The 144,179-nt window shown below is 44.3% G+C and overlaps 7 protein-coding genes across 9 annotated transcripts; 3 read left to right on the top strand and 4 right to left on the bottom strand.

Annotated features, from left to right (window-relative positions):
* Nucleotides 1-48,814: 48,814 nt before the first annotated feature.
* On the bottom strand, nucleotides 48,815-52,744 carry LOC311321673 (uncharacterized protein; the record flags this gene model as incomplete). The annotated part of the gene is made up of 7 exons (XM_084453678.1): nucleotides 48,815-48,948; nucleotides 49,097-49,186; nucleotides 49,287-49,409; nucleotides 49,498-49,614; nucleotides 49,738-49,852; nucleotides 49,945-50,019; nucleotides 52,715-52,744. The coding sequence occupies 7 exons, from the start codon at nucleotides 52,742-52,744 to the stop codon at nucleotides 48,815-48,817; spliced, it is 684 nt and encodes a 227-aa protein (XP_084309804.1).
* Nucleotides 52,745-58,491: 5,747 nt separating this feature from the next.
* Nucleotides 58,492-62,811, top strand: LOC311321662 (delta-type opioid receptor-like; the record flags this gene model as incomplete). Its single annotated transcript, XM_084453667.1, has 3 exons — nucleotides 58,492-58,727; nucleotides 61,422-61,774; nucleotides 62,282-62,811. 3 exons carry the CDS (start codon nucleotides 58,492-58,494, stop codon nucleotides 62,809-62,811), a joined length of 1,119 nt encoding a protein of 372 aa, XP_084309793.1.
* Nucleotides 62,812-81,176: 18,365 nt separating this feature from the next.
* chmp5b (charged multivesicular body protein 5b) lies at nucleotides 81,177-83,883 on the top strand. The gene is made up of 8 exons (XM_084452095.1): nucleotides 81,177-81,316; nucleotides 81,983-82,087; nucleotides 82,247-82,293; nucleotides 82,436-82,529; nucleotides 82,671-82,742; nucleotides 82,855-82,963; nucleotides 83,341-83,456; nucleotides 83,552-83,883. Exons 1-8 carry the CDS (start codon nucleotides 81,248-81,250, stop codon nucleotides 83,600-83,602), a joined length of 663 nt encoding a protein of 220 aa, XP_084308221.1. The 5' UTR covers nucleotides 81,177-81,247; the 3' UTR covers nucleotides 83,603-83,883.
* Nucleotides 83,884-84,065: 182 nt separating this feature from the next.
* Nucleotides 84,066-88,058, bottom strand: fastkd3 (FAST kinase domains 3). Of its 2 annotated transcripts, none has more exons than XM_084456817.1 (7): nucleotides 88,010-88,058; nucleotides 86,042-87,537; nucleotides 85,837-85,922; nucleotides 85,366-85,540; nucleotides 85,185-85,254; nucleotides 84,946-85,060; nucleotides 84,066-84,259 (listed from the first exon to the last, which is right to left on the bottom strand). In XM_084456817.1, exons 2-7 carry the CDS (start codon nucleotides 87,510-87,512, stop codon nucleotides 84,161-84,163), a joined length of 2,016 nt encoding a protein of 671 aa, XP_084312943.1. In that variant the 5' UTR covers nucleotides 87,513-87,537; nucleotides 88,010-88,058; the 3' UTR covers nucleotides 84,066-84,160. The 2 variants fall into 2 exon arrangements, with proteins under 2 accessions (XP_084312943.1, XP_084312944.1); XM_084456818.1 differs by having other exon boundaries at nucleotides 86,042-87,581; nucleotides 88,010-88,042.
* Nucleotides 88,059-89,014: 956 nt separating this feature from the next.
* Nucleotides 89,015-90,380, bottom strand: LOC311320956 (myosin regulatory light chain 12B-like; the record flags this gene model as incomplete). 2 transcript variants are annotated; one of them, XM_084452823.1, is made up of 3 exons in its annotated part: nucleotides 89,015-89,187; nucleotides 89,355-89,516; nucleotides 90,206-90,380. In XM_084452823.1, the coding sequence occupies 3 exons, from the start codon at nucleotides 90,378-90,380 to the stop codon at nucleotides 89,015-89,017; spliced, it is 510 nt and encodes a 169-aa protein (XP_084308949.1). The 2 variants fall into 2 exon arrangements, with proteins under 2 accessions (XP_084308949.1, XP_084308950.1); XM_084452824.1 differs by lacking the exon at nucleotides 89,355-89,516.
* Nucleotides 90,381-96,328: 5,948 nt separating this feature from the next.
* On the bottom strand, nucleotides 96,329-107,283 carry LOC311329636 (myosin regulatory light polypeptide 9). The gene is made up of 4 exons (XM_084461523.1): nucleotides 107,226-107,283; nucleotides 105,081-105,294; nucleotides 97,625-97,786; nucleotides 96,329-97,404 (listed from the first exon to the last, which is right to left on the bottom strand). The coding sequence occupies exons 2-4, from the start codon at nucleotides 105,262-105,264 to the stop codon at nucleotides 97,232-97,234; spliced, it is 519 nt and encodes a 172-aa protein (XP_084317649.1). The 5' UTR covers nucleotides 105,265-105,294; nucleotides 107,226-107,283; the 3' UTR covers nucleotides 96,329-97,231.
* A 6,724-nt stretch (nucleotides 107,284-114,007) lies between these two features.
* Nucleotides 114,008-143,319, top strand: myom1b (myomesin 1b; the record flags this gene model as incomplete). The annotated part of the gene is made up of 36 exons (XM_084451923.1): nucleotides 114,008-114,153; nucleotides 116,518-116,652; nucleotides 116,766-116,940; nucleotides 117,950-118,107; nucleotides 118,710-118,802; nucleotides 119,632-119,720; nucleotides 120,098-120,139; nucleotides 121,400-121,561; nucleotides 122,193-122,354; nucleotides 123,861-124,002; nucleotides 124,197-124,396; nucleotides 124,820-124,873; nucleotides 125,009-125,133; nucleotides 125,476-125,659; nucleotides 125,876-126,050; nucleotides 126,747-126,868; nucleotides 130,920-131,116; nucleotides 131,270-131,396; nucleotides 131,566-131,750; nucleotides 133,150-133,264; nucleotides 133,395-133,551; nucleotides 133,711-133,817; nucleotides 134,781-134,825; nucleotides 135,224-135,360; nucleotides 135,583-135,727; nucleotides 136,804-136,863; nucleotides 137,028-137,095; nucleotides 137,276-137,389; nucleotides 140,277-140,364; nucleotides 140,457-140,495; nucleotides 140,735-140,840; nucleotides 141,059-141,222; nucleotides 142,463-142,499; nucleotides 142,655-142,677; nucleotides 142,817-142,872; nucleotides 143,065-143,319. 36 exons carry the CDS (start codon nucleotides 114,008-114,010, stop codon nucleotides 143,317-143,319), a joined length of 4,389 nt encoding a protein of 1,462 aa, XP_084308049.1.
* Nucleotides 143,320-144,179: the final 860 nt, after the last annotated feature.

Raw genomic sequence — 144,179 nt, 5'->3', positions numbered from 1 at the left:
TTTGCTGCGTTGGCGGGAGATGAGTCTCTCGCTGGGCACAGGTTGGCCATCGAGGTGGGCAGGGCCAAGAATGTCAATAAGAACCCAGTGGCTGAGAGGGCTGTTCAAGTGCTTCAGGGTGAGATTCTTCGTCTTGAGCCGAACTGTAGAGCTGTTACCCCCCTGTTGCTCTCTGTCGTCACAGCCCATCTGAACTGCCGCGTGAGGTCACATGGCCTGTCTGCCAGTGAAATGCTGTTTCAGCGTGATCAGTTCTACCATAAGCAATTGCCTGTGGAGGACCAGGATCTCATTTTAAGACAGCATGCACAGCGCACCGCTAACCATCCATACAGCGAGGAGTCGAAGGTGCCCTCTGGTCACGTGGCCATGCCCCCCGCCATCCGGTCTGGCGGACTTGTGTACCTGTATGGTGACCGGAACAAGTCTAGAGCCTGTGACAGATACCTGGTCACTAGCATCGATGGGTCATGGTGCAATATCCGGAAGTTCACTGGATCTCAGCTTTGGCGCACCTCCTACAGGGTCAGGTTGGGTGACTGCTATAAGGTGGAAGTTCCACCTGAGCCCCACTGCACGGCCCTGACATTCCACCGGCCATTGCTGAGCCCCTGCCGGCACCTAGACTGCCCTGTGCTGATGATGTGGGGGATGCGACTGTGTCTCCCTCAGGGACCGAGGGTGAACCCGTCGATGTGCATGTGCCTTCCCTGGAACCGGGTGGTACACCTCGGCGCTCAGGGCGTCGCCAACTTTTGCCGCGGCATTTGGAGGACTTTGAACTTTCATAAGGCCAGATGTACTTTTACTGGTGGTGTTGTTTTCTGTTGCCCTGTCCTTTTGCTTATGTGGGTTTTCTCCTGCTTTTGGACACTAGTCATTTCTCATGTGACAGGAGGGGGGTGTCTTTAGTTTGAGAAAAGAGGGTGCCACCAGGAATGTTATTGTTAGTTACCTAGGTAACCGTGGGTTCCTGTTCCTGCCTGTCTGTTTTGGTTGTATTCTCATTCATTCACTAAATGGCTGCTGCTGCATTCCATAACGTGTTTGTGAATCATTGATGTGGTCCATCATTACTGGCACCGAATTTCGCAGAGGTTTACAGCATGAAGGGATGGCTGTTGTATGTTCAGTGAAATTAGTACAGTTTACAAGTTACTGTTGTTTCAAAATGCAGAGGCGAAAGGACCGATGGTGTTTACAGGACGACTTCAAAGCTTGGTAAGCATAAACCATGTCATTCCTGAACTTGAAATCCACATATATCATACTTTTTTAGAGTTTTTCGATTGTGACCATAGCTAGCAACGAGCCAGGGTGCGAACGGCGACGTTATTGACACAGAACTCTGTACTGCACAAAACAGAAATATTTTAACCTGTACTAGTCAGCAGGGGCGGACTGGGGAAATCATTCAGGTCGGGCAATGTAGCCCCAGTCAGCCCACTGATCTTGCGACCAGCTGGCAAGTTGTTGAGCGGGGGGGGGGCGGGGTGCTCGTGTGATTTGTTGAGCGGGGGGGAGGGCCAGTTAGCGCCGTGAATATTCCCTCTGAATATCTCACTCACAGCAACCAGGCCGGCCCACACTGGCCCACTTGAGGACCGGCCCATCGGGATTCGTCCCGAGCGTCCCGATGGCCAGTCCGCCATTGCTAGTCAGATACATGCAGATACAGATACATGAATAGGGCTAAACATGAAATTCAGTCTTATCCTTTAAGCCTCATTATTCTCAATGTCCAGAGTGTCTCATAGCATTGTTATGTGGATGACATTCAGCTGTACTTTTCTTTTAAACCTGACTAGGTTGAAAAAATCGACATATTGCTTGATTGCCTGTCTGCCATTAAGGACTGGATGGCGAATAACTTTTTACAGCTAAATGCTGACATGACCAAAGTCCTTATCATTGCTGCAGATAGTATTGTCTCTAAGGTGATGAATTACTTGGGGTCCTTGAAAGGTATGGTACGCTCCAACATAAGAAATTTCAGTGTCACTTTTGATCAGACTATGCACCTTGACAAGCACATAAAATCCCTGACCCGCACCTGCTTTTTCCACCTTAGAAAAATATCCAAATTAAGGTCTGTTGCGTCACATGCAGAGTTGGAAATGACTGTCCATGCTTTTATATCATCCTGGCTTGATAACTGTAATTTCACTTTTTACCTGCCTCAGCAAATCATCTTTAGACTGTCCCCAACTGGTCCAAAATGCTGCCGCTAGGATGTTAACCAGGTCAAGAGAGTTCTGCCATATCACACCCATCCTGGCCTCCTTGCACTGGCTTCCTGTATCGTTCAGGATTCACTTCAAGGTCCTTGTGCTCAACTATAGAGCCCTACATGGTCAAGCGGCTGCATATACTGTATATGTGACCTTCTCCACACTTATGTCAGCAGCCGGTCACTGAGGTCCTCCGACCAGGGTCTACTGGTTGTGCCTCAGACCAGGCTGAAAACCAAAGGTGACAGAGCCTTTGAATCTGTGGCTCCCAAACTCTGGAATGCGCTCCCCCAGGACTTAAGTGTCTCTCCTTCTGTGGACTTTTTTAAGGGACAGCTAAAGACTCACCTGTTGAAGCAGGCTTTTGGATAGCTGTAAATGACTGTTGCCTCTGGTTTCTTTTGCATTTTATTCCATGCTGTGACTGTGTATTTTGTGACATCTTGATCTATTTTACCTATGTGAAGCACTTTGTGACTCTGTGCTGCGAAAAGTGCTATACAAATAAAGTTGTACTTACTTGCTTACATAACGACAGACGTTTTGAAGTAAATAAACAGATAATAGTACAATTTTCAATACAAACACATACAGACAGTAGACAATAGCAACACAAAACAAACTCACACACATACAGAAGCAATTAATGAAAAACATTACAACCATAAGGCAGCCAAGTAAAAGTTAAACAGTGGATCTTAAATGCACATAGATATTAAGATCAGGTAGTGTAGGTCTAAATGATAATAGCTTCAATGATAACAAGTCTCAAAGTAAGAGTACAGGGCATGCTTAAACATAACAAAAGATGTGATAGATCTGATATGGGGCGGTAAATTATTCCAGTCTGCTGGAATTTTAAACATAAAGGCTCTTTTTACTGTTTTCTTGGCATGCAGGACAGAAAAATAGGGCTGAGAAGAGCGTCTAAATTGGTAGTTCGAAATAAAAGGAACAAGACACTGTTTTAAATAATTGTTTAGTTTGTGTGTGCAGGGGTGAAAAATAACTTTTTGCCTCACGTTGCCACCTGCCAAGGGGACTGTAGATGAAAAAATCTACCGGTCAAGTATTTTTTTGCCTTCCTAAATCTTGTCGCCAATTGGGGACATTTTACCTGCATTTGGCTGGTGGCAGGTGTTAATTTTCAGCCCTGTGTGTGTGTGTGTGTGTGTGTACGTGTGTGCGCGTGTGTGAGTGGGGAAGGGCTGTAAGTTTCTGTGATGACTGATGAGACACTATTATAGCATCCCTCATCTCAAACAATAGTCACCTGACCGAAAACAATGTCCCTCTCTTCAGACTCACAATTGTTTACAGCTTGTCGCTGTCGTGGAAAATGTTGTTTGGCCTGGATTGCAGCACTGTGCCATTTTTAGCTGCTACTGTTTAAATTCTAGCTGCCATATCGAAGGACTAGCCTTTGTCAGGAATCCTATGGGTGCTTAATCACAGTGACTAGTGTGTTACTGTAGGTGTTCACCGCAAGACAGAATGCAAATTTAAAAAGACAGCTGATATGGATGTTGATAGTAATGAAGTGAAGAATGAGGTGTTATTCACCAGCGTTTTCCATCAGTCCCATTCCGTAAGCCGACACACTGACATTTGCCTTCATTAAACCAAAGTCAAATACCTAGACCTTGCCAATGTGGCTTTTATAGGCTTAGAGAATTATTGGACTCATGGGTCTGCTGCTTCAAAAATGTTTCTCCTCCTGACACAAGATATGGCATTCTTTTTGACTCAAGAGTATCGGAGGGAGCTGCAGCATGTTACTACACACTGTGTGGTATCGCCATTTACCAGCAATTCACCTAATCATTTAACATTACTTCTGAGATGGTGAGGGATGGATTGCTCAGCCAGACAATCACTCTGGCGAACTCATGATTAGGATCCAGGCATTGATGAAGAGGCTCCTAGATGAGACAGAAAGAGAGAGAGAGAGAGAGAGAGAGATGGCAACAGAGAGAAAGAGAGAGAGGTGAGACTGCGACAGTATAGTACACACTCTGTGTGTGTGTGTGTGTGCGTGTGTGTGTGTGTGTGTGTGTGTGGTGTGTGTGTGTGTGTGAGAGAGAGAGAGAGCGAGAGAAGGGGAGTAATCCCTTCCAGTCTGTGATGCAGATAGTCCATCTGTGGAGGCTGGCTGGCTGGCCAGACTGATTGGTTTGGGCTTGACATTATCCAGCAGAGCTTAGCAGGAATCAGGTCGGTAACAGCCCGATTCTCTGGGGACCAGTACGGCATCAGACAGAGAGGTAATGCATAAACAGTCAGTTCCAGATCACATCCTCACACGCTGAGCCAATCAGCCAACATGTTTTAAATGTTAATCATCTACAAACTTCAAAAACAGTTTGCAGATGATTAACTATCAAGAAATGGTTTGTAAAAAGTTTTAAATGATAGATTTTACACAAACCACTGTATGAGGTTGATGTACTGTACGAGCAGCAAGCAAACCCACAATGTGGATCGAACCTGACAACTAAACCTGATAACTAAACCTTGAATAGAGATTCTCTATAGCAGTGCAGTACAATGAGGGTTCAATTAGGTTTGCTGTATAACTGTATATACAATTTGTAGTTGTTATTCATTCCACAGATGTTTCATAAATAGTTTAGTAGGTAGTGAGAATTGGGGGATGGCTGTCCCAGATAGCAAGCGGATGTGTAATGATTCTGGGCCATATATGGCCCGGAACTAAGCCACAAGGGCCAGATCTGGCCTGTATATGGCCCAGATCCGCTTGCTATCTGGGGGGGCTCAGGAAGTAGAGCGGGTTGCCCAATGATTGTAAGGTTGGCGGTTCGAATCCTGCCTCCTCCTGTCCTGCTGTCCACATGTCGAAATGTCCTTGGGCACTGAACCCTAAATTGCTCCCAATGAGCAGGCTAGCACCTTGCATGGCAGCTGCCACCATTGGTGTGTGAATGTGTGTGTGAATAGGTGAATGAGAGAGGCCATTAATTAATTGATAATTGGTCACACTTTACAATAAGGGTCACAAAAACATTAGTTAACTGTTAACTAATGCTTATTTAGGGTTAAGTTAGGTTACTAATGTCAATTAATACCTTAGTTAAGGTTAGGTGAATTAACCTTAGTTAACATAAATAACATTAGTAAATGGTTAATAGAAACATTAGTTAACTATTACTTAATGCTTAATAATGCATTAACTAATGTTTATTAATGTACCCTTATTGTAAAATGTTACCAGACATTATAAATTATATGTGATAATGGTTTGCTCACATTTAATAAATCATTCATAAATTACTAATCAACCAGTTTCAAATGATACACTAATGATTTGTGTAAGGTATGTGATAATGGTCTGCTCACCATTTATGGCTCATTATGAATAACCTTACTGCAGTGTGAATTTATATGTTATATATTTATATGTTTATCAATGTATTATGAAGTGTTACCAGAGTCATTATTGCAGAAATAGACTCAATAACTAAACAGGAACAAGAGTATACAGTGACAGAGTTTCTCATAGGAAAATATGTTGCCATTCGGTTATGCTGATTGGCTGAAGGAGATAGTCTCTCAAGGCAAGTATTCCCACCCAATGAAATTGTTAGGAGATAATGGGATGGCCAGACTGATCTGCGCAAAGTGAGCTCGCAAGATAAGGATGGTCTCACAAAGCTAGCTGTGTGTGTATGTTTCCATAGAGGGAATCAGTTCTCACTGTTATCTATACGCACACTTTGACAGCCCGTCAGCTGCTGCTGCAAGATGCAGACTCATACAGTATGCCATGAGAAATCCAGAAGTTCAACAGAAGTTCAACAAAAACATTTATGTCGATTGGTTTCCTTGAAACAGTCTAATCACATGTCAAATCCACTGATGTGTTCAACCTATGGTCCTCATCTGTTCTCCACCAGAGCTGTACACTACCTCTAAGTAGAAACTACCATTACATCCCGTACAGTACATTTCTAATGACATCATCACAAGGCAGCCACCGCGAAACTAAATTGCATGGCCTGTCTTTGGTGTGTGTCCGCACCCTCAGTGCTCATAATCCGCCATTTCAGTCCAGTAGATGAAATTAATAAAGCTGAGAGACCAGTAGAAGTGCAAGGCCGGGGTGGAGAGCTGCACAGGGCCAAGTGGAGAGATCAGCGGATTATGAAAGCTGCTGTAACAATGACATCCCCCTGACCTCAGTTCAGTTCCATGGCAGGAGCCGACAGACTAGCAGGGAACAGACGTCGATTTTCTCAGGTCATAGGACCTCATTCACGAACAAAATTAAGAATTTCTTAGGAAGCATTTCTTCTTAAATTCCACTTACAAAGAATCTATGAACACGGAAGAGCAGTCTTAAGTAGGCTAGACTATGGACTATTTTTGCGAAAGACACACAGATGTGTGATTGTGTTTACTTCAAATCTACGGTTGTATAATTGCAATACTATAATATTTGTATCATTTATAATATCTTATAATAATGGTTTTCATTATTTTATAAAGCTAGAGTGCTGTCTTTTAAATAATATCCCTGATGCGCCGGGTCCAACTGTGTGATACAGTATTCACTGAAGTTAGCGTTAAGTTGCTTGTTAGCTTTCAGCGCATCCCAGTAAGTTAGTCTGTCTGTCTTGCTAACCTAGCTCAGAACATGGGCTCAGCATCTCTTGGTCTGCGTGTCTTTTGCTTGTCAGCCAGTGACTCCAGTGTTCTGTGACTTTGTGCCTGACAAATGTGAGAGTGAAATGTATTGTGTACGGTTTAAGATACGCCACAACATGCAAAGCTGTATATAAACTGCAGTTCGGAAATGTGTTGCGGTAATAGCTAACATTAACCGATCTGTCCCACCAATATTTACGCTGTGTGGCCAAATGAGTTAGCTAGATATGTATGTATTAAGTGTACTTGTGTAATAGTTTTGCACTAGGGATAGGCCTATCCATATTGCAGCAATGCAGCTGATTAAATTAATAAGATAATACAATTAATAATAGCATTGTTACCTATAATTTACAGGTGCTACACCCAGACAGCAATCCAATCAGGGCCATATACAGGCCATATCTGGCACTTGTGGCTTAGTTCTGGCCCATATATGGCCCAGATCCGCTTGCTATCTGGGCAGTATGCTGAAGTTTGTTGGTAAAGGAGATGCTGGATCATCAGCTAGTACAAGCTCAGTTGATCCACATCCAGCCTCAGCCAGTACTACCACAGGCCCAGTACAGCCAGCTTCAACAGATACCACATGCCCAGTACAGCCAGCTTCAACAGATACCACAGGCCCAGTACAGCCAGCTTCAACAGATACCACAGGCTCAGTACAGCTTTAACAGATACCACAGGCCCAGTACAGCCAGCTTCAACCGATACCACAGGCCCAGTACAGCCAGCTTCAACAGATACCACAGGCCCAGTACAGCCAACTTCAACAGATACCACAGGCTCAGTACAGCCAGCTTCAACAGATACCATAGGCCCAGTACAGCTTTAACAGATACCACAGGCCCAGTACAGCCAGCTTCAACAGATACCACAGGCCCAGTACAGCCAGCTTCAACAGATACCACAGGCCCAGTACAGACAACTTCAACAGATACCACAGGCCCAGTACAGCCAACTTCAACAGATACCACAGGCCCAGTACAGCCATCTTTAACAGATACTACAGGCTCAGTACAGCCAGCTTCAACAGATACTACAGGCTCAGTAAGTACTTATCCTTGGCAGCCATCGGTAGCTCAGCGGTCTAACAGGCCATTTCATCTGCATCAGCTAGTTACCGAAAGGTTGCAAGTTAGATTCTCAGCCTTGCCAGTGCCAAGTCTGACCGGTCCACAAGGGGAGCCACAAATTGGCCATGCTACTCCAAGGGGGGGGTTTACATGTCTCACGGGTCAGTTAGTTAGGCCCCTTAGCAGAACTTTGCTTAGGGCCCCAGGGAGGTCTGCCAGTATTCATTCTGAGAAGTAACATCTGCACACAACCCTGTAGTTGCATGTCCTTCTATGGGGCTAGCGGGGAATTTACATATGCTGATTCGGGTGTATGGCTATGCGCATTCAATTTGCAAAGCCATGGGATTCATTTTTTACAGCTCACTTATCTGGCCCCCGGGTGATACTGTTTTTTTTTTGCTTCCCTCTGGAATATGTAGGGGTGGGACGTCTGCCCACCTCCCTTGTTCTCTGTAAAGCGCATTGTGTTGCCTCTGGGTATGAAATGCGCTATACAAATAAAGCTTTGATTGATTGATTGATCATTATGAGAAAGCAGGTGCAAACTCGTCCAGAGGTTTACGTGCACGTCGTGAATCTTTAGAAACGTTCTTAGGAAGAAATTTAAGAACAGAGCCCATTATCTGGCAAGACAGGAGTGGGGGGAAGTCATACATAATTAATTACAGAATTAAATGCAGCCCACTCATTGTTATTTCATGCCACTGGCCTACATTTAAAATGTTTCCTCCGATCCTCTCCATAAAATAGACCAGTCAGGCATACTGTAAGTGTTCTGTTGAATGCTCTGTAATGATTTAAGCGTGTTCCCAGTGTGGGACAGTGATGGTGAAGAGGAGGTGAAGAGTCAGATGACTCCCGAGTACTGCACCCCACCTTCATCTAAAACGATGCTGCAGCATTCTCGTCAGCAGCTAACCAACAGGCGAATACCGCAGCCTATCATACCATAAACAATAAGATTTCAGGAATACTGTTCATAGTGAAGCAGTGTGGGAACCGTAAACTGTTTTTTAAATCTCAAACTGTGCCTCGCCACCACACAGAGCCATGTACTGTACAGTTTAAGGCCGTTCATTAACTTACTATATTATACTGTACTACAGTAGATAGCATTATGGAAATGCAGTTCCAAGCAATGACAGCTGAATGTATAATGTGAGTTCATGCCAGGGAAAAGAGATGAAAGAGTTGACCTTCTGCATTCACAGTAATGCATTAATTGGAATATATGAAAATATATACAGTATTATACTGTATGCAGTGGTTGGTTTTCTTAAATCATTCATCAAATTAATGACCATTGAATATTAATTTCCTTAGGCGTAATGTTTAAGTGTCTTTCCTCAAACAGAGAAGTAACTGAAGCAGGAATGAAAAGGGCTTTTCATACTGCATATTCTTAGCCCTGGGCTAAGAGTTAACCCTGGGTTAATATAGCCCCTTTTCACACACATATTGTAAACCCAGGGTTAACCTAAGCCCAGGGCCATATGATTCACACTGCACTTCTACTAACCCTGGGTTAAATGTCCGTTGGAGGAACACACAAGTAATGTTTACATTAGGATGACGTGTGACTCATTAAGAGCAAGCAGGAGCAGGGCCAGCAAGCCCTAGGCTAAAGTTGGGGTTAGCTCACTTTGGAATGTGCCAGGATGGTGCCACTGTGAAAGCTTTCTTATCCTGGGACTAACAGCTCCCTTAGCCTGGGGCTAAGAAGGTTCTAAGAATGTATTCAGCCCTGAGCTAAGAACAGTGTGAAAAGCCCTAAAGACATCGTTTTCTGCCAGAAAAAAAAGCTATTAACACATTCATACTGTATACACATATACTCCTTCATACAGTATACACTCAAGTAAGGATTGGGGTCAATTCAGAACAGACTCCAACCCTGCCCCAAGCGCAGCATGTTATTTTCATACTTTAGTGAATAAATTACACATTAAGCACGACATTAACATTAAGACCAGACAAAAATAAACATGGTAATTCAGGAATTTAAAGACCACATTTAGATTTAAGATGAAATCCATGGCCGTACAGCAGAGAATCATCAGCAAACATCGCGGAACAAGTGCAATACAGAATGCAAAAGCAGAGGCACAGAGAACAGGTAGGTGCCTATTTATACTGTTACTAATTGGTAGGAAGCTAGCATGTAGACACGTTGGTAACAGGTGTGTTAGATTGAGTTGATTGGCAAGGTGTGACAGAGGCATCTGGTTAGTGTTAATGACAGGGTTGAGGTGGTGTTCTTCTCCTCCCGAACCTCAGTTCTATCTTAGACTTTGTTTACACATACACGGGTATTTACAAAAACTGATATTTCCCCCTCTCCGTTTTAAAAAATAAAATCGTGCACACGAACCCGCATAAATACGCCGCCACCCGCATAAATACGCCACCAAGAGCACTCTACGCCTGTAGGCGGCAGTGTAACGAGAAGCATGAAGACACGTTAGCCAATCAGAATCCTGTAAAAGAAAAACAAAACAATGAATGAATGAATTCCTCTCCTCCTCGACATAATAAAGCAGTTGTATTTGCAAATGCAAACACACCAACAGACTGCGCTCACATAAAAACAAACATCGCTTTAGCATCCATGATTATTAGAGCACGTCAGAGGAGCAAAAACACTAAACAAAGGTCGCACACCTGACGCAATGCATTTTCTGTCGCATACATGGCATAAATCTTCGTCTTCCTCTGTTTACATGCAAACAAAATATCAGTTTTCCTAAATCTCCACTTTGGCCGGAGTTTTTAAAAGATTCATTTTCAGTGGGTTAAAACCTCCGTTTACATGTAAACGACAGGTACAAACGCATATAAATATCAGTTTTCCCAGATCCCCGGCTACGTGTAAACAAGGCCTGATTCCAATAAAACAAATACCGTACAACACAATCACTACATGACTATGGCAACAATGTTCTAGAACCAGATCTAGATGTTTTCTGCAGCAAGAAGAGGATCTGTTCCTGGCAAAATGGTTTTTGACAGTGTCCATTCTGTCTCCTCATCAATCTCTAAGTCAAAGATTCACATCAACCAGCACTTGTTGCCCTGAGCAAGCCCTAATAGTCCTTTCTCTGTGTAACTTGGTCTCACTTGGCAGACTTCGACGGTTTGTCCATCGCCTCCAAATGTCATTTCTAGACGGCATCATACAACTCCAAACGTCATTTCTAGACGGCATCATACAACATAACAGTTACAGGAGGCGCTCGAGCAGCGAGCATTGAGCAATTCCCCTGCGCGCCCACACGCCTCCAGGCATGCATGCCCGCGCAGGGCTATTGCGATATGTGGAGTCCAGTTTCGTAAATTAGCCTGATCCCTGTGTCCACGTCTATCCCCTGTGTTGATGTGGATGGTGCTTGTGTACACTGTGAATAGCTAGCTAGCTAGCATCCTAGCGTTAGCTAGCGTTAGAATACGAGCTAGCTAATGCCAACAGTAGCTACAGATGTGGGAAGTTAGAAATGTCACATGCTGCAGCATTTCACCTTCGCGGTATTTGGCAGGGAAATCCCATTGGAAATCTTGTGGGATTTCAGACGGGTGTTATTTCGTTTTAGTGATGCACCACCGCCAGGTGGCGTCTTTGAGTAGATTTAGCAGGCTGGGCTCAGTGTTTTTCTCCTATAGTCTACGAATGAAGCATCATTAAGTTTCACATTCTTTAATTTAAATGCTCTGTTGTAAAGCACTTTGAGCTGAATTTATCTGTATGAAAGGTGCTATACAAATAACGTTTAATTGTTATTATTACCTTGTTCTCAAACACGTTTTCTCCATCTGGATGTAATTTAATTATTACGAACACCTACATCTAGGCCTACAGTAGCCTATCTATCTCGGTAACTGACAACGGGTCAAGACGTGGTGGCTGTTAGGTCAAATGTGCAAAATAACAGTATTGTAAATATATTTGTTAGTAAAGATGTGGTGAACGTGGGGGTTTTGCGTTTTGTTTCTGGAACGCATTCAACTGGTAGGCTACTCGTAAACCCCGGAAGTAAATTTGAAGACGGGGCACCAGCTAATGTAGCCAAGTCTGAGCGCAGTAGGCTATATGGCTTCAGCACGATACAAAGAAAAAATAAGCTTGATTGACTTGTGGATCCATACAAAATTGACATAGTCGCCATGAGTAAAGATCACTCATTGCCAATCATATCCGGACATTAACTATCTTGTGCATAGATAGCGGCAGATTTGACAGTGCGTTCACATGCACAATATACACAATATTTTGTTATTTGAATGATCTTGAATATATATATATGTGAGAGGCTATAGCAGAGGATATGTGCGAAGTGTATTTGAGCTGCCGCCTCAACCGTGCGTAAGAGCAGAGCGCATCAACTCGTGTATAGCTACAACTAGTAGCCCATAGCCATTAAAACGGCTTATTGTTTTATTCATATATCAACTAGATAATTTGATAATAATGAGTAGCCTAGTAGGCTATAAAAGGAATTTAATAGGGCCTAATAAGCCTTAAGTTGTAGCCTAGGCTACAGTACAATCACAAGACGCATAGGCCTAGCCTTATCGTAAAAAGCGTTGCGTTCTCATAGGCCTATATTAACTTAGATAATTATTAATTATGCTCAGGTCATAATGTCCGTTGAAAATAAATCCCTCTAAGCAGAATTTGAATTGTATTAAAATAGGCTAAAATTAAATTTCCACATATTCTGATTCCTTCTAGGCCTATATAAAAAAAAACATTTTTTTAATGTGTAGCCTAGGCTATAGGCTTCTGCGATGAACAAAACAGCCACAATGTAGCCTGCTTAGCGAGCGAGAGGGCAGTCTACCATAAAGTGTAGGCTATAGCCTAACCATAATGTAATATATCTAGACTACATGCATTGTGGTATTTCTTTATATACAGATGTGGGAACATAAGAATGTAACTTGACCCGCGATATTCTAACAGGCGCTTTACGGCATTCCGCACCACCGCTCGCCTGCCCATAGGGGCGCAGTAATACTACTTATTGACCCATTGCTGTAGCTCATCTCGCACATTAGATGAGCCTAGATGAGCCTACCGTTCTCAAACTCCTTGTTCTCTGTCTGGTTGTAATTTAATTATTACGAACAAAGCCTATCTATTTATAGTTTCTATCTCTGTAAATGTCGCCGGGTCTATATCTGTTAACTGTCGGGACAAGTAGAAGTTTAATACATTAGGCTGACTGAGTGTTCTCATATGGAACATGGCATCAGGACCAGTAAGATGGCTAACGGAGATGACCAGAGATGTGTTTGAAATGGTTCACTCACTCCCTATTCCCTATTACCATGGATGTATTGAGTACGACTCATAGTGAACTACATGGGGAATGATTTAACAGTTTTGGGACACATGGAATGTAACTGCGTAAGATATTCATGACTCAAACAAGCAGACGCGCCGATCACTGATGGCAGCAGGTTGAAATATCAGGTAGTATTCAGGTTCCATGTTTAGTTGAATGATAAATCCCATATAAATGGTTGGAATTCTAATGATGTGCAAGTGTGATTTTGTCAACTTTAGTGCTGTCTGCTAATAGCAGGCTGTGAAGCTGCACGATAAGACCGTGATAGCAAGTTAGCTCACGACAGCAGCTTCCATAATATTAACGGTAGCTGTCGGTGGCTAAAAAGCAGATAGCTAACTTTACAACGTTGATTCCTGTAGCTATTTTGATTTTGATGCTATTAGTTCAACTTCTGTTTCTCGGGCAGGAACGGAGACGAACTCGCATTAGCAGCAAAGCAGCTAGAGGAATGATCTTAACATTAGCTAACTGCTTTAGCCACTGATAGCTACCGTCTTTCTTCACTTCTCCTTCGGTAAAACATGACACCGTTGTGTTGTGGTATTGTGGAGGGCTTAGGCAGAAGCAGGAAGAGAAACCACTTTTGCCCCATATAAGTAAAATAATGGTCTCATAAGCATTTTTCGATTGTAAAATTGTGTTCACTTGTTTTAGTTTGCAAACATGCAATTTTCTTAGCATATCTACTGGCTACATGATAACATAGCTGCAGGGGTGCGCGAGTGACATTTGGGCAGAATGAACAGGTGAAATCAAAAGCTCTCGAAGAGATCTTTCTAATGCTATTGGTCAGCTTTGTATGTAGTTTTAATGTGAAAGATACATCTTGAATGCAGTCAAGACAAATTATTTTGCCTCTTAACTTTTGTCAAACCCCCTGGTTCCAGTCATTTGGATTATAGGCTATAGGCTACTTTCGTTTACAATGACGTTACCTTATGAACACAAATAGCTTAACCTATAGGCCTACATAAAAACAATAGCCTAAAACCATGTTTATTTACAATGTATTTTCTTTCATTGATAGCATGCCAATAGTTAGGGTGAGGAAAACGACGCGCGGTCTCTTTAGCCCTGAGACCATCAGGCAGGCAGCTCAGGAGGTCGTTGAAGGCTATATATATTATTATGATATTATGTCTAATAATACATTCGTTGAAAGTACACAGGCGGATCTACTATACGGAATTGGACCGAGGAGTGTTCTCATATGGAACTAGGCTGGACACGCCCGCCCGCGACAAGAGCTGAATTGTAGTCAGCTTTCCCCGCTGCGCGCAGGACGCGTGCGTCTCCCGCTGATCCGAGCGAGAACGCAGGCGGAATGTCGCTCCCCGTCTGAAACGGCCTTGACTCCTGGAATCACAAGGTCTTTCATATTGAAATTCTCTTGATGGTCTGGGGAGTTGAGACGTGTTAAGGGAGTGGATCAGTCGTGAGCCTTGACAGTAGGCTACCAGCCTGCGCTGCGCGCAGCACAAAGTTGGATGAATGGATGGACTTATTGGAATCCTGGAAAATGTTGATTGCGCTCTAAAATCATGAAAGCATAAATGTAAAAATGCAGCAACAGAAGTAGTCTAGATGAGATGGTGGTTAAAATGAATGGCAACACGTAGCCTAGAGGAAAACATAAATTGAGACTGGTGATAATGCTGATAATCTACAGTAGGGCCTACCTCTGGCTGAGTTCATGGTTACAACCATTCATCTCTTACACATAGGCCTATACAATACTTGCACAATCTATTTTGGACGTTAAATCCATCTATCAATCAAACTAGCGAATTCAATGGCCGGTCATGGCAAAGCACCCGCTAACGCAGGCTACCCCCCTCCCCACGATCCAGGGCTAGGAAACCGGTTCATCCAGTTTATTTGAATATAAAAGAATTGGGGGGGGGGTGTTACAATAGTCTAGTCCAGGTTCGCTGGCGAGTGACGAGCTAGTCATATGGCGCAGGCATGTGTGGATATTGTAGGCCGATTCTGTAAAACCTAAAGAATAAAAGTAGGCTACGTTCAACATTCATTGGAGTGGTCCAGTTGGATAGGCTTGTCTAATCTAAATAAAATGAGGACCTGTTTTTTCAGTGTTTGCTGGTAGCGAATGCCACAGACAGACAGGAAATCTTTTCGTTTCATTGTTTCATTGTTTGTGCTCTGTATGCACAAGATAGTTAATGTTCGGATATAATTGGCAGTAGGGCGGGAAAAAACCCTATCAAAGGCCAAGATTAGAAGGGATTTGAAGATGTAATTGGTCATTTTAAATGGGCCTACTTTATCTTTTGATGCCTATTTGAACGGACTGCATCGATCAATGCAATGACTCTCCATGTTTTTCAGTTTTACCCTTTTCATCAATAAAACATAATTTTTACATTCATGTCTCAACCATTATTAACGAATTATCTAGTTGATATATGAATAAAACAAGCCGTTTTAATGGCTATGGGCTACTAGTTGTAGCTATACACGAGTTGATGCGCTCTGCTCTTACGCACGGTTGAGGCGGCAGCTCAAATACACTTCGCACATATCCTCTGCTATAGCCTCTCACAGACAGGTAGGTGCACTTCATGCATTGGTAGACAGTTCCAAGCTCCCCCAATGAATAATACTTATTTATAATAGCCTACGTAGCGCGAAACTGTGCATATAATAGGCTGTAGCCAGCGCGAAACTGCGCATTCCCTATAGCCGTTCATGGAACGACTGGCGGCCGGTATAAATAAATGAGAACATACACGATATTTTCTTATTTGAATGATCTTGAATATATATATATTCAAGATCATTCAAATAACAAAATATTGTGTATATTGTGCATGTGAAGGCACTCATTGTCAAACCTGCCGCTATCTATGCACAAGATAGTTAATGTCCGGATATGATTGGCAATGACTGATCTTTACTCATGGCGACTATGTCAATTTTGTATGGATCCACAAGTCGATTAAGCTTATTTTTTCTTTGTATCGTGCTGAAGCCATATAGCCTACTGCGCTCAGACTTGGCTACATTAGCTGGTGCCCAGTCTTCAAATTTACTTCCGGGGTTTACGAGTAGCCTACCAGTTGAATGCGTTCCAGAAACAAAACGCAAAACCCCCACGTTCACCATATCTTTACTTACAAATATATTTACAATACTGTTATTTTGACCTAACAGCCACCACGTCTTGACCCGACGTCAGTTACCGAGATAGATAGGCTACTGTAGGCCTAGATATAGGTGTTCGTAATAATTAAATTACATCCAGATGGAGAAAACATGTGTTTGAGAACAAGGTAATAATAACAATTAAACGTTATTTGTATAGCACCTTTCATACAGATAAATTCAGCTCAAAGTGCTTTACAACAGAGCATTTAAATTAAAGAATGTGAAACTTAATCATGCTTCATTCGTAGACTATAGGAGAAAAACAGAGCCCAGCCTGCTAAATCTACTCAAAGACGCCACCTGGCGGTGGTGCATCACTAAAACGAAATAACACCCGTCTGAAATCCCACGAGATTTCCAACGGGATTTCCCTGCCAAATACCGCGACGTGAAATGCTGCAGCATGTGACATTTCTAACTTCCCACATCTGTAGCCCAGCCTGCAATTGTTTCTCAATAAACAGTTATGTCATACTCTGAGTCCGAATGTAGGCTAATAGACCGGCGGCTCTAAATGCCTTCCCAATCAATGAGACATGGTTGTAAAAATGATGTTTTATTGATGAAAAGGGTAAAACTGAAAAACATGAAGAGTCATTGCATTGATCGATGCAGTCCGTTCAAAAAGGCATCAAAAGATAAAGTAGGCCCATTTAAAATGACCAATTACATCTTCAAATCCCTTCACATCTTGGCCTTTGATAGGGTTTTTTCCCGCCCTACTGCCAATTATATCCGAACATTAACTATCTTGTGCATACATAGCACAAACAATGAAACAATGAAACTAATAGATTTCCTCCCTGTCTGTCTGTGGCATTCGCTACCAGCAAACACTGAAAATACAGGTCCTCAATTTATTTAGATTAGACTAGCCTATCCAACTGGACCACTCCAATGAATGTTGAACGTAGCCTACTTTTATTCTTTAGGTTTTACAGAATCGGCCTACAATGTCCACACATGCATGCGCCATCTGACTTGTTCGCCAGCGAACCTGGACTAGACTATTGTAACCCCCCCCCCCAAATTATTTTATATTCAAATAAACTGGATGGACCGGTTTCCTAGCCCTGGATCGTGAGGGAGGAGGGTAGCCTAAGTTAGCCGGTGCTTTGCCATGACCGGCCACAGGTGTTGGATTGAATTCGCTAGTTTGATTGATAGATGGATGGATTTAACGTCCAAAGTAGATTGTGCAAGTATTGTATAGGCCCATGTGTAAGAGATGAATGGTTGTAACCATAAACTCAGCCAGAGGTAGGCCCTCGCTACTGTAGATTATCAGCATTATCACCAGTCTCAATTTATGTTTTCCTCTAGGCTACGTGTTGCCATTCATTTAAACCACCATCTCATCTAGACTACTTCTGTTGCTGCATTTTTACATTTATGCTTTCATGATTTTAGAGCGCAATAAACATTTTCCAGGATTCCAGTAAGTCCATCCATTCATCCAACTTTGTGCTGAGCGCAGCACAGGCTGGGAGCCTACTGTCAAGGCTCACGACGGATGCACTCCCCAGTGCGTAACACGTCTCGCAACTCCCCAGACCATCAAGATAATTTCAATATGAAAGACCTTAAGTGGGGTATTCCAGGAGTTAGCCTAATGTAGCAAGTCGTCGGTCTTCATGACGCACTGTTATGCTTGTTTGCTGTAGATCCAGTCATAGAAGCGGGCATCTCGTCCGGCGATTTGAAACAGCTGGTCAATTCACCCCAACAAGAATAGCCAAGAGAAGGACAAAAATGAAACCACAAACGTTACTACTGGTCTTGAAACAACTGTGTTAGCCTAGTTCCATATGAGAACACTCCTCGGTCCAATTCCGTATAGTAGATCAGCCTGTGTCCATGTAGTTGCTAGCTAACTGGTGTGTAGGGGAGAACCGGGTCAAAAGTCGCACTTTTTGGTTTGATTCCATTTACTCCGAAATTAATAGAGATAGAGATTCCACATTTTATGACAAACAACTTGCACATGTCCTTCACTATTATCAACTGTAATGTTCGTGCTAGGATATAAGAGTTTAACATAAATAGGGCGAGAACGGAGCGCAATGCAACTTTTGTCCCTGCCGAGCGGGACAAAAGTCATAGGAGAGGGGCAAAAGTTGCACTGCTGCAAAGTGTGTCCTATCTGATTTTTTGGGCATGTAATTCTCTTTACTTTCAACAAATGTATTATTAGACATAAATATCATAATAATATATATAGCCTTCAACGACCTCCTGAGCTGCCTGCCTGATGGTCTCAGGGCTAAAGAGACCGCACGTCGTTTTCCTCACCCTAACTATTGGCATGCTATCAATGAAAGAAAATACATTGTAAATAAACATGGTTTTAGGCTATTGTTTTTATGTAGGCCTATAGGTTAAGCTATTTGTGTTCATAAGGTAACGTCATTGTAAACGAAAGTAGCCTATAGCCTATAATCCAATTGACTGGAACAAAAGGGTTGAGACAAAAGTTTGGGTTTGACAAAAGTTGAGGCAAAATAATTTGTCTTGACTGCATTCAAGATGTATCTTTCACATTAAAACTACATACAAAGCTGACCAATAGCATTAGAAAGATCTCTTCGAGAGCTTTCATTTCACCTGTTCATTCTGCCCAAATGTCACTCGCGCACCCCTCTGGTTCTAAGCCATCACAATGCGACTTCTGTCCCTCTACGGGATGCGACTTTTGTCCCGCCACGGTCTCCTGTCATTTCTCCCTGGCTTGCAGGCACGACTTGCTCGCACGAAACTTGAAAGCTATGTTATCATGTAGCCAGTAGATATGCTAAGAAAATTGCATATGTTTGCAAACTAAAACAAGTGAACACAATTTTACAATCGAAAAATGCTTATGAGACCATTATTTTACTTATATGGGGCAAAAGTGGTTTCTCTTCCTGCTTCTGCCTAAGCCCTCCACAATACCACAACACAACGGTGTCATGTTTTACCGAAGGAGAAGTGAAGAAGACGGTAGCTAGCAGTAGCTAAAGCAGTTAGCTAATGTTAAGATCATTCCTCTAGCTGCTTTGCTGCTAATGCAAGTTCGTCTCTGTTCCTGCCCGAGAAACAGAAGTTGAACTAATAGCATCAAAATCAAAATAGCTACAGGAATCATCGTTGTAAAGTTAGCTATCTGCTTTTTAGCCACCGACAGCTACCGTTAATATTATGGAAGCTGCTGTCGTGAGCTAACTTGCTATCACGGTCTTATCGTGCAGCTTCACAGCCTGCTATTAGCAGACAGCACTAAAGTTGACAAAATCACACTTGCACATCATTAGAATTCCAACCATTTATATGGGATTTAACATGCAACTAAACATGGAACCTGAATACTACCTGATATTTCAACCTGCTGCTATCAGTGATCGGCGCGTCTGCTTGTTTGAGTCATGAATATCTTACGCAGTTACATTCCATGTAGTGTCCCAAAACTGTTAAATCATTCCCCATGTAGTTCACTATGAGTCGCACTTAATACATCCATGGTAATAGGTAATAGGGAGTGAGTGAACCATTTCAAACACATCTCTGGTCATCTCCGTTAGCCATCTTACTCGTCCTGATGCCATGTTCCATAAGAGAACACTCAGTTAGCCTAATGTATTAAACTTGTCCCGACAGTTAACAGATATAGACCCGGTGACAGTTACAGAGATAGAAACTATAAATAGATAGGCTTTGTTCGTAATAATTAAATTACAACCAGACAGAGAACAAGGAGTTTGAGAACGGTAGGCTCATCTAATGTGCGAGATGAGCTACAGCAATGGGTCAATGAGTGGTATTACTGCGCCCCTATGGGCAGGCGAGCGGTGGTGCGGAATGCCGTAAAGCGCCTGTTAGAATACCGCGGGTCAAGTTACATTCTTATGTTCCCACATCTGTAAAAGAACAGTAGCTAATGCTAGCTGATAATAATGACAGTAAGAATGTGAGTTAGTTAATAATAATGACAGTAAGAATGTGAGCTAGTTGGCTAGCTAGTAGTGTTGTTTGCTAGTTTCGCCAGCTAGTTTTGCAGAGCCCAGCGCCCAGAGAGCATTATCATCCAGGCAGAGTGCCTCTTCAACCCCTGTCCTTAGTAGGATGCAGCCGTGGACAGCTGCAAAAGGGAGAGCCAGCAACAAACCAAGTGTACAACTGGAGAACAAATTTGTCCCACTGTGGCAGGACCCTGCATCTCCGTCTGATGACCTGGATCACATCGCATCTTCACACAGCAGGGTAAGGACTGAGAGTAAATCAGAAAGTAAAAGGCTACAGGGAAAGCTAACGACTGGGCCTTAAACTCTGATTGCGGGCGACTTTACTGTAAAAGATGTAAGAAGCATGTGCAGTAAAAACACTAAAATACTCTGCTTTCCCAAGGATATGGTCTCTGACATGACAGAAAGACTTGCATATCGGGGCTACACATCCAACTGTGAAAAACATCATAGTGCATGTAGGGACACATTATGGTGCATGTAGGGACACATTATGATGTGAAACGGCAGTCTGAAGTTCACAAACGAGACTTTACACACACAGTCAGTTCTCTGAAAGCTGAGTTGTTTATCGGTCCTCTACCACCAGTCAGAAGAGTCAGAAGAGGCCCAAATGGTCCCTACCAACTTTTAAGTAACCTTGTTCGTATTATCTTTAGAGTGCAATTATATTAGATCATTTAGATGGCCTTCCCATAGTTTGGAAGGAGAGAATTGGCCGTACCATTTTGAGTGAGTTAGTTTGCATTATGTTCAGAGTTAGATCCTTAGACTACCCCTTTCCTCCACCGTGAATGTGCCATCCCAGTATTTTTTTTAATATTTTTTAAACTCACGTTTGATTGGCTCATTTGGTTTGAGATAGATTGTTGCATTTTCGCTGGATCTGAAGACCAACAGTCTTACAGACAGACGCTGACAGCAATCCATACAGTTGTTTAGGTATATCCACCACAATGTCGCCTCCCCCTCCGAAGAGGATGAGGGATATCAGGAGCTTTTTTCTTCGCAACTGCAAGTAACGTTAGCTAGGTTGGCTAGCTACAGGTAAACTAAGTAGCTAACGTTAGGCATTAGCCACATGAAAACCAGCTAGCTTGGTGCTAGCTAACGTTAGCTAAACTAACATCACTTGTCTTTCCATTGTGGCAAATTATCAACTGGTGATAGCCTATAAGCTGGCTAGCTATCGAACTGTTAAGATGGCTTCTATCATCCTGTATCATTAGGATAGCAGCAGCCATTACATGCCGACCAGAGATTTAATTGAATGGGACATCACGGCGTCCTCACAACTAACGACCGTTACTGTCAGCATACTAGCCGATGGGCTATTAGCTAGCTATAGCTTTGTCAAACCCAGTCTGTGCTAGACGTGATGCTAATTTTCGCCATATTAAATTCCCATTAACTTATGCTATAAAACATCAGTGATATTAAAGTCGTAAGTTTTGATTTAAAAATAAATACAAAATCTTACGCCCCCTCCCCCCCCCCCCCTCTGTAAGATGAAATATTAAATGAAATGAATGGAAACCTCTAGACTTAAGCTTATTTTTAAATTTTACTGTAGAATGAGTGGGTGGTGTTGAGGCAGTAGCCTACTGGCAGTGTGGTATGGTGAAATGCCCTTGCGGACAAGGGGTGGGGTGGGGTGAGAGGGTGGGGAGGGGGGCATCCTGTTATAGTCTTGCCTAGGGCTCCAAAAGGGGTAGAAACGGCCCTGTTCTTCACTGACAAAAGTTTTTTAAGTAAAATCATTGACAAAGCAGTTTTTCAACAACCAAACAACTTCCTGGCACTAAATAATTGTTTTGATGTCTTCCAGTCAGGATTTCGACCACACCACAGCACTGAGACTGCTCTTGTGAAGTTCTTCAATGACATCCACTTAAACACAGACAATGGCAGAATTTCAGTCTTAGTATTATTGGATCTCAGCGCTGCATTCGACACAGTTGACCACAACCTATTACTAGACCGACTGGAAAACTGGCTGGGAATTTCTGGCACAGTGCTAGACTGGTTTGGGTCCTACATGAAGGACAGGGACTACTTTGTGTCTATAGGCAATTACAAATCTGAGCAGACAAAAATGACCTGTGGAGTTTCCCAAGGCTCCATTCTGGGGCCTCTTCTGTTCAACATTTACATGCTCCCACTGTGTAGGCAGAATATTAAGGTAACAGGAGGATTTCTGATGTTGTATAATGTCCTCCAGGGTTTGTGTCATGGTATTGATTTTGAAGAGAGAGGTGATGAGACGTGATGGAGGTGAGCAACAGGATGAGGGGTGAAGGCCCAGAGGGTGGGCTGGTACTTGAGAGTAAGTAGTGACCTACAGTATACATCCCCGAAGAACCATTTTGTGCTAAGTGAGAGGGCCATAGTCATTTCTCTCTCTCTCTTCTCTCAACTCAACTGAACTTTTTCAGTTCAATAAGCTAGCCTGGGGTCACCAGCCTGATCTTGCGAGCTCATATTCTATTTCCCTCCGCAGATCAGTGTGGATATCCAACCGTTCTAACTGAATCCACTCGAACCAAGATTGGTTTGTGCCGATCACAACTGTTTATTAATAAGATGACGGAACAGAGGAGCACCGAGGTATTTTCGCCAACAAAGAAGAACAAACAACTGCATGTAAAGCTTTTTTTGCTAAGAAAGTGTGTTCAGTACTTCTGGGCAGTCCCGTCTCCAAGGGCGGGCATTTGGGGGCCAGGCCCGCACACTGAATCAGCTGGGCCCGCCCTGAACGAAACTCGAAAGACGTACTAATTAATCTCTGTGATGACGGAATGACCCCGGGCTATTCTGCATCCGATTGGCTTACCCTGATATACTTTAACCAATCGAACTGACCACTAAAACCTGACCAATCTCAACCAAGGAAGGCACCATATTAGCCAATCCCAGGCAGAGTAGGGCAGATCATTAATTCCGTGCCGCGCGGCCATTTTTGGTAATGTTAACGACATACTAGTGCAAAAACTTTCATACATGGGATGAATTATTAGTGGATGTCAGAAGATTCAGAAGTAGTGGCGATTGCTCCTTGGCTTACCCATACAAATCCAAATAAAACTTGATTTGTGCGCTTTCTTTCCGTGAAAGAAGGCACGAAAATTGACTTTCAGACTGTTTTTGACTTAAATGCGTCTTGTATTCTGCCATATCACTTCATTTTCATCCGTGTTTAGCGTTTTGGTAGTGCTCCGTTGCCCCCTACAGTCCTCATGAAAATACAGTCCACGTTACGGTCCGTTGACACCGGTCTTACTAGCTCGTTATTCACTTAACATTGTAGGCCAGGTAAAATGATGCAACAACTTGGCATGACTGTCCCGTCATTCACATCACCTATTGGTCAATCACGTTACCCACTTTAGCTATATAGCTACTGGCAGCATCAATGAACATTGAAAACAGAGATCTTGAGTAGGCTATTTGTTGAAAATTGATTACAAAATGAAGTGGATTAAACGAGTTTGGGTTACGATATAAGGTAGGTATTTTGTGATTAATTGCCAGTTGTTATGGCTGTGCGTTTTGCTTTGCCTAGATTTAATCAGCACTCGAGAGCGTTAACTTTGCTTCCTGGAGCGGTGGGCTAAGGCCTAGTAGGCTAGTAGCCTAAACACTGATTAGTGAAGTAGGGGTGTAGGCTATTGAGTGCTGTGCCCTAAGGGGGAGTATTTGATCGTTCTGTCATTCCTCTTCGTGGTGCTTGGCCATTGTTGTCATATAATGGCTCTGTAGTTTATTTAGTGTGTCCCTAAAAGCTTGGTTGTTTCTGTATGTTTTTTACATATAAAAATGCCACTGCTCAGCGCCCTTCTGGTGCTGTGAAACCTCCTTGATAAAAACATTTTAGTAATTACAATCGTTTTTAACGTGTTTTAACTTTACCACGACAATTATCCACCCAGGGTTTAGGTTCTCAGGTCACCCCACCTATCTGGAGAGGAGAGTTGGCTGGTTAAGTGACTCGTCAAATAAGGCTGAAGATGCTAGTTTCATAAGCTGCAATTTTCTTTTGGGGAAAACTTGTTTATTTGTTTGCACAACAGGGATGCCCTTTTGCATGTACAGTACTTTGAATCACTTATGATTCAATATATATATCAGTGCATTGGTCGAGGAGTGACCATACAGATGTGTCGCCTGTCACCCTAACATGATATCTCAATCACCATACCCTATTCTGCACTGCACACAAAAGCACTGTCACTGCACTCTATGGGGGGTAGGCTATGTACTACACACTGGGTGAAACTGCACACTGTCGGCACTGCACACTAGGCTCCCACACTCCACAAACCCAGTAGCCCGTAACACTGGCAGCAACTGATGGCCAGCCCAGCTCCAGGCCCCCCTGCGCTAACAGCCTTCCCCTCTTACAATCTGTCCCCACCCCCAAAGGATCCAATAAATAAACAGGCTGCAGATTTAAAAGACTATACACTAGACTATGCACTAGGCCTACTGTACTAAAAGGCAAGACTAATAACTATAACTAAATAGATTTAACCTCACGACCCAGCCCCTCTGAAGAAGACCCAGCCGGCGGGGCTGGGTAAAAAAAGAAGAGTTCGGTGTTGCCGTGGCCGTCGAGACGAGGGCTCTGTCCAGGACCCGTTTGGCTATAGTCCCAATCCGGCATGAAATAGTTGAGCTGCTGCTCTTCAATCCGCGCCCCTGGTAACGTTCCGGGTGTAGACCTGGGCAGCGCGGCACTCGTGACGGTATAGAGCGGAGAGAGAGAGGAGGCCATTAGTCGGATGTCAATCGCTAACACTCATGCACGCTATCATCAGCGGGGGAAGGCTTACATTCCTTGAATTAGGATTTAGCGGGCGTTGTATGAATATGGTGTTTGATTCCTTGTGGTCGTCAATCGAGCGTCGGCGTCTTCCTTCTCCAGGTCCGAGCTTCTCCTGTCCGTGTTGCGGAAGTTTCATTTTATTCCAAACCCTCCCCCTGTTCAATTACGTAGACCCCTCCCTAAAGGTAAACAGCAACCGCAGTAACCTGACTGTCCTGCAGGCTACACTCCGCCTGCTAAGTGTTCTTGTCACCCGTGACATGTGCACATGTGTGCATTTGTAAACTTCCTCTGTCGTCTTCATAAATATTGTTAAGGCAGAGTAAACTCTCCCAAAGAGCATTTATTCTTTCCCAGAAGGTGGATTTGAGGTTCATCTCCATTCTATATTTGGATTTCTGTATTTTGTCTATATGGTCCATTTGTATCTAGTCTGGATTGTGTTACTTTTTTGACTTACGATGTTGTAACAGTGCAGTTTTACCCCAGGGATCAATAAAGTACCTGCTAATCCTTGTAGGAGGTAAAGTAACATCGCTAACAGTTCTTCATAAGAATTTAACATAACAACTTTTACTACAGAAGATAAAATGGTAAATGGACTGCACTTACTGTAACTACTGATTCATAAATAGCTTACTAACATTTATAAATGTTGTAATAATGATTTGTAAAGGATGAACAGATTATGAACAGATGTTTTTAAAATGCTTTATCGACAAGGGTTATTCTAAAGTGTTACCGAAAAACACTATACCTCCATTTATTTGTTCATATCAAAGATCTGTCATGCAGGAGACACAGTTTCAAATCCACCCCTCTGCAATAACAATACAACGCAGATGAGATCAGATCGGTCACAATGTCGCTGTGAGACCCGGATTAATAAACAGTTCATAACAGGTGAGTAAACAACAAACAACTTTTATTGGCATAGTGAATCACATCACACGGTGATGAGGCGGCAATGCTGAAACGCAAACACACACAAAGTGACTGGATTGTCCACATTAAATTCTTCTCCTGCTCTTAACCCATTTCGTTGTCCTTCCCCCAAGGGCAGCCGGGAGCAGACAGTAAGCAGTGTGCATAGGGACCAACAAAGTGCTCCTGTCCTTCTTCACCAGGGATGGACAGCATTAGTAATCTGTATTTCTTCAAGGACATTTCAGCGCATGCCGGGAGCTGGGATCGAATCGGGGACCTTGCAATCCCCAACCGGTCGCTCTACCTCCCAAGCCACAAATAATTTATAAACATTATATTAACATTATTATCATTTTTTAAACATGAATAAATAAATTGAGGTACAGTATAGTGGGCTTTATTCAATCAAAACACATATTTAAAGAGTCTTACCAAATAATTTATTAACCATGAAAAAAAAAAGAAATCAATACAAGAATATCAAAGAAATATTTTCAAATATTATATATTTACAAATGTGTTTCTACAAATTAAAAAAAGTACAAACAGTGTTGATAATGTATTATAAACCCTAAAATATAAATAATTTGTAAATGTTATACAAATCTAGTATAAATGATTTAATAATAATTTACGAATGTATACAAATAGTTTGTTCATGATTATTTCATTATCTACTAATAGCTTATACATGTCTTATAACTGACAGTTATTATATAGTGCTACCAACGACACTTACAGTGTGGCTGTGTTTAGTCTACCAATGTTAATGTTACTGCTCGTTACTTCGGAAGACTGTTTTGCCACCAATCTGCGGCTACGTTCTACTAGTGGGGCAAAGCAGCAGTCAGAATACAGTCCCTGATTGGCCCTGTCAAAACATAATCAGAGAGAAATCGTTAGAGATTGGGGAAGTCCACTCCAGACTGACTGACTCTACAGAGAGAAACTGAAAGTGAACTGAAAGATGAAAGTGAAAGATTTGCAAATACACACACACACATACATGCATAATACACACATATCACGTACATACTCTGCCCTTTTGCAATTCCGAATAGTTGTGCAGGGATGAACTGTTTCCCCACAGTGAAAAGGTCTTTGCATCCCTCCACCAAAGGACTGTTTCAGGGAGTAGCTTTGATATGGCTTTACAGACTGCCTTTATTATATTACGGCTGGAGGGAAATTTTAATGAGAGAGAGAGAGAGAGAGAAAGCAAGGAAGAGACTCCCCTGAACTGCAGTTCTTCTTTTCATATACATTCTCTTTAGCCCCCAGAGATATAAGTGATGTTCTTCTGTATAGTGGACATGAATCTCTATTGATGGAATGTATAGAAGGAAAAAAATAAACTCTACTGGCAATGAACATAAAGCTCTGCTGAGTGAATTCATTGCACATTTTTTCTCTTCTTTCCCCTTGACACAAATACACACACAAAGGCACAAACCTGCTTTCTTCTATCATAAAATCAATACGGCTCCTCTCTCCCTCCCTCATTCTAAAGCTCAGTATAAATGAGCAGTTATTAGAGGACCCCCCCACCCGCACCCACCCAGCTTCTCCCAGAAGAACATTGTATTCTGGTTATTTAGGGCTGACAACAAGGTCCACACTCTTCTCCTCTCTTCAGAGTGAATACTTTGGCCCGTCAGTCGACAGCAGTGTGGTAGCAGCTTGAGGATGAATGGGAATGAGCTAGCTTGATTTAGCTCCCGCCGAGCCACCGCAGATTTTGTGAAAATGTCCTGATTAATTTACCCCAGAAGTGGTCTATACTGTAGGTACAGTACTGTCTACTGTACTGGGTCTATGGAGGTGACTGAAGATAGGGCTATGGATTTCAGCCTTACCTAAAACAATAAACATTTTGGGGGGTATGGGAAAAAAAAAATCCACTGGTGGATGGCAAAAAACAAACGGCTTTATTCTGCTTGTCTGTTGAATTTACTGTACAAAGACTCTGAGTGGATCTACTGTATGTAGTTTACATTACATTACTTTTATCCAAAGCGACAATAATTTAACGTTCCCACATCTGTAGGTAGCCAGTGCACTATACTTGTCAGAACTTACAAGTGCATTTGCCCTCTAAACAAGTGACTAAGAGCATAATCTAGTGCTAAAGCCAAAGTGCAGGAGTAGCAGAATATCAATACAATACTTAAGGTGTTTAAGAGGGAGGATCCTGGTACTGTAGTCATTGAAGTGGTGAGTTCTGAGCCTGCGTTGAAAGATGGGGAGCGGCTCTGCTGTCCTGACGTCAGTGGGCAGTTCATTCAGGAAAGAAAAGAGCGCAGGGGCCTCCAATCACCCCGAGATAGCAGAGCATAGTGGTTGGAAGGGGGTGTAGGGCTTGACCATGGCCTGGAGATAGGAGCGAGCTGTTCCTCTCATTGCCCTGTAGGCTAGTACCAGAGTTTTAAACTGGATGCGAGCTGCTACAGGGAACCATTGTAGACAACAGAGAAGGTAAGTTGCGTGCGAGAACTTTGGGTGGTTGAACATCAGATGAGCTGCAGCTTTCAGCCTAGATCTCAACCTGTCCCCTGTTTGTGATTGGCATATATAAATGGTCTTCTCTTTCATTTTTTGCTATGTACCAAGACATGATTGGCATGCATCTCTCCCCGTGACCAGACCACATCATCCAGCCAGGTTCACCCCATGGGCATGTTATGCTACTGACCAGAATGTCTGGTTACAGAGCCCTCGGCCAAGCCACTGATATGTCTGTTAGTTCCTTTTGATCTCATGTGCAAAGGGAGCAATTTTGAACAGAATGCAATTTACCTGCTGGCAGGTCTTTGGCCCAGAGTTACAGTGTCATTGACACCATTAGCCCAATGTCTCATTCAGCCTTCCAGCTGTTTAGATCATTTCCGCTCTCCTACTGTACGATAAATGTTTAATGATCACATGCTACTGTACATATGCAATTTGGTATATATTGTTACTACAATAGCACAATATATGTCTCCCTCCCACTAGGCAGGCAGTGGTGGACTCGGAGTAACCTTCAGGCCGTACAGTAGGTAATTAAATGGAGCCAGCCACTGCTACTGTAAGTAACACCGCCTGCAGCCATGCTGTTTGGGCTTCGGAGGGGACCCACTGATACAGTTCTTTAAAGGAGTAGATAGGCTCAGCGACAGATGCAAATCACCAAACACACACATCACTACAGGAACAACATGCACACACTTGCTCCCACACCTGCCCCCCCCCCCCCGCCCACACACACGCATGCATGCACTCACCTAATGCATACCAGTATACATAATTCCTTCCATGGATATCGTTTATCACCTGATGGGTATTGATTCATAAGCTGTCTGAAAACTGACTACAGTATATGAAGAGTTTATGTTGACCCATCATAGAGTACGCATGCATTCGACTACAAAGTTGGTTATCACTGGGGTTCGATTGTGTCTGCCAGTCAGTCTGCTCACAGAGATGTATGGAGGCAGATTCAGACAGCATAGTGACATGAATCGCACCTCCCTGCCCACCATACCACCATCTGTGGCTGCTATGACTGTACAGCGTGACTGTACAACCAACTGCCGTTAGGGAGAAGGTGCTGGGTTCTGCTTTGGGGTTCTTTGTTGTCTTTCTGTCAACTGCTTCAAGTAGAAATATTAAAAGGTTAGATACTTACAGTGGTACATACTATGGCGCAAAACAATTAGGATGAATATTAAATATGGCAAAATTCTAATTTTGACAAAGCCTATGTTGACTAGGCTATTTCAAAAGATTTTAGGAAAGCTGTGTAAACAGAGATCTGTAAAGCTAATAGAACTATCTATTGTATTTGACTTAGTTCAGCTGGTTTGTTCATCATCACAATGTGCACACCTGGTAATCCTGATGGCCTTAACAAACACCTCACGTAACACCGGAGAAGACAAAGTGGTCCTTTCACTGGCTGGAACGTGGGCACAGTGAAGGTGCAGAATGGATCTAGTCAGGATCTCACACTCCTCCAAACCATCTGGTCCACTCTGTAACCCGGCTTGCCATATTATCTACTTAGGCCTGGGTCCATCACACACACACGCATACACGCACACACACACGAACACGTACACACATACTGTACACACACTACACATGGACACACCCACACACATGGACAAATCTGTCATGTTCACCTATTTCTGGGTCCATCACACATTTTAAAAAAAAACATACACACAGATGCACTTACAGTACACAGCCTTTCATTTAACTACCTACTCCTGGCTCAATAACACACACACAAACACACACATAAACACATACACACACACACTCTCTCACACACACACACACACCAACATCACGCGTGAAGGAGTCTAGTTCTCCCTGTCTATATCCTCTACATGTGCTCTGACTATCAATCTCAATTGTTTTACAGATGTTTGCTTTAAATCCAAATCTAGGGACATTTACTGCTTTTGCCATTTACGTGGAACGTGTTGAAAAAGGATGTGCCTTGGAATTATTCCGCATGGCTTCATTAAACCTTTAATGTTTAAGTAGGTTACATATTGCTATGTTTTCCACACCGGTCTCGATGCTGAATGCTTAGCATTTTTGTGTTAAGGTATTTACACCTGGGGGGGGGGTTGAGGGCAGATAGATCATGGATTACTTGTTTTCAGCTGTTATTGTTAAAAGCCACCTGTAATGTGCCCAGTGACTGTAAACAAATTTTGGAAATGGATGAGATGAAATAGACAATGTTCCCTCTGAGACAGACTTAATGGTCGGGGAGGGAGGGGTTTGGAGTGGGAGAAACATAGCCTGCGTTGGAAGATGGAGGGTGATCTGTCTCTCTTCCTTGGTCTCCCTCTCCCTCAAAACTATCCCTGGACCCTGTTTTCCTCCCCATCCTCACTGGCCTCCACTTATAATAAATCTTCATCATTCCCTTTCCCTCTGAAACTATGTCCCTCTCTCCCTCTCTCTGTCTCTCTCTCCCTTTCTGTCTCTCTCTATCTCCCTCTCTCTCCCTCTCTCCTAAATCTCTCCCTCACTCTCCCTCTCTCTCTCTCCCTCTCTCCATCCCTCTCTCCTCCTCTTTTTGATATATAGTGTTCTGTGAATGTGCATCCCGGTTCTTCTGGCTGTGGCTCGTAAAAGTCCCAGCCTCCCATAGTACACTGTCAGCATTTGGGGAGGTGATCACCTGTACTTCATGGTCATACATCAAACAGTGCACCCTGTTGACAGCACTAAGCTGCCACTGGCCAGTCAACAGCCTCTCAGAGCCGCTGGAGGTAAATCACCCCTCTGGACACACTCTGCTTCTGGCTTCTACCTGTCCTTGAACTTTACTGGACATACTGTACTATACTGTACTGTTGTGAAACAAGTTAGCAAACATTCTTGATATAATAATAATAATAATAATAATTACTTGACCTTGGAGGGTCATTTATTCGCCACACAGTAATCACACACAACACACGTGTGAGTGAGAGGTGACACAACACACAAACACATACATTTACAGAGGTCACTGGTGGAATTTATCCTCTGCATTTCTCCCATCCCAGACTCAGATCTTCATTTGTCACATGCAAACATTCATTGTACAACAATCACAGTGAAGTGTTACTGCTGGCTCCGTGATGTGCTCAGCAGTACAATACACAAAAAAGTATAATACAATCTATACAATATAAGCTAAAGCTAAAGATAAGGTGCCGGTGTGGATGTGTTCTGTGCAAATTACACAATAAATACATGGGAAATACATGGGATGGATGAATTATGTGCATGCTCTAAGTGGATATAAATAAATAAATAAATAGCCCGGGGGAGGGGGCATGGATGTATTTTGCGCATGCTATAGCTACAGATAAGTGAAAGTCCAGGAGTGAGATATGTTGCTCTCTGTGTTTACATTTGCGTGTACGTGTGTGGTAGATGTGTACACTCGATAAGGTGACATTGTATATGTTACGGTCAATGTGAGAAAACGGGGAATGTGAGCTTTTCCCGGTTATTGCGCACATTCCCCGACCTCGCGGGGAATGTAGGAGAAACATGTTCGTTTCTCACATCTCCCGGGTAATGTGCACATTCTCCGACCTTGCGGGAGATGTGAGAAATTGGTTAGTATTTCTCACATCTCCCGCAAGGTAGGGGATTGTGCACATTAACCGGGAAATGCTAGCAATTCCCGACCTTGCGGTAAATCTAGGAAAGCGCAACCGTATGCAAAACCTCTGCGCAGCCGGGTGGTGGGAGAGGGCTTATGTGACGCCTCAGAGGGCGTGCACCATAAGAGGCACCCACGGTAGTTGGGCTAACGTTACTGGCGCACACCTGGGAGAGATTTTTCGTCTTTCTTTCGGCTAGCTAACGTGTAGGGTTCCTTTGGAGGTTCCCACCTTCCTGTTGTTGCGATTTTCATTTTGCGTTTGTTAACTTGATCACCAGTGTAGGCCTATCCTCCTAATACTACTCACACTGTGTGCAGCATAGGCTATATTACTGTTCAAGGTAGACCACAGACTGTTATTAACTGTAGGGGAGGACCGGGACGAATGAAACACTTTTTGGTTTGATCAGATTTACACAGAAATTAATAAAGATGGAGATTACATTTTTTGATGATGACAAACAACTTGTACATGTCCTTTACTAACCTATTAGTTGTAAGTTTGGTTCTGTGGTGTAACAGTTCAATTCAAGACGGCCGAGAACAGAAGATATGCATCGTTTCTCTTGTCCCTGCCGTGCGGGGCGAGTAAACAGAGGAGTGGGACGAGTGAAACAGTGAGATTGTTTTGCTTATTGTGTTGCGTAGCCTCGCGGCTTGTAGGCTAATTATCTTAACTTTCAACACATGTATAATTAGACCCAATTTAATGTTTCCATTAATGCAATTGATGCTATGTATTCGAAAACCATGGGCAAAATGTCAAGCGCCTCTCGTTCTAAGCGCACGAGCCCTCTCCCACCACCCGGCTGCGCAGAGGTTTTGCATACGGCTGGACTTTGCTAGATTTACCGCAAGGTCGGGAATTGCTAGCATTTCCCGGTTAATGTGCACAATCCCCGACCTTGCGGGAGATGTGAGAAATACTAACCAATTTCTCACATCTCCCGCAAGGTCGGAGAATGTGCACATTACCCGGGAGATGTGAGAAACGAACATGTTTCTCCTACATTCCCCGCGAGGTCGGGGAATGTGCGCAATAACCGGGAAAAGCTCACATTCCCCGTTTTCTCACATTGACCGTAACATATACACTAGCTAGGGTCATGGTGGTCATGGTCAGGTGTCGAATGGCCTGTGGAAAGAAGCTCCTTCCGACTCTCTGTGTTCGCCATGTGTGTGTGTACCTTTTTCCCTAACTGAAGCAGAGAGAACAGTCCATTGCCTGGGTGGCTCCTTCAGGATCCTGTTCGCTTTGGTCTTGCATCTCTTGGAGTAGATGTCTTCAAGGTGGGGGAGTGGCTCCCCTAAGCTACGTTCAGCTGACTGTATCACTCTCTGTAGAGCCTTGCGATCCTGTGTGCTGCTGTTCCTGTACCAGGTGGTGATTTTCAATCCTCAATTGTCTGAGGTGGTACAGTCTCTGATGTGTGTTCCTCACCACAGCGTCTATGTGTGCTGACCATGTCAGGTCATTGGTGATCTGGATGCCAAGTTACTTGAAGCTGTCCACTCTTTTTACAAGGGTCCCGTTAATGATTAAGGGTGTGTAGTTCCTCTCCTGCTTCCTCCCAAAGTCCACCAGCATTTCCTGTCTTGCTGACATGTCACCACTGGGTCAGGAGTCTCACCTCCTCTGGGTAAGCCCTCTCATCATTATTGGAGATCAGGCCTATCACTGCTGTGTCGTCGGCAAACTTGACGATGGCATTGGAGTCAAAGGTGGCTGTACAGCTGTGCATGTACAGGAAGTACAGTAGTGGGAACAGAACACAGCCCTGGGGAGCTCCCGTGTTGAGGGTGAGGGAGGATGAGGTGTAGTTGCCTACCTTCACCACTTGGGGTCTGTCTGACAGGAAGTTCAGGATCCACTTGCAGAGGGTGTTGCTTTGCCCCAGGACCCTGAGCTTGGTGTCATGTCTGGGTGGGGTTATAGTGTTGAAAGCTGAACTGTTAATGAACAGCAATCTCACATAACCTGACACATTCCCCTTGCTCTAAGTGGGATAGGGTAGTGTGGAGGATGTGAGCTATCACATCCTCGGTGGATCTGGGTCTGTATGCGAACTGTAGGAGGTCTAGTGTGCAGGGACAGAAGAGCATCTGCATGTTTTTCATATTGGGGTTCTGATAGATTTTATTTGCAAGAACGTTCAAAATACATATAAAGTGCATAGGCAACAGTACATCCATTAAAACCATTCTGACAAGGATTAAATACACAATAAAGCCTGACGGCTTATTTCCATTGTGGTCCTCTTACATGGCAGGCATTGTTGTGTGGAGGAAGCCCGAGTGAGCACGGGGAGAGCATGCAATCTCCACACAGAAAGGCCCGCAAGATAGCCCATGTGGGAATCGAACCAAGGACCTTCTTGCCATGAGGCAACAGTATAACACATTGAGCCAGTGTGACACCAATATACATAGGTTATATGATACTGTGCCTGTGTATGTTCAATTGGTGTTATGCCCTCAAAATGTTTGGATATTCCCTATCCTGCTCAGGTTAGGAATTTCCTCCTTACCTCAGCCATCGTCTCATGGGTAAATCTTTCAGATATAGGAGTTGCCAGACTTTTCTGGTGGAGATTACAGTACTGAAGAATCTAGGGAGAATCCTAGAGAGTCTTACTGCTATGTAAGCTGATTTTGTGTTTGTTTGTTTTCACGTGGACACTGTGTAGTCGATAGTGAGGGAGGCAGCTGATGCTGCTGCTGCTGTGGCCGTTCGGGGTAGTGGGTGTCAAGAGGTCACATTTAGGCCCCAGGAGGGGGCCTCTCCTCTGGGGTATCAATGGCACATCTCTATGGGACACTATAAACAGACACAACCCGGACTGACAACCATTGGTGATTGAGATATCATGTTAGGGTGACAGGCGACACATCTGTATGGTCACTCCTCGACCAATCTGGCTTCACTAGGCCTAATCAGGAGGCCTAGGCGTGGGGGTGGGGCGCGAGAGCACTATTTAACGTCTCAACCAAGCCTTGAGACTTCAATTTGGAAACGGTAGGCAACTCGGCCGGACAGATTCGCTGCTCCCAGCAGACAGACACGCTGATAACACCATGCGGGGAGGGAAGTCTAAGGCCTTGACTTCGCGCCACAGCCGCAGCCAGCAGAGAAGCAGGGAGAGAGAGAGACTAGGGAAACATCCGAGTGTTCCATGTGATTGTATCTCTGAGAAATAAATCTATCATCTGTCGCCACTTCCAATCCCGTGTTGGGTGATTTCATCAATGACTATCACAACAAGAAGGCAATTAACATCGTGGTTCATCATTAGATGGTGCTGCAACTCTTATCAAGGCTTACAAAAAATTGCGCAACGCAGAGCAACAGAAGAAAATACTTCAAAAGCCAACAATACCACCTACCCTCATTGTCGGAAGGAACGCCAGCCAGCATGAGCAACATGAGCCTCTTTACAAATACCAATTGTTGGCTTTTGAGGTATTTTCTTCAGAACAGACAGAAGCCCCTGTTAGTGAATTACATTACATTACCATTAGTCATTTAGCTGACGCTTTTATCCAAAGCGACTTACAATAAGTCCTACTGCACAGCCGCCATGATGGCAGCCCCAGTGTTTTGGTCTGCGCTATTTTCTGTTGTTTGTTTGTGTAATTTCGTGTTTTATGATAAAACCGGCATTTCCTTCACCAGAGAGGAACTTATGAACATAAGCGGATCAACCCCTGCAGACTTAATACCTGATTTTCTCATCCCTGCTATGGAAATACTGGACATTTTGGTCAAAGGCGCTCTGTATATTGAACATTCAGTGAGGCGGAGACAAAGAGGAAAGAGAGCGGGAGCAGGTATTTTGCTATCCAATGTTCATTCCCTCCGCAATAAAATGGATGAACTCCAGCTGCTAGTAGCAAATTACAAGGACCTCATCTGCTATTCTGACCATTACCGAGACCTGGTTGACTGTGACCCAGGACTCGCAGGCAGGAAAAAAGGTGGAGGGACTTGTTTTTATGTGAATAACTCATGGTGTAGGGATGTGACAGTGATACAGCAGCACTGTTCTCCTGTCCTGGAATCCCTTTTCATAAACTGTAAACCATTCTACTCCCCCGTGAGTTCACATCCTTTGTTTTGTTTTGTGCTTAAGAGGGGGGATCCTGGTAGTACTTCTTAAAGAGGTAAGTTTTGAGTCTGTGGCAAAAAAAATGGGCAGTGACTCTCCTGTCCTGACATCAGTGGGCAGTTCATTCCACCACTGCAGAGCCAGGACAGAGAAGAGCTATGATCGTGTCAATCGACCACAGGGGCCTCAGAGTGACGGGGCAACCGGACAGCTTTCTGGTCAAGTTCCAGGGGTTTAATGGCTGACACCGGGGCCCCAGCAAGACAGGCGTGAGATGTCAATGGCCTGGATGCACCTGCGCCATTTTATCAGTGAAGAAAGGGCAAATCTTCCTGATGTTGTAGAGCAGGAATCTGCAAGAGCGTGTAACGGATGTGATTTTTGCAGAGAACAACAGTTGGTCGTCACACCCAGATTCCTCATAGTCCAAGTTGTGTTGTTAATGGTGATGGCCAGGTTGCGGTGCGGGCAGCCCTTCCCCGGGAGGAACACCAGCTCAGTTTTGTCCAGGTTGAGCTTGAGGTGGTGTGTCGCCATCCACTCCAAGATGTCAGCCAAGCAAGCAACTCCTGTATGCGTGCCTTCACTTGTGTGTCAGAAGGGAGAAATTACAGGAAAGGACCAGTTGGGTGTCATTGGCATAGCAGTGACAGGAGAAGCAAGCGAATGACAGAAACCAGAAATGTAGTGTAGAGGGAAAAAAGGAGAGGACTCATTACAGACCCTTGTGGATCCCCCGTAGTCAGACTACATGGTTCCGATATCGATCCTCTCCATGTCACCTGGTAGGAGCGGCCCGTCAGGTAAGATGCAAACAGGGAGAGTGCAGAGCTTGTGACGCCTTTCTCATTCGACGGTGGAGAGGAGGATTTGGTGGTCTACCGTAACAAATTCTACTGACAGGTCTAGGAGTATCAGGACAGAAGAGAGAGAGTTTGCTCTCGCGGCATGGAGTGACTCTGTCACTGCAAGGAGGGCGGTCTATGTTGAGTGGCCAGCCTCGAACCTGGACTGGTAGGGGTACAAGGGGTTGTTCTGGTGGAGATATGAAGACAGTTGGTTAAACAACTGGTCTACAACATCAGGAGAACACGCGGAAGTAGTCTGAGTTTGGTGCGCTCGCTAGCTCTCCCAAAGTTTACTGTTTTATCAATTTTTTTCCACTTGTATACCATATATTTGCGTTTAAAATTGCGCACTAACATTGGTGGTATCCAACAATTCGACTCTTGGATCCAACGTTTGGACCTCGAGCCCCGAGTAGATCGTACAGCTACGTTGCTGCGGCTAGCCGCTGCTAGCCAGCCCTAGCCAGCACCCGACCGGGATAGCCCATTAGCCAACAGGGGACAGCCGTCCCCTGCCTCTCCAGTACCAACCTAACACACTGGAGGCATGCCTTGCTCCCAGTAGATCGCGGGAGTATTGCCAGCACTACTAGGTAAGTAGCCCCCACTCTCTCTGCTAACACTGCTAAGTAAGCAGCCCCCCACTCTCCCCGCTAGCACTGCTAGGTATGTAGCCCCCTATCTCCCTGTTAGCATTACTATGTAAATAGCACCCTCTCTCCCCGCTAGCATCGCAGGTTAATTGTTATTTTCCAGCTTTATCCACTTGCATACCATACCTCCATGATCAAAGACGCGCACAAACATTGGTGGTATCTGAGAGTCCAACTTTTGGATCTCGAACCCCGAGTCTAGATTGGATCAGTCTAAGGAACGTCACACGAGAAATAGGCTACAGCTACATTGCTGCAGCTAGCCGCTGCCAGCCTGCACCAGCCAGCACCCGACTGGGATAGCCTACTAGCCAACAGGAGACAGCCTTTCCCTGCCTCTCTAGTACCAACCTAACATACCTGAGGCACCTTTTGCTCCCAGCTGACCATGTGAGTATTGCTAGCACTGTTAGGTAAGTAGCCCCCCAGCTATCCTAAGTGGACAAGTTGACAACTCTCAGGGGACAAGATGGCAACACACCACTCCTCCTCGGACTGCTCTGGATGCCGCTAGCTCAGCCAGATGATCATGGAACTACAAGAGCAGATCACCACTCTCCATCAGACACAGCAGTCTTCGCCTAAGAACCTGGATGAGTCCTGGCCTCTCCCTGGACCAGCGCCTATGCGGGCATGCGTCACTCCTGCACATAATCCATGGATCACCGTACCGGCCCGCAAGAGACAAGGAGGGCCATCCTCCCACATCGCCTCCCCACCCCCAGGGCCATCCAGTAGAGGAACAGCTTCGAGGCGCTTCAGGACATAGGCCAGCACCTCACCCCCCGGCCCAAGATACTGTACCGAGCGCCCATCTCTTTCACTCCTCATCCTACATATTCTCCCCCTGGTCACCACCACCTGGTGAATCATCGCTCCCTGCCCCCCCTCCTGCCCTTGTGGCTCTGAAGAAACCATCCTCGAGATGGTGCCAGGTCAAGAGGCCCAACACAGTGCTCTCCACGTCTGGTCAACCCCCCCCCCCTCGGTGCTCGTCGTAGGCTCCTCCATGGTGCGCCATGTTGTCCCGAAGGCCAAGACCTACTGCTTCCCAGGAGCCAAGGTCCGGGACATAAATTCCGTTGTCACTTCGCTGACCAATCATCCCCAGGCCTCATCAGTCATCATCCACGTTGGTGCCAATGATCTCAAGCTCAAACAATCAGAGCGGCTGAAAGAAGACTTCAAAATGCTTATCAGCACTGTATTAGGGACTGGAAAGACCTGTGTCATCTCAGGACCCTTTTCCTCTCCTCTATATGGTGATGTTAAGTACAGCCGGATGCGCAGCCTCCACATCTGGCTAAAGGGATACTGCTGCCGCATGAACATCCCTTTTGTGGATAACTTCACCACCTTCTGGGACCGTGGGGACCTCTTCGCTAGGGACGGCTTCCACCCCAACAGGGCAGGTGCCCGTGTACTATCTATGTCTATGGAGCTAGCCGTGAAGTCCTGGTCCTGGACCTCGCCCGAGGTCTGATACAGGGTGAGTCCGACCCATCTCAACCACCCTACTGCTAAACATAAACCTCCTGTACCTACACCAGCTCCATCTCACCAGCGCTCCATCACCATAGACCTGGACTCCATGCCCCTCACTGAGACCTGGCATAGCGACGTTTATATTTCTATAAACAAATTTTGCCCACCTGAATATGCCATTCAGCGAATTATCTCCCACCGCACCCCTATTACCATAAGGAAACAGTCAGGTGGATCTAATGTGAAAAACTTGATATCCGTTCCAGTGAATATACCATCCAGGACAAAATAGAAGTACTGATCATTGGAGAAAAGGCTGAAAAAAGAGGAACTATCTGCACATTTAAAAACTCTGGAAATTGACACCAAATACCAGGCTAAAAACCTAGGTGTCATACTTAACCCAGATCTTAATTTCGAAAACCACATCAAGAATATTACAAAGACATATTTTTACCACTTAAGGAACATTGCCAAGGTGCAACTGTTTCTCTCTCAGGTTGACACCGAAAGACTAATGCATGCTTTCCTCACAAGCAGGCTGGACTACTGCAATGCTCTACTATCAGGCCTACCAAAGAAAGCAATCTCTAAACTACAAACTATACAGAATGCTGTAGCACGAGTCCTCACTAAGACTAGACGGAGGGCACACATCACACCAGTCTTAAAATCACTACACTGGTTACCTGTCAACTCTAGAATAGACTTTATAATACTATTACTAGTCTATAAATCTCTCCACAGTCACGCACCTGAATACATTTCAGGCATACTTGTCATGCCCAACAGACCACTCAGATCCTCAGTTCCAAAAGCCAGGACCAAGAAACACGGAGAGGCTATTCCCCCACCTTTGGAACACCCTACCGGAGTGCCTAAGAAGGGGCGAAACAACGGAGGTCTTCAAGCGAGATCTCAAGACGTACCTTTTCAGCCTAGCCTACAATCACTAGCCAGGACCTTGAGACACAGAAAGGCAGCCTCAAACCTACCTGTGAATCCTCTGTAATACATTGGTGTATATCCTGCTATGCACTGTATGTATATCGAGATGTGTACAGAATCTGGTTGCCCTGAAACAGGCATGTTCTGTTGTAATATCTGTGTTGCTTCTATGTCTCAGCATGCTACTAACCGTTTTCTGCCTCCCCTCTCCCTAGTGCCTCTAACCAGTTCCAGTGGATGCCCCACTATCACCCACAGACCACCCTGAGTCCGATAAATACCCCCGTGTCAGCTGTGGATGTCGTAGTATTTAGTTAACACACACGTACACACAGACACACATCAGTCCACATCCGGCTTAGGCCTGTACCTGGGCCCAGTCCCCCTTACCCTTACCCTAACCCGGGTCCGTATCCTTTTTCCACCCTAACCCCGACCCCTGCCTCTACCTCAGGGGTGGCCAACCCGCGGCTCGAGAGCCGCATGCGGCTCTTTGCCCGTCAATGTGCGGCTCCTCCATCCATTTATAAAAAAAACGTTGGCTTGCGACTCTTCAATCCTTTCATTAAAAAAATTAATTAATTCATTCCATAAGAACATTTCTCTCTCTCTCTCTCTCTAGTTTCGCTGTGCATTTCTTCCAGCCCATTTTAGTTTATTGCAGATTTGTCATAAAATCATATGATTCGTTTCGCTAGGTCGCGAGGAAGTCGCGTGAGAACCACTTCAAACCAATATAGGTAGCAAATCACCTTGGTAACAAAATAATTGTAAACAAAATAATTTGCTTTGCGTGGGTCATTCTCTTTTACGACAAAAGCCTAGGCTACTGTACACAACCAAAGAATGGCTGGAAAGAAATGCGCAGCGAAAAGAAAATATGAAGACGAACATTGGGACATTTCAAAGCCTCAAATCTCCAGCCCAGTCCAGCCCAGCCCAGCCCAGTCCAGTCCAGTCCAGTCCAGTCCAGTCCAGTCCAGTCCAACCTAACCTAACCTAACCTAACCTAACCTAACCTAACCTAACCTAACCCAGCCCAGCCCAGCCCAGCCCAGTCCAGTCCAGTCCAGTCCAGCCCAGTCCAGTCCAGTCCAGTCCAGCCTAACCCAGCCCAGTGCAGCCTAACCCAGCCCAGTCCAGCCTAACCCAGCCTAACCAAGCCCAGTCCAGCCTAACCCAGCCCAGTCCATCCTAACCCAGCCCAGTCCAGCCTAACCCAGCACAGTCCAGCCTAACCCAGCCCAGTCCAGCCTAACCCAGCCCAGTTCAGTCCAGCCTAACGCAGCCCAGTCCATCCTAACCCAGCCCAGTCCAGCCTAATCCAGCACAGTCCAGCCTAACCCAGCCCAGTCCAGCCTAACCCAGCCCAGCCTAACCCAGCCCAGCCCAGCCTAACCCAGCCCAGTCCAGTCTAACCCAGCCCAGTTCAGTCCAGTCTAACGCAGCCCAGTCCAGCCTAACCCAGCCCAGTCCAGCCCAGCCTAACCCAGTCCAGTCCAGCCTAACCCAGCCCAGCCCAGTCCAGCCTAACCCAGCCCAGCCCAGTCCAGTCCAGTCCAGTCCAGTCCAGCCTAACCCAGCCTAGTCCAGTCCAGTCCAGCTTAACCCATCCAAGTCCAGCCCAGTCCAGCCTAACCCAACCCAGTCCAAAATATATTATGTCAGAAAATATCTTGTTGTATGTATTCATTTTAAATAAATTAACTTTAAATGTATATTTAATGGACAATAACGTTTTTCTTCTTATTTTAGACTGGGGTGCCTTGGGATTTTAAGTACTTATGAAGGGTGCGGTGACTGAAAAAAAGGTTGAGAAACGCTGGTATATATGGTGTGGCTCTGGGTGGTACCACAGTAATTTTTGTGGCTCTTAGTCTCTGACTGGTTGGCCACCCCTGCTCTACCTGGACCCAGGCACACTCACACTCACGCTCACACACACAGACATACACCAGTCCTGGGCTCAGATCCCCTCACCCTAACCCGGGTCCGTATCCTTTTCCTACCCCCACCCTACCCCAACCCCTGCCTCTATCTGGGCCCAGGCACACTCACGCACACACAGACATACACCAGTGTTTGCTATACCTCTCCCATGACGCTCTTAGCCTTTCTTGCTCTGAAAATGTAATTTAATGTAATTTATTGCTCTATAAATGTTCTTAGCTGTTAGACAAATATATTCCAGGAGCTTGCTCCAGGTTGCCTGTTTTAATATCTGTGTTGCTTCTATTGCTCAGCGGGCTACTAACCCTTTTCTGCCTCCCCTCTCTCTCTCACTCCTATCTTCTAACCAGGTCCAGTGGATGCCCCACTGTCACCAGCAGACCAGCCTGAGTCTGATAGATACCCCTGTGTCTGCTGTGGATGTCGTAGCATGTAGTTAGCACACACACACGTACACACAGACATACACCAGTCCACTTCCGGCTTTAGGCCTGGACCTGGGCTCAGATCCCCTTCCCCTCACTCTAACCCGGGTCCGTATCCTTTTCCTACCCCCTCCCTACCTCTGACCCCTGCCTCTACCTGGTCCCAGGCACATTCATGCACACACAGACATACACCAGTGTTTGCCATGTCTCTCCTATGATGTTTTTAGCCTCTTTTACTCTGAAAATGTAATTTCATGTAATTTATTGCTTTATAAATGTTCTTAGCCGGTAGACAAACATACTCCAGGAGCTTGCTCGATCACCTTGTTAAGAGGGGTCAGGGAAGAATTTTTACAGCTCACTTTTCTGGCCCCCGGGTGATACTGCCCTCTGGAATATGTAGGGGTGGGACCTATGCCCACCTCCCTTGTTCTCTGTAAAGTGCATTGTGTTGCCTCTGGGTATGAAATGCGCTATACAAATAAAGCTTTGATTGATTTGATTGATTGATTAAAGATAGCACATTTGAGTGTTTTTGATAGAAAGGATAGGAGGGAAACCGGTCTGTAGTTTTTGACGTCTGAGGGGACAAGAGGTGATTTCTTCAGGAGGGGGGTTACTCTGGCAGTCTTGAAAGCAGCATCTCTGATACAAGAGATGTGTTGATGATGTGGGTTAGGAAGGAAAGGAGTTCAGGCATAGCAGTCTGAAGGAGAGTGGAGGGGACAGGATCTAGGGAGCAGGTGGTGGGGCGGCTAGATGTAACAAGATTAAGGACCTTGTTAGGGAAGAGGGGAGGAAGGTAGGGCAAGGTGGGATGTTGAGAGGAGCGGGCAGAGAGGGTGAGATTGGAGAGGTGAGGTTGGTCCAAGGGGCATCAACCGGGAGTTGCGGGAAAGAAGTTGGCAAAATCGTCAGGGAGAAGGGAGGAGTTGGGAGCAGGAGGTGGGGGTTGGAGTAGTGAAGAGAAAGTCTCAACGAGTTTTGGGGGATTGGAAGGAGAGGTTAGAATTTTAGAGCAGAAGAAGCTTTTTGCAGCAAATAGGGAGGAGGAGAATGCGGAAAGAAGAGATTGGAAGCTCAGATATTCTCAAGCTCTATCTATGAGTACGCACTGAGTTTGACAGCCATGGGGCAGGTGGAGTTGGCCGTGCGCCTGGAGGTGAGGGGGACACCTGAAGAACTACACAAAGAAGTCGAGCTTCAGGCTGACACTTTACTGTATATTACAATCCTGATGTAAAAGCAATTTGCTAATCTTTGGTTAGCCAGAACTGCTTGCCACAAAAAGTATTGTGAGCTTGAGTGAGTGAAAAAGCCTATATACTGTAGGCTACACATAGAGAGCTCCTCAACAATCCTTGATATATTAATACTGGATAAGAGAAAATAACTATGCTGTTTCCAAGCAACATATTCACTTCTTATCAAAAGTATTCTGGCAAACTGGGATAATTGAGCTGTCGTCCTCATGGAGCGTTGGTTAGACCACTGGGAGACATAGAGGGATTACCTCTGTTAATGATCCTGGAGCAACAATCCAATAAACTTATCAGTGATGCAGTGGCATGAGTAGGAAGATGACAATAACCTGATTACAAATTATTTCTAACGTTTCACCTTAAACACATGCAGAAAAGTGGAAAGGTGTTGAGATGGATAAGAGTCATGCACAAGAAGTATGCATACAAAATAAGTGAGAATGTATTTGCATTTTATTATGCATGATTTATGAACCCTGTTCAGAAAGAGAGAGAGAGGCTCATTTGTGCACTCTGTCATTTTCTCCTTTTTAATCAATATTGCAATATTATCTATATGCTGACAAATGGCAGCTGTGTTTGGTTTGCCTCAGAATCCATTCACTCAAAGACTTGGCCCAAACAAACATCAGACACATGTGCTTCACCAGTCTGATCTTCATCTGGCTTGCTGTGCTGACTTTAGTGGATTGATCTGTCACCCCAAGTGTGTTTGGGGATTTTGGACAACAGTGGTAGTCTGTCACATACAGGTATCAAGAATATTCCAACACACACACACACAAACACGCACACACACACACACACACACACACACACACACACACACACACACACACACACACACACACACACACACACACACACACTTTCAAGTTCAAGTGGCCACATGTAGCACTTCACCTTTGATCAATGCAGTGCTTCACCTTTCAAAAGGTGAAGCACTGCACTGATCTAAGGGTGTTTTTCTACTATTTGGAACTTCATTGTTTCTAGCACGTATGATCCAGCCGGGCTGAGCGGTGGTCATCCTGCATTAACATCAAGTGGCCATACAAGAGCTTCAAATAAATACTAAAAATATGTAACAGTGTGTTTCATAATTAACTAGGATACATTTGAAATCTACAGCAAATGCTTACAAATAAACTTGTTATTTCAGGATTTTTTAAAGGGACAACTCGGTCTATCAAATGCCCATCATTATTCTACCTTGATGAGAAAAATGTTGTTGGTAAGACCATTATGGATCCTCTTGGAAGCCTTTAGACTGTAGGCTAGTTCTGTGCATAAGGTAATCGCTTCACTATCTTGTATAATCCCCCAGTGCTCTTGGAAACAGGATTGTTTCTATGTTCATATTTCTTTGTCAATTATCCCTAATCCTCACCAAGTACTAGAAGGGTACACCAAGATCTACAGGAAGAATGGAAACACCCTCTAGAAGACTACTTCATAAAGGTTCTCATTTCTGTTTCATGTCTTGTGTACTGGCCCTCTTTTTACTGGCCAGTCTTTAGATTCTGACTTACCTGTGGGGACAAACAAATCAACCATTAGCATGCAAGGGGAAAAGCTATGAATTTATTGACATATATTTTGAATTTTAGATATTAATAAAACTACTCAAAGGGCTTTTCCAGTAGGCTACTGGATAAATTACAGTACAATTATCCTGGATACGGGTGTGGGAATACTGTGGCTTGCACCAGGTTGATTCTGTTCTCTCCCCATGTTGAAAGGACAGCGTATGTCCTCGGTCTCTTGTCTGAGTCCTAATCAAAAGCACTCTATCAATTCTACAGTTGATGGTCAGTGTGTGCCACAGTTCATTTTAATGTGCAGACACTTTATTTTCATCCAACTGAAAGTGTCTGCAGTTTACTTTGAATGCTTGAAGTTTACATTATCGTTTAAATGCAAGTTGAGACACTAGTCTATATAACAGGTGTCACTGTGTTGCTTGGCAGTATTGCCTTTACGCTCACTTGCCCATGCTGGGTTCGATCTTGGCTGTACAGAAATCATCACACTTCACACTAACAGATAGTATACAAAAAGCATTAAACGTGGTAATTTAGCGGACTCTATTGAGGTAGCCTACAGAATGCATCGCTTCAACTATCCACACAAATGAGAAATATAATGTTATGGTGCATTCCATTTGTCTCGGGAGGTGCGAGTGGGAACTGGCAATGGTCACTCCCGAGATATTGCTGATTTAAATAATAACACTGCTGCAACATCATCTTCCATCCGCCGGACGGAAAAATGATGGTAGGCGGGCTCTAGCGTTCAACCTTCCGGATCGAGCTGAAAAAGTAAATAGACACCAGCCTCAGGGGCGTATCTAGGATTCAAAAACATTAGGGGCTAAGGGATAAGTACGGTGGCCGACGCGTGCAAATCACAATGGCAAATCCGGAACACAACGGCAAGTTCAAAAAACACAACCGCAAAGTTCAAACACAACAACAAAGTTAAAAAACACAACAGCAAGTCAGAAAACACAACTGCAAGTCGGAAACACAAATGCAATACAGAATACACAACAGCAAGAGAGAAAACACAATCGCAAATTGGAAACCACGATTGCAACTCCCAAAAACACAACGACAATAACCAGAAATCACATTAGAAATGTGTCAACCGGAAAGGGATTTACTACTTGTTGAATCTGATTGGGCAGCTATAGTGTCAATAACAGTGGGACGTGCGTGAAACGAATACTCAAATTAATTTGAAATGATACGTTTAATGACTGGGTTTAAGAATGGAACTATTTTTCTCCCACATGCAGGGGCCTATCTTGCCTCCTGCCAGTCTGTTATCTTGCGTCCTGCCAGGCTGTTGTTATAAATAAGAAGTTCTTAACTACTTGCCTGGATAAATAAAGGTTATTGATTGCTGATGAGCTAGCTAGCTAATTGTCATTGATGTCATATCAAATACTGGACATTTTTATCTATAGCTAGTGACCTGCTTTAGTAGGCTAGTGCCCTACTAACACAATCAGGTTGCAGCAATGTTGCAGAAACGTGCGATTTAGACTTTTGTATGGTCCACTCAACGTCAAGTTAAACATGCATGCAACGCAAACGCGGTATCTGCACACAAGTTGCTGCAACGTGCAGGTCCAACGTTTCTGCAACGTGCCTGCAATGTCCACACAACGTTGTGATTTCCGCGATGATTTCGATGTATATGGCTGCAACGTTGTATACACGTTTATATATTACGTTGTTGTATTATTGTTACGTTGCTGCAACGTGGTCTACACTTCCGTTGGCTACATTCATAATTTGCATTACAAAACAAATCGGCTCCTTGCACAAGCTCCACTACTTCCTGAAACTCTACAGGCATATTTCTTTACCGTCCTATACTATTGGATAGCAATTGCGATGAATCCGGTGTGCAGCACACCTGATCAATCACTTCCATCCACTAGTATAGGACAGGAAAGAAATACGCCTGTAGAGTCAGGAAGTAGTGGAGCTTCTGCAAACAGCCTATTAATGCCATAGTCAATGCAGCAAGCAAAATTATGGTACAAAAGTTATGACAACACCATTAACAGTTAAGAACAATTTATTTTATTAAAAAAGTACACACAATGTCTGGCCTGCAACATGATAAACAAGTTTTTAAAACAAAAAGGATTTAAAAAAACAAACAAAAAAACAGTTATTTACAAAAAAAAGTTATTTACAAAAAAAATGACAGGCTGTGCTCAGATAGGCTGGGGGGGGGGGGCTGTGCTCAGATGGGCTGGGGGGGGGAGCTGTGCTCAGATGGGCTGCGGGTGGGCGTCAGATGGGCTGGGGGGCAGCTAGGAAGGGAAGTCTTCCTCATCAGAATGCTGGGGAGTGCTCAGATGGACTGTTCTTGGATGGGCTGTGCTCAGACGGACTTCTGCAGATACCTAAAGACAATGAAATGGCCGTAAATACACAACGCACATACATGCACAAAAAAGTGGTAGACAATCTTTGGAACCATGCAGTGTCACTGGGTAGGAGAAACCAAAAAAAAAGACATCACTTACCCTTCTGCATTTAGCAGGGGCATGTTTTAATGTCTCCTGCAGCTGGGCGGCCACCTCCGCCATCGTAGCCTTCGGCATAGAGACCATAACTGCACCTTTAAGTTATCAAGAAAGGTTATGGTTTCAATTCACATCGGTCATGGAACAAAGACGATGTATTAAAAAATATTAAAAATATGAACCATTTCTTACGTGTTAGAACATTGAAGAGTGTCATACTCTTAAGTGGCTTCTTCCCGTGCACACTGTAGGCGCTCCACACCGCATGTGTGGCAACAGCTGACAGCACCCGTCGGACTGTGTCCGCCAAGTCTCTGCCACCAATGGCACCTAGGTATTGTCTGCAAAACAAAGACAGTCATTTACTGTACCCTTCCCTGCAAAAATAAGACAAAGTTCTGCCCTGCAGACACTCACCATCTTCCTCTGATGTTCCCGGTCCTTCAACCTGGCCTCAAAGACCTGCAGCTCCTCCTCCGTTTGGGCAGGGTCCAGTACATCCAGCACTTCTCCCTGGGCTCCAGACTCCCCAGGCCGCATGCTCTGGGCCAGTTCCCTCACACTCTGTGCAAGCTCACGGAGTTGCTCCCGCAAGTCTGAGAACTGCTGATGTACAGACCTCTGGAAATCTAGATAAACACAGATGTGGCTATAAGTACATTGACATAAAACTAAATGAAACTCAAAATATATCCCTGCATGCAACATGAAGTAGTTCCATAGCAGCATCTGCAGAGCAGCATCGATTCGGTAGAGGGGTACATGGAGTCAATGGTGCTGGAGCCGTTTTCTTGGGCGACGGCATCACAGACCTAACTGAAAAACAAAAGGGATAAAGGAAAGGGATTAGCAGGAAACTGTATGGTGTTGGCAGCATGCTTTGGCTTCTGGCATTTGAAGGAAAATAAATTAAGACATTAACAGGTAGACATCACAACACCACAGCAGTACATGCCACTCTTACCTGGTCTGGCTGGGGTGCTATATGATCTGGCTGGGGTGCTATACCTGGGGTCTGGGCCCCGCTCGCTCACATGGGACAAGCTTGGAAAATCTGCAAGATGAGTAAAATGGTATTCAAAATAAATAAAAAATAGTCCAACTATCAGTGTGCAGTAGGCATAGACATTTCATTTCAACACAAACATGCATACCTGAATTGTACAGCACACGTGGAATGTACTGGACAGCCGGCAGAGGCCTTTCAACTCCGGCACCTGGCATACTGTCTTTGGCCTGCATTGTTGGGACCAATGGCTGTCCTGGGCTTGGAATATCTAGTGGAATATCAGTATATTAGCTCAGATTACTCGATTTCAAAAGTACTACTCTTTTGGGACTGTTGAATGCACTTTAGTATATTACCTTCGTCACTGGAGTGATAGCGCGTGTTGCGCCGTCTCTTTCGAACGTCTTGGCACTCGTCCATTGACGACTGCTGCTCAAAGACTTTTGCCATGAGCCTGGCACCTTCGTAATGATCTGTGTGCATAAAGTACCATAATCAATACATTTCAGCCATCCTTTTTCCTCAGAATAATGAGTCATGATCTTCCCCCCCCCCCCCCATCAGTATTTTTTAACAGCTTAAAATGCAAACAGTACCAGTTGTGGACTTTGGGAAAACCCGGACTCTGTGGAGCGCCCAGCCAGGGTTAGGTTCCACACAGCTCTTTATCCGTTGGCTGACTTTGTTCATTGGCCAGGAACACATCTGCAACTGTGAGTGAAACCATGTTAGTACCCGCTTCCCTGTACAATTGAAAAGTAGCACACCAATCAGAAACATTGTTCACACAAACATGTTCTTACCCCATCCTTTTTGGAGAGCCAGGATACTGAGACAACCGACACTGTCCTCCCCCAGAAACTCCACACTGCAATAGTCTGCCCAATAAACAAAAAAATATTAAGGTTATAAACACATAAGGACCCTATGGGAAAGTAGGCAGAGGGGAAGAAGCGACTAAAACAACAATTCAACAAGTCATTACAGCCGATAAGTAATTAGTGACACGCCACTATTCTATACTATTCTTTTTTTTTTTTATTCTCTGCCGGCATCTGCCCAGGACAGATGCGGTCAATGGCGGTCAATCATCAGTGTGGGAAACATTAAGCTAGTTTAGGCATTAGCCACTGCAGTGCATAGAATAAATGTATAAGGCCCGTGAATCACGCGTTACTACTCGCAGTTTTAACAGGAACGCCTGTTTTTGACTCGTGAACTCCAACAATACACACCGATACTACTAATGTGGCAAACAAAGCTGCCTCCATCTTTGTTTCGAGCTAACGTTATTGTCCATGGTACCTCGCTTACCTCGTGGGTGGCATCGTTCTCAGTCTCCCACTTTCCAGACAAATGGAAAATATATAAAGCATTATCTTGGCTTCGCCTTCACTGTTGCCTATGTAAAATTAGCCTAAGATTCGTGATGGCCTTAGAAAGCCTGACACGAGCGAGCTCCCAATGTGAGTCTCAAATTCAGCAGAGTCAAATAAACAAACAATTCACATGTCCAGCGGCCATTTTAGAGTAACGTTAACTAACACAAACTACCAGCTCAGACCGTTCGCTTATGTTTCTGCAAATGTTCGCGGCAAACACAAAGCCAGCAGTAACAGAAAAAAGGTTTGCAATAGTTTGTCGGAGTATTTGCAATATTGTCTAAACGTTAGCCAAGTTCGGGCCTTGACTTAGCTAGCTAACACTAGGTAGCGTGCTAGCTAGCATTAGCTAACGTTAGCTAGCTATCATTGGGCTTCCAATTCCTGAACTTAGTTTAGCGTGCAGGTTATGAGTTACTTCTGTTTACTTAAATCTTATATTACCGGTAAGTAAACAAATAAATAGCTAAACCAACAGTCAAATCAATGTAATTTGATGAGAAAAAAAACCTGAGGTGACATTAGCTAGATAACTTACCAGAGATGAAGTTCGCACCACACAAAAAAGTGTTTGTTGGTCCCCAATCTGTTCTCTTTATGGCTTTAAACCACAGCTTTCGGTGGTTCCTCTGAAAAGGGTGACATCTCGAGGGGATGATGAAGAATCTGAGGCCATCATCTTGTCCTTTTCTGTTTGTACAGTTCACAGCACAGCAGCTTTGAGGCATAATTAGCTACATGAAACGTAGACCTGGTCCAGGGCGATATCCTACGTATAACGCCCTGTTACTCTCAATGGAATTTGCCTATGAAAGCGCTTCATCGGCCCGGTCGTCCGACTCTACAGACAAAACCGTTTTGTTACTCACCAAAGTAAACACATCGTTGGAAAGATGAAAGCCTTTTCTCCTAAAGCGCTACAGTTTGTAGTCCCCCACCTTTCAAATAAAGGGCAAATTTGTACACTTAAATGTTTTATATCCACAGCGCATCGACTGTCTTCTTCTACCGGCGAATCGGCGCTCTCTGCTTTGTTTAGACTTCTCACTGCTGCCGCCCATTTCGGGGATGTTGCAGTAAAGTCTAATTAGACTTAGGAGGGTAAAGTTATTTTCGACCATAGATGGACGTTGTCACAACATCGCCTGATGGTAACGTTGCAACTTACCTAAGTACAACTTATGTGCAACGTTGCTGCAACCCACTGTGTTAGTAGGGTGGCCTCTAAGTAGTTTGCACAAAACAGCTGATCAGACGTTATGATGCATAGCCAGGCTCTTGGCTAGTCTATGTGACACCTAGATGGCAATAATAGCGAAAATAATGAAGATATGTTTTGAGTATATCTGTGGTGGTGATAGGATAACGTTCATATACAGAGAGAGGACGAGTAGTTGTTTTGTTGTATATTATTTCAATATACAACAGAGATCATCTACAAAATAGATTACATCCTAATTCGTAGCATCATCCATGTCTAAATCCCGAGCAGCCAACACTTGGCCAACATCGGTCCTCTGTAAGGAAATCCGGTTACTGTGTGTCATAGCTGGGTAGGCTCGGACACAAGGTTTTTACTCTGGAGCATGCTCTGACTACGACCACTTGTGTCAGTGGTAGGCGAAGTGGGCATAGATGGAACTGGGGCAGTTGATGAGTCAGACAACTCAGTCGCGAACACGGTATCAACCAAGTCAACTACCTCACTCAGTCCTGCGCACGGGTAGGCTACATGCGCACACAGGGAACACTTCAGGAAACCTAGCTCTGGGCCAACACATATCACGCTGTAGAACAGAGGGATATGTTCCAAAACCTCCAGCATAGGCATAACCCTGCCACCAGCAATATCGTTACCGAGCAAGAACATTTACACCTATTGGAAAAGACGGACGCACGGCCACCTTACACTCCACTGGCTATCACAACTGCACCAGATGGAGAGGCACCGACACATATCTCATTTCGATGTCCTGCACCAATACACTAGAACCAGTGGAAGACTTTTCAGAGAAAGGCAGAATATCAGAGAGTATAAAAGACTGGGCTGCTCCCGTATCTCTCAATATGCGCACTGGATACTGGTCCGCCGCCATGCCACAGAGAGACACCCACCCACAGGAACGGTGCGTAACCAGGGTGCAGTGAACCGCGCACTCCACCCAACTGGCGCTGGTTGCACCAAACCAACCTCCTTGGGGTGTTTGCTGGGCTGCGACATTTTGCGTTTCAACATGAAGCAGTCGGCCCTTACTCCAGCCAACCAGCTAACGTCAAAATCACTAGGACAAGAATGAATGAATGATGATGCTACGAATTAGGATGTAATCTATTTTGTAGAGAATGATCTGTGTTGTATATTGAAATAATATACAACAAAACAACTACTCGTCCTCTGTATATGAATGTTATCCTATCACCACCACAGATATACTCAAAACATATCTTCATTATTTTCGCTATTATTGCCATCTAGGTGTCACATAGACTAGCCAAGAGCCTGGCTATGCATCGTAACGTCTGATCAGCTGTTTTGTGCAAACTACTTAGAGGCCACTAGCCTACTAAAGCAGGTCACTAGCTATATGTCCAATATTTGATATGACATCAATGAGCTCAGCAATCAATAACCTTTATTTACCCAGGCAAGTAGTTAAGAACGTCTTATTTATAACAACAGCCTGGCAGGAGGCAAGATAACAGACTGGCAGGAGGCAAGATAGGCTCCTGCATGTGGGAGAAAAATAGTTCCATTCTTATGGTGCGTTCGTTTGTGGTCGGAGGTGGCAAGTCGCAAGTGGCAAAATACCTACCTCCGACCTGTGTGCATTCGAGCTATAGCGAATGATACGATGATGATATGATATGATATTGACATCAGCCGGCAACTGGGGGCTGAGAAACATATCCGAATTTGCGACGAGGAAGTGCGAGTTCATGCAGCGTTTTATTTAATCATTCCTAGTAGCAAGTCGCAATTGCCACCTCCCAGTTATAAACGAATGCACCATTAAACCCAGTCATTAAACGTATCATTTCAAATTAATTTGAGTATTCGCTTCCTGCACATGTCCCACTGTTATTGACACTATAGCTGCCCAATCAGATTCAACAAGTAGTAAATCCCTTTCCGGTTGACACATTTCTAATGTGATTTCTGGTTATTGTCGTTGTGTTTTTGGGAGTTGCAATCGTGGTTTCCAATTTGCGATTGTGTTTTCTCTCTTGCTGTTGTGTATTCTGTATTGCATTTGTGTTTCCGACTTGCAGTTGTGTTTTCTGACTTGCTGTTGTGTTTTTTAACTTTGTTGTTGTGTTTGAACTTTGCGGTTGTGTTTTTTGAACTTGCCGTTGTGTTCCGGATTTGCCGTTGTGATTTGCACGCGTCGGCCACCGTAGAAAAGCATCAGGGGCTGAAGTTCAGAGCGGGTGAGACCTGCAGGAAAATATATTTTAGGGGCCCATTTGGGTTTGCCACCATGCACCAAAGACACACACACCATAAACAGTGTTTTCCACAGGATTTTGGGCAGCTATGGGGGGTGGACCTCCGACCCTGTAGGGGGGTCCGGGGGCATGCCCCCCCAGGAGAATTTTTTTAACATTGTTAATTTAAATGCATCAATTTGGCGCACTTTGAGAGAAAAATCAAGAAGCCATAGCAATTTAATCATCAGACCACATTTGGTTATGAAAGGGGATGGCAAAGAAGTAATCATACACAAATCATGGTAAACAAGACGGGACTTTAATAAATAAAAATCAATATTAAATAGCATCCAGTGTCGTGCCCAGTCTTTTTTAATGAGAATACAGGTAACACGCTGACAAACAACTCAATGTGCCACATTTCCATCTACTGTACAAAAGACTATTTAATGCAACATACTGCGGGACATGAGCCCTTAAAAAATGTCAGTTCTGAAAAAGAAAAATCTGGGGGGGAAATGTGCCAGTGGAAGCTGAAAAAGAGCTAACTGACCATCATCTAATAGAGATCCCTCAGAGATGGCAATCATGCAGTCTGAACGAGGCTTCCCCTCTGACACTAACAGCTGCCACACACCAAGGCAGAGGGCCTGGACATCTCACTGGTCTAATATATCTCCCACCCTCTGAGCACAGCGCAAAACACAACGGCGTTCGAGTTTTATTTTTAATGACAAGTCAAAACTTTTGCTAACCAGTGGTGTCTGGTGGGTCCTAGAACCGGGTAAGACAGGACCAATGAAACGCGTGCGAACAATTTTTTGGGGGGTGGGCTTTCAAAGCATGCCCTGATGGGAGGTTTCACAGCACCAGAAGGGCGATGAGCAGTGGCATTTTTATATGTAAAAAACTTACAGGAAAACTACAGAAGCCTAGGCTAGATAGATAGATAAATACTTTATTAATCCCCTTGGGGAAATTCACAGGACATACATACATAACTACTGATGGCTACTGATGTTTTTTAACACGTCAACAAAGGCCAATAATTTGACAGCGAGCGAATAAGCGGGTAATATTTAGGCCGAAACAAGCAAGCTTTTAAGTAGGCTACACACTAAATAAACTACAGAGCCATTATATGACAACAATGGCCAAACACCATGAAGAGGAATGACAGAAGATAAAATACACCCCCTTATGGCACAGCACTCAATAGTTACTCCCCTAATCAGTGTTTAGGCTACTACTAGGCTACTAGGCTTATTATCCCACCGCTCCAGGAAGCAAAGTTCACACTCTCGAGTGCTGATTAAATCTAGGCAAAGCAAAACGCACAGCCATAACAACTGGAAATTAATCACAAAAGACCTACCTTATATCATAACCCAAACTCGTTTAATCCACTTCATTTTGGAATCAACTTTTAACAAATACTCAAGATCTCCGTTTTCCATGTTCATTGATGCTGCCAGTAGCTAGATAGCTAAAGTGGGTAACGTGATTGACAGGCGATGTGAATAACGGTATGACAAGTTTTGATTGGATATACCGTCCCAATGTTAATTCCAATGTAAGCACTTCGAGAACTGGCTTACTACACTTGCTACAGCTCTGGTGTGTCGAGGCAAGTTCAGGCAACTTTTCTCTCTTTGGAATCTGTCTCACGATGCGCAGTGACTTTGCACGCATGTACTGGACTCGCGGGGGTGAGGGGCAGAGGGGGCGGGGGCTGTAGTTATAACATACGACCGACACGTGAGAGTTTACTCGAGAGTTGACTCGATTTCGGAGTGGAATTTGATTTGCGTATTGCGTCCATTTCTTTATTAAAATATGTTTGTTTTTGCTGGGAACTGGGGGTCAAAAAACGTCTGGGGCTATTTGAAAAACATTCGGGTTTCGAGCCCCGGAAGCCCATGGCTCCCGACGCCAATGACCAGCCTGTTGACGCGAGCATAACTGATAATGGCTGGATCATAGATGTATTATAAGAAGTGGATCAGGCATGCAAAGATGGCGGCCCATTCAATCCAATGAAAGTGCTCAGTGGTGCATGAAGCAAGCCCCCATGGCCAGGAACAGCCAGTTTTTGGCGTAGTGGCCAAGCTCGGTATTGCAAGTGGCGCCAAGAGCCTGAAACCTATGAGGAAACTGAAACCTAAATCCCCCACTACACTGAAGTTACAGTAATATGGGTACTGTAGAGCCACCTATGAATGAATCATGGTCAAAATTTAATGGTGAGTTCCTTGGCCGATGCTGCACTCCTCCACCGAGTTTCATGCATATCGGGCCGGTAGTTTTTGTTTAATCCTGTCCGCCTACAGACACACACACACACACACACACACACACACACACACAGACAGACAGACAGACAGAGAGACAGACAGAGGCGAAAACATTACCTTCCGCCCTGCGGGGCTTTGCCCCTGGGGCGGAGGTAATTACATACTGTATGAGGCAGTTAGGAAATGGAATCCACTGGTGTGATGAATTAACATGTAGGCTACTAAATATATTGTTATTTTCAGAATAAGAGCAGACACAATGATTCAGAAGAAAATATACCTGCCCTGCACTTAGCAACAGACATCCGGTTGAGATAAGTTAGCACCGAACCTGTGTGCGCCTCCAGCTGTAGCCCATGTCAGTGATTATCTCCCTGGATCATCTGAACCGAGACCCATGCCGTGCATCATATTCTGCAAGAAATGAATCAGTGCATTCAGAAGCGCCTTCTTTCCTCCGCAGTAATAGGCACAGTAATGAGGTTTGACTCATTTGCGCTCTCCTCCTATTAGCTGTATAATTGGGAGAAACAGCTCATGGGTCTGGGGCCTGGCAGGAGCCAGTAAAGGCACCAACTGAGACTCTGCACTTCCACAGACATTAGTTACAGCATATAAACGGTGCACATGGGAGCACATTCATAGATGGGGCTAATGTCCTCGACCACAGAATATTAAGCTATAATGGCAAATAATGGCGGGCACAAGATATCAACAGTAGATATGAGGCTATAATCTTTAGTCTAGAGTCAACAATATTGTCAGAGCATGCAATTATAGAGCCATAGACTGAATTATCTTGCAATTGTATAGCATTATAGATCTTAATATTTTCAACTCAGAATGCAGAACAGAATATAGTTGCAGTGTATTTCAAAAGCATAATCTTCGTGTAGAACAGAACTTCAAGGAGGCCAAAAACGTGTGAATAAACATTATTATCATATTATTATTAACACAGGGGCCGAATCTCTAGGCAATACTGAATTCTCACAGAAGGGCCATAGCTTTCAAACTGGCTTCAAGCCAGGAATCACATGTCAAACAAATTTGCATACAAGGGATGTTCGTTTAACACATATGGTCACGAACAGTTCAACTAGCATTCTAAATGGTCAATGGGTCAGCTGAGCTCTGCCCCCCCCCTCTGGACACGGGGGCTGCTGAGTCCTTCCTGGGATCATGTTACAAAATGTAATCTACTTCACTTCAGAGGCGACCTGCTATCTTATACTCAGACTCAAGACAGGACAAAGGAATGCTGACTCAGAGACCTGCAACTCACATGTTAAACTCCTTCATTTAATACAGTTCCTATAGGATACTTATAGTATACTATAGTATACTATAAGTGAAGCTCATTCATTATTCTAATAAAATTATTACTACATGAGAGTAATACAGATGTGATTGGTGTAATACAGTATAATACAATATAAAAAATATACTACATAGTAAAATAAAAAAATATATAACAATTTAACTTATTTAATTGTTTAAAACTGTATGGTACAGCATTTGATTAGCCTAAATTTTCTAGTCCAAACAACAACCCAAGGCTCAAAATTGTGTAAAATGTGAAATCATGATCAACAGCACAATATCACAACTGAACAAACGAAGAAAAACAATATTTTATATGGCGACATTGAATTGTGCCTGATAACATAGAACTCCAGTGTTTCGCCTTCGGGTTATTGTCAGTTCCCCAATGTAATATTATTTGGGCTTAAAGAAGGGGGCGTCGAAAACTGAGCTGGAGCGCACTCCGCCAAAGCTCGCAGCCTGGTACGTGCGCACGAGTGTCTGCCAGCCCCTGTGTTGTCGAACCACTGTCTCATCATACCTTTCCACAAACTTTGGTGAGCCATCTCCAGCAGGCTAACAGAAAACATATAACGTCTTTATTTTTTCTCACAGATTTTCTCTTTTAGAGCAAAACGGACCATAGAGTTGGGTAAGTTAACGGGGTGCGGTGGGTTGTACAGTATAGCCTATGCGTTATGGCAAAATTGTATGCACTTTCTGTTATAGTAAAGCCATAATCAAATTGTACAGGGATGTTCTATGAAGCTAGCCTACTCTATACAATTATAGTATATTGTAAGCTACATGTGCTATATGTGCAGGTATCATTCTCACGTTAACTTGTCAGTTCTTCTTTTTCCCATGGGATTCGAAGGTAAAGACATGTTCTCCTAGTCCCATTTTTACACTTATTGTGAGGTGGTAAAGCATTGCCAAAATGGAAAGCACACCGGTTGAAATCTACAAAGAAGACCTGTGCCCTGCGCTCACCGAAGACTGTTTTACCAATTCGACTCCGTTGTCTGGATACTCAGAAACTCACAATCTCACCCATGACGATGACTGGGACCACGATCCCATGTCGCCCTTCATACCCATCATCACAGCGGTCTACTCCGTGGTGTTTGTTGTGGGCTTGGTGGGGAACTGCCTCGTCATGTATGTTATCATCAGGTAAGGCACAACTATCATTCACCCTCAATGGTGATCACATACAGAGCATTTAGCATTTAGTTACTGTCAAAATTGGCTACAAAATTGCTGCACCATATAGCTTTATCAAAATAAAAGATATTCCCGTGTAAAAAATCACACACAAAAATCACACACACAAAAAACAAAACAAAAAACATCAACATTTGTGAGCCACCCAGTTGGTTGATGCATGTTTTCTTGGTTATTAACTTACCCTATAGAAATGAACAGCCCCCAACAATAAGAGTTTGGTTTCATCAAAGGTTTTCATGATGGTTTGTAAGTCAAAGTTTATAGTACAGCATTTGGTAATTTAGGTGATTATTCAACATTGGAATGTGGAGGATTGTGAGATGTTTGATTATGATCTGATTGTGCATGAATGTAAAATAGTTTTAACATACTCTCCTCTTGTTTGTGGCATTATGATGATGCTCTTCAATTTGTAATGTCTGTAATTTACACCTTGTACATCCATTTAGAGTGGTGTACTAAAGTGCAGGACTACACAGAGACTATTCAACTGTCTGTTGTTTGAAGGAGAGAATATCCTTTTTCCATTGGGCAAATGTTTAAGACAGCCATAAATTCCACATACGTCCACATAACCCTAATCCTGACCCTATACCATAATGCGTTTTTCAGTCTACTAGAACTAGTGTACAAGAACTAGAACAAATGTATTAATTGTGCTTTAAGCCAGTGGTGTTCAATCATGCTGATAGGCTTACTTGCACCTCATTGACTTTTATTGATGTGTGTGAGACTGATTAATCTACCCTCATGTTTATTGAGGTGTATGAGGCTGATAAATCTAACATTACCCCATGTGCAATGCACCAGTGCCTCTCCAGAATGCTGCAAACCTTAGACGATTACCTCCAACCACATCAAGAGCCATTTCACCTGTACAGTTCACCAGCTTAGCTCATGACACATATTCAACATGTGATGGGTTCATTAGGTTTTATTGTTGCATATAGAATATTTGGGGAGCGAGCCTTTTAAACGCGTACTTTAAGAATGGGAGGGGGGTGCCGTCATGCATTTTCACAGCTAGACATTTGACTGATCTCCCCTTCACTGACTAGTTATGTTTGTTTATCCCTGTTGATTATGTCGAATTTGCTGTCCGATTTCATGCTGCTGCTAAATGTATCAATTTATTTAACTATATTCTGGGTAAAACAAACAGTAGATCCATACCCATGTCTGCTGTATGAGCTACTTTTCCTCTGGATCCAAATTGTAAAACATTGCTGTTGTGTTGCTTACAGGTGACCTGCCCACAGTGGCGTGATTAATAGTGTATAGTGGTATAGTCCCATTTGTCTATAAATCATCAATGACAGAAGTAGAAATGGGCCTTACTGGCCTAGTAATGGCTAGAACTCCATCACACCATCCACTGGTGACTGAGGTGTTTTCACTGTGCATAATGTGAATAGGACCGGAGGCAAAACTATGGAAGGCTTATAAGCATCTAATTCAGGAAAATATCATAACACATTAATATACAGTAGACATCTTTAAAAGAAAAAAAATATTGCAGAATTTTGAACAACTTTGCCGGAGGCTGTGGACGTTCATCCCCATATTCAAAACAGCTCTGTGGTGATGGTAAACCATAGCGATTAGTGCATAGTGCATGTTCCTCAAACAGTGCATGCTCCTCAAGAAGGAGGCGGTTTGGTCAATAACCACAAGGAAACAGTCTGTCACGTTCATGATGAATCATTCCCAGAAGGCCCATCTGAAATCCCAATGATAACATCCAGAGGGTATGACTAGAGGCCTGTTTCTCAGACACAAATTAAGCTTTATCATAGACTCAAAATCATCCTCAATGGAGACCTATTGTGATTCACCCTTAAGCTTTTCTCTTATCTATTGCTATGTAATCACACACTTTAGCCGAGGTGCCAACATGAATCTGAAGGAAATCTTAACATGAGGGGTGTCTAAATTATGTGGGTGTGGTTTGACTGAGTTATTTTTTGGATCGGATAACTTGAACCTACATGGTTTGGTATTTCTAAATTGCCAATTTTACCCTTTATGACTGGCAGGGAGGTCCTGGCCCACGGTCCCGCGAGCAGTTGGCTTGGGATGGCGGTGGAGGCCAGGACATTATCTGTAACAAGTGTAAGAAACCTGGGCGCATCTGGTCCCAGTGTCCATCCATTTGGAGTAACGACGTGTGTAGGCGGACTGTGTTCATGGTGGCAGCTATAGGACCCCGAGGTTGTTATGCTAGTACAGTGGAGTGACATCAATGATAGCCCGGCAGTTGATATACAGGTCCTGCCACCCCCAATGCTGGATAATTCAGTTGTGCGCCTGGTTGGCGTGAATGGGCCCTATCCTCTGAGGGAGGCTTATGTGTGCTCAGAGCTAGTCAACGGGCCAGTGACTGTGGCAGTGGTGGATTCACTCCCAGTTCATGGAGGGTAACGAACTAGCGGGCAACAGGATTAACTAATAAACACAAATTCCCAATGAAAAAACATAATTTAGACCCCCCCCTTGATTGATTTACAAAGAAAGAAAATTATGGCTCACCCTACACCCATCCTGATATCGCAACATTCTGTTTCAGTACTTGGATTGTTTGAGGCAAACACATCCTATCAGGTCTGACTTTTTCCTCATTTGAAATGTGTTTATAAACAGATACACAAAGATGAAGACCGCCACCAACATTTACATATTCAACCTGGCTCTCGCCGACGCCCTGGTCACCACCACAATGCCTTTCCAGAACACAGACTACCTGTTGAACTCGTGGCCGTTTGGCGAGGTGGTGTGTAAGGTGTTCATCTCCATAGACTACTACAACATGTTCACCAGCATCTTCACCCTCACCATGATGAGCGTGGACCGCTACGTGGCCGTGTGTCACCCGGTCAAGGCGCTGGACTTCCGTACACCCATCAAAGCCAAGATGATCAATGTGTGTATCTGGATTCTGTCTTCTGCTGCAGGGATACCTGCACTTCTCCTTGGGGGCACCCAGTCCAACAATGGTAAGAAGCACAGAAACACACACACACACCTTTGGAGACATAATATTACCCGAGAGATCTCAGAGTCTCTTCACAGAGGGTACAGATCCATTCTCGATCTCAGTGGTAGGACTCATTAAATTCTGAAATGCCAGTCACCCACTGAACAAAAGCGATTCAGTACAGCTCTTTCATATTTGTAGTTGTTATGGAACATTCTGTCTGATCCATCTGTGAGTAAGGAGCTTTCCATTATCCTCACACAAGGTACAGCACAGTGTGATTATTCTCGAATGCAGGCAATGCTGTGAAAAAGTGAAAGCGCCGTACCGCACATTATTCCCATCCAAGAGTATATGAGGTATTCAATAACAGCACTGACATGAGAGTGTCAGTACGAAATGGTATTTGTCATATTGTGAGTGGATTTAGCAGTCATCCCGGTTATGACAGCTTTCTCTCCTCCATCTCTCTTTCTCTTCTCCTCTCTTCTCACCTGTCATCCATTCTCCTCCTCCTCTCTCACAGGAACTACAGAGTGTGCCTTACAGTTCCCTGAGCCCTACATCTACTGGGACACTCTGATGAAGATCTGCGTCTTTGTCTTTGCGTTTGTGGTGCCCGTGCTCATCATCACCGTCTGCTACACCCTGATGGTTCTGAGGCTGAAGAGCGTGCGGCTGCTGTCGGGCACGCGCGAGAAGGACCGCAACCTGCGCCGGATCACCCGTCTGGTCCTGGTGGTGGTGGCCGCGTTTGTGGTGTGCTGGACGCCCATCCACATCTTCATCCTGGTCAAGACCCTGGCGAGCGTGCCCAACACCACCGCCGTCATGGCTGCCTACTTCTTCTGCGTGGCCCTGGGATACACCAACAGTAGCCTAAACCCCGTCCTCTACGCCTTCCTGGACGAGAACTTCAAGCGCTGCTTCAAAGACTTCTGCCTCCCGGGCAAGCTGAAGGGGGAGCGGGGGCAGGGGAGCAGCAGGGCCAGGAACACTGTGAGGGAGGCTCCCCTCCCGATGGAGAACGCAGACGGGACAAGTAGACCAGCATGACTAGCCATGGAGCTGTCTTCGATCTCACAGATTGGGAAAGAAGACTCAAATGACCTGGGCTTAACCCAAGTGACATCAGTAATGTGATGATCTGCTATTCTTACTGTTGTGCATCGGGGTCAAATCTGTCGGATAACCCAGGGCAAGCCAAGGTCCTTGTTTCATTCAACAGTCATGTCATTATGTCATTTTAGAACAGGACTGTGCATGTCACATTAGTCTTGTCTCATTAATCATTGTTCTAAAAGGATATGTGATGAATTGAGTGAATAAAGCATTTGCACATGTGTACATATTTAACAGGATCTGCATCTAACATTTCAAATCTTTATTCAACGCCATTCACTGTTAAACAAAAATAACTACAGTATAATTTATGTGTGGTTACAAGCCATTGCCATGTTGTATGATAGAATTGAGAAGAGATGCCAGAACTGAGAGGTGATGAAAATATCCTCTAATTTCAATGTTTCAAATTGAAATTATCAGGGAGGGATTTGGTCATTTGTCTTTTAATGTAGATATAAAATAGTGATGAAAATACAAAAGGGCCTATTACATTAAGCACTTTGATTTGGTTTATTTCTATATTTTTACATACTTATCAATGTATTCCAGTGTTGTTATTGTGTTAACTTCAACAATATTTAACTACTGTATGTCCTTTCATGTGTCCTTATTCCCCTTGTCCCTCCCTCATTCATTTCTAAGGCCAAAAGACGTGCCTTCAGTAGTCCAGGGTAGAGAGAAATCTTCATAACCAGGAATAGGACCTGGGGTCAATCAAAGAACACGAGAAGTAAGCGTCGACATAACATAAAGAGACGACATAATTCACATCTAGAGTGAATGCTCCACTGGGAGCCCAAGCTAAAATTGCTTCCTTCTTTTTACATTTCTTGGGGTCAATGCATCCCCCCATAATATAATAATCACAAGAGTACCCCCCAAAATCCTCAAGAGTTATTGATCTCATCTACTGGACTGTTTTGGCTCACCCATCATTACCAATAGAAAATCCTTTGGATGTATTAATTCATTAGTCAACAAGATCAACATCAGTAATGTTGTGTTGATTGAATCCAGTGTACACTGGGCTGGCTGATACATGGGGTATTCAAGATGCCAAATAAAGATACTGTCATTGACAGAATGGCAGTCATTGTGGAAGAGAGAGCACCGTTTTGCACTGGAAGGGAAATAGGCTATAGTGAAAATCCTGGACTACAATGTTCCTTTCAAATTTGACAGAGGGCTTTTATAGCAACTTCGACTTTGTGGCAAGTTGTTAATGTTTTGGTATCAATCACTTGTGCTGTTAACATGACTAGCGCCTAGTTACACATATGAACATTGTTACCTTAGACAAACATAGTATTATATCAATGCAATCTAAGAAAATAAGGACAGTTGTTTTATGAACTTTGTTGTGCATGTGGTTGAATATTCAGATTTCTTAATCATATGATATATATATTAGTATACTTAGAAACAAATTGTATAGTTTGAAAATATCTGCACACAGTCATACGCAATGCTGATGCTCTGTGCTGTTTATTAATGTTGTACAGTAAATTCAACATGCTTTTGAATGTATATTTAATGACTCACTTAATACTACAGTAACAGTATAGCTAACGTCAATATTACTTTTAGCAATGATAGTAGTAACGTGTGATTTAAAAGTGATTTATTTTTCAGAGGCCCAGTCTATACTGTCCTCCTTATAGCATGGTACCCAGTGAGTATCTCAGTGATATAAGATCAGCATGGTCAAACAGCCATATAAGAGATATGGACATTGAATGATTTGATAAAACAAGATTCCAATTCCTGTTCGAATTACTAGACACAAACACAATCTTAATTTCTGACCTTGGTTTTTGTTTACAACTGTCACAATGTCAGTTTATATGTAACAAAATCATAATGTTGAATAATGAAGAATGAATATAGCTTTGTGTCCAAATTCAAATGTTCTAGTCATGGTAAATACATACTGTAGAGATCTTGACTGTGAAAGTTAAATAGTGCAATAGTTAAAGTAATTATTCACACATTTGGAAGTGGTTCAGCTGTCTTCAATAAACTATCAGAGAAACCTCACTGTGATCATCATCTAGCATGTGCTAATTTGTCATCAGATTTGTAAATATAAATGTTTTGTAATTTCCGTTGCTGTTTTAGTTTTTGGTCAAAACCAGAGGATACTCAGACCAAAACATGCCATGCGCTGCTCAGTATTAAAGTCAATGAATGAAAAAGTACTGTCTCTGCTCATATATCAACAGCTTCTTTACTAATCTCTTGATTCAATTCGATTCGATTATATTAAAATAACAGTGTTTAGCAGCACTTTATGTGTTGTGTGTGTGTAGGTCTAATGATGTTCTTGCTGAATGTTTACTCTATAATGTTCATGGATCATTGAGTGTAGTGTAATCAAGCAAGAGTAGGCTACACCACGTACTGTACTTAGCTGCTTTTGCAGTTAACTGAGGATAAATTATACTGTACAAAATAACAGAAGCCAGAAGTCAGAAATAGAAATGTATTCTGCTCCATAAACTTTAGACGGGTTTATGCCATGCACACAATAAAGAAGAACGAGAAGCTTTTGTTATCTCATTATAGTGCTCTCCAACCTCAGTTACTAGCTTGTCGTTCTGTGCTTCTCATGTATGATTAAAGTTCTGTGCTTCTCATGTATGATTAAAGTTCTGTGCTTCTCATGTAAGGTGTGGGAATCTGCAGACAGTTCACTTAGGAACATAACTTGGTAATTGCCAAGACTAGAAATGGCTGAAATTGTAATGATAATGGATGTCATGTTTTTCTGTTAATGCATTAGTGCCCTATCGTTTGTGATACTACAATATTCAGACATCAGCATCCCTTTTGGCCTGTTTTATCCATAAGAGATGGGTAAACATGATTGAGTACATTACATTGACCCTACTACAACACATTTGTGGCACATAGGTGTTTAATGCCCCATAGCTCCAAAGAGTACTCAATTTAATTTGATGTATGGAAGGAGCTCAGTTGTGATTACATGATATTACATCTGGATATTTTGGATAGCATGTGACTGGGGGGACCCCTAGTGGAAAGAGTATATATATACTGCAACTATGTTGAATGTGTATTCTCAGGCCATTCCAAAGGAAAGTGGTGTGTTTGGAAAGAACACATCTGAAAACATGATAGAACCGCGTAGCCCGTGGACACAAACCTGCATCTGAAGCACTTTGGAGAATATTGTGGCCAAGCTTTCTGCAATGGATGGAGGATAATGACAGCACAATAGACAACAGTTGCTGGAGGATTGATAGGCATCACTAGAAAAGAGGCCCATCATCATTGGTCCATCATCTACAATGGACGTGCATCCTTAGCAGACACCAGATCACTGTTTAAACTGACACGAGGACGATGAGGATGAAGACGAAACCCACAATGACTGTCGTCAAGACTCAAAAGGAATCATTCAACTGGTAGACCAGTTCCAGAGATACCTTGTCTTCCAACAGGAGAATATGAATAATCTAGTGTCTCTGATTGAACTGGTGTTGCAGAGTCTGGCAAACAGCTGATCACAGAGTTGGTAAAAAAAAAAAAAAAACTGACTGGCCACAGAAGGAACACAAACTGATGCAAAGCTTGAAAAACTCTGAGCCAACATGGATGAGCTTCTCTAGAAGGAACGGCAGTCCACCTGTCATTTGCTATAATAGATTCAGTGCTCAGGCCTACCAACAAAGTTGAGTTAGCCACCATACCCTCTAGCCCCTACCCTATAGTGCTGCCCTTGACCCCTCTATGCCACCTACATGCCCAGCTGTTTTGGACGAGTTTAAGCCCATATCCCTGTCCTCACTGTCTGATGCTGTTCGGGAGTTGCAGCCAACAAACTGCCCCTCTGACAGTGTTTCCTCTCGCCTCCTAAAAGAGGCTTTTGACTCAGTTGGCTCGTTCTTTCTGGTTTTAGTGCATGCCTGTTTTAGTTCAGGAGTCTTTCCAGCTCATTTTAAACATGCTATAGTGCAGCCACTAATCAAAAAGCCAAGTTTGGACCCCTGTGTTCTTTCAAACTTCAGGCCCATCTCCAAACTGCCCTTTCTGCCCAATGTGCTAGAGAAAGTAGTTTCTATTCAGCTGCAATCTTTTCTAGAGAAAAATGATGTCTATGAGAAGTCCAGTCTGGTTTTAGACCTCGTCATAGTACTGAAACTGCTCTGTTAAGAATGTTCAATGATCTTGTCTTAACTGTTGATTCTGGGTGTGCTGCTATCCTGGTAACATTAGATCTAACTGCGGCCTTTGATACTGTGGATCATAAGACCCTTCTATCCTGCCTAGAACAGTGTGTTGGCATTAAAGGTGCTGCCCTCAAGTTACTTCAGTCGTACTTAACTGACAGGAGTTTCTCTGTCCACCTAGGGGAGTTCTCCTCAAATGTAGCCCCCCTTACCTGTGGTGTCCCGCAAGGCTCCATCCCAGGCCCCTTATTATTTTCCTTATATATGCTGCCCCTGGGCTCTATTTTCCGTAAACACAATGTCTCCTTTCATTGCTATGCAGATGATGTCCAAATTTACCTTCCGTTGAAAATTACATGTCAAGATTCCCACAAGCCTCTGCTAGCTTGTTTAAATGATGTTAAGACCTGGATGGATGTAAATTTTAAATATGGGAAGACAGAGGTTTTTGTTTTTGGACACTGTCAAAAGGACTCTGTTGGTGCTCTAGGACCCCTAGCTGCCAAGAATCGCTCTTTTATCAAAAGTCTGGGTGTTACGTTTGATAGTGCTTTTAAATTTGACAAACAAATAGCCTCCGTAGTAAAAGGCTCCTTTTTCCAGCTAAGGCTCCCGTCCAAATGAAAGCCCTACCTCTCTCCAAATGACTTGGAGAGGGTTATCCATGCTTTTATTTCGTATGTGGGTCTAGACCAGCTCTCCCTGCGACGCCTGCAGCTAGTGCAGAACACTGCTGCCCGCCTCCTGACCGGTACAAAGAAGCGAAACCACATCACACCGGTGCTGGCTTCCCTGCACTGGCTCCCTGTTCCCTTCAGGATTGACTTTAAAATATTGCTCCTTGTTTTTAAGGCACTAAATGGCCTGGCCCCTCAGTACCTAGCTGAACTTCTCCATGTTCGCACCCCAGCTAGAGCACTGAGGACATCAAATGAGCTTCAACTGGATGTCCCAAGGTCTAGGCTAAGGACTAAAGGCGACCGAGCTTTTGCAGTGGCTGCCCCGAAGCTGTGAAACAGTCTGCCGCTACAAATTCTGACCAGACCGTAGACATTTTTAAATCACATTTTAAGACTCACCTGTTTTCACTGGCTTTCTGAGGCTAGTTAAGCCATATATCCCTGGCCCTGGTATGATTGTGTAGTTTTAAACGGTGCACTTTTATATTCTGTATTGTTTTGTATGTATTGTCTGTTTTTACTTTATTTTATATACTGTAAAGCACTTTGGTGCAACTTCGGTTGATTTTAAATGTGCTATATAAATAAAGTTGACCTTGACCTATATTATATACTGCTCTGTCCAGCCAATGTGAGAACATGCACTATCACTGATGGAATGGCCTTAGTAAGCTCAATGGAATGAAAACCTCTAAATGCACCAACCTTTGGAGATTACACTTACAGGTTCACATAGAGAGTGACAATCAATCTACATGGAAACATCGCCAGAGAGTGGATCTAATGTTTGACCAGTGCCAACAAGAGTGGAACAAGAGCTAAACGTGGCACTACTCTGCAAAGGGTTCACACCATTGTGAGTAGCACAATGTATATATACACTATCCCTTTTTGCACTAGCATTTTGTACTCGCTCTTTAAACTGTCCTTTTGAGCCTGTGTGTTTTAAACTGGATGCGAGCTGCTGCTGCTACAGGGAGCCAGTGTAGAGAACGGAGTAGAGAGGTTGTGTGGGAGAACTTGGGGTGGCTAAACACCAGCCAGTTCACTACAGATAACTACCAGACAGTTCACCGGGAAATAGGAAAAAGGACTGCATAGAAACTCCACAACTTTGGTGAGGACTAAGTACCAAGTCCAGCCACTGTATCCTTGGTAGAACAGTTTGTATGCAAACTGTATGATCCAAAATCAACCAGCAAATAAATCCATAGTAGTTCGCTGTGCCCTGTTATGGAAACTGAAAGCCAATGTTGATACTTTACCACAAACAAGGGATGCTTTAAATCTGCACATCATGAGGGCCCACTATCAAACAACAGCTTGGAAACAAGTCACTCACCAATAAATTGTGGATGGCCCATGGTGGATGGCATGCTGGTCCCTAGGCATTTAACCCATGGACCTGTACAGGCCAGATGCTTGGAGCTGACAATTTGTGGATTCAAGGAAAGTGAAAATCAGTGCAGTACCAGGCATTGCCTCTGTTTCAATGTTAGCAAAAGTCATATCCGAACTATATCACTATAATATCGGAAGCACTCTTCTGAATTGGACCCCTGTCTATTCTGAATCAGGACTCTTACCAGAACACTGGTGTCTCGTTAAATCTCTTGAGTAACCAAAGTTCTCCCACACTGGTCACAGAGGTACGGTGTTATGTCCCCTAGTTCAATGTTCCAGGGGATGAAGGGAGTAACATATAAAATGAACGCACAGACAAAGGAGCAAGGAAAACCAAGGTATATGATCATTTAACTAGGCATACAAGATGAATGAAAGAAATGAAACTAACAAACTGAGGTTTGTGAAACACAAAACTTAAGGACCACGCGAAAGACTAAGGTCAAACACAAAACTTAAAGAACATGCAAAAGAGAGAGAGGGAGTCACCAACTCCGGTGCACAACAGCGGGAACAGAGTTGAGTATATCACACATACACACCCGTCATCTGCTGGTCAGACTGGTCGCAGTGGTACGGCTTCTCTCCTATATGAACACGCTGGTGTTTCTTTAAGTCACTTGACTGAGTGGAGCTCTTCCCACACTGGTCACAGTAGTACGGCTTCTCTCCTGTAGGAACACCCTGGTGTGTCCTGAGATTATACTTCAGACAAAAGTTATTGCCACACAGGTCACAGTGGTACGGCTTCTCTCCTGTATGAACACGCTGGTGTTTCTTTAAGTCTCTTTACTGAGTGAAGCCTTTCCTACACTGGTCACAGTGGTACAGCTTGGTACGGTGGTCCTCTCAAGTGCAGCGCTTGCCACGTGGTCAGTGAGAAGGAGAGTTGAGAAGAGCTACCTCTAGCGGTGCTCTTGTTGAATGAGATGCTCTTGTACAGGGGTGCCCAATACGTCGATCGCGATCGACCGGTCGATCGCAAAGGTAGTGTGGGTAGATCGCATGGCATTGAAAAAAAATAATAAACACCCCCCGCCCCCCCAAAAAAGTTAGCCTATCATCCATCCTCACTATGGCATTTGCCACTTGATTGACGTACAGGTATGCCAGTCTGAGATCTCATCTTTTCAAACACACGGTTCAACACGCATGCGCGCCAGTTGCAATTCTCCGGCGAGCTGATTAGCCTACCTAGTTAGCCTTCAAATTTTACTATTAAAAAGGGTATAAAAATGAGTGGGGAAGCTGGACCAAGTAAGAAACCAAAAACGTACAACTTTCATACAGAATGGGAGGAGGACTTTTTTTTCACGATGTCATATTCGAAGTGCGTTTGTCTAATCTGCAAATCTGCTATCGCCATTTCGAAGAAGGGAAATGTGGAGCGGCACTTTCGGACCGTTCACAGAACACACGACACTGACTTCCCTCCAAAAAGCGAGCAGAGAAAGAGAAAGGTGAGGGAACTGAAATCACAGTTGTCCGGACAGCAGGCATTGTTCACGAAGGTGACTTCAAAAGCGAAGGCAGCCACCGAAGCATCGTTCAGGGTGAGTCACGCCATCATTAAGCACAAGAAGTCCTTCCAAGATGGAGAGATGATAAAAGAGGCATTCGTTGAAGCAGCTGACTCGTTGTTTCGGGACTTTAAAAACAAACAGGAAATATTAACTTCAATCAAAGCTCTCCAGCTATCAAGAAGTACAGTTACACGGCGCTGTGAAGTCATGGCCGAGGATTTGACACAGCAGCTTCAGAAGGACATTGCGGACTGCGATTGTTTCTCACTGCAATTGGACGAGTCTACAGACATAAGTGATACAGCTCAGTTGTGCATTTTCATTCGGATGGTGTTTACAGATATGACTGCAAAAGAGGAGCTGTTAACAATCCTGCCCCTGAAAGAACACACGCGGGGAGAGGACATTTTTCAGTCTTTCAAAAACTTCACCGAGAAGACCCAGCTCCCTCTGTGTAAATTGGTGTCAATCACCACCGACGGTGCGCCTGCAATGGTTGGCCGCTCGAATGGATTTATTGCCAAGTGCAGGGAGGACGATGCTTTCCCCGACTTCCTTAATTATCACTGCATAATACACCAACAAGCATTATGCGCAAAAATGCTTAACATGAAAGAAATAATGGATTTAGCAATGAAGATCGCCTGTTCTATTCGAGCCAGATCTCTTCAAAGACGACTGTTCCGTTCGCATCTGGAGAAGGCCGACTGCGACCATTCTGAGTTGTTGCTACACACTGATGTGAGATGGCTTAGTAGGGGGAAATTCCTGCAGAGGTTCCGAGAGCTCTGTCCGGAGATAAAAGAGTTTCTCCTTGTCACTAAACATGCAGAATACAACCAACTAAATGACGATCAGTGGCTGCTAGACTTGGCATTTTTAACCGATCTGACCAACATGTTGAATGATCTTAATTTAGAGCTGCAAGGAAAAGACAAAACCGTGGTCAATATGATTAGCTCAGTTAATGCTTTCAAACGAAAATTGCAACATGTGTCCTCAAAACTGCAGCGCCATGATTTGGCGAACTTCCAAAACCTTGCGTCAGAGTTGGAGATGCAAAAGAAGGCTTGTGCGCAACTTGACAGTGCGCGTTTCGCAGAGCAGATTGGGACAATTGTATCAGAGTTTGACAAACGCTTTCAAGACTTTGCTGTACTCGAGCCAGTCGCTACATTTATGTGCTACCCATTTCAGGAAGATGTTGAGGTTGATTCACTCGCATCAAAAATCGCAACGCTGTTTCACCTGAACCCGTCTGGAGTGGAGGACGAGATGTTGACACTACAAGCTGACATTCAGCTGAAGGCCAGGGCTCATGGACAGTTCTGGAACTTACTCACAGAGGAAAAGTACCCAAACATGAGGAAATGTGCTACCTTCTTGACTGCATTATTTGGCTCCACTTATTTATGTGAGTCAGCCTTTTCCCACATGAAGATTATTAAGTCCAAATACCGTTCCACCATGACTGATGATCATTTGGAGGCCTGCTTGAGGATGGCTACCAGCAGCTACTGCCCGGACTATGCAACCCTGGCTGATTCCATTCAGTGCAAGTCATCAGAGTAAGGTAGGCTAATGACCAAAAATGTTGTGTTGTATTGTGCCATACGGGTTCATGCAGGTATGCAAGGTATACCAACATAAGATATACTCAGTGTATATATATATATAAAAATATGTTTAGCATTTTTAATGTAGGTAGATCATTTGGACTTGGTCATTTTAAAAGTAGCTCCCAAGCTGAAAAGGTGTGGGCACCCCTGCTCTTGTATCTGTACCCCTGTCCGTACCAGACCAGCAGCTCCTCCCCGACAGACAGCATCCGACAGCAGCAATATAGGATCCCTCCGGTACTGAAACGCTACCAGGTTCTGCTCTTCCTCTGTACGGGCATTGTTCACATACCTGGGGGAAAGGAGGGAAGAGAGATGGCTTTATGAGATTGTTTTCACAGTGAAAAGGGCTATATAGAGTACAGTTAATACAATTAATTCTTCTTATTAGGTGGGCTAGCTTGCAGAAGCTAGCCCAACTTGTGATATTCCCACTATTTCTTTCTTTCTTTCTTTCTTTCTTTCTTATCATTATTCTCATTCTCGTCAATATCTAGGCTGTGACATTTATACTTTTTGAGAGAGAGCTGTCTGAATCGGACATGCCTTTCCATTGAAGTGAATGAAAGGATGCTCACAGTGTCAGTTGGGATTTGAATTTGGGGACACGTGCAGGCTCTCTGTACAGGCACCCTTTTATGACTATTGTGGTAGCATTCATATTCATTCATTCATTCATTCATTCATTCCTTCCTTCCTTCCTTCCTTCCATCCATCTTTCCTTCCTTCCTTCCTTCCTTCCTTCCTTCCTTCCTTTCTTCCTTCCTTCCATCCTTCTTTCCTTCTTTCCTTCTTTCCTTCCTTCCATCCTTCCTTCCTTCCTTCCTTCCTTCCTTCCATCCTTCCATCCTTTCCTTTCCTTTCCTTTCCTTTCCTTCCATCCATCCTTCCTTCCATCCATCCATCTTTCCTTCCTTCTTTCCTTCCTTCCTTCCATCCATCCATCCATCCTTCCTTCCTTCCTTCCTTTCCTTCCTTCCATCCATCCTTCCATCTTTCCTTTCTTTCCTTCCTTCCTTCTTTCCTTCCTTCCTTCCTTCCTTCCTTCCTTCCATCCTTCCTTCCTTCCTTCCTTCTTTCTCTTTCTTTCTTTCTTTCTTTCATCCATCCATCCATCCTTATTTCTTTCTTTCTTTCTTTCTTTCATCCATCCTTCTTTCTTTCTTTCATCCATCCATCCTTCTTTCTTTCTTTCTTTCTTTCTTCCATCCATCCTTCTTTCTTTCATCCATCCATCCATCCATCCATCCATCCATCCATCCATCTTTCTTTCTTTCTTTCTTTCTTTCTTTCATCCATCCATCCATCCATCCATCCATCCATCCATCCATCCATCTTTCTTACTTTGTTTCTTTCTTTCATCCATCCATCCTTCCTTCCCTCCTTCCTTCCTTCCTTGCATCCTTCCTTCCTTCCATCCTTCCTTCGATCCATCCTTCCATCCTTCCTTCCATCCTTGCTTCCTTCCTTCCTTCCTTCCTTCCTTCCTTCCATCCTTCCTTCCTTCCATCCTTCCATCCTTCCTTCTTTCTTTCTTTCTTTCTTTCTTTCTTTCTTTCTTTCTTTCTTTCTTTCTTTCTTTCTTTCTCTTCGTGGTGGCATGGTGGTCTCGCCACCACGCCACAGACCCCACAACTCAGCCCCTGATTGAGCTAGAGACACACAGTCTTCACCAGTATTCTTCATTATTCTCATTCTCGTCAATATCTAGGCTGTGACATTTATACTTTTTGAGAGAGAGCTGTCTGAATCGGACATGCCTTTCCATTGAAGTGAATGAGAGGATGCTCACAGTGTCAGTTGGGATTTGAATTTGGGGACACGTGCAGGCTCTCTGTACAGGCACCCTTTTATGACTATTGTGGTAGCATTCATATTCATTCATTCATTCATTCATTCATTCCTTCCTTCCTTCCTTCCTTCCATCCATCTTTCCTTCCTTCCTTCCTTCCTTCCTTCCTTCCTTCCTTTCTTCCTTCCTTCCATCCTTCTTTCCTTCTTTCCTTCTTTCCTTCCTTCCATCCTTCCTTCCTTCCTTCCTTCCTTCCTTCCTTCCTTCCATCCTTCCATCCTTTCCTTTCCTTTCCTTTCCTTTCCTTCCATCCATCCTTCCTTCCATCCATCCATCTTTCCTTCCTTCTTTCCTTCCTTCCTTCCATCCATCCATCCATCCTTCCTTCCTTCCTTCCTTTCCTTCCTTCCATCCATCCTTCCATCTTTCCTTTCTTTCCTTCCTTCCTTCTTTCCTTCCTTCCTTCCTTCCTTCCTTCCTTCCATCCTTCCTTCCTTCCTTCCTTCTTTCTCTTTCTTTCTTTCTTTCTTTCATCCATCCATCCATCCATCCTTATTTCTTTCTTTCTTTCTTTCTTTCATCCATCCTTCTTTCTTTCTTTCATCCATCCATCCTTCTTTCTTTCTTTCTTTCTTTCTTTCTTCCATCCATCCTTCTTTCTTTCATCCATCCATCCATCCATCCATCCATCCATCCATCCATCCATCTTTCTTTCTTTCTTTCTTTCTTTCTTTCATCCATCCATCCATCCATCCATCCATCCATCCATCCATCTTTCTTACTTTGTTTCTTTCTTTCATCCATCCATCCTTCCTTCCCTCCTTCCTTCCTTCCTTGCATCCTTCCTTCCTTCCATCCTTCCTTCGATCCATCCTTCCATCCTTCCTTCCATCCTTGCTTCCTTCCTTCCTTCCTTCCTTCCTTCCATCCTTCCTTCCTTCCATCCTTCCATCCTTCCTTCTTTCTTTCTTTCTTTCTTTCTTTCTTTCTTTCTTTCTTTCTTTCTTTCTTTCTTTCTTTCTTTCTTTCTTTCTTTCTTTCTTTCTTTCTTTCTCTTCGTGGTGGCATGGTGGTCTCGCCACCACGCCACAGACCCCACAACTCAGCCCCTGATTGAGCTAGAGACACACAGTCTTCACCAGTATTCTTCATTATTCTCATTCTCGTCAATATCTAGGCTGTGACATTTATACTTTTTGAGAGAGAGCTGTCTGAATCGGACATGCCTTTCCATTGAAGTGAATGAGAGGATGCTCACAGTGTCAGTTGGGATTTGAATTTGGGGACACGTGCAGGCTCTCTGTACAGGCACCCTTTTATGACTATTGTGGTAGCATTCATATTCATTCATTCATTCATTCATTCATTCATTCCTTCCTTCCTTCCTTCCATCTTTCCTTCCTTCCTTCCTTCCTTCCTTCCTTCCTTCCATCCATCCTTCTTTCCTTCTTTCCTTCCTTCCATCCATCCTTCCTTCCTTCCTTCCTTCCATCCATCCTTCCATCCTTCCATCCTTCCATCCTTCCTTTCCTTTCCTTTCCTTTCCTTCCTTCCATCCATCCTTCCTTCCTTCCTTCCTTCCTTCCTTCCATCCATCCATCCATCTTTCCTTCCTTCTTTCCTTCCTTCCTTCCTTCCATCCATCCATCCATCCTTCCTTCCTTCCTTCCTTCCTTCCTTCCTTCCTTCCTTTCTTTCTTTCCTTCCTTCCTTCCTTCCATCCATCCTTCCATCTTTCCTTTCTTTCTTTCCTTCCTTCCTTCCTTCCTTCCTTCCTTCCTTCCTTCTTTCTCTTTCTTTCTTTCTTTCTTTCATCCATCCATCCTTATTTCTTTCTTTCTTTCTTTCTTTCTTTCATCCATCCTTCTTTCTTTCTTTCTTTCTTTCATCCATCCATCCTTCTTTCTTTCTTTCTTCCATCCATCCATCCTTCTTTCTTTCATCCATCCATCCATCCATCCATCCATCTTTCTTTCTTTCTTTCTTTCTTTCTTTCTTTCTTTCTTTCTTTCTTTCTTTCTTTCTTTCATCCATCCATCCATCCATCCATCTTTCTTACTTTGTTTCTTTCTTTCTTTCATCCATCCATCCTTCCTTCCCTCCTTCCTTCCTTCCTTGCATCCTTCCTTCCTTCCATCCATCCTTCCTTCGATCCATCCTTCCATCCTTCCTTCCTTCCATCCTTGCTTCCTTCCTTCCTTCCTTCCTTCCATCCTTCCTCCCTTCCTTCCATCCTTCCATCCTTCCTTCCATCCTTCCATCCTTCCATCCTTCTTTCTTTCTTTCTTTCTTTCTTTCTTTCTCTTCGTGGTGGCGTGGTGGTCTCGCCACCACGCCACAGACCCCACAACTCAGCCCCTGATTGAGCTAGAGACACACAGTCTTCACCAGTGGGTGCAAGGAGACTGCCAGGAGGTCTTCATGGTGGAGTCAGGTAGGTGGCCCGGAGAGGGGTACACTGTCCCCGACTGGCTCTGACCTGAGGGGGTGGAGTCTCATCACCACGCCACTATCCACGCCACGGGCCCCACAACTCAACTCTTGAGTGGGCTAGAGACACACTCTTCATTGGTGGATGCATTGAAATTGCCCAGAGGTCACTGTACTGTCCCCGACTAGCTGTGACCCAAGGGGGCGGGGCCTAACCAGCACGCCACTATCCACGCCACGGGCCCCACAACTCAGCCCCTGAGTGGGCTAGAGACACACGGTCTTCACCGGTTGAGTCAGGTAGGTGGCCCGGAGAGGGCTACACTGTCCCTGACTGGCTCTGACCTGAGGGGGCGGAGTCTCACCACCATGCCACTGTCCACGCAACAGACCCCACAACTCAGCCCCTGAGTGGGCTAGAGACGCACGGTCTTCGCAGGTGGGTGCATGGAGATTGCCTTGTCCATAGTAGTTCTAGCAGTAGCTGTTACATACAGCTGCAGCAGCTAGCCCACCTCACATTTTCTCCAGGAAATGTACTTTCTAGTTATTATTATTATTATTATGAAAACAAACAGGTGAGATTAAGGTATGAGGGGGGCAGAGGAGGGAGAGATGGGAGGAGAGGGGGATGAAGGAAGAGAGGGAGGGAGAAAACAAAGTGGGTGAGATGTGGGGAGTTATCATAGGCAGTGAGAGGAAGTAGAAAGAAACCAATCACTTCATCCGCTTTCCTCACCTCATTCAGTTGGAGTGCGTCTCTCTTTTGGTATCTATGTACTTGTCACGGCTTCTGCTTTTGTAGATCTGAGAACACAGAGACGTCTTACGTCAAAGGGAAAAAATAAACTCCTACGATAAATCTTCTTATCGAACATTAGTTCATGAGGATCATCAACCCTCCCCAGCCCTCCGCCCAATACCCACCACCCAGGAGTATCCAAAGGGACAAGATGACTCGATGATGGAGGTGTAGAAGAATACCATCCTCATCTTTGGCAGGTTGAATTTCTTCAGCTGCCTCAGGAAGTACATCCACCGCTGTGCCTTCTTGATGAGGGAGCTGATTTTTATCTCCCACTTGAGGTCCTGGGAGATGACGGTGCCCAGGAAGTGGAAGGAGTCCATGGTGGCGAGCGGGGAATCGTACAGGTTGATGGGGGGGAGGGCTGGGTTCTTACTGAAGTCAACAACCATTTCTACTATCTTAAGAGTGTTGAGCTCCAGGTTGTTTTGGCCACACCAGGACAGCAGCAGGTCAATCTCCCAGGACTTGTCTCCTTCAGAGATGAGTCTGATGATGAGGGTGGTGTCGTCTGCACCCTTCATGAGCTTGACAGACTGGTGGATGGAGGTGCAGCTGTTCGTGTATAGGGAGAAGAGTAGAGGTAATGTAGAATGTAGTGAAGGGCCATGTTTACTGCATCATCCACAGTCCTGTTTGCTCTGTAGGCATACTGCAGGGGGTCCAGGAGCGGTCTGTGATAAATTTGAGGTGCAGCAGAAAAAGGCACTCGAAGACCGTCATTATTACAGAGGTCAGGGCAACGGGCCTGTAGTCATTGAGGCCAGTGATCCTTGTTTTCTTGGAGTTGATGGTGGACGTCTTGAAGCAGTCTGGTACATGGCATGTCTCTAGTGAGGTGTTGAAGATGTCAGTGAACAGCAGGTCAGCACAATACTTCAAGGTGTAGGGATCGACAGAGTCTAGTTCAGCCGCTTTCCAGGGGTTCTCGTAAACAGACAGTTCAGCTTCTCCAGGATGGTGAGAGGCTGTGTTACAGTGGGGGACGGGGGGCAGCTGTGGAGAGGTCCAGGCCACTGTTGGGGCGGGCGCTGGGTTGCTGGTAGATCTCTCTTCTTTCCCAGGTGATGACACTAACAGTATATACACAGCAACTTGGGGAGATTAAAAGAAAAAACACACACAGCCTTGAGAGGGCATGGGTCTCAAGCTAACACTGTCAGTATAACATGGCACCTAACAATAGTGACTACTATTGACTACTATAGATAGATTGTATTGTCCTCAAAGAGGAAACGCTTACATTTCCCAGCTCACATTATACATTAGGAGGGTCCGGCCGATAGTCGAACCTCAGATCGAAGAGGAACAATGCAGATTTCGTCCTGGTCGTGGAACCACCAACCAGCTCTTCACTAGGGCTGGGTTTTAATCAAATGATTCAGAATCGATTCATGAATCCCAAAATCTATCTTTTATTTAATGAATGAATGAATAAATGAAGGTATGAATAGTTCATTCATTCATTCAATGATTCATTCATTCATTCATTTTTGGAAATCAGTATCTATACCCAGCCCTAGTATTGATGTGTTGCATAACTTGGCAGTCATGTAATTAAGGTTACAGCTAAGAAAAACAGGTTTTAGTAACACTAACCGAATCGATATTGAATCGAATCTAATCGAATTGAATCGTGATAATCAATTCTGAACTTTGTGAATCGGAATCAAATGGATTCTTGAAATTCGACTCGATACCCAGCCCTACTCTTCACTCTCGCAAGGATCTTGGAGGGGGCTTGGGAGTTTGCCCAACCTGTCTACATGTGTTTTGTGGACTTGGAGAAGGCTTACGACCGGATCCCTCGAGAGGTCTTGTGGAGGGTTATGCGGGAGTATGGGGTGAGGGGATCCCTACTTAGGGCCATCCAATCCCTGTACACCCAGAGCGAGAGCTGTGTCCGTGTCCTCGGCAGTAAGTCGTCTTCCTTTCCGGTGGGGGTTGGCCTCCGCCCGGGCTGCACTTTGTCACCAATCCAGTTTGTGATTTTCATGGACACAGGATATCGAGGCGTAGTCGTGCGGAGGTGGGTTTGCAATTCGGTGAGCTGGGGATCATGTCGCTGCTATTTGCAGATGATGTGGTCCTGATGGCATCATCTGCCTGCGACCTCCAGCACTCTCTGGATAGGTTCGCAACTGAGTGTGAAGCGGCTGGGATGAGAATCAGCACTTCTAAGTCTGAGGCCATGGTTCTCAGCAGGAAACCGGTGGTCTGTCCGCTCCGAGTAGGAAATGAGTCCTTACCCCAAGTGAAGGAGTTCAAGTATCTGGGGGTCTTGTTCACGAGTGAGGGAACCATGGAGAGGGAGCTTGGCCGGAGAATCGGAGCAGCTGGTGCGGTTCTGCAGTCGCTTTACCGCACTGTTGTGACGAAAAGAGAGTTGAGCCAAAAGGCAAAGCTCTCGATCTACTGGTCTATCTTCGTCCCCACCCTCACCTAGGGTCATGAAGAATGGGTCACGACCGAAAGAACGAGATCACGGATACAAGCGGCCAAAATGAGTTTTCTCCGGAGGGTGGCTGGGGTCTCCCTGAGAGATCGGGTGAGAAGTTCAGTCATCCGGGAGAGACTCGGGTTTCTAGTGAGAATGCCTCCTGGGCGCCTCCCTAGGGAGGTGTTCCAGGCTTGTCCGGCTGGGAGGAGGCCGCAGGGTAGAGCCAGGACTAGGTGTCGGGATTACATCTCCACACTGGCCTGTGAGTGGCTAAAGATTCCCCAGGCAGAGCTGGTTGATGCTGCCAGGGAAAGGGATGTCTGGGGCCCCCTGCTGGAACTGCTGCCTCCGCGACCCGACCCTGGATAAGCGGATGAAGATGGATGGACATTATACATTAAACAGCAAAAACATATCCACATACGCTGTACATACAGTACATATTAGATACACAAAACAACCAAGTGAAAACAGTTGCATCCACCTGGCCAGACTATGACTTATTCAAGTCAGTTATGCAGTATGGCACAAAGCTGTTCTTAAAGCGCACAGTGCAGCACCTCAGAGTCTGATACCTGCGGCCTGAAGGCAGAGCGTTATAGTGGGGATGGAGGGAGTGATGACAGGGGGTAGTGTGTAAGGAGGGGGTGGGCAGGTGAAGTGGAGATGAGCCGTGATTTCGGGAGCACAGCACACTCATGTAATGAGGACAGAATTTGAGGAAGTACGTGGGACAGTAATTCTTGTAATTCCTAAGAGTTTGTTGCGTTGTTTGACACTCAGACTGGGCAAATTGAAGAAGCATGATTATGTTGGCGTAGGTGAACAATGGTTCCACAACGCTGCGGTACAATATGGAGTTTGGGTTTGATGTTCCAGAAACGTCGGTTGACTTGACAGCCGCTGTTGCACTTTTTTGTGATCTCATCTCTGTAGTGTGTTGCTCTATTCATAATCTCATAGCCAGACCCACACTTATCATATTCCTGACAGTGGCAGGAAGACGGTTTACTTAACTGAAAGCAACCGCACTCTTTAGTCAACTTCTGCACAGTCAGCCACAATTCACAGCTAACTAACTGCTGGGTAGCTAGCTCACAAACATTTGATATACTTAACGTTAGCTGTCCTCACCTCTGAAGAGCTTTCTACTAAAATGTCTCTCTCCCTTTCGCTGGTTGTCAGCACTCCTATTCTGGTTCCCGTATCAGTCAAATTTAGCAGGAGCTCAGCTAGAGTGTTTATTTGCTAACGTTGTCTAACTATCCATAAATTCCATACATCACTTAAAATGAATAGCCACGTGAAGACCCATGGTGAAGACGAAGTTCACTTCCGGAACCTCACTGTTGAAAAAAACGTCCATAAGGTGACGTCACGTCAGTGGTGTTTCCGGGTGTCTCAGTTGAACCAGAAACTGACAGCTTTTTGGCTAGATAGATTATTTTGTTTTGTGCTGTTAATTATCGATTTTTGACAAAATGAATCGCATTTTTGGTCGAGGCAAACCTAAGGGACCACCGCCCAATCTCACGGACTGTATTGGAAGTGTAAGTATCGATTCTCACAATGCTATACAGCAGTGCTCTTGACAAGTAAACAAAGAACCCTCCCAGATAACGTTAGCCAGCTATAGCTAATATAGGTATCGATTTAATTGAACTCCCAAAAGACATGCTAATAATATGACATGCCTTTCAAGATCTGCTATTTAATACAATAATATTTATGCTAATACATATGATTACAGTCACGTTAGCTAGCTAACGTGAACGTCAACACAAATAGACTAGCCAGCTAGCTGAATCAACCATTTGTTCATTGAGCATTTCTGGTACATAATTGAGTTTTGTATGGAATTTAGGACGCAACTGTTATGTGGTGTTGTGGTGGCTAGGCCTATTAGCTTACACAAAATCTTTCTTCCTGATAGTAGGACAAGAAAGGCTAGGCTTACTGTAACATCAACCAGTTAGACTGGTTTTGACCAGGTCTCTATTGAGAATGAGACCATGTGTCTCAACGAGATTTACCTTTGTATATTAAGGCTAAATTAAAGAAGAAAAAGAAGACTGGTTTTGGTCTATGAAACGTTTTATATATATATATATATATATATATATCGTCAGTACTTTTCAACTGCCAATACACCACCATGCAATGTATATGAAATACCTGTCCTTATTCTGTTCCGTTCTAAACCTTCCTTCATTCAGGTGGACTCTCGAGCTGAGTCAATTGACAAGAAGATTGCAAGATTAGACACAGAGCTTGCCAAGTACAAAGACCAGATGAAGAAAATGAGAGATGGACCGTCAAAGGTAAAATTGCCACACTGTGGTGTAATCTTATTGTACATGTAAGTGGAGAACTATTTAAGTCCATGATGGGATTTGATTATAAAGCTCAACACCGGTGTTGCATAGCTTGTCATATTGAGTACCATCTTTCAACACCATGTGATTATGGTGTCTCCTCAGAACATGGTCAAGCAGAAGGCAATGAGAGTACTGAAGCAGAAGAGAATGTAAGTTGATGAAAACAGTGGTCTGTAAGCCATACTGAATAAGTAGTAGGAAGTACTGTGATAACATCAGGCAAACCTTAGTACAAAATGCATTAACATTCAGAAGTATCTTAATTTTATGATTTCATCTTGTTTTTTCCAGGTATGAAGGTCAGAGAGACAACCTCACACAGCAGTCTTTCAACATGGAACAGGCCAACTACACAATCCAGACTCTCAAAGACACTAAAACCACTGTAAGGGCCATTTACAGCAGCTTTCTCCTCTGAACCACACACTCACCCTACTGCCATACTGGAACCACACCGGGCTGAAGTATGTACATCGGTCTGATCTCAATAACCACAGCGTTGCCCTCTTATTGATGCATGCCGTAGGTGGACGCCATGAAGATTGGAGCCAAAGAGATGAAGGCGGCATACAAGAATGTGAAGATCGATCAGATTGAGGTACAGTATGTGCTACTTGTAGCCTAGGCCTCATGTAGTAGGTCTAACTTGAGTCCTTTCAAATACTTTGCAGGCGCAGTGAAGTCAATACAAGATACTGTTTGTGTTGCAGGATCTTCAGGATCAGCTGGAGGACATGATGGAAGACGCCAACGAGGTGCAGGAGGCGCTGAGCAGGAGCTACGGGACGCCAGAGATCGACGAGGACGACCTGGAAGCAGGTGAGTGCAGCACACAACCATAGCACTGAGCCAAAGTACACAGTTTTTATATACCTAGCCAAAGTACACACACTCTCTTTATATACGTAGCTACAGAGCTTTTTTTGTAGAGTAAAAAGCCTGTTAGCATGTTAAAGAGCCGTCATTGTACACATGGGGAGTTGGTCGCCTCGGAACAGTCATGTGATTACATGCAGCACTGGGAATTTCAAGTCGGGATACCCTCTCCTAGATTGTTTGCCATCAGAAGGGCCTCTATGAAACATTCTCTATTAGGACCGTCTCTAGTACAAGGTCTGGTAGATAGTCAACGTTTATTTCCCTCAGAAGAGGAAACTTGTCGGTTGTGATAAGTCACCGTATGGGTGCGTCCACAGAGCTGGATGCCCTGGGAGATGAGCTCCTGCTGGATGACGACAGCTCCTACCTGGACGAGGCCTCCACGGCTCCCTCCATCCCTGAGGGAATGCCCGGCGAAAAAAGCACAAACCGGGTACTACTCATCTCCCCTCTCTGTCCAGGGACTCATGGGCTGAGGAGACTGGCGTTTCCTGTAAACCTGACTGTGTTTGTGCACTTGTGTTTCAGGATGGTGTTTTGGTGGACGAATTCGGCCTTCCACAGATTCCTGCCACATAGAGGACGGAGAGCCCATAGCAACACCCATCATACTTTTTTTTTTTTCTATCATAGCATTTTTATATTTATCCACCTGACACTCCCAATCAATGGAGGTGGACCGAGTTGTAAAACCAGGGATAGGTTATCTGTTATAAACATATCTTTGACAATATCCAAACTGAAAATCTAAACAATTCAGTCAGTGGTCTTGATTGTTAGGAAAAGCTCAAATTTTCTATGCAGGAATATTTAACCTCTCCAAGGTGATTATTGGTAAATGTGGTTTCTCTAACTTTGTATGCAGCACTGTTACCAGCAACAAATAAATGTAATATATATTTCATAGGGTGTCAGTATGATTTTGTTAAAGTGAATTGAGCTTCGAAATGTTACATAAAAAAGTCTTGAAAAAACAATTACTTTTATTATACAGCAATTCTAGTCCATACAGTTACCACTTAACAGCTTATTGATGGTCATTAATCATTTTCCAGATGTGGTTTCACTAGTGTACATTATGCTTTCCTGCTCCAGCCATCATAAAAATGTGTCCCTGATATTGTTAGCCATTTCCATTTACCAACTAAGCCTGTAGCTGTGAGGGAATATCTTTTTGTGGAGGTATTCAACAATCTCAGTCTTGTCATGGAGCTTTTCAAATTCATAATAAGGAATCTACAAAAGAAGAAGAAAACCCATCAGCAAACATACTGAATACTGCCAACAAAGAGTGAAAAACAGACAATGGGTAGACAGAACTCTCAGACAGACAGAACCCTTTCCAACAATGGGCACCGTCAACAGACGGACAGAACATGACAGACATCAGACAAACATCCAAACAGAACACTGGCAACAAAAGGCAGACAGAACACGGTCAGAACACTGGGTGCGTTAAGTAGCTGAGCGCTCAGTCAGCGATCAGTGATCAGAATTCACTTAACGAGTTGCTCAGTTACGCTCAGACTGATCTGCTCAGAGCACAAGTGAGCAGTTTTGAACTATGATCTGTTTGAGCCAAACGCCACCTCATAATCATTATCATCACCTGAGCAAAAAAAAACAAGGGGCGCGCTTTGGCTTCGGAATCATTGAGACGCTGCTCGCTAATCACACATGATTGACAACAGGTGAAAAGTTCTCGTCTCCTAGCAACTCAGCGCTCGGTTAGAGACCGTTAAGTGGTTTTAAAAACCACTCAAAGTGAGCATTCTAAGACTGAGCGCTCAGCTACTTAACGCACCCACTATCAGCAATGGATCGAGAGAAAACAGGCAAACAGAATTTTCAACATACAAAACAGAATTATGCCAAACCATCTGCCAGTGTTAGTGATTGGGGCTGCATCATTGGTTTCTAACCTGAACAACTTCATATCCCAGGAGTCTTAGGTGTCTCTGTTTGATGGCCTCTTTCCCCAGCAGCTGCCTTGTATTCACACTGAACCTTTTCTGCCCGTCAATACAGATAGCAATCCTGAAAGCACACATTGTAAAAACATTCAAGCATTCACTCTAGCTGTACGGAAAGCTAAAAGAAAGTATGAAATCATGATTTTGTCAGAGTACGTATGAGTACATTCCTAGGTCTGTGTTATTACCTCTTATAGACATCATCAACATGACTAGCAGGCAGCACATATCCTTCCTCATCAAGCTTCATTTCCACATCTGGAACGAGAAAGGAAGACTGCTAAATATTTGAAAATGGAGGATATTAGTACAATTTTTATGCAATATTTAGACACCTACTGAATAATGGATATTATCTCTGTTATATACCTAGTGTGTAACAGTATGGAGTGAGGACTTTGGAGGCAAAGTACTCCCGAGCCCCTAGCAGATCTACCAGGCCATGCTTCACGTAGCTGTAGAGGTACCCGTCCACCGGAGTCTCCAGAGACCGTCCAGGGCTGAGGAAGGACTTGACCCGGTACTTTGGAAGGAGCCTGGGACCCTGTGGTGACAAGAGGGGGGATTGAAAAATCAACCACAACAGGGGCAATTGATGACTACCAGACCTGGGTCAAAATACACTATTTGAAATCATTTAAATTACTTTTCTGTGCTTGACTGTTCTTGTCTGACACAATGGAAACAAATGGGCTGTTCCCAAAAATGCAAACCCCACCCACACGACACTCCCAAGGGGAGTCAAGCAAACGATAAAAGTAATTGACAGGATTTCAAATAGTATTCCGACCCAGGTCTGTTCACTACTATCAAAATGGCCAGTGTTTCGACTCACGCTACCTTATAGAAAGGACACTCGAGTTTCATAGTCATGTAGAGCTGGGTAAGCTGTGCCAGGACGATCCTGTCTATCCCTGTACCTTTCTCTGGAACACAAACAGATCAAAGAGAGAGACAGACATTCAGATAAAAGGAAAGACAATTTGCACAGGATGTGAACCTGTGGCTGTGTGAGCTATTACGCCTCTGGTAGTAGCGGCTTTACCTTGCAACTGTTGAAGGAAGTAGTCGTTGAAGACCTTGGAGACAAAGTTGACCGGGTGCCTCTCCACCAGGATGCAGGAGTGGAGCAGGTTGAGGAGAGTCCTGGGCTGGAAGTGGGAGAAGCGTGAGTGCAGCGTGGCCTCCACTTTCCTGAACACCTGACCGGCGTTGGGCGGCAGGTAGCCCAGCTTCCCGAAAGGCATGATCTGCCGGGCCACCTGGCTGGTGGTGTAGTCGTCCGCTCGGTACACAAAGCTCTCCGCCACGGCGTCGAACACGGGCGGGGACAGGATGTTCCTACGTCCAAAGTACTGCATCACCTTGGTGACGGTCTCCGGATGTGAGGTGAAGGCCATCTTGGGCACATACCTCTCCATGGCTTCCACAAAGTAGTGATCGCTGTGACCAAAGTGCATGAGGGCCCCCAGCACTAGGGCCAGCTCCCCGTCACTGAAGTGAGGCACGTGTCTCACCGCCTGCTTGCACACGCTGATTACCAGAGGCATGGCCTGGGTCTGGTTCAGGACCACCAGAGCACTCAGCACCCCACTGACGGCAGAGGGGTCCATGCGGGAGGCGACAGACACGGCATGAGCATGCATGGCATTGAGGAGGTCCTGGTAGTGGCCCCCCTCACCCACCCCATCCCGCAGCAGTCCGTACACAGCAGTGAGTTCCGCCAGGCTCCAGTGGCCAGGCTCCTGCTTCTGGACCTGCTCCATCACCTGCCACAGCATCCCGCAGCCGGGGCCCTCCAGAGCCAGCATGGCCCGGCCCAGGGTGCACAGCTGGCCCACGCTCATCCGCTCCCTGTCTAGCCTCTCCTGGCTCTCCGACACCAACCGCACGACCAGCGTGCTCCAGGGGTCCACGTAGAGGCGCGTGCAGGCCAGCAGAGCCGACACCAGCCCGGCCTCCGTCAGGCGGCCCGAGTCCTGCTCCAGCTGGAAGCACAGGGCCCGCAGGGTGTCCCGCTCCAAGACCGAGGGGTCCTTCAGGCAGTGGTCGTCCTCCTCCAGGTCAGCCACGCGGTGCAGCGCCGCCGCCGCCATGGTGTCGGACATGATCTCTACGGTGCGCAGCAGCCGGAGCACCTGCCGGGACGAGGAGCAGCCGCCCAGGCGTTCCTGGAAGGCCTGCTCCTCCGCGGGAGCGGGCCGGTGCAGCTGGGTCAGACGGAACCGGACAGCAGAGTTTCTGTGGAGGCCCACGGACCCGGTGATCAAGACGGACGGATCCCTGACAGTGGTGGACAGGTTCCTCCTCCCCCAGTCCGGCTGGAGCCTCTGACAGCCATATCGCTGCACGCAGTGTCCAGCCGAGGTCTGCCGGCAGGCCACACAGGAGGACTGGCATGCCCTGCCCTGGGCACTCAGAAGTCTGGAGATGCGTCCCAGTCCACCTGGAGGATAGAGGTGCTTTCCTGCTGCCCGACCCAGCAGCTGGAGCCTCTGGATCACTTTTAAAGCCATGGCTCACTCATCCAACCCAGCTGACCTGTACAACACATAAGACATGTTGGATGCCACATTTTCCCAGTACTGTGGAAAACATAAAAGTAAATGTTAAGAAATATAAACCCCATTGTGTTGATGTAGCTGTAACCAAGGTGGTTATCAAATGACTGCGTCAAGCCGCCAACGTTAATCTAACATTAGACAACTAAAATTAGACACCATGTGGATAGCTAGTTACATGACAGGTAACGCAAAACATGTTCAGGAAACTGTGCTGTGAAATTTAATGAAGGCGAACTAATTGATAATTAACAAGGTAATAATTTAGCTAGTAAAAGTGCATATGATGTAACATAGCTAGTAATATGCCCTTAAAAATGACCTCAGATGGTTAGCTAGGTTAGCTAGCTAGCTCGCCAGAAATAAAGAAGAGATGTTCAACACAAAAGTGCTGACTGTTTGGCGGTGGTTTAATTTAAACTCGCTAGAACATATCTGGAGACAAAGTTTACCTTTTGGGAGCCAGATTACGTACGATGCCAAAGTCATGGCCGAAGTCAACTCAACCAAACGTGGTTCCGTACTGAGGAAGGAAGGAAGGCGCTTGATAGTGATTGGCTGTGCTGCAAACCAATGGTTGTCTGGGAGTTGTAGCTTGATAAAACCACTAGGTGGCGACATGATAGTGATTATAGTGCTCGTCCTCTCAGCTCTTTTTACAATTAATGTAGGGAGAGCTTCGATTTTCTCATTAGCCAGCCTGCAGCAGCCCACCAACGACTATGCCTATAGCCTACTGCTTTCTAATAACTCACATTCCAATCCCCCCACTCAAAATGATAGAGGACATCAGTAAATCAAATTCAGATCGGGCAGTAATGAAGAAGAGAAAATTGAACAGAACCGAATCACCTGACACTGGTGCCTGAGACATGAATGGGGTTCAATGTACAGGTATGATGATTAATTTAGGGTCTCCAGTAATTTATCTTAATTTCATTGCTAATACTTTAAACCTCACTACAGCTGCAGCTCCCTCTTCATGTCAAGCCCAAACATGCTGGGAGGTGTGGGCCCCAACAGGGGGAAATGTCCATGTTGGGACACGATACAACACGTCTCAGGATAAGAAGAAAATGGAGCCATCAGCTTTCCAACCATATAAACAAGCATTCAAGATGGAAAGTGTAGCATTTATTTAAATGGTCATTTATACAGGGTAAAGAAGGGGCAAAATAGAAGTTGATAGAGTACTTTATTTATTTATTATTTATAAGTTGTATATTATAAAATGTAAAATGTCCGCTAAACTAGGCCATCTGAACAGCAAAGGCGCATTTCCAAGTTACCTCCACTTTCACATCTTTCCATCACAGACCAGTACATAATTCTGCTATCAACTACAATACTTCCCATCAGAGAAGTGCAAATCTAGGGAGGGGTAAGCAAGCAGGGCGCAAGCAGGGGGGTGCCAAGAGGGTGGAAACTAGAATACGACCAGGGCGTGAGTGGCTGTCTTAATCGTCCTTGTCCTTAGCACCATGTTTTAGGATGCGTGCGAACTCCACATAGTTGAAGTTGCTCTTCTTGTCGATGGGCGCCTCACTGAAGAGCTCATCCACCTCTTCATCTGTATAGCGGTCGCCCATGGTGGTCAGCAGCTCCCTGAGGTAGTCCTCTTGAATGGAACCTAAGAGGAGATGAGAACACGGGTCAGAGCCTTCAGCCTATATACATGGATGCATGGGATCTGTTTGTATGAAAAGCCCACACATCGTTGTTCCAAAAGGAGTAGGAGAAGCTAATCCCACCATCCCAGCAGAGGTAAAGAGGAGGAATGTCATGCAACTGCCATACCTTTGCTCTCCTCATCAAAGCAGGCAAAAGCATTTCTGATGACGTCCTCAGGGTCTGTGCCGATGAGCTTCTCTCCAAACATGGTGAGGAACATGGTGAAGTTGATGGGCCCAGGGGCTTCAGTCATCATGGCCTCCAGGTAATCATCAGTCAGATTTTTCCCTGAGTGACACAATCAGTTAGCATTTACAAACAAAGCAGACTGCATTTTGTTGTTGTTGACAGAAACCTAGCTTCACAGTCATATTGACATATCTGATTTATGTTAATGAATAAGCACTCAGGAGAAGTAACACAACATGTAGGGCAGGTCAGATTAGATGCCTTCCGTTATCTGTGACCGCTCCTCCTGACTTCCAAGGGTTAGGGTTAGGGTCCAGGTTAAAAATATCACCTTACATTATAAACCTCAAACCATCTGCAACACTGATTGGGTCTCAAAGTCACATCAACAACAAACACCGCAGTAATAATCCTCCTACTGCATTGATCAAAGGTGTCAGATAAACAAGAGACAAATACAAAGGTCATTTTACACAGAACCCCAACAGCTGGTCAAAATCTAAGATGTCACACCACACAAGCAGAAGACTAGGCCTACATTCAGTAAATTATCTTGTTTGTTTGTTGGTTTTGTTTATTTATTTAGATCTCCATTAGCTACTGTATTTTAACAGGAGCTACTCTTCCTGGGGTCCCCATAAATCTTAACAATACTTCAAATACAAAACAATACATAAATACACATCCATAAAACTCATATTATGGGTTTAGATTGAAGAACAGTTGAGCTTTTTTTTTTAAATTTTTATAGTAGTTTCTGCCTAGGCCTAGAGGCCTGAGCTACTCACCCAGTGAGGCCAGCATGTCGCGCAGGTCGTCTTTGTCAACAAACCCATCACGGTTCTGGTCGATCATGTTGAAAACCTCCTTGAACTCCTGGATCTGAGACTGGTCAAACATGACGAACACATTGGAGGTGGCGCGCTGGGGGCGCTTCTTGGCTTTTGCTTTTTTGCTCGACATTTTGACGGTTTTGTGGGGTTTTTAAACCTGTGAGGATAAGATGTATAAGCTAAGACATAAACACACACACTCCACATTCGTAATTACATTCCTTCATGTGACCTATTCCACACAAATGAAATATCTTTCACTTCTCAATTGTGGTGGTACATAATTGATGAAACATAATTTTCACGTCATCACAGCCACATTCAAAACTCATAATAACATCTAAGGATATAAGGGCCTGTGAAAAACAACACAACAGGTAAATTAGATCATACAATCAACCAAAATAATATTTGACCCGTCATGTCCAGCCAGCGCCCTGGATGTGGTGGGCTAATTTAATTCTGAGGCAATGATTCCCCAGTGGGATGTCCCTCAATGTGCTATAAATAAAAATGTTCTGACGCGGCTTCCAAGGTTGTTCTAGTTGTTCCCTCCTCACCAGAGCGAAAAATCAACTGATGTGAAGAAAGATGCCCTTTTCAGGCAGTCCTAGCAACCTCTAGCCTGGAAGCCAGACTCATCGCAAAAAAAAAAGTTTTCACGATAAAGTCTGGACTTCCAGCCGTGCAGAACGATTTGAGAGGGCGGGAGTACTTGCCTTGACAGACGGACGCCTTCAGCTAATCAGTGTATCAATCTCTTTCTCAAATCCAGTCGGAAGAAGGGCAAAAACGTCTTTTGCTGAGAAACTCCGCTAATTGATTGTTATTGAGTCTATTCTGCAATAACTGCACTTAAGGCTGCGTTTATTCTCTAACGTTAACGTTACCGCTTGCTGCTTCTTTTTGTACTAGCGGACTCCTGTTGTGTCATCATCTATTCTACGGGAACCATTCAGGGACTGGGGGTCGGAACAGTAGTTAAATGCAGACTCCTGATTGGTGGCCCATTTTCTGGGCAAACTTAAATCGTTCTGGGCGGCTGGAAGTCCAAACTTTATCATGAATATTGCCCCCCCCCCCTTCCAACTGGCAGAGCAAGTAATAGCCTAACACACACAGCCTGAGCCTGACGTTAGCCTATGCTCCACACCATTGACTCACTATCGTGGCAACTCGTCCTGTCTTGATCTATGAAGCTGTCTCGAGTAGCTAGGAGTTTGGAGATGTCCCAGTCCACCTGGAGAATAAAGGTGTTTTCCTGCGCGAAAATTGCACACCTATTTGCATCAAATTGCAGATCTGTTCAAATCTCTCATCACGCTAAAACACGTCTGAAAACACATAGGCCTAGAGCATATCAAAACAGGTGAGTTTGAGGTAAGAGTTTTTCTTGGCTAGTAGCATAGAATGTTGTGAGTTTAAAATGCAGCCAGCCATCCAACCAATGCCAACAGTCATCAACAATTTCCATCCCTGTTTATGTATATGTCTGGTGCGCTTTCCCTGCTTTTAAAATAATATTTTTGTGTGATGAATATAAAAAGATGGTCTACTTTTATTTCAATCTCTAATTGTAATCTCAATCTGCGCTGCTGTGATAACAATATTATAGCCTAGTATACTACTGTTCGCTTTATTATTTATTTATGCAGCCCTATGGTGTCCATACTTTTGGACTTAGCTACAAGATCTACCGAGTTTCTGATTGATTTTGATCACCCCTCTACTTTACCATGGTACAAAATGGTACAAAATAGATTGTATAAAACGAGTTGTAGCAGATACAAGCCTAAACAATGATGAATCAGCCCACACATGATTAAATCATTAAAATACCTACTCAGCTAAACTGCAGTACAAAACTGTCACATTTGTAATCTACTACTTTGATTTTTGATCATTGACGTATTGACTTATTTTGATTTTTGACGACTCCACAAAATTCCTAGTCTATTGTTCAATGATTACAGATCCGATTTCAGAATATTAGCATATTCCCGATTAAACTGTAGCCTACAATATATTTGAGGGGTTATTTTACAAAAACATCTGCTTGTAGGCCTATTAGCTATCCTAAATCATGCTTGCCCATGGGATCTGTGTTGAGGTTTAAAATAGTAGGCCTATTCATCTGTTGATGGTTACAGAGTGACAACATGCGGGACATGGACAGACAGTTGGCGTAGGCTATTCGTAAAAACATTCACACACCCTAATATTTAGGCTATTCACAAGCACAAACTCCTGCGTCAGGACTGCTGACATAAACCCATTTTATACGTCTTGTCATATTCAAGTCTCGTCATGTGGGAGCTATAATGTGGAAATGGATGAATGACTTAAAATGAACTTGATTATTAGGACTAGCCTATATATTGGAACATTTGGACTGAATTAGATTGAATAGAAAATATTATTCAACCAGGCCAGGTCCAGCCTGGCTTATGTGCATGGCTGGCTTGTTTCTGTTCAGCACTGGTAAGACGGAAGCTAGTCATGCCACTGAAATAGCTGTGAATTGAAATTACATGAAATAATGTCTGATAAATTAAGATAGGTCTTGACGCCTGGACACATCAGTTCCAATGCTAATCCAGCACAATAAAAGCGGCATAGCCAGTTAGCTCATGAGCTCACAACAACTAGCAGCAGCTTCCATATCATTAATGGTAGTGGTCAGTGGCTAAAGCAGTTACACTGATGATTCCTGTAACGTTAGCTATTTTGCTGCAATTGGTTCAATTTCTGTTTCTGGACAAAGGTAAGGGATAAACCCAGATAACACAAGGCTAGCGGACCTACAGCGGGTCCCCGATGGACGAGCTGGCGGACCTCCGGCAGAATACGCTGGCGGGTTCCTGGCCATTTGCACATCGAATGGCAAGCGGACCTCTGGCGTATTATTAGCCTTAGGGACAGCGGTCCGCTAGTAATCCGAAATGCTCCCGCTATTGCTCCACCACCATTCCACCGGTAGTTTATTGTCTATATCCTAGGCCTATTGGCACTAGGCTTATGGATTTCTATTGCTAAATTAACTTACTCTGAACATTTTTTGGATAACCATTCTTTTCATAGTCCCCCAATTACTAAACATTTACCTGGTAAATACATGCAAAGTATAGCCTAATATATAATGGGTAATTACTGAGACTCCTATACTGTAGGTTAAATTTCAAAACAGGAATATTTCAAATGTTCAATTACTGCACATTAATTCAATAACTGACATAGCACCACCAGGTAACCACATTTTTACATAACTTCTATAACATCCTGTGACAAACACAAATGACAAATCACAATGCTCATATTTATTAAAATGCTTTGAATTATATTAATTATAATCCACTCAGGAATCTGGGAGTGGGACCGAGAACAGGAGGAGCAGAAAACAAAACACAGAGTTGCATACACAGAGAAACATAACAGTAAGCACAAGTCTAGTATATCACTGGGACTTGTAATTGGTCACTTAATTGGTCACCCAGTTTCTGCAATCAGTTTGACACAGTTAATTCATCTGCAAAACAGACTGTACATTTTCTTAAAAAAAAAAAAAAACGTTTTGTTCCCATGGGATCTCTCCTGTCCGTCTGAAAAAAGGGGGCAGAAAGGAGAGGAAGAAAGGTTGTGGCTAAAGTTAGGATTCAAACAGGTTCGTCCTCAACCGGGGATCAAACCCCTGATCTCCCGCATGGGAGTCGGACGCTTTATCCACTATACTACTGAGGAACTTTGAAGTGGGGGATGTCATAGTGTATTTATTTTGATGTGCTGGGACTACTGCCTCTTGTGGTGGCAACAGAGAAATGCAGGTCAACAACGGAACGGAGGGAGGGAGGGAGGGAATGACAATCCAACAAATGCTATCTTTAGTGCGCTATCTTACAGCCATGCACAAAAACACAAACACATAAAACACAATGTGTTTTATTACCCATCAAGTAGAGCCAATTGACTGTTCCATCACCCCCTCTAGTAAACCTGAGAGTGTGAATCTGATTGGTCAGGGAGAGTGCTCAGCTGCAGACAGGACCAGCTATCTAGGACACCAGGTGAGAGGAGTGGCATATCTTGACAATTATGACTTAGATTAGCATCCTGAGGATCCTCTACAGCAGGGCTATTCAGCTCAGGCCCTGCTGTTAGTGATATCATTCAATTCACTTGTAATAGTTTAATTTGTAATAGATGTAGTGATATGTTGAATTTTGACTTGATTTGTATGTATTTTGTTCTTTCAGAGCAGTGATGCTGTGTGGCCATCTCATGTTAATTCCACTGAGGGTGTCCTTCCACAGCGTGTGCTGGACTTGCTGAGTGTGATCACGCCACCGATATCAGCGCATGTAAACAGAATTTACCATGATGGCAATGTACTAGTTTACATAGGTGAGTACAGTATAGGTAGTAAGGTTGTAGAGAAGTATAGTCACTGCAAAGAATGTAACATCTTGACCACATCTTGATCAACGGTACACATTTCTGACAAACAGTACACAAATCTCAACCTCGGAGAAAAGGGCCTGGCACAGGTTGATCTCATCACAGCCCTGGAAAATCATTTTTGAAAAAACATTACCTCAGTTATACACAGAGATGGCTTGGGGGGGAGCCATTTACTAGTAGTATGAAGGTTCGGAGTGAGTGCAACAGAGTAGTGTGTGACAGGAAGATGTGCCAAGAGGCACTCATCTACATGCTCAAGTTATTGTTACGCATCAGAATCCATCACATCCTGTGAAAGGAAAACCGCCGTATATCTCAGCCAAACCAGAAGAGAAACAGAACGTTTCTCAAAATCAGTAATCAATAAAACAAACATGTAGCTTTGTTGAAAATTGTTATTGTTCATTAAATTTACATGTAATGCAAATTTGCCTTTGGCATTCTGGCAACACAGTATAAAAACAGACAATAATGTTTACAATTATTATTATTATTATACATTGTAATTGTTTTGTTGATTTGTGTAAACTCGTCATCACTGTAAATGAGGGAAACCTCAGTGCTTCACGAGTATAAATAAAGGTTTGAAATGAAATAAAGTGCATAAAAACAGAAAATTAATCTATACAGTGTTCTTGGGCTTTGGGGTGGGGGGTTATTGTACCCTAGTATGTCCCTGTTTAGAATGGCCACAGCAGAGGGCAAAAATTATTTCTTGCATCCCTTCTTCCTGGCTAGTGGGACCTTGAGTCTTCTGCCTGATGGCAACAGTTGGAATGATGGGGGTGGGTGGGTTCATTATAGATCTGGGTTGTTTTTTTGGTTATAGGCCGATTGTATAGATTCTGGAGTTGCAATTGATTGTCTCCGGTGATCTTTACCACCTGAGTCAGCTTGTTCCTGTGACTAACTGAGAGGTTCCCATACCAGGAGACAATATTGAAAGTGAGAACACTCAGTGAGTGACCTGTGAGAGACATGCTGCCTTGCCTTTTAATAGATGTAGTCTGCGTTGGTCTGAAAGGTGAGTTTATTGTTCCCAGGTATGATGATTGTTATTATGATTGTTATTATTATGATTGTTATGATTATTATGATTATATTATTATTATGATGGTATTATGATTGTTCCCAGGTATTTAAAGCGAGTGGCCTGTTCTACTTCTTGCCCCTTCATGATAGCAGGCTTGAAAGCAGGCCCAATGTTGCTCCCATCCTACCTCCCAGACACAGCTACTTGGTATTACTGAAGATGGCTAGTCTAGTCAAGTTATAGCTTGTATGTAAATATGAACATTGATGAAATAGAAGTGTACGTATGTAATTGTGTACGAACATAGATTTCAATAAGAAACAAGAATTGCAGTGGAAATTAAATTGTGAAAAAAAGAAAAACCTTGTGTCAAGTTTTACCTTTTGTAAACCTGTGTGCATGTAGCTGCATCAGTCTTATAGAATGAGTAACTAGTGACTAGTATTTTGTGCAGATTTAATTGTATATTTCCATGAAGATAACATTAAAAAAAAAAAATATAATAGTGGGAATTCCTGATATGATTTATTTAGTAAACACAAGTGTCAAAATACAAAATTCAGTGCATGACACTGACAGCGCAGCACAGGCTGCGCAATCAACTTGACAGTCCAAAATGGCGGCCCGGACCAGCGGCTGGTCGTATTGGTTCCATAGCAGAATCAATAGGAGTGTCCCATCTTGGCATTCCATACTCTTTGATTATAGTGCTCATCCTCTCAACTCTATTTACAATTCATATGGTAAATGGTTAATTACCATTCACAATTCATGTAGGGATAGCTTCGATTTTCTCATTATGCCACCGACTAAGACAACTGCTTTCTGATCATTCAAATTCCATTCCTCCCACTCAAAATGAGAGTTCATCTCCATTTCGTTGCCAATACTGTCCATTTCTGAAACCTCACTACAGCTGCAGCTCCCTCTTCATGTCAAGCCCAAACATGCTGGGAGGTGTGGGGCCCAACAGGGGGAAATGTCCATGTTGGGACACGATACAACACGTCTCAGGATAAGAAGAAAATGGAGCCATCAGCTTTCCAACCATATAAACAAGCATTCAAGATGGAAAGTGTAGCATTTATTTAAATGGTCATTTATACAGGGTAAAGAAGGGGCAAAATAGAAGTTGATAGAGTACTTTATTTAAAAAGTTTTATATTATAAAATGTAAAAAGTCAGCTAAACCAGGGCATTTGAACAGCAAAGACACATTTCCAGAGTTGCACTTCCAAGTTACCTCCACTTTCACATCTTTCCATCACAGACCAGTACATAATTCTGCTATCAACTACAATACGTCCCATCAGAGAAGTGCAAATCTGGCAACACGAAGTTCTCATGTGTGTGGTTGGTAGCCGTTGTTTTGCCTTGTTTAACATGAGGGTTTAGAGAGCCAAGACATGCAACACGATGATCTAGCCAAGGGGGAAGCAGGGGGGTGCCGAGAGGGTGCAAACTAGAATACGACCAGGGCGTGAGTGGCTGTCTTAATCGTCCTTGTCCTTGGCGCCATGTTTTAGGATGCGTGTGAACTCCACATAGTTGAAGTTGCTCTTCTTGTCGATGGGCGCCTCCCTGAAGAGCTCATCCACCTCCTCATCTGTGAAGCGGTCGCCCATGGTGGTCAGCAGCTCCCTGAGGTAGTCCTCTTGAATGGAACCTAAGAGGAGATGAGAACACGGGTCAGAGCCTGAGTTATAACTTCCCCAAAGCAATGCAGGTCAGTTATGCACAGTTGCTCCTTCACTGAGAATTACTTTCAGCTTATATACATGGATGCATGGGATCTATGTATGCATTATTCCAAAAAGAGCAGGAGAAGCTAATCCCACCATCCCAGCAGAGGTAAAGAGAGGAGGAATGTCATGCAACTGCCATACCTGTGCCCTCCTCATCGAAGCAGGCAAAAGCATTTCTGATGACGTCCTCAGGGTCTGTGCCGTTGAGCTTCTCTCCAAACATGGTGAGGAACATGGTGAAGTTGATGGGCCCAGGGGCTTCAGTCATCATGGCCTCCAGGTAATCATCAGTCGGATTTTTCCCTGAGTGACACAATCAGTTAGCATTTATAAACAGAGCAGTATGCATTTCGTTGTTGTTGACAGAAACCCGACTTCAGTCATATTGATATATCTGATTTATGTTAATGAATAAGCACTCAGGACAAGTAATACAACATGTAGGGTAGGGCTGCTCGATTAATCAGATTTTATCTAGATTAAGATTTGGGCTGTCAACGATCATTAAAACAAAATAATCGCCATAAAACGATTTAGCACAAATCAAGCGCACCCTACACTGCAGAGCTATACTGTGCTTGACCCCTCCCCCACCCCCCAAAGCCCCAAAACAAACACTTTAGTTCAAAGCTAGACAAGTTGTCAAGCGAGGCGCACGCATGCTCCTCTCGAACAAAACACGACAAGAAGATTATGGCAGCAGAAAGAGAGGTGGACAAGAGAGCTAAAACAACGTCAGTGGTGTGGAAACACTATGGGTTCGCGGAGACAGATTTGGACCAAGTTGACACGGTGTGTAAAATTTGCTACGCAGTCGTAGCTGCCCCTCAAAGTAGCCCTTCTCAGTCCCGTTGTCGCATTCCGCTTGCTCATGCCAGACAGTCCTTTGCCGGTCCATTCACTTTGCCGTCAATATAAATCGGTGTCGGCCTATTTAGGAGAGGCGCTCATATTTACAAGTGTCAGATAAACATGAAACTTCACTTACCTAAGCAAAAGGGTCTATTTGAACTAGGGATGTGCACGGTTAACCGAGTACTCGAGTACCCGAGTAGGCGATCTGCTAGTCGGAAAATAAACACTACTCGGTTAATCTAAAGGCTATACAATATGGCATGTTTGGCCGTGAAAGCGCGCATTTCTGAGCGCCTGTGCCCTTTTTCAATTGTTACCAAAGAGCCATTTACTAGTAGTATGAAGGTTCGGAGTGAGTGCAACAGAGTAGTGTGTGACAGGAAGATGTGCCAAGAGGCACTCATCTACATGCTGAAGTTATTGTTACGCATCAGAATCCATCACATCCTGTGAAAGGAAAACCGCCGTATATCTCAGCCAAACCAGAAGAGAAACAGAACGTTTCTCAAAATCAGTAATCAATAAAACAAACATGTAGCTTTGTTGACATTTTTTATTGTTCATTAAATTTACATGTAATGCAAATTTGCCTTTGGCATTCTGGCAACACAGTATAAAAACAGACAATAATGTTTACAATTATTATTATTATACATTGTATTTGTTTTGTTGATTTGTGTAAACTCGTCATCACTGTAAATGAGGGAAACCTCAGTGCTTCACGAGTATAAATAAAGGTTTGAAATGAAATAAAGTGCATAAAAACAGAAAATTAATTAAGCGCTGTATACGGAGCGCTCAGGCTTTTTGAAAACATTGCAATCTCAACTTTTCAGTAAGGCGCTGCCAACGTCACTGCGGCTCTTTCAGGCAACCAATGATCAGATATTAGATAGGGCATGACTCGTCAGCTGTCTGGGGATCCAGGGGGACCCCCCTGCCTGGCTATTAAACGGAATATCTGAAAGTGCACCGATCGTAAAAATAATAAATGCAGCCAGCTTTCAGGGGTAGTGATGACTGATTACTAGTTGATTACTGTCTAGCCAGCTAACTGGTTACGTTTTAAAAGCTATATTTATTTTCATGGACACAGTTCTTGGGTGCAAAGTTACGTGGACACGAAAACTAGCAATAATTAGCCCATGGGCTTGCTAATGCTAGCTGTCCATGGTTCGGTTTTCCATACTGTTAAGCATTTTCGGATCAAACTACACCGTGGTTTTGCATAGTGTTAAAGCATTTTATGGATCGAGCCTCGGACTTTCAAACCTGTTACAGCGTAGGTAGCCTATGAGAGAACTATAGACTTAAGCCTATATACAGTATATGCCACTTCATTTGTTTTGTTTTGACAATTAAACGCTGGTACCGGGTCTCTGATTTTGTTTATCTGCATACTGTGCATAGTAGGCAGTGGTGTGAGTGGACTTTGTACTCTGGCTCCACGCAGCACTCCCATCATTTTGCGGTAGGCTAATCATGTTGGTAATGAGGTGGTGCTGAAAAAGACAGCGAGTACCAGCACAGGTCCATGCGCGTATAGCCTACTCCTATAGTTTTCCAGCCTGCTATAAAGAAATATTGAATGAATAGGCCTGTTGTTCAATAAATCTATTTAGTTTTGCATGGACATTTCTCTAATGAAGGCTTGACGCCGAAACATCCATTATTGTCCAATAAATTGGAAATAGGCAGTGAGTGCCGCGGTGCTTTTTAGATAACGCTAAAAATTAATTCACTTGTTATCCGGCATCGGCAGTAAAGGCTTGGTTTAATACTTAATTTTGATTAGTAAATTAGAGGTCTGGTTGCATATTGTAGGCTTAGAGTTTTCAGAGTAGCCTAACGATAGGCTTAATAAGCTATGAGCTGGGCAGTGCATCCACATTAAAAGGCTGCGTTTTTCGATTCCGATAGCTTCATGAAAACCTGTGGGTTATTCAATCCGATGATAAGTAATGCATCCAACCACACATCAGCTTTTAAATATGTTTATTTGCAAGGGCATGGACGAGACATGAAAGCACCGCCACGGTAATAACGGCGGAAAAAAACGTATTCCCCTCCGAGGGGGCCGGGGTTAAATGCGCTCTGTCTGGACGGTATCTTTTTTTGAGTAATCTTTTTTTTTTGAGTAATCGGTTACTCGCGTAGGATCAGGTTAGGTTACTCGGTTTTAAAATTAGTCGAAATTCCCATCCCTAATTTGAACAAATGCTGGGTTTTGAAGCGCTACCATTAAATAACTTATTTAGACGCGTTCTGTCCTAGTGAAATTATTTTTCCAAGGTAGTCTTCTGTGGTGGTGGTGGTGCTTTGAAGCTTCTTTATTTATCAGTTTTGGCACTTTTATTAATTTATTTATCAAGGTCAAGGTTCACTATTTGTCTCCCCTGGGAGACATGTATCTAATCCAAAGAACATTGTTAAAAAGAAAAGCCACTGTCAACATTTAATAAATTAATTGTTAGCAAAGTCAATGTATAATTTGAAATTCAAAGAAAATGTTAAAACTTTTGATTAAAAAAAAAATTATATGAATAATCGTGATCTCAATATCAAACAAAATAATCGTGATTATGATTTTTGCCATAATCGAGCAGCCCTAATGTAGGGCAGGTCAGATCTGTGACCGCTCCTCCTGACTTCCAACATAGGTTACCAGCTGAGAGCCACACCTTTTAGCTAGAGGTAAAAAATATCACCATACATAATAAACCTCAAACCATCTGCAACACTGATTGGGTCTCCAAGTCACATCAACAACAAACACCACAGTAATAATCCTCCTACTGCGTTGATCAAAGGTAAGATAAACAAGAGACAAATTCAAAAGGTCATTTTACACAGAACCCTAACAGCCGGTCAAAATCTCACTGAGGAGATGCCACACCACACGAGCAGAAAACTAGGAATGTATTCAATAAATTAGCTGGTGGCGTTTTTGGGCAGGGCTGTACATTGCGACAAATAAATGTCTGCGATTAATTTATTTGCCCTGTAGCACGCATGCGACAGACAGCGTGCCGCTTGTATGTAACGTTAGCGTTTTTTTCCCCGTGTTGAAGCCGGGAGGACGAGTGAGGTGAAATGAAGTGAGAGCAGTTAGGTAGGCTAGCCTATAGCTTCCCCCTGACCAGTAAACTCTGTTCGGGCAAGTGCCTCATGCAGTTGTCTGATCGGACAAGTAAAAATAGCCTATAGTTGAAGTGTGATAAATATGTAATGTTATCTAAAAAATACAGTCTAGAAATACGACGTGGAGCTACACCCAGCTGCCTAGCCAGACTGCCCACACCATAAGCGCGAGTACCTACAGGTACAACATGCGAATCAGAGGCGCTGCCCTGACTGACTGATTGAGCGACCGTCTTTTTGGCTGGCTGAACCGAAAGTTTAACGACGCTACTGTAGCTTGCGTTAATGTTCCTCCAGCCACCTAAAGGTGCCAGTCAAAGCAACAGCAAATGCAATGAAATATCAGTTAAGCGTAGCCTAATCTAGCCTATTATTTATGTAAGCTATGTAAAAAAAAAGGCAGTGTTTGTGGTAGGAGAAGACAGGACCAGCACAGAGTGGAGGGACAGGTGAGAGAGGAGAAGAGAGAGAAGGAAGGGGACAGGGCAGCATGTCAGATTAGAAAGAGTGATGATTTAGAAGGAATGAGTATGCAGGTAAGCATCAATGGGCATCAAACATAACTTTTTTTTAATTAAATAAAACATTCTATTATTCTCACCCCATAACTCAAAATTAAAGAAAGCATATTTCATGTAGTCTAAACATGCTGTTTCAGTATACTTTTCAATTATATATGTCTCACGATTTTGTTATTTCCATTCTTTAAAAAAGTCACCAGAATACAGGAAACTAGGTCTCAAACTTTTTTGGGGTTAGGACACCCAGACCCCCGCTTTGGTATAGAAATCCTCCTTATTTAGGTTGTCTTCAGCTTGGCACCACCACACCAAGAGATCAATTCCACAGGAAACACTGGTTCCTTGTTCAGATCATAGAGAAAAACCCAAACAAACGAGTAAAGGAAAAAGATGTTGAAATTATTAATGAAAAGGAAGATAACCCAAATCATGAAGACACCGCAAAAGCTCAAAAGCCAGGAAAACGTAAAAGATGCTTGTCTGAAAACATGTTATTATTTCATATTGTATATTAACAACCGAGATAACTTTGGTGTAATTTGGAGGCCTGTAGAAGAAATTTAAAATCCAGCGCGAACCAAGTATGTAATGGCGGCAGACGGGGCACTGAGAATGCAGCTTCTAAAAAATCTATTTTCTGTGCGAAGCGGTTGTTTTCATCAATCTGTCTTTATGAATCGCTAGTTGTGCTTGCATAGAGCGAGGGCTAGTTGTGGTTTTTCACATGCCTCTGTAATATGATCTTTAGAAACGTCTTAAGAAACGAAATAGCTTCCCCACTTGCTCCAGCAGGCATGCGCACAGCGCGCAAACTGGCTATTCTCCGTCTGTAGGATACACTCGCGGCTCACATTCTCTACGCTACGATCGGCGTCCAACATATTCTATGTCATCTTCTATATCCTCAAAATCTGATAAATATTCAGGCATATTGCACACAATATTCCAGGCACCAACAAGCCGATCGTAGAGTAGAGAATGTGAGCCGCGACTGTAGCCTACAGACGTAACGGAGAATAGCCAGTCTGCGCGCTGTGCGTATGCGTGCTGGAGCAAGTGGGGAAGCTATTTTGTTTCTAAAGACGTTTCTAAAGATCATATTACAGAGCTGCAGTCTCAGTGCCCCGTCCGCCGCCATTACATGGATATACTTGGCTCGCGCTGGATTTTAAATTTCTTCTACAGGCCTCCGAATTACACCAAAGTTATCTCGGTGAGTCAAACGTCTTATAATATGCCGTAAATAATGTCCAGGTTGTCAAACGAGCATTCTCCTTTAAATACGTTAGCTCAGTTAGCACGGTAACTTAATGTACATATGGACAGCAGTGCATTTATATCTTCCTACACTCCCCAAAGAAGACCACTCAATTCGACTGGTCCACACAGACAGGTGTCTGTATGCTGTGCTGTTTCATAAGCAAAACACCCCCCATTTTTTTTTATGTTAATAGTGCTTTATTTATATTGCATTGATAAGTATGCTAACTAGACGCAGGGCAAACCATTGAATTTTGTCAGAACTAATTCAATGCCACAGAGCCAGAATGCCATTTAACAAAACGTATTGCCCTTTTGACATGTAGGCTACAGTAGCCTACATATTCATAATCATGTAAGATGAATTGTTTAAATATATGTTTTATCTAGTAAGAATAGTACTAGGCTATATAACACACATCTGTGCAAGTAGATAGTACATTAACAAAACGTATCACCCTTTTTACATGTAGCCTACATATTCATAATCATTAAAGATTAATTGTTTAAAATGTATACTTTAAATGTAGCCTGTTTAATCCAGTAGGAATAGTACTAGGCTAGGCAATATAGCACATCTTTGTTGCTTTCTTGCTACCAACTCACCGACCTCGTTTTCGCTCATTTTTTCACTACTTACTGCTGCAGGTACTCTTTTGACACTTGTCTTGACCTACTGCTATGTGTCTTCTCAGTGGAATTGCTACGCACAGCGCACTCAGCGGGAACGCATGTGATTGGTCAGACAGCATAAGCGCCTGTGATTCGTCCGTGTAGTCCTAGCACACTCAATTCAAAGCAAAATTTTTCAATCACATTAATTGCGGCCTTTAGCGATTAGTTAATTGTGGAGGTCATAATCACGATTTCAATTAATTCACGATTAATTGTGCAGCCCTAGGTAGCAGTGCCTTTATTTTAACCGAATACTCATATACTGTGAAACCGTGGTATTTTTGCCCAAGGTTATCATACCATCCAAATCTCATACCGGCACATGCCTATTACAGGAATTATCAATGTAACTGCTTTAGCCACCGAGAACTACCGTTAATGTTATGGAAGCTGCTGCTAGTTGTGAGCTCATGAGTTAACTGGCTATCACAGTCTTATTGTGCTGGATTAGCATTGGAAGCATTGTTACTGATGTGTCCAGGTGACCAGATCTTAATTTATCAGACGTTAGATTTAATGTCATTTCAATTCACAGCTATTTCAATGGCATGGCCAGCTGGTTCCGTCCTACTAACCAGTCCTGAAGAGAAACAAGCCAGCCCCAGCCGATAACCAGGCTGGACCTGGTCTAGTTTGGATGAACAAGAGATGGTTTTGTCTGTTTGTTGGTTTTGTTTCTTTATTTAGATTTCCATTAGCTACTGTATTTTAACAGGAGCTACTCTTCCTGGGGTCCCCATTAATCTGAATATTTCAAATACAAAATGTGCATCAATACACACACAACATCCATATTATTGGTTTAGATTTAAGAATGGTTGAGTTTTTTTATAGTCTCTTTTTTAAATGTATTATTTAACCTTTATTTAACCAGATAAAAACTTGTTGAGATTAAAGGAAATCTCTTTTTCAAGAATGACCTGGTCAAGAGGGCAGCACACAATAAAAAACACTTAGGCAGTATAGGAGTTTAGGGACAGAGACACTTCCCACTACTTTCAAGCTCCAAATCCTTTAGGATTTCCTAAAGGCATCATATGAGATCAGTTCAGGGAGTTTTTTTCCAATCAGAAGGGGCAGCATATTTAGCCTAAACGTTAGCGTAACATTAACCTAGCCTAGGCCTAGAAGTCTGAGTTACTCACCCAGTGAGGCCAGCATGTCGTGCAGGTCCTCTTTGTCAACAAACCCATCACGGTTCTGGTCGATCATGTTGAAAGCCTCCTTGAACTCCTGGATCTGAGACTGGTCAAACATGGCGAACACATTGGAGGTGGCGCGCTGGGGGCGCTTCTTGGTGGTCTTTCCCTTTGCCCTTTTGCTCGACATTTTGACGGTTTTGTGGTTGTTCTTTTAAACCTGTGAGGATAAGATGTATAAGACAAGTCAGAAACACACACACCCTACATTTGAAATTACATTCCTTCATGTAAGATATTCTAGACCAGGGGTGTCAAACTCAAATACACAGTGGGCCAAAATTTAAAACTTGAACAAAGTCGCGGGCCAACATTGAACAAATGAAAATTTTAATATGGACCCAAACAAGTTTTGCTTTAACATTGAATATGCACTTATCACTTTCGCTTTTGGTGCGCATCAATGGTGTGCACTAACATATGTGAATACACCCTCAGACACAAGTGTTGGTGCTCCATCTGCTCAGTAGAGAAGCTTGTAAAACCCTGACTGTCCTACAGCCAGGCAGACAGACAGACAGCCGGCATGCAGACAGACAGGCAGACAGACAGGCAGGCAGACAGGCCGGCAAGAAGGCAGACAGGATTGAATGAACAGGAACAGAGCAAACACAGCGGCCGGCTAGGTCAACACAGGTGTCTCTATCACAGTGAGACGTTACATAACGTAAAGCTTCTGTTTTCTGCCATTCTTTTCGCCATTTTTAAGAAGGGGTAACACGGTTACAGTTGTAGTATGAGATTGCTATGACTACTGTCACAGAAGAGAGGGCGTTTCTGGGTCCTGTCTTGATTGACGCGCCAAACCAACAGCAGAGCATTATGGGATTTGTAGTATTAGCGGTGAATGCGCTGTATAATACTGGCGGGCCAGCTCTAGTAGTCATTTGGTATTGCCTCGCGGGCCAAATATAATTACACTGCGGGCCAAATTTGGCCCGCGGGCCAGAGTTTGACACCCCTGTTCTAGACTAAGGAAAAATGTTTCACTTCTCAATTTTGGTGGTATATTTAAATTAATTGATGACAACTTAACATTCTTAAATGCACGTCATCACAGCCGCATTCAAAAGTCATAATAACATCTAAGGATATAAGGGCCTGTGAAAAACAACACAACAGGTAAACTAGATCATACAATCACCCAAAATAATATTTGACCCGTCATGTCCAGCCAGCGCCCTGGATGTGTCAGGCTAAATTAATTCTGAGGCAATGATTCCCCAGTGGGATGTCCCTCAATGTGCTATAAATAGAAATGCTCTGATGCGGCTTCCAAGGTTGTTCTAGTTGTTCCCTCCTCACCAGAGAGCAAAATCAACTGATGTGAGGAAAGATGCCCTTTTCAGGCAATCCTAGCAACCTCTACTAGGATTGCCTGAAATGGGCTCTGCTTCGCTCGGCTTTCTCCCCCCACACCCATCCTTCATTGATGTCAACTGGCAGAGCAAGTAATAGCCTAACTAAAACACTCAGCCTGCGCCTGACGTTAGCCTATGCTCCACACTATTGACTCACTATGGTGGCAACTCGTCCTGTCTTGATCTATAAAGCTTTTTCGAGTAGCTAGCTTAGCAGCAAAAGCGTGACGTACACAGAGCTGAACAGACTCAAATTGAATTTCGGAATATGAAATAATGCATTAAAAATAAAAAATAAAGGGAAAAATAAGAAAATATCGGTAACGTTTTGAGGCCTATCTGCGTTCATAGCTAGTCTAGCTATCTTGGCTTGCTACTGCTGCCATCTGTTAGTGCGACAAAGCTAGTAATTAGATAGTTAGCTTGCTAAATAGTTTTCAAATTAATGATGACAGTGACACACTTACACTGATATGTACAAAACAGCACGATACCAAGATTTTAGGCAGCAACCAGGACAGATTTGTAATCATAATAGCACAGCTAGCTAGCTAGCTAACGTTAGCTATCTAAACGCTAACGTTCGTAGTAATAAAATGTAACGTTATTACAAGCAATATGCTTTCTGGTGGATTTAGTCCAGCGATATAATAGCCTGCTGTTGACTTAAATAAACGTTTTAGGCAGCTACGAGCAAACAATTAGCTAGCTAGTGTAATAGATACTTTACCTGATAAGAAAAGGAGGAATAGCTTGCTAGCCCGTGCTGCGCTCTCTCTTAACCACCGCCCTAACTTCCTGATAATACTGTAGGTTCCGGACAGGAAATTCGGATCAAACCAACTGCAAGACATGGGGACTGTTGCTCATACTAAAGCATAATAATATTTGAAAGATAATGGCATGCATCATAAACGTGTTATATAGATGAATACAAACAACTGTATAAACTATTTGAGCAACAATACGAAATATGTTGTAATACTAATCATATAAATATAAATGGCAATTATAATATACCCCCACAGATTCAATGTTGGCCTAGCTTTCCCCAAAACGCCCCTTCCCTGTGAATCTATCGCAGAACCTTGCCTGCGTCTACATTCTTGAGTATGTCCTTTTAAGGAGAGAAGGAATATTTGCGTGATGTTTAATCATCCATAGGGAGGGAAAGTGAAAACCTACGCCCCTAGCGGTGGCGTTCCAACGGAAAATCAGTTTCAATGTAAACTCCCAAAGACCAGATTTTCTAATATTTACTACGAAACCAGCCATACGATAAGCAGCCAGGTAACTAACACATAAACGAACACATACGAAGTTATCAAAACAAAAACTTGTGATTGTTTTTACATTCATAATCTACCAATTGTGAGAATTTCAAACAGTATTTCGCCTTCTTTCAAATTATTGAAATTCCTTCGAAAAAGTCAATGGAATTTAAGAAAAATATTTTCATAATTCGGATTGTGATTGAAAATCAACTATGATCACCAGAATCAATAAAGTTTGTCTCCAAGTATTTCCCGTTTAAGGTATTCTACTAACTTTTCGGTGTCGACCAAGATACAATTTTTCAAAAGACATGTCTATGAGAAATCCCATTCATTCTCTCGGCATTAAGAACGCTATCACTAGGGGTCGATGAGATTACTTTCCCTCCCTATAGTAATCATTAGTACTGTTAGTATGACAGTAGTTAACCTACCGGCCATATCATTGAGTTGTCACAGTATTGTATTGCCCCGTCACACTCGAAAAAACAGTTCTTATGAAGACAAAGTTTCGAAGTTGTATTGAAATGTTAGATTATTCAATATTCAACAATATAGCAACATTCCATTTTGACTAATGTCGCTGGTATAGTTTATGGACCTAGTAGTACTTTATTGATCCCCGGGGGAAACTGCATGAAGGACAAACGTTGACGGTATGGATAATAATAGATGCTTCGGGTAGCGATGACGTGTCAACCCCCTTTGAGTCAGAGAACAGTTGGTATCGCATTGTTGCTTGGGGGTAAAACTTAATGCTGAAGATCCAAAGCAAGAGGTCAAGTGGAACACATGACTCACTGGTTAAATGGACCACATCAGTAATCCTGTGTCGCTGATCACACCTCTCAAAGGGGAACAAGACACAGCGTAAAGGCCTGCAGTGTGCTGCAGCTGTGAAATGGCTTTTTTCTTCTTCTTTTTTTAACACGCAGAGAGCCCTTGAAGTTAATCATGAAACCTTGGTGATGATTTTACAGTAGCATAGTTCATGAGGTATACAGATTTATGAACAGGCCACACCTTTTCATAAAAGTACTGTGAAATTTTATTTTTCACCCAATAGAGCTTAATCTGAAGGATGGAGACAGCACTCTGTGGTCACATAGTTTAGATGGTGGCTAGTGGCTTGTTTCTGTTCAGGACTGGTAGAATGGAAGCTAGTCATGCCACTGAAATAGCTGAATTGAAATGACATGAAATAATGTCTGATAAATTAAGCTAGGTCTTGTCGCCTGGACACATCCGTTTCAATGCTTCCAATGCTAATCCAGCACAATAAGAGCGGGATAGCCAGTTAGCTCATGAGCTCACAACAACTAGCAGCAGCTTCCATAACATTAATGGTAGCGGTCAGTGGCTAAAGCAGTTACACTGATGATTCCTGTAACTTTAGCTATTTTGCTGCAATTGGTTTAACTTCTGTTTCTGGACAAAAGTAAGGGATAAAAAGATTAGAGTGAAAGGATGAACGTGTGGAGGTTTGGGGTACAGTCCCATAAAGTCATCCCCACTGGGGCTGACAGATAATTTGTATTTTGATTGTCGCGCGAGTTGTTGACGGGGGGGGTGATGACAGAGATTTTTTTGATTGGCGCGCGAGCTTAAAGGGCAATGCTCGTTTTTGACAACCTGGACCTTATTTACGACATATTATAAGAAGTTTGACTCACCGAGATCACTTTGGTGTAGTTCGGAGGCCTGTAGAAGAAATTTAAAATCCAGCGCGAGCCAGTATATCCATGTAATGACGGTGATCGGGGCACCGAGAATGCAGTTTCTCAAAATCTATTTTCGGCTGCTAAACGGTTGTTTTCATCAATCAGATTGGATGAATCGACAGTTGAGATTCCTCAACGCGAGGCATTGTTGTCTTTTTCAAATACGGGGTCTTTAGCCTCTGTAATATTATCTTTACACGCCTTTCCCCACTTGCTCCAGCACGCATGCGCACAGGCCAGCGCGCAGACTGGCTATTCCCCGGCTCACATTCTCTGCGCTACGATCGGATTGTTGCTGACGAATGACGACGACAATATTCTCGGCACCAACAACGATCGTAGCGCAGAGAATGTGAGCCAGAGAATAGCCAGTCTGCGCGCTGGCCTGTGCGCATGCGTGCTGGAGCAAGTGGGGAAAGGCGTGTAAAGATCATATTACAGAGGCTAAAGACCCGTATTTGAAAACGACAACAATGCCTCGCGTTGAGGAATCTCAACTGTCGATTCATCCAATCTGATTGATGAAAACAACCGTTTAGCGGCCGAAAATAGATTTTGAGAAACTGCATTCTCGGTGCCCCGATCACCGTCATTACATGGATATACTGGCTCGCGCTGGATTTTAAATTTCTTCTACAGGCCTCCGAACTACACCAAAGTGATCTCGGTGAGTCAAACTTCTTATAATATGTCGTAAATAAGGTCCAGGTTGTCAAAAACTAGCATTGCCCTTTAAGTATACTGATAGCTTCACATGCTGTACCAACAACAAATTCGACCGACATTGGTCGTGTGGTGGTCATCATTACGTTAAATCCATTTAAATCCTAGCGTCTAGCTTGGCAGGTGGGCAGTCGGCTAATTTATGCTCAGCTGTTTGGCGCTGTATGAGACTTACTTCATAACAGAGACAAATAAATGCAAGTTATAGTTTTGCAACTGAGGCTTAGGGGGCAAACAATACACTCGTTTCGTTTATGTGTTAGTTACCTGGCTGGTTATCACTCGGGCACTCTGGATGGGGAAAGGGCAGTGGAGGAGTGGCGCGCCTCCGTTTGTGTCCGCTTTTCGCATTTACCGTTGACAACGGAAGAGAGAGAGGGGAGGGGCACGGTGTGTGTGTGGGGGGGGGGGGCTGGCAAAATTACAACGCATTTTGGGGCATTATTATTACACGCTTTTAATCGAGAATCGATCGATGTCACCATGGGCCACATACAGTAGGCCTACACTGTTAAAAAAAAAAAAAAAGTTACTTTCAAAAGGGCACTTGCCTTGTCCAGAGGGCAAAGGGCAGGTGCTCTAGCACCACCTCGTGTCTATCTGTGCACGTCCCTGCTCTCACCACTACTCTACTTGTGCAGGGGATATTGGTGGGTTTGTTTTGGTGTTCTTATTCTAGTCTATAGTGTGGGTTGGGGTTAGAATAAGGGTTGGGGTTGGGACAGGATCTGACCTATAAGGCAAGGGGGAAAGGACGAACATGTGGAGGTTTGGAGTATAGTCCCATAAAGTCAACCCCACCAGGGCCTTGAACCCCGATCTCCCACATGGGAGTCCATTGCTTTCACCACTATTCCACTTGTGCAGTGGAGATCAGCAGGTTGATTTTGGTGTCCTTCTTTATTTTGGTGTGCTGGGACTACTTCTCTTGTGGTGCCAACAGAGAAATGCAGGTCAACATTCAATGGAGGGAGGGAGGGAGTGATAACCGGACAAACGCTATCCTAGGTGCACTGGCTTACAGCCACGCACAAAAACAGTAGCCTGCTGTTTCGCCCCCGGGATAATTGTGCGCCAGAGATCTCAACATAGGCCCCTGGCCCCCTGGAAGTAGTGAGTCAGTTTGGAGAAGACCAATTGTATGCTCTCCAGAGAAGGGTGGGGGCATGGGAATGACTTGAAAATACTAGAATTGAGTCTTCTTGAACAACTAGCCTGGTCAGCAGCCAGATTGACTGCTCTCACATTCCCCCGACCTTGAATAAATGGATGAGACGCCATGACCTCAAATTGCACTTTTGTATGTCACCACTAGAGGACGCTAGTCACATATGAAACATTCAACAAAGAGAAACAGTATGACCAACTTCACAAACTGTAGCCTACTTTGTAACTATATTGTTAGTCCTTGTACTCTGTGTTGCCGTGGTCATAGCTCTGATAGATAAGTGAACAGTTTGAGAATGAAAGACACTAACAAGCACTGGCATGAATAGTGCTGCTGTAGGAGCAAGGCATGAACGACCTGATGGTCATCATTTCAATTAGGACCACCAGACATCCATCCACCACCTTGATCCACCATGGCCATTCTTAGCTTATTATCCCCTGTAAGTGCAACTCTGTAATGATCCGAGAGGAGCAGTCTCTTGGACCCCTAAACCTTTGAGCGTTACCCTGGCTCAGAAACTGGCTCCAGATACTGTATCTGTGATCCCCAGCATAGACCCTGGACCTTTATTGTTGTTGAGAATAAATGCACTTGGACAATGCCTTTTACATTTACAATTAATAAAGATATACAGCATTCTGCAAAATAGAAAATAGGCAAAGGTCTGGGCCTCTCTTGCCAATGGAATGTGTGCCTGATTGGAACATCCCTCTGATTTACTGCGGGGTGTGATGGGATGAAGTCATTAGCCAATTGTGCTATCACTTTCCAGGCTGGGAGACTGTCCAACGAAAACTCCTCCATTTGAGTGGTGGTTGACATTGTTAGATAACTGGGCTCTATTCATTAGAGTTAAACTCAGGAGCATATGTACAGTAAAGGAATTTGAAAAGGTGCAATCTATTTTCTGCAGTCTGAACTTTAACTTCATGTGAAAGACAATTGATTTAATTGTGTATTATTGGACACTGGCCAATCAAGACAGAAAATGGCCAGTTTTAATTACAGATAAATCCTTGCTCATATTTGGCCATATTCTCTACAACCTATGAGTTATAATTAATGATCATCATTGCTCTGATGAGAAACAGAAATGAACTGCTCAGATTCACTGTTCAGAGGACCTCATGTTTGTCAGTTGCACGTGCTGGGTTGCCTGGGAGGAGTGGGACTGCCATTAGAGGGAAAAGACTCATCATGCTCGCTCTCTCTCTCTCTCTCTCCCCCCTCACACACACGCACACAATACTAACTGGCATTTGTTGTATGTGGCACAAGTAACAATAGCATTGCTAAAATTAGCAACAGAGACACAGCTGAAGCTCTTGGATATGGTAAGGAGCCAACGCAGCCATTGGAGAAGTGCAGACAATTCTATACATAGAAAATATAAATCTATAGTTATTTAATGCAGATAGAATATCAGGCACAGTAATTAATTATTATGAACACGTGTGCGTGCTAGGTGGCCACAGCAATTCTTATCTACATCACCCTTGAACTCTTTATTATAACTGCAGCTCTGCTATTTGTAAACTCTTCCTCCACACCATTCCTCATTTGTGGGGTTGCTTGTTGAAAATGTGATAAACTCAGATATTGACTTTACACTAGTTGGCCATAGTAGACCTATTCTAGAAGCAAGTTGGTGTCTCACACACTGACTTGGAAAACCCACCACAATATGACGACTGCAAAAAAGTGTCAGCTGACTGTATCACCTACCAGAGGATAGGCAGTGCTCACTGTAGTTTAACTTTAAACTGCACTCACTCTCTGGTCCAATGCTATTGGGTTGTTGCCACATTGCTAGTTGAGTTCCTCTCGCTCTGGTCCTGGCTATATTTAACGGTACCCTTCGCCTTAAAAGGACGCGACTGCGGCTTCGACATTCCGGCGACTGCCAATATTATTTTTGATGTAGACGGCAGCTCTGTCCTCTACTACCGCACCTACCTGTGGCTTCGCCTGGATATCAAGCTTTTGGTTACATTTGGAGTTGGATCATCGAATTTAATTGGAGGCTTTTTTGGCCTAGGTGAGTGATCTTGATTTATGCCAAACCTCCTCAACAAAACCAGGCAGTAGAGTTTAGTTTGTCAATTAAGCCTACGATTTTATCATAAATTGTGCATAATCACTGTGTGTGCATTGTGGAGCATGTTGATCGTTTGATTGCTGAGTGAATCGTGATGTGATATGCCATCTCCAGTGCTGCACATTGGTTTGGAATTCCAGATTCAGACTCATCTACAAATCACACCTTACTGGATCAAAGAAATTCCTGAACCTTGTCAGTGACATGATACTGATACAAACTGTGTATGATTTTCAATACAAAATATTTAACCAAGTAATTGATAGAGATTTTAAACTGACTTTAATTTAATAACAGTTACAAGTTATTAAATTCTTACTGTAGCCTAGAAAACCAAGGTCATTACCCATTCATTGTTATCATATCATTCTTGAAGAAGACAAAAACCTCAAATCAACATGATATGTAATATTCAAACTGCAGTCAACACCACCACTTTCGAACACCAGCTGAACAGACAGGCAGGCAGGCAACCGGAGACTTCAGGGAGATTCAGGGCGTGTGCCAGCAGCAGCATCGCGGGAGATGTCGGGATCCATACCTTTCTACCAGAAGCGCCACCGCCACTATGACCGTGGGTACCGCAGCAAGGAGGTGGAGTCTGCTGTCAGCCAGTACCAGGCCAGCAGCAGCAGCTATGCTGCCCGTAGCAGCAGCAGCACCAGCAGGGGGTAAGGAGGAGGATGAAGATGCCCGGAGGTGGGTGGGGTGACCGGGTGTCCATCCCTCCAGCCCATCCACCCCCTGTGGCAGAAGATAGCCCTGCTGACTTCTTAACCCAATCACCTCACCCCATCTCACCACTACACTCATACTTCATACTTCCACAGCTACCCCCTCCATACCTCGCTCGTCCCTGTCCAAATGCCCCATGTGGATTCACCTTACCTGCCTCTTCTTTGATTGGATGGCCTTATCCAGTAACTTCCTTCCTGCCTTCCCTGATGCTCCACCCTCCCTCCCTCCCACCTTCTCCCACACCTAAAGCCTAATGGTGCTTTACTGCTTCTTTTGCCACGTTGATACTCCATGCTAATACTTTATCCACTTTTATTCGTCTTCTGTAAAAATCCATTCCAAAACACATTGTTTCTGTGAATCCTGCATGTGCTGTGAAGATCCAAGAAGCTCCATGCATGGAGAATGTGAATGCAGCTCTGTTGGCTTTATTGACAATGGTGCACCTGCTCATTTAACACAACCCTCTCCTTCCTACTGTGAGTTGAGTTTATCTGACATGTTGCTTCCTCTGTTCACTGACCACATTGGGGTATTGGATGAGCAGTGCAGAAATGCAAGGTTATATAATGTGGTGTTATGGTACTGTAGGCCGATAGACAAAAATAGCCTCTTGCCCAGTGTACCTTGTCGGAGCTATGTGAGCTGTGTTACGGCTTCTGTTGTCAGCTGGGAAAACCATACATTTAGCTGTATAGGTGGTTCCGTTTGTTTGCTAAAATGACAGAGATTATCCATACTCGTGAGTTTGGTTTACTGGCGAAGATAAGAAGATTTCTTGGAAGCAATGTAGCTTCCACTGGATCACCATACTGTTGGTATCAGGCAGGCGATGGAGGAAAGATGATAGGGCCACATTGGTTTCTGGAAGCTCAGCCTCCCATGGGCCGACACAGAAAATTGTTTTGACCCACAAGGGTGTCTGGTTTTAACTTGGCTCTTGAGTGAAGACAGGTCTGATTTTAGGGTAAGTGGTTTCTTAGACCTGTTAAGTGGACTGCTGGCCATTTTTAGGTTTTGAATTATGGGTTGATGAGAAAGACAGAGGCTATACAAGTAGATAGATCTTTGGCAGTCAATCAGCGAACATACAGTAACTGTGGCTGTGATGATGATGAACGCTGTGGGTGTTGAGACGTTGGGTCTTTCTTGTGGGAGCACCTAGTAGCTCTTGAAATACACTGGCCTTAACAGTGTTCTCAGGAAGTCAAGGTGTGTCTGCTTTATTAAGAACCAGGCCTTTCCGACTAGCAGTGCCAGCTAACCATGCACAAGGGGGGGGGGGGGGGGGGGGGGTGTAACCAGCCCTCCCCTGCCTGATGCGTCAGGGACTGCAATGTTACAGTATACACAGACCATGTGTTTTAGATTGACAAGATGAGCTTTGATTGTACCTGTGTTCACTATGGTGATTGTGCTGCATATGAGACATTCCTGGTATTGTGCAGAGCAGACATACAGTACCAATTGCTCCGGAATACCCATTGTATGGGCCTTACTGTTTATCCCGTGCGTACTGCATTGAATGTTCTTCTCCTTATCATGTGTTTTTGTAGCCTTGATCCCAGACCTCACCTCGCTCTCTCTCAGGCACAATGAGTGCAGCCCCCACCCCACCCTTCAGTCCTGTGCCCCCCCACCAACCCCCATAGGGCTCCAAGATACCACAGCATCCTGCTCCCAGACAGACTCTCGGTGGAGCGTCTGTATAATGGACAGATTCCTCCTCTGGTCCCCATGCTATGTTTATGAGAAGGGCTTTAGGAGTTCTGTCGGCAGGGCCTTTATGAAACATAAAGGCCAAGAGACATTGTTAGTCCTATCTTGATCCCTTCCTGCGTTTTCAAGGATCTATATTTAAAGAGATTTCCCGCTGAAGGACATCAGACATACCATCAGACATACCATTGTGGCTGGTATGTCAGGGTTAAGTGCCATGTGAGGCTACATTATGAGAGATATGGGTCCATGCAACTGGACCGTGTGGCTTTGGTGTGCACTTTGATAATGGCAAAAGAGCTTTATTGTCAATCATAGGTACCATGGTTCGAATGGTTTATGGGTGTCTCATCACTTCCTCTTTGGTGACCATATGTCATCGTATTCTCATCTCCCATTGGTTCAGGGGATCCCTCAAATCTATCCCTTTACCCAAACCATATTCCCTACTCCTCATTAATGCACCCTTTAATATTCCCCGTACTTCTCATTCACCCAATTTGTCTTCATCTAGTATTGTTTGACTATGTTGTGATTGACAGTCTGCCAGGTTAACAGTACTCTGTAACATGTCTTAGCCTTAGAGCGTTTTCCTACTCTGGGCTGGAAGACACCCGACTAAGCCCAATGCCCAAGAGAGCCAAGCCCACCTACCTGGCTGTGGACAAAGAGAACCATATCATCGGCTATGTAGTGCCCATCTTCAGGGGCAGGTAAATTACCTCTGGACCTAGGTGCTGTGGGTGAAATGGGAACAGTTTGATCTCAGGTGGTGCTGTGAATGTGACTTGATTAGCCACCACCCTTCCTGGCTGTGCTCCTATAGTCAGGAGTTTGCCAGTGGGCTGTCTGAGACGGAGGAGGCCAGAATGAGGGAGAGTGCTGGGTACTTGGCCCGGAGGGATCTGTTCACCAGTGGGTTGGAGATGGAGAGGAGTGCGCAGACCTCCACGAGGACGGCCGTTCGACACTCAGCCGAACGCATCTCTCTGAGCAAAAGGGTTAGTGCAGGACTACGGACTTTGTTACATCATAATATGGAGGAGAGAGAGAGAAAGGAATTCTCCTTTGTGAGACAAGAGAGAATGTTTCTGTGTGACGTCACAGAGGGAAGTATTTTTCTTTACGATATCATAGAGGGAAGTATCCCCCTTTGTGACATCATAGAGGAAAGTGTTCTGTTTTATGAGATATTTATGGGGGAACTTTACACTGAAATTGTCATACTGGACAACACTCCTCTATTGTATTATAAAGTGCTATATTCTCTTCAGTTGCACTGTCGAGAGAAAATATCTCCCATAGTGACATCAGAAAGGAGGACAATCATTACATTGCAATCCTATGGGAATACTCCCTTATAGAAGCACATCAGCAAAGCAACACATGAACTATAGTATATGGCTAACACAGTCTAGAGTTACTTTGCATGTTTACATTCTTCTACTGCTGGTTCTTCCCTGGAGTGGCTATTTGCGTCCCTCATTTAAATTATTATGTCAAAGATCCTGCCCCATTCATACTGATGATTAGAGTGACCTTTCACTGTCATTAGCCCCCCCTGCCTACAAGCCCTTTACTGGGTGATGCATTCCTCAGAGGATCTGGTTTCTTAAGACACTTGAGGCAGTGTCCAGGGAGTGTTGTCAGCTGATGTGTTAAGGGTTATTGGAAGCAGAAGGAGATGCCCGGAGCCCATGGGTACTCTGAGGGACTAAATAAACAAATGGCTGTGCCTGTGACAGGTGCCGTGCACAGAAAGGTGCATGTAGTATGCATGTTAAAAAACAACAACAACAAAAACCTCTAGAGCTACATTTCCAAGAAGGTGCCTGGCAAATGCTTTGTCTTTGCTTCAGGTATGCATGGTGGATCCCTTGTGAATGTTTAGGGGATGATTTGAATGTTTTCAAAAAGGTTGTTGGGAGAATTGTGTTTTAGAGTCGAGTAGGAGAATGCTTTAGTTATTCTTTATGGAGGATAAAGACTTGATGATCACGCCGTCCTCAGATCTATGAGAACGAGGAGCATCACAAGCGCATGAACGAGGACAACCTGATGCACTCCCCGGAGTTCGTGATCAAGCCACGCTCACACACTGTGTGGGAGAAGCAGTGTGTGCGGCTGCACTGCACCGTCACTGGCTGGCCTGACCCAAGGGTCGTCTGGTGAGTATGCACACACACACACTCACACACACGCTCGCTCGCTCGCTCGCTCACTCACTCGCTCACTCGCTCACTCACTCACTCACTCACTCACTCACTCACTCACTCACTCACTCACTCACTCACTCTCTCGCTCTCTCTTTGTCTCTCTTTAACACACACACACTGTTTCTCTTTCTCTCTATCTCTCTCTCTCTCACGCACACACACACACACATACACTCTCTTTCTCTCTTTAACACCCACACAGTTTCTCTTTCTCTCTCTCACACACTCTCTCTTTCTCTCTTTAACACACACACACACATACACACACACACACACACACACACACACACACACACACACACACACACTTGTTTCTTCCTCTTTCTCTCTCTCCTCTCCTCTCTCTCTCTCTTTCACACACACACACACACACACACACACACACACACACACACACACACACACACACACACACACACAGAGATATGTACTCTCCTCCCCCCTCATTCTATAACTATCTTTATTCTACCTTCACTTTTTACGTGTTCCTTCTTTTCATGGGTCTGGCTCCACTGCTTTCTTTCCTTCCTCCCCTGTCTACTTTCTACAACAAGGTACAAAAACAATGTGACAATCGACCCCCTAGCCCACCCGGGCAAGTATAAGCTGGACAGCAGCTACAATGTCCACTCCCTGGAGATCAACAGGTAGGCCCGCCCCTAAACCGCTCCTGTCCTCCCCGCTAGTGTGCGTGACAAGCCATGGTCATCTCTGGCCATAGCATAAAGACCCGATGTCACCTTCCCATTCTAACACCTTTTAGTAGTGTAACAGAATCTCACTGAACGGAGAGGTTGTGGTAGGTCAACCATGGGCACACCGTTGGGCCCAGGGGATTATAGATTACTGCTGTGTATGTAATCAAAACCGGAGACATGTAAAGCTTACCTGTGTCCCTGACAGTGTATCTGTCTGACTAACTGATTGATTGACTGACTCTTGACTGACTGACACTGCCTCAGAGCCCAGAGTGTGAGGTACTATGGCTAGACAACGGATAGCCTATATTGAGTTATTTATAACAAAGGTTGTCTAAAGATAGCCCACAGTCCCTCCAGTGGAATTCTCTGCAGATAGAAGGCCGCTGTTGGGGCTTATTTTAGACCACTTCACCATGGAGTAAGCACTTCATGAGCCATTCCCACTGGGTGTCGATGTTTTTGATGATGAACGTTCTCACATACAGTAGTCTGTAGCTCTACAACTCAGATTTTACAGTAGTTGGTAACTAATTATCTAATGGAAAGCAGAATGATACATATACATGACAGAAACCCATAGCACCTGACGCCCATGACATCATCAACTGGAGCTATTTATTCCCGGAGTATTCCTGGTCCGGAGTTCTGGAACAGTGATTTACGTGACCTGGAGGGAGGTTTGTGAGGGAGGGAGGGAGGGAGGGATGTCGGGTAGTGTGTAGGCCACACGTGAACCATGAAGAGACATTGATCGTCTGCTGCTCCCTGCTTTCAGATGTGATTTTGATGACACGGCACAGTATCGTGTCTCTGCCATGAACTCAAAGGGAGAGCTCTCTGCCTTCGCCTCCGTCATCGTTAAGAGTAGGTCTAAGACGTCAAATCTGCTACTGTTCATCACACTATACTGATTGTACAACACCGCTGGGAAATACCGCAGTAGATGACAGATCTGGGTCCCAAATATGATTTGAAAACAGTTAAAATACTTATCTGTTCTTGGATGAACCACCAACTTGTTCTAGCTTTCTTGCTGAAATGGAACAAATTGTCTAGTCTCAAAAATGCAAACCTCACCCACCTGCAATTCTAAGCAGATTCAAGCAATTGCTCAAAATATTTGAGGTGATTTCAGACACTAAACAACTGTACATTTTCATACATGTTAACAGCCTGCCATAGTCTTGCTATCACATACATACAATGTTCCTTCTCTTAAAATGATTTCCTTGTGTCCTCAGGATTCAAGGGGGAAGTAGACGAGTCTCTCCCTGCACCCAGATGTAAGTCAGAGGAATGCTCTCACCGTTGCCAAACATTACTCATATTAACATCATCCATGAACAGTAACTTATCTACTGCCTCATGTGGTGCGGTGAGGGGGTGGGCGGGGCAGAGGGCGCTACAGATGCTACTGTACTAACTACTTTCTTGTTCCTCTGACACTGGGTGCAGCCAATACAGAAAGCAGATCTGAAGGTAACAGGGCCACTGGACTCTGGTTTTCATTTTGGGGGGTGAACTTAGTGTATTCACTGAGTGTCTCAATGTGTGCGTGGTCACTTCTTGTGCATCTTTTCGTTAATATAAATCTTAATATGCCTGTGAATAATCCACAGCTGGTTCTGTCTTTTTCTTGTTTGAAATGGTATAGTATTGCTGTTTTGAAGTACGATACGATACGATAATACTTTATTCAAAACAATAAAAACATTAAAAGGCAAAGTATGATGTTATTTGAATGACTTATGTACTGTGAGCCGTATAGAGCATAGCCAGTAGTTAAGTAGTACTATCAAACAGTAAATATAGCCTAAGAGAAGAAATGTTCTGCACTGACTGTAAAGAATATGATATAAGGACTCCCAGCCAATCCTCACTCAGATGTTCTTGCAAAGTACATTATTTGACATCCATACAAATTCTGAATGTTACAAGTAATGGATTACTTTCTGGTCAAGTCTTTCTAGATGAGTGACACCTACCTATCACACCCTCTATATTAATATATTAAATTAATCTAATTAGATTCTGCGGTTGGACAGATGTGGGATTAAAGTGTTTAACTCCATCAACAACACATGTATAATGTGCATCAGTCTGTCTTCTGCATGCGAGCGTGTTCCCTAGTTTTAGTTGTTGTTTTTCTGTTTTACTAGCTCCAGGGCTTTTTGTGGACACCTTGTCTTGTGTCTGAACACATTTGTCGTTAATATTGTCTCTATGTTGTCCTTTATCAAACAAAGATCCTCCCTGTCGGTCTGAAGGGTTTTGTCCTGGCCTGTGCGGAGTTCCCTTGGTCTCTCTCTCTCTCTCTCCCTCTTTCTCTCGCTCTCTCTTATAAAGGAATGGACAGCTACTCTGTACCGAAGACTTAACTGAATAGTCACCTCTGTCTGTCTATTCCCCCCTGTTATTAATGATAAAGTTCACAGTGTCTCTATCGGAGAGCTGTCTATCACACAGCGCGTACTGTCGCACCGTGTTGTGACACGTTGTCCGCCTGACCCCGTCCTCCTGAGTGTCTCCCGTTCCCGTTGTAGATGGCCTGGTGTCTGAGTACGGCATCACCTTCCAGACCCACATCGTGGACAAGTTTGGCGTGTCGTTCGGCCGGGAGGGCGAGACCATGAGCCTGGGCTGCACGGTCATCATCTACCCCAACCTCCAGCGCTACCAGCCCGAGGTGCAGTGGTACCGGGACGGTAGGTGAAGGGCTCAGAGCCCAGAGGCGCCTAGACACAGGAGTACCAGTGTGCACAGAGAAACAGTAATGCAGTGGAGGTTTCTTGGCTGGGACCTGCCCCCAGAGCTGGTCATCTGTGTGATGCATTAGACCACTGATACGTTCCTCTCGATGTCCCAGAGCCTCTCAGTGCTGACAGGAGCAGTGCACGGAAACATTATCTGTCTGACAAGTGCTGTACTCAATGATGTGTATACTGTGTGTGGGCTATGATTTATGCCATTGGTAATCCTTACATACTGTACGTTTGCCTAGTTGCTTAGTAGCATTGTACAATTTAGATCTGGAATATGTAGGGGTAGGACCTATGTCCACCCCCCCCCCCCCCATTGCTCTCTGTAAAGCGCATTGTGTTGCCTCTGTGTATGAAATGTGCTTTACAAATAAAGTTTGATTTGATTTGATTTAGTTCCTTACTCTTAGTTAAGATCGTCAGGGTCTCAACCTGGTATAGCTTATCGGCCTATCCTGGTTCATCACATTTAATCCTAACCCTGTTTCTCTATGCCACGTTCCCGTATTTGATCCATCTGAGTAGATCGTCCCGGTGTTAAATTCCTGATGTTCTCTTTCTCTCGCTCCCTGTCAAGACGTTCTCCTGACCGCCTCCAAGTGGAATCACATGCACTGGAGCGGTGACCGGGCCACGCTGACGCTGACCCACCTGAACAAGGAGGACGAGGGCCTCTACACGCTGCGCATCACCACCAAGTCCGGCTACGAGACCTACTCCGCCTATGTCTTCGTCAGAGGTGGGGGAGGGGGGTGGGGTCGTCTTAGCGTTCAGTACTGATGGAAAAACACTGGTGATGCATGCGCCATGGTTCCTCACATTATAGACACCCCTGGGAGACTGACCGGTGTCTGGACATTCCCATGCGCTGTAGCGGTGTTGGTGTCTGGTCTTTGTACACATATACCCCTTTCCCTTGTGTGGTGTTGTCCACCTGACCACCTGATCACACCATGACACGGCCCCCTTGTCTGACACCAGATAACCCTTTAGCCATGGCCCTTGTGTGTGTGTGTGTGTGTGTGTGTGGGGGGGGGGGGTCTTATAGGAAGATTGGAGTTGAGTCACACTGACCTCAGTTTAAATTCCGCTTTGACAATGGAAATCTCTGTTTACGACCTCAGAGATCTTAAACTGCTGTACTGTCATACTGTCAACAGGCATTGTAGGAAACGGTACATGTAGCCAAACTGCTCATCTGTTAGAGTTGTCTGTTAGCCAGGCCTTATCTGTTGGTATCCGCAGTCCTGAAAACACAGTGGACACGTGCCCTCTGCAGAGCGTGATGAAAACAGGCGGCGCTCTCTCTGTCTCTGTTCAGGGTAGCTCTGTAAAGGACTGTGTCTCCAGGATGGTACTGTAGCTAGCTTTATGAGACAACGCTAGCAAGGCTATTCTCAGCCAGCTCTGCTGTGACATGAGCTTGGCTGCGAACATTGGCAGATAATTGATATGTCCTCCTCCAGGAGAGACAATAGCCAGTTCAGTCTCTCTATAAAAAGACAATCAAGTGATGGACGTGCACTTACATTATGTACTCACACTTATACTCTCTCTTTCCCTCTTGTCTATCTCACACCCTCTTTCTGTTGACTTTTTCTGCTTTTTCTCTTACCCCCACTCTCCCTCCCCCTCCCTCTCACACACACACACACACACACACGCACACACATGCATGCGACAGGCACACAGAGACCCCTGCTGTCCATAGATATACACATGCTCAACACATAAGCACTCAGTACATAGGATATCCTGCTTATTTTAAATACCATTTCTGCACACTGAATAGCGAGCTAAGTGGCCATCAACTTAATGAAGGACCTGGTGTGTTTGTGTCTCTTTAAGAGTCACCAGTCTTATCCCCTTACACCCATGTGGCCGCTGCTAATTCTGTCCCCCACCCGCCAGCCCTGGACTGCTGCTGCTGGGGGAGGTGTTTAACTAGGAGCATTCCTGGCACTCAGTATCAAGGAAGTTCAGTGTCTGCCACTGCACTCACTGTACCCTCCAAACATGAATCATACCGCAGTGTAGTGTACCCCACATATTAACACGTAAACGAAAGCACTCCGTTTGTGTTTTATAGAGTGTGTGTGTGTGTGTGTTTGTGAGAGAGAGAGAGAAAGAGAGAGAGAGAGAGAGAGAGAGACACTGAAAGACAAAGGCAGACGCAGAGAGAAAGGAGAGCATTTCCAGGTGCTGTTTTGTACGTGTCGTTGACGTGGGTGTGTTCCTGTACCAGATGCCGATGCGGAGGTGGAGGGGGCCCCCGGCGCTCCCCTAGACGTGCGCTGTCAGGACGCCAATAAGGACTACGTCATCGTGACCTGGAAGCAGCCGGCGGTGGACAGAGGCAGTTCTATCATGGGATACTTTGTTGACAGGTCAGTCCAATCATTCACCACAAGGCCGGGCCCTGATATTTTCTAGTGTGTTCTAGCCTTGAATTCTTGCATTATATGAATACAAGTTTTGACGTGACTCATAATAAGTGGACAACACCAAAGTTTGGGTCCCCCACCCCACCTTGATCCGGCCCCGATGGTTGAACCATCTGCGCTTCTGCCAATCCCTTCAGATGTGAGGTCGGCACCACCCACTGGATCCAGTGCAACGACACCCCGACCAAGTTCGCCCGTTTCCCCGTCACCAGCCTGGTGGAGGGGCGCTCCTACACCTTCCGCGTGCGTGCAGTCAACAAGTCCGGCATCAGCCTCCCGTCCCGTGTGTCCGAGGCCGTGGCGGCCATGGACCCGACCGATCGCGCTCGCATGAGAGGTACTGTGGGGCCCCGCCCCTCTGAGCGGTGACGTCAGACCGGTTTATATCAGTCCAGTGCTTGAACTGTCAGTCTACCCACTTCATAGCCGTCACAAACTCAAGATCACACCCAGGCGGTGAAGTAAGCGGTTTTTGAACAGTCTCTACTTTCCTCTAGTGCTGGTGTGCAACAGTATTGGCTACCTCTGATTGGTCTTAATCTCATGCTACAAACCCCCGCTCACACACACACACGCGCAGACAGATGGACACACATGTTGCGTATAGAAGCGGCTGTACCTCTTGTAAACTGTACTGCACAGTATTAGCTATTAGAGTATACCCGCATGTTCAGTCACCAGTATACCACTGCCTCAGAGATTAGAAGAGTATGGAGCTCTTTGCATCTCTGTGCTCACTGCTCTACCACCGGGCCGTCAGGTACCTCTGCTCCCTGGACCGGCCAGATCATCGTCACCGAGGAGGAGCCTGCGGGTAAGACCAGATCAATAAACGACCACCTATGAAGTCATCAATATCCATTATGTACCAGGGCCTACTAATCGTCAGAGCCCAGAGCTAAGGGTAAAAGCCCTTGATTTGTGTCCTTTACTCTTCGTCCCACTCTAGAGGGTGTGGTTCCCAGTAGACCCCGGGAGCTGGAGGTGACCGAGGCCACCAAGAACTACGTGGTTCTGAGCTGGAAGCCCCCTGGAGAGAGAGGCCATGAAGGCATTATGTACTACGTTGAGAAGGTGAGAAACAACTGGCTCAACAGGACATATAACGCAACAACAAGAATGGAGGATCCATAGCATTTTGTTGTCATTGGGCCCTTTTTTATGGATAAGAATAATTGAACTATTACGATTACTAATCACAATTACTACGATTATCAACCACCTAATTAGATTGTCAAAGAACTGAAAGAGACGAACGTTACACAACGCACACAAAAAAACTAAGATGTTGATAGTCATGCCTTTGGGGATGTTCATCGAGCCCATGTAAAAGAAAATTGTAACTTTGTTGTCAGACTTGATAGGGGATGCATGTTTTCTGAACCCTGACTGCTGTGTCTGTCTGCTGTGTGCCAGTGTGTCGCGGGCACAGACACCTGGCAGAGGGTGAACACCGAGATCCCGGTCAAGTCGCCCCGCTTCGCCCTGTTCGACCTGGCCGAGGGGAAGTCCTACAGCTTCCGCGTGCGCTCCTGCAACTCCGCCGGCGTGGGCGAGCCCTCCGAGGCCACCGAGTACACCACCGTCGGCGACAAGCTGGGTGAGGGGTCAAAGGTCACAGGAGGCAACGCAGTAGGCCCGCGGCAAAATGTTCGGAGCTGCCTTTTATGTCTAGCATAGGTCTAGCATTAGGTCTTTTATGAACCAGGCAAAATACATTCGAAAAATGGGGCACTCTTAAAATGTTTTTTTCCTCTATGCATGTCTATTCTAACCCCTCCACTCTTGGTAACCCCCCCCCGCCCGCCATCCCCAGACATCCCCGCTCCCCCGGGCCGTGTGGTGCCTATCAGGAACACCGACACGTCTGTGGTGGTGTCCTGGGAGGCGTCCCGCGGTGCCAAGGAGCTGTTCGGGTACTACATCAAGAGCAGTGTGGTGGGCAGCAACGTCTGGGAGCCCTGCAACAACAAGCCTGTCAATGCCACCAGGTAGACTCTCTGAACGGGTTCTGCCCACCAGGTAGACTCTGAACGGGTTCTGCCCACCAGGTAGACTCTCTGAACGGGTTCTGCCCACCAGGTAGACTCTCTGAACGGGTTCTGCCCACCAGGTAGACTCTCTGAACGGGTTCTGCCCACCAGGTAGACTCTGAACGGGTTCTGCCCACCAGGTAGACTCTCTGAACGGGTTCTGCCCACCAGGTAGACTCTCTGAACGGGTTCTGCCCACCAGGTAGACTCTGAACGGGTTCTGCCCACCAGGTAGACTCTCTGAACAGGTTCTGCCCACCAGGTAGACTCTGAACGGGTTCTGCCCACCAGGTAGACTCTGAACGGGTTCTGCCCACCAGGTAGACTCTCTGAACGGGTTCTGCCCATAACCATGAAGGGCTCATTAGTTTTCCCTGTAGGAGAATCTTCTCTTTAAGAGACCTTTTTGCTCCAAGGTCGAACCATTTCCTCAGATATTCTGGCTAGAACCCATTTCAGCAATATACTGTAAGGTTCCACCAGGAGCCATACAGGGCTCTTAACAGCTTTTCAGGGTTAGGGTTAGTTCCAGTTCTTCCACAGAGACAACTGAACCCCCCCCCCCCCCCCCACTGATGTACTTGTATGTGTAGTCTGCCCTCTGTATGGTCAACAGGTGTATTACAAGTGTACTTTGAACTGTCATTTGTTCAGGTTCATCTGCCACGGACTGACCATGGGAGAGACCTACGTGTTCAAGGTGAGGGCTGTGAACGCTGCGGGTATCAGCGAGGATTCTCAGGAGTCTGAGGCTATCGAGGTGAAGGCTGCTATTGGTGAGTGAGACAAACACAGGATGTCAGGACTGTACTGCACAAGTCATTTCCTTTCTGTTTATGTTGGGGGTTTTATGTTATGGATTATTGTTTCTAATTGTAGTATATTGATGTTTATATGTCTGAAATCAGGGATTGAAGGATCGGGTGGTGGGGGGTTTGTAGTGGTTTATTAAAGGAATGTCTAGTCTCACAGCCCATGCTTTGTACCATTGTTGATTATCTCTGTTGATTATCTCTGTCCATTGAGACGTGTCTTGAGCTCTCTTGTGTCCCATCAGCCTCTACACATACTCCTACTGTACATGTTCTGTCCCATGGTTCCACTCTGTCACTTCTCCTCCTCCTCTTCCTCCGTCCATCACGTTCTTCTGCACGGTCGTAACCGAGCGAGCCCCGCCCACCACCCCTGTCGAGCCCCTCCTATCACCACACCCCAGCACCGCCACGAGGCGTGGTCAGGGTCAGGACTTGTAGACTTCCTCTAAATTGGGTCAAGTGAGATCCAACTCAGTGGTCGTTACAAAACCAGCCGACCTGGCGGTCCTTTGTCACACGCACACCTCCCACCTACACCCTTCCCGCACGACCCCCCCCCACATGCCCCGGGCACGAGACGTGTCGGCTCCCCCATCCCTCACCTGGTTTTGAAGGTACCTCCCATTCCCCTCCACCACCCCTCCCCACCAGTACCCCTGGACTGCACTGTGTCTGTTTCTAACCCTCCCTCTCATCTGGGAAGACTAACCTGACAGTGGCCTTGCTTTGCATTGCATGGCTCTCACAGTTCACCATACATCAACACATAAAACACACAATACATACAACACAAACAACACACACTGTAGCCTACTCACGCAATACATACAAACAACACACACTGTAGCCTACTCACGCAATACATACAAACAACACACACTGTATCCTACTCACGCAATACATACAAACAACACACACTGTAGCCTACTCACGCAATACATACAAACAACACACACTGTAGCCTACTCACACAATACATACAAACACACACTGTAGCCTACTCTATTCTAAAAAGAGACACAGATACACAGCATGCTACAGATGGAGCTATGCCACTGCTCTAGTCTGTCGGTCTCTCATGCACCCAGTTGCCCCCTGATATCTGTCTGCACTGTGACTACCAAGACGTCTGGCTGGGAGACATCCCTCATTCACCGGTTAATCACTCATTCACCGGTTAATCACTCATTCACCAGTTAATCACTCATTCACCAGTTAATCACTCATTCACCGGCTAGCTTTGTGCCGAGCAGCATGATCTGTTCATCCTTATGAAACACACTTAGTAACAATACTAGTGGAGTTCTCCTCAGCCTGCCATTAGCAGCAATATAGAGTATTTCATGTGTCTCTGAATAAGACTTTGTGGAAACAATAGAATCGAAGCTTCGCTTTCACTGTATAGAAAGGCATGCTTTTGCAAGGTTTACAAAAGCATGCACATCCCAACACTAGTAAAATGTAAAATGGAGAAAATTCCTGTAGAATGGTAAATGCACTGCACTTAAATAGCGCCTTTCTACCTTAACAGACAAAGCACTTTACAATGGCCTCTCAGTCACCCATTCACACACACATTCACACACCAATGGTGGCCAGCTGCCATGCAAGGTTCTAGCCTGCTCATTGGGAGCAATTTGGGGTTCAATGTCTTGCTCAAGGACACTTCGACAAGTGGACAGGAGGAGCAGGGAATTGAAATGCCAACTCTATGATCATTTGACAACTTGCTCTACCTCCTGAGTCACAGCCGCCCCTAAAATACCAGTCTGAAGAAGGGCTTGCGCCTGAAACGTCACTACTGAGGTGGAAATAGATGTTCATGGGAGCATATCTATTGTGCCGATTCTATTTTTTCCATTAATTTGATTATTATCTAATGGCATAGCCATATAGTAACATTATACTGTACATGTTCTGTTGTACAGATCTAGCTTAGATGAAGTCCACTAGCATCATTACTAAAATACAGTGTGGCTTTTTCATGAAGGGTTGGCGCAAAGTCTGCGCTCACTGGTTCTCCGTCCTCACAGGAATGCACTTCCTCACAACAGCTCTCTGTCTCCTCACCCAGATGTCACTCGTTTGTCATCTTGTCTTCATTTTTCACACACTGTCAGATGAAGACATTGTACTGTATTTGATATGATAGATTAATTTAGTCTTTCTTTCTCTCTCTCTCTCTGTCTTTCAGTTTCTCCTCTGTCTTTCCTCCTTGAGTGTCTCGGCTGAGATTTAAATTGTTTGCGTGAATGGATCTTCTGCCTGTGTTAAATGGCCTCTTCTGCTTCTCTCTGCTAACTCCTATAGGGGGCGGTATCCCATATGGTGTGTTGCCGGAGATGGGGCCGGGGGGTAACGCGGGCGGACTAACCGAGCACAGGCCACGCTGGGCGGGCACGCATGAGGCCGTCCAGCCCCCCCCTGACACTACGCTAAGACTCAATGCTTTGACTGACAGTGCACCAGGGGCCCGGGGTGATGCCGGGGCCGGGGCTGGAGCTGCGTCCGGGCCCCCTGGCCCTGGCTCCTCAGAGCCCGCGCCCACAGGGGGTACAGGCAAGGAGGGCAAGGGGGGCAAGAGAGGCAGTGTGACCTGGGCCCCCGACCTGGTCATGGGCCCGTTCTCTGACTGCGACCTAGCCCTAGACTCAAGTGTAGGCTCAGTCCCAGACTCAGTGGTAGACCCGGTCGTAGACCCCGTTTTGGCCACCGATGAGGTCGACGGTCAGGTTGTAGCCCAAGCCAAGGTGCCTGTGGCTGGGAAAACGCGTAAGTCCTCCGTAGACGACTCTGCCAATCGGGAGAGAGAAAAACCCAGGACAGACTCAGACCCAGGTGAGCACACAGCCAGGGGAGACCTCCCTCCATCGTCAGATCTTTTCATCTTTCACCCCCAGGAATATTTGATTCATTTCATTGATACATTGTTGCTTCTTAGCTTTCTTGTCTCTATGTTAAACCTGGTTTTTGCTCTGGAACCATGAAAACTGCCAGTGTAAACTCTGTATAGAGAAGTTGTATTCTCACATTCACAGGAAATTCATTAAAATATAGAATGTAGCTGAAGTGCTCTACCGGTAAGAATTTAAATCCACAGGTAAGTTTAAACCTACAGCTATCTTACAGCACCTGTCACGCCACTCAGGCAATCTGCTGGCCACCTCTACCACAGGGCTGTCTCACACACTCTGGGGTGCTTATGGGGGTCCTTAACCCACCTTACAGGTTCAGGCAATGATGGCCATCTCTCAACATAGGCGGGCTCTTTAGGAACCCACCCCCCCACCAGCACACATTAACACACATAGTCACGGTGACATAGCTGGAGCCAACCAATCACAGCTTGTCACTGAAGTAGGTCAGCCAACCACAACGGAGGAATTGACACCTGTGACCTGAGACCTTTATCAAAGTAATCTGTCCTTTCCCTAAAACCCCTCCCACTCAGATCCCTGGCCCAACTCCCTCTCCTCTAAATTAGTGAGGACACCCTGTACACGTGACTATTTGTGTATGACAGGTTTAATGTCAATGTAACAGTATCCATCCAGCTTCAAGCTCTCCCAGTCTCTCAGAGACGCCACTGCCGACCAGTCCCTGGAAGCCGATGTGTTCCTCTATCTGAAAACTTTCTGCCCAAGTTCAACCCCATCCGACATTACACATCATTCCTTTATTGACTCACAAACTATGTGGGCTGTGAGAACACAGCCTGAGGTGAAAGGCTAAAGGTGCAGTTGTGTAGAGGCTTGACAGTACTCTCTTACAGCAAGTAGGGGCTCAGTCCAACCCCTCCTCAGCTCCATAGGCCAATATTACATTGAGCGATTCACAACTTCAAGGAATCAATAACCTGCCTAACTCTTGCTGTAAGAGGAGAAACGATTTGTAAGAAGTAATGAAAGACTCAAGCTCAACACCCACAATAACCAGGCTTCAGTCTCCTATTACCTTCTGGCCTCACAGCCGACTCGGCCCGATGCTAACTGCTGTCCTGCGTCTCCCCCAGCCACCCCAGCGCCGCCCTACGGCATCAACATCCTGGAGTGTGTGCGCGACGCCATGGTGCTCGCCTGGAAGCAGCCAGCCTTCATCGGCGGGGCTGACATCACCGGCTACTTCGTGGACTACCGCAAGGTCACGGCAGGGGTGCCGGGGCGGTGGCACGAGGCTAACATCAAGGCCGTCAGTGATAGAGCCTACAGGGTGAGGTGGCCTTTTTTTTGGGGGGGGTGACGTCCTCTCTTCAACCTGCTTTTGTAATCTTGTCTGTTGGTTGCTAGTTTAATTGAAAAGAAGTCCCTGTAGACTTGGAATTTAGTTTAGTGTCCATCTCTGGTCCGTCTCTGATCTGTCTAGGTGTCAGAACTGCAGGAGAATGTGTGCTACCAGTTCCAGGTCCGCGCCGCCAACATGGCTGGGGTGGGCATCCCCTCCCTGCCTAGTGACACCTTTAAATGTGAGGAGTGGACCATTGCTGTGCCAGGTGGGTATCACAGCCGACCCTCATTACACAGACCTGGCCGTGGCCTGTTGATATATTTTGATCCTCTCGTGCATTTGAAACTTTTGGCTGCTTTGGTTTATGGTTGGAATGTCACGGCAACGTTACCTACAACGTCAAATTTCTGTTTTCTCTGGTTGCCGGGACACAGGCCCTCCCCATGACCTGCAGGTGACAGAGGTGCGCGGCAGCTCCCTGGTGTTGCTGTGGAAACCGCCCGTGTACCAAGGTCGTGACAAGGTCAACGGATACTACGTTGACATTAAGGAGGCGGAGGCAGATGTGGAGGCTTGGAGAGGAGTCAATGAGAAGGCTTGTACCAAGAAGTACATGAAGGTTGGTGACCTATCCACTGAATTTCATGAACCCACTGAGGGTACAGCCTGTAACTTTTTCTTCCGTACCAGACCATTGACCTTCCTGTACCATACAGGAAGGTCAATGGTCCTCATTCCTGAACGCAGTTAAGAAAAAGTTATGAATACATTTCTTCTTAACTCCACTTACGAAGTTCCCAGGACAATTCGGGCATTCCTGAATGGTTTCTTATCTGGGAGTTCTTATCTAAGAACAAGATTTAAGAACGCGGAAATGCAGTCGTAGGCCAGATTGGAGTGAGCCCATGTTCACGAGGGCTGAATCTATGAGAAATCCAAGCTGATTGCGTTCACATCAATTCTACAGACATCCTAGGCTTGAAATAATAATAAATACGAGAATATTTGTAGCATTTCCAATTACGTTTCACATTTATAGTCATGATTCTATGAGGCATCGTGGTGTCCTAAAATAAATAAAAGCACTACACAAACTACAAATGGCAGTGAATAAACAAATAATCACTAAACTCAGTCACTACTCAGACTCAGCACAACAGCACCTTATATTCCATAGTCGTCAGAATGGACACATCTATATTCTGTAAATAAACGTGAATATCCATAACTAAAATATATCATATGGCCCTACATAATATAGATAGGGCCTATCAAGATCCACAAGTAGCCTACTCATGCATTTAACTAAACTGTACAATATAATCTGCTCTCAGCACATCCTATCCCTTTCATGTAGGCTATATATTTTGCATTTTGTATTAAAAGTCCATAGACCATCTTGTTTTCTATTGTTATTTTGTATTGTTTTTTTTTCCACCTTGCTTAAGCTTAGTGTGCACATTGTACGAGCCAGCAGATAAACATCTCACTGCTCATTTTACTGGTATGTTGCATGCGACACTAAATGCAAATAAAACGTTGAATTTGCATGTGAACTTGAACATCAATCATGTCAATTGGGAACCTCTCAACTTTTTCCGCGCTATCTGGGGATTCTGTGTGTACACAACCCTGTAGTAAGGAGCTGGCGGGGCGTTTATGTTTGCAAATTCAGGTGTACGAGAACGCTCGTTCAACTAAAGAAGCAGTGGCATTCCTCATTTGGGGGAGCACAGCTGAGAACACTTTGGCAGTTTAAGAACACATTTTCACGCGTTCATGAATCCGGCGGGGATCTTTCTTAGGGTTGGTCTTACGAAGTTCATAAGAAGACATTTAAGAAGACATTTAAGAAAATGTTCAGGAATGAGGTCCATTATTCTGTCCACTTGAATGCATTCTGACCTAGAAAGACACAATGGAAAGTGTGTGAGCGAGTAACACGGTTAGGACAAGTACCTTAGTGAGGAGTTGGCCTTGAATTTGAAGATGTTTCTATAATGGATCCTTTTGAACAGATCAAGATTCTGAAGGAGGGAGAAACCTACGTGTTCCGTGTGCGTGCTCAGAACAAGGCCGGTGTTAGCAAGGCCTCTGAGCCCACAGAACCAGTCTTGGCCCAAACCAAACCAGGTAGGACCCCAGAACCAGAAACCATGAAGTGGTTATAGCTGTGGAATAACTGAGATATTTTATACTGTAGTTGTGTATTAGTTTTGAGTTTCCACCCAGCATTTGAGTCTTGTATTCCTCTGGTTTCCAGGTACCCAGGAGATAGTTGTGGAAGTTGACGATGATGGTGTGATCTCCATGAACTTCACATGCACAGACCTGACCCCAGACTCCAAATTCGTGTGGTCCAAGAACTATGAGGAAATCACAGACATGACCCGTATTTCTGTGGAGACCAAAGGAAGCAAGTGAGTAGAGCTCTGTGTGTGTGTGTGTGTGTGTGTGTGTGTGTGTATGTGTGTGTGTGAGAGAGAGAGAAAGAGAGAGAGGGTGTGCTTGGGTGTATTTATCTGGCCTGTGGTAGCACAGTGCTCAGATTTTTCTTCTGCCCCTGTGTGTCCCCTCAGGTCCAAAGCCACCTTTAACACACCTGCTGCCGACGATATCGGCATTTACTCTTGTATGGTCACCAACACGGACGGCGCTTCCTCCAGCTACACTCTCTCAGAGGAGGGTGAGTTGCAGTCTGTTCACAGCATCAACCTGACCTGGTGGCCTTTTACTCGCTACTTCTACTGTCATGTCTAGTGCTGCAGTATTTCTGTTTCAACACTACTCTTTTTACATTTTTTTAATATATTTGTTTATTTTATTTTTGTCACACGTTAATTTAATTAACACAAATCAATTGAAATAAAATAATAATAATAATTGAATTAATATTGATTTTGCCCAGTGGATCCCGTAGGCTACAGACAGCAGGCAGCACAGAATGAGTAGGCTAAGTCTACCTCAGACAAATTGACAAAATCAGTTGCAAAATGAATTCCTATGGACTGCAGGTCAATTGCTATGGTAGAAGACAATTAAGGGCTTAATGGAAGTGCTGCAAATTACATCCTCCAATGCAGCTACAAGTCGCCATCAAGAGGCATAATAGTGCCATAATGAAAATCCACAGAGGTATTGGCACAAGCTGAATATGTTGCTCAGATTGATTGATAGCCTTACACATAACAAGATATTGCAAATAATAATTCAAATATGAATTTAATAAAACAATATATTGACTTTTAAAGCCACTTTCTGTAATGTATATTCAATTCTTTACTCATCTGCCACAATAATGTAATGTCTTTTAATTGAGATATCTTCATTTGGGCCCAATCTGTCCCAGCAAAAAATGATATGTGTGATTAATTGTGACTAAGTTTATTAATTAATTAATTACAGATCATGTAATTAATTCGTTTTTTTCAATCGATTGACAGCCCTAACATATACATAATACATCAGTTCAGACCATATTGCCAGATTTATTCTTGAAACATGTCATATTCTTCATACCATAATAAGACAATAAACAGAGGAGAAGGGGTCACTCAGGTTGAGTGTGTGACTCATCTGGTTTTCAATGCATGACTCGTGTTGTTTTTCTGATGTTTTCATCTTATTTGTTTTTTCATGTCCTTAATAGAGCTGAAGAAGCTGCTGGAGATCAGCCACGACCACAAGTTCCCCAGTGAGTAATGACTCATCATCATTACCAACACTACAAACCATTAATCACCATTAATCACTCATCATCATTACCAACACTACAAACCATTAAACACCATTAATCACTCATCATCATTACCAACACTACAAACTCTTAATGGTGCCTTTAGACAATATGACCATGACAACCACTGACTCTCCCCCTTTTCTTTCTTTCTTTCTTTCTTTCTTTCTTTCTTTCTTTCTTTCTTTCTTTCTTTCTTTCTTTCTTTCTTTCTTTCTTTCTTTCTCTCTCTATCGCTATCCCTCTCTCTTTCCTACTCTCTTTCTCTATTGCTGTCCCTCTCTCTTTCCTACTCTCTTTCTCTCGTTCTCTCTCATTCTCTCTCTTTCTCTCTTTCTCTCTCTCTCTCTGTCTAGTTATCCCTCTGAAGACAGAGCTGGCTGTTGAGCTGCAGGAGAAGGGCAGGGTTCGCTTCTGGCTGCAGGCAGAGAAGATCTCAGCCAACGGCAAAGTGGAATACGTGTTCAACGATAATGTTGTCACTCATGGAGAGGTGAGAGCTCTGCAGGGAACCTGAACACCAGTCTGAGTATGAAGGCAATCTGAACACCAGTCTGAGTATGAAGGCAATCTGAATCTGAATCTGAACACCAGTCTGAGTATGAAGGCAATCTGAATCTGAATCTGAACACCAGTCTGAGTATGAAGGCAATTTGTTGTTGTTGAGTGTGACGGAGAGACTGAAAATGTTTTATCTTTGGTTGCTGCTTTGCAGAAGTACAAGATGAACTTTGACAAGAACACAGGAGTGATTGAGATGATCCTGGAGTCTCTGACGCCTGCGGATGAGGGAACCTTCACCTTCCAGCTGCAGGACGGCAAAGCCACCAACCAGTCCAGCCTGGTGCTCATTGGAGATGGTAAACTATCAGCCTAACTGACCCCTAACTGTCCTTACTTACTCAGCCTGACTCTGACTCTGTCCTTACTTACTCAGCCTGACTCTGACTCTGTCCTTACTTACTCAGCTTGACTCTGACTCTGTCCTTACTTACTCAGCTTGACTCTGACTCTGTCCTTACTTACTCAGCCTGACTCTGTCCTTACTTACTCAGCTTGACTCTGACTCTGTCCTTACTTACTCAGCCTGACTCTGGCTCTCTTGATCTGAGCATGCCTCCTTCCTTCCTCCCTCACCATGGAGAAAACACTGATCTGACATGTCTGCATTGGGGACAGTTGTGTAGGGTTGTACATTGTTTAACCTACCCAATCATGTTAGATTCACTCAGAGATCACTTTTAGGAAGGAAGGAAGGAAGGAAGGAAGGAAGGAAGGAAGGAAGGAAGGAAGGAAGGAAGGAAGGAAGGAAGGAAGGAAGGAAGGAAGGAAGGAAGGAAGGAAGGAAGGAAGGAAGGAAGGAAGGAAGGAAGGAAGGAGGAAGGAAGGAAGGAAGGAAGGATGCATTTTTAGAGTAGTCAGATGAGGCCTCTCTTCCTCTTTCCCTCTTATCTAGGCTGTGTTCTGAATCACGTCACACTTTTTCTTTTTTTTCACTATCTGTACGTACTACAGTAGCTGCCCCTACAAAGTACAGTACGTACTTTGCATGCAGTATGCATCCAATTGGGACATACTAACTTGTCATAACATTGCGCCTTGAAATTTGACCACATGCAGTCCATAAAGCAACATTCATCTACAGCTGGGATTCATCATAACGCCTCCACTGTCACCTGCACAACTTGCTCATGTGACGCAGCCTTAGTCTCCTATTCCCGATTATGGTTCAGAACCTAACATTGTACTCTAGGGGGCAGCAAAGACCACTATAAAGTACAATGGTACAATATTATACAGTACACACTACAAAAATCTGACTGAATTGTCATGACAGCCAATGCTATAACATTCATTTTTTTAACAGAGTAAATAAACAATGTATTATACTAAAGCTTTATTGTATATGCTGTAATCATTTATTTATTTTCTCCAGTGTTCAAGGCGTTGCAGAAGGAATCTGAGTTCCAGAGGAAGGAATGGTTCAGAAAGCAAGGTATGGAAAACCCCTCAATAATAGACCTGATAATCACACATCTTAGCTTGCCAGCTTTAATCAGCTGGAATGGCAGGAAGTATTTATAGATTTATAGAAGTATACTGTATATAGAGTTCATTGTTATTTATATAAATAATGGATACTTTGTTTGTCTTGTGTAGGTCCTCACTTTGTAGACTACCTGAGTTACGAAGTGACCCCAGAATGCTGTGTTATCCTGAAGTGCAAGGTGAGGCTGATGGACATCATCAACATCATGGAGACTAGAGGATCAAGGATGAGGGGAACCTTGAATCACTACAACAACCTCTCTCCATCTCTTTCCCCTCCCTACCCCCCTCCCCTACTTTCTCTCTCTCTTTCTCTTTCTATCTCTATCTCTCCCTCTCTTTCCTCGTCTCTCCCGCAGGTTGGGAATATTAAGAAGGAGACTGTTGCATTGTGGTACAAGGACGGGCGTGAGATCAAGGCAGATGAGCATTTGACCTTCAGCGAGGGAGTGCTGACCCTGGAGATTGCTCAGGTGAGAGAGAGAGCGAGAGAGAGAGAGAGAGAGAGAAGGGTGAACGCTACATTTGTTTACTGTATAGCCTATATATCAGTACTTACAGTACTTTATACGCCTGTCTTTGGTGCAGTATATTGTCAATGATGTTCCTCATTTGCATATATAAATGTTAAGCAGCTATGTCATCGCCACATGTCTTTCTACACTCATATATCATGAATATTAGTTTCCTTACACATCATGGGCAGGGACGTGCGCTGGATGTTAAGAGGGGCAGAGACGAAAGTTTTAAAAAGGGTATTTAGGTTGTGCAGCGCACACAGCACATTTTTACCTTAATTAGCAAATTATGTAATGTAAATTAATAAACAAAATAGGCTACTTCTAGCCATAAATAGCTAGAAAACTACATAGCTGCATATCCTATGTTGCTGCGAGTGATATTAGCCTACATTACAGTAATTTAGCAGAAGCCTTTATCCAAAGTGACTTAAATGTAGGTCAGTACTACTACTTGTCAGAACTCACAACTGCATCTCCTTTCTAAAGAAGTTATTAGGAGCTATAGCAAAGGCTAGAAGCCTACAATTAAAATTGCACTGTCTGTTACTGTTTAAGTCCATTAGCCTGTATTCCCACTCATTATAGAACATTAGCTGATGGTAACAGCTATGCCTACTTATATTCGATAGGCTGTTAATTTGTGATAACTGTACCTGCTAGGCTTTCCTGTCACAGAGTCGTCACAGTAGAGGGTGGGGTGGCTGTAGGTGGCCACTGTGATGAAGATACATTACCCTATAGCCATCCAGTAGAATGATCACTTCACTTCACTTCACTTTATTATGAAATCCCAGAGGGCAATTGATTTGCAGGGAGCAGCACAACAACAACAGTGGACAGAAGACACCGATACATTAAAAGTCAAAAAGACAATACATACACACATGATGAATGGTGAAGTTAGAAGCCTACAAATAAAAATTGCAATGCTACTGTTTAATGATGATATTAGACAACATTTAGCCTTTTTTCTTTAATTGGACAGAGAGAGAGGGGGGGGAGAGAGAGAGAGAGAGATTACATTATCTAGCTAATATTAGTCTACATTAGCTAACTAGCTACCGACACAATAAGACAATATTAAAACTAATGACATGAGGGAGAGAGAAAGAGAGAGAGACTGATTCTTGCGTTAGGGCTAGTACTAGCAAAAGGTAAAGCAAATCAATATATCACTATAAGATGAAAGTGTTTCCTAATGTTAGCCAGTGGCCACAGACTACCTGTAACATGCCTGTGTCTGCCTCAAAAAGACATTTACTTGACTGACTGACTCTCACGTCTATCGAGTGCCTATCGCGTGCGGTTGCATTTGTTTCCTTCCTTGTATCTCTCACTCTTTCTCTATCAGGTTTCCAACCTGATATTTTGATTCAATCAAAATCTGTTCAGCAGGGCAGGCTCTGTGCAACAGGAATTTATTTATAAAAAAGGTTCAGCCTGCAGAAACAAGGCACTTCCCTATCAGAGTCGAAAAAGGCAGGGTCCCTCACCCCCCTTGAGGTCTATGAGTGCACGTGCCTGATCATGGGCATCCTCTCCCTGTATCTTTGGGCTGCAAGGTGTTCTGGAGTCGTTCAAGGTGGTTTTAAGGAAACCGTGACCTACAGGACACACAGTTCAGCCCACAACCATATTGTGCATGACAATCAAGAGAATGTTGATATACTGTAAGATAAGATGAACTTTCTTTAATAATGGGGGGGGGGGGCTGTTACAGCAGCGAGAATGTACACAGTAGATCAATAGTAGTATTGTACATGTGTCTTAGGTAGGTGGATAGGTAGGTACTTTATTGATCCCCGAGGGGAGATCGCACTGTTACAGCATCAGTATATAAAAGACAGAAAATAAAACACAATCAAGACTAGATAGACTAAATAAAAATGTACAATAGATACCAGATATATAAGAAATCTAAATAGTCAAGAAATCTAAATAGTCAAGGTGTGCACAATTCAAGCATCAATCAAGTAGTATCCATGTCCTGTCCAAAAAGCCAAAGAGCCTTAGCAGCCTCTGAGCTGACTCAGGTTCGTAGTGTCCAGCCAGTCAGGGGATGCATTGAACAGGCAGATAGCGGCTGATAAGAAGGACCTCTGGAAGCGCTCCGCAGAGCACTGTGGCAGGACCAGTCTGATTGAAACACAGACTGAAAGCGTTCCTCTGCTCTGCCTTGACCAGAGTCTTACTGCTTAGCTCGTCGTTTTACTGACCTTTTGGATTAGGACCGTATTCACAACCTTGCTATGTCTTATCTTACACCTCACTCAGTTTATTACTTCACACCTACTCGAACCCTGTACTCCGTTTCTTTCACTTTCTCTTGACTCTGTCTGTCTTAATCTCTTTGTGTCCATTTCTATCCCACCTGTCCTGTCAGCTTTTTCTCCTACAGTATATTTGTGTCAACGCAGCCATCTCCATCCCAGCGTGTTGTCCCATATGCGTGTCACTGTGCACACGTGTGACGTGCTAGCGTGTAAATGCTTGGGTGTAAACATGTGACATGTGTCCCATTGCAGCGTGACACACCGGCAGCAGGCTCTCCCCCGGACGGTGCTTCCTGGAGACCACTCAAAGTTGGGATTTGTTTTCCGTTGTCACCATTAGTGATAAGACGCCATTTTGTCTTGTCTGGCCTTGCCTTGAGAATGCTTTCTTGCTTTTGCGTCCTATACGTGTCCTGCAGCACCTAGCAGGGGAGAAAAGCTTGGCTTTTCTGTTTAGTTTTTATATGACTCTTTTTGACTTTTATATGACAAAAAGATGGTGTTGTTATTGCTCTGCCATGTGGGTACTTGCTGTGCTTGCCTCTAACTTGGTCATGTTCCTCTAGATCTCTAAGAAGGATGCTGGTGTTTATGAGATAGTTCTGAAGGACGACAGAGGAAAGGACACATCCACATTGAATCTGATTGACCAAGGTACCCCACTCAGAACCACACATTATTCACTATAGCATGCTACTGCTGAAAATGGACTGATAATAATGAAATCACAACATTTTGTCTTACAGGTTTCAAGGACTTGATGAATCAAGTGTTCAGTGTCATTGGTAATAAAGTCTCTTATGTCTTTATGCGAAACATAACATATACAGGGTGTTATGTCTTTATGTGAAACAACACCCTGCTGAATAATACAGTTTTCCTCATATGATTGAATATATTTTACATTATTATTTCAGAAGTGTATATAAAACAGCTGTATATAAAACATAAAAATTCTGCATTTCTTTATTGTTATGTAATTTACAAGATGGTAATTTATAAAACATGACTGTGTTCACTCCAGCCAACTCCTCCACTCCACTGAAGATCCAAAGCACAGAGGAGGGCATCAGAATGTACACCTTTGTCAGCTACTACAACGACGAGCTGCACGTCAACTGGCACTACAAGTCTGTATTCCTCACCTCACTGTGTGTGTGTGTGTGTGTGTGTGTGTGTGTGTGTGTGTGTGTGTGTGTGTGTGTGTGAGAGAGAGAGAGAGAGAGAGAGAGAGAGAAAGTGTGTGTGAGTGTGTGTGTGTGTGCGTGCGTGCGTGCGTGCGTGCGTGTATGTGTGCGTGTGTGTGTTCCTGCCCATACCACAGTGCTGTTTTTTCTCTCCCTCCTAGGGATGCAGCCATTGCCTTCACAGACCGTATTAAGAGTGGTGTGGTGGGAGAGCAGCTGTGGCTGCAGATCTCTGAGCCCACAGACAAGGACAAGGGCAAATACGCCATCGAGTTCTTCGATGGGAAGGGCGGACTGCGGAGGACTGTGGAGCTGTCTGGCCAGGGTGAGTGTCTGGCCAGGGTGAGGGTCAGACCAGGGTGAGGGTTGAACCAGGGTGAAGGTCAGACCAGGGTGAGGGTCTGACCAGGGTGAGGGTCTGACCAGGGTGAGGGTTGAACCAGGGTGAAGGTCAGAGGTCAGACCAGGGTGAGGGTCTGACCAGGGTGAGGGTCAGATCAGGGTGAGTGTCGGACCTGGCTGGCTCCAAAATATTATTAGAAATCCTTTCAGTTAATCTTCCCATGGGTTTTTTTCACCTCAAAGGGGCCCCTAGCCTGTCTGTCAATCAAAAATATGTTTCTAATAATATATTCATTAAAATAGCCTATTGAATTTATCTTAATTTGTACCAGCTGAAACATATAGCTGTGATATACTGGATCTATATAAACTTATTTCTACATAAGAACGAGGACCGGGGATAACAAAAGGAGTGTTTTTTATTATAAGAGACACAGACTTAACATGACACAGCACTTCCAGGCATCAACTGCAGTTACTAGTCACCAGTAGGCTATGCCTACTGTACAGTAGCCTATAAGCCTTACAATCAGTGGTCAGGTAGGCTATATTGTAGCCTATACAGTATATGAATGAATTGTGTTTGTAATTTTCAGACAGTAGCCTAGTCAATGTAGGCTACCTGCACTGATGACCTGCACATTAATGCTGTGGAACGACTTCCTGTTCACTCATTTACAGTACGCACAATGAGGTTGCAGCATTACTAGACAGTTATGTAAAATATCGTCATTAACTTCAACTGAATGCTTTCAACATAGTCACCAGCTATTCTGTGGAATTCCTCCTTCATGGTCAGAGGTTGTGTCCAGAGCAAGGGACACTTTCCTTAGTTATATGGCTCTACACACAGTAGTTTTCCCAATGTGTAGCCTACTGCATCGCCAATGTTATAAAAAAAACTCCCGTTTGCAGAAATGCAGAAAAGCCCACATAATTTGCTCTGATGTAGTAGATATAGGCTACTGGAGTTTGCGGAAAAACAGTAGCCTAACATTATTAGAACCCACACACCCTATGCAAATTACGCTACTGGTCAGGTGGGCTGGGCTTGCATTTCAGACAAGAGCAGTCAGACAAGCACAGATAGGAAATTTTAATTATTTCAAATAATATTTTGACAAAAGGTCTGGTAAGTGTATCATGTGTGAATGATAAAGTCAGTATTTCTCTCTCTGCTGTGCCAGTGTATTGATACTCACTTGCATTTTTCTTCTATGCAGCATTTGATGACGCTTATGCAGAATTCCAGAGACTCAAGTGAGTAACAGAGTTTGGTTAGGGTCTGTATACCACATTCAATACAATAAAATGTTCCATTATTTAAGATTAGCTGTTTTGCCCAAAACATTCTATTGTAATTTTCTTCTTTTTATTAAACGTCTCTATCTGTTTTTTTGCCCATAAATCATCAGGGCAGCTGCTATTGCAGAGAGAAGTGAGTATGACTGTTTGGTTAGACTTTTGTAGAGTCAGTGTGCCCTCAGTGTTAATAACAGGGCTTTGATCTAGCGCCTGGGTGGGTACAGAGTGGTTTCTAGGCCTGTGCGTATAATTCCTGATGTTGTTTGTTCCAGACCGCGCTCGCGTGGCCGGAGGTCTACCTGACGTCGTCACCATCCAGGAGGGCAAGGTAGCCTGAAACTCCTCTGACACTCTCTTCTACGTACATCTGTATTGTACATAGCGTATACTGTACCTCCTGTATGTGTCGTACTGTGTGTGTTGTTATGTCTATGGTGTAATCCTGGCACTTCGTGACACTGTGTGTGTGTGTGTGTGTGTGTGTGTGTGTGTGTGTGTGTGTGTGTGCGTGGCCCCGCAGGCCCTGAACCTCACCTGCAACATTTCGGGCGACCCGGTGCCTGAGGTCACCTGGCTGAAGAACGATAGGGAGCTGGTGTCGGACGATCACTACATCCTGAAGTTCGAGTCGGCCAAGTTCGCCAGCTTCACCATCACCACGGTGAACAATGCAGACTCCGGCAAGTTCTCCATCCTCGTGAAGAACAAGTACGGCACTGAGAGCGGGGACTTCACCGTAAGTGTCTTCCGCCCCGACGAGGTGGCTGGCAAGTAATCAGGGTTATTTACCAGTCTTTAAGTAAATATGTATAAAAAAGCAAGAAAATTAACCAAAAAAAGAGAGAAATATCCCAGGTTGAGATGGTGCTTTGGGTAGTGTATACAGTGTAATGGAAGTGTATACAGTGTAACAGGAGATGCTCTACTGTTGTAGTCTGAGCAGGAGGTATCCGAAGATTCAGAGAGAAAGCCAAAGAGTAGTTTAATTTGAACAGAAGAAGTAGATTTATTGAAACAAAACATGCACAACATACTACTAGGTCCAATCATCCTTTATCTTGAACTGTGAATCTAAAGTATTAGTAATTACATGATTATAAAATCACACCCTGTCTCCCCTAAACATTACTTTTTTGTGTTCAGTGCTAGAGGGACATGAAGAGACAAATGTTTGTGTTTGTTTAAATTGATTTACTGCAGCAGACTTGAGACTGAGGAAGTATGTGATGTTTCTGTAAATCAACGTGTGGTCTAGAGAAACAGAACTGGTTAAGTCTAGGAAGAAAAGAGATGATCAAGACATGGACCAGGACTGAGAACTCCTGTTAGAACAGATCATTGTGTTTAAATGTTTGTTCCATTTCATTCACAATCACGGCACAGTGATTATGATGTCACCTCCACTGTCATCCTGTAGTGATTATGATGTCCCCTCCACTGTCACCCTGTAGTGATTATGATGTCACCTCCACTGTCATCCTGTTGTGATTATGATGTCACCTCCACTGTCATCCTGTCGTGTTATGATGCCCCTGTCTTTATGGTGATTATCGATTCGCCATCCTCCACCCCTGTCTATTGAGAAGGACTAATAAAAGTAGCATGTATTCCCTCACATCCTCCTCTGTGTGGTTT

Source organism: Borostomias antarcticus (assembly GCF_949987555.1).
Source record: "Borostomias antarcticus genome assembly, chromosome: 2".
Taxonomy (NCBI): domain Eukaryota; kingdom Metazoa; phylum Chordata; class Actinopteri; order Stomiiformes; family Stomiidae; genus Borostomias; species Borostomias antarcticus.
The sequence above is the reverse complement of the archived record's forward strand: the minus strand, read 5'-3'. Positions and strand labels throughout refer to the sequence as shown.

Coding starts and splice junctions, on each gene's coding strand:
- chmp5b (XM_084452095.1), top strand. CDS start 81,248: ATGAATCGCATTTTTGGTCGAGGCAAACCTAAGGGACCACCGCCCAAT. Junction 82,088..82,246: donor TGAGAGATGGACCGTCAAAG/GTAAAATTGCCA, acceptor GTGTCTCCTCAG/AACATGGTCAAGCAGAAGGC. Junction 82,530..82,670: donor TCAAAGACACTAAAACCACT/GTAAGGGCCATT, acceptor TGCATGCCGTAG/GTGGACGCCATGAAGATTGG.
- LOC311329636 (XM_084461523.1), bottom strand. CDS start 105,264: ATGTCGAGCAAAAGGGCAAAGGGAAAGACCACCAAGAAGCGCCCCCAG. Junction 97,787..105,080: donor CGACATGCTGGCCTCACTGG/GTGAGTAACTCA, acceptor TGTGTCACTCAG/GGAAAAATCCGACTGATGAT. Junction 97,405..97,624: donor CTTCGATGAGGAGGGCACAG/GTATGGCAGTTG, acceptor ATCTCCTCTTAG/GTTCCATTCAAGAGGACTAC.
- fastkd3 (XM_084456817.1), bottom strand. CDS start 87,512: ATGGCTTTAAAAGTGATCCAGAGGCTCCAGCTGCTGGGTCGGGCAGCA. Junction 85,923..86,041: donor CTTCCTTCAACAGTTGCAAG/GTAAAGCCGCTA, acceptor TTTGTGTTCCAG/AGAAAGGTACAGGGATAGAC. Junction 85,255..85,365: donor TCCATACTGTTACACACTAG/GTATATAACAGA, acceptor TTCTCGTTCCAG/ATGTGGAAATGAAGCTTGAT.